The 144,179-nt window shown below is 37.4% G+C and overlaps 2 protein-coding genes across 9 annotated transcripts in view; both read right to left on the bottom strand.

The window, feature by feature from the left end:
* Positions 1-8,024, bottom strand: part of LOC121327691 (spondin-2-like) — an 8,144-nt gene extending 120 nt beyond the window's left edge. The window contains exons 1-4 of the mRNA XM_041271842.1: positions 7,722-8,024; positions 6,620-6,843; positions 1,636-1,827; positions 1-625 (exon numbers count right to left, since the gene is read on the bottom strand). The exon at positions 1-625 is cut by the window's left edge and continues 120 nt beyond it. Coding sequence (XP_041127776.1) covers positions 452-625; positions 1,636-1,827; positions 6,620-6,843; positions 7,722-8,007 — 876 coding nt within the window. The 5' untranslated portion in view covers positions 8,008-8,024 and the 3' untranslated portion in view covers positions 1-451. The remainder of the gene's footprint in view (positions 626-1,635; positions 1,828-6,619; positions 6,844-7,721) is intronic.
* Positions 8,025-36,609: 28,585 nt separating this feature from the next.
* On the bottom strand, positions 36,610-138,298 carry LOC121330963 (C-terminal-binding protein 1-like). 8 transcript variants are annotated; one of them, XM_041278047.1, is made up of 12 exons: positions 138,204-138,298; positions 115,286-115,367; positions 61,545-61,699; positions 57,444-57,588; positions 53,687-53,893; positions 46,822-47,036; positions 43,361-43,491; positions 42,350-42,477; positions 40,172-40,286; positions 38,723-38,764; positions 38,453-38,553; positions 37,535-37,622 (listed from the first exon to the last, which is right to left on the bottom strand). In XM_041278047.1, the coding sequence occupies exons 2-11, from the start codon at positions 115,356-115,358 to the stop codon at positions 38,499-38,501; spliced, it is 1,266 nt and encodes a 421-aa protein (XP_041133981.1). In that variant the 5' UTR covers positions 115,359-115,367; positions 138,204-138,298; the 3' UTR covers positions 37,535-37,622; positions 38,453-38,498. The 8 variants fall into 8 exon arrangements, with proteins under 8 accessions (XP_041133925.1, XP_041133943.1, XP_041133934.1 ...); XM_041278055.1 differs by lacking the exon at positions 38,723-38,764; XM_041277991.1 differs by lacking the exons at positions 38,453-38,553; positions 38,723-38,764 and having other exon boundaries at positions 36,610-37,622; positions 138,204-138,297.
* Positions 138,299-144,179: the final 5,881 nt, after the last annotated feature.

The raw sequence follows: 144,179 nt of genomic DNA, 5'->3' as shown, positions 1-144,179 counted from the left end.
AACATCACATTTGAATGGAAATGTACAGGTATTTTCTAATTGTCACTTTTCTCTTTCAGATTTGTATTGTCTTGTTTTCAGATTGTCAACAAAACCCTAGTTGTTCTGTGCTGTTCATAACAGGATTCCTAGCTTTGTACTTTGATATAGGATATATGTTTGTTATTATAATTGGACAGTAAAATAGGGGCAGCTTCCAGTTATCTTCCTCTTTACAATAAAATGAATAAATAAATGAATACATTTCTTATTTGTCTGATCATCCTTCAAAGTCTCCATTTTACATCACTTAAATGACTCAAACTCTGGTAGCTTTGTATGGCTCACCTAAAGACCCATTTCTTTGATTTGGCATATAATGTTGCTTTATTTGAATAATACTACAACTTTTGAGGGTGGCTATGCAGCAGGTATATTAGTGTCCATTGAGGTATTTCAACGTACTTGTGAGTTAATCTATTTCATTGCTAATAGGGAACAGATTGGAATGGGACAGGTCTTTAGGCAGGCTCATGATATGGTTTCCCTTCAGCTTTGTGATGGTGACTCTTGCGATGGGAGGCAAATGCTTCAGTCGGGGATAGTAGAAGGAGTTTGCTGGGTGACTTGGAAATGAAGAGGTTATCTATGGACAAAAAAAAAAAAAAAAACATTCATTTTGTCACAATCATGAACCCATTTATAGCGGAGTTGTGATTTCTGGTGGTGGATTTCAGTAGCACCCAGGAGGCTGTCTTGAAAGATACTGGTCAATGTGCAGCTGGTGAGGGACGAGCTGCTTGCATTGGCAGCCTCCATTATGCTGCTCGGAGATCTTTGTGCTTCCCCATGATTGTTGCTAAACATCACATGACCACTAAGGGTGCATACATTGCTGCAGACAAGAAGACTCAATATACATAACAGAAGGCTTATAGGGAAGAATAAAGTATTTAATTGAATATGATTGCCAAACACAACTGCTTTAAAGTAAATATTGATAGTTATGAAAGTTTACACATTTTTCGCTTGCCTTTGTTTTGTGCATGTTTCAAGTTTTCACAGATGTATTGTTTAGTCTCTTTATTAACTTATATATCATTATTTGTGATTTAACAAAACCATATACATACTTGTCTACATATATATGAGTGTTATACCTTACCTGAGTTTTAGTGAAATTGTGGCCATGCCATCTTGTGTTTATATTACTCCTAAATAAACACTGATAACTGCATGCGCTTTGTGCTTGCACTGCATTGAAATATGCTTTGACCCCTCTCGTTTTATCATTGCAATCTAAACCCCAAAGCTATTGTAAACAAGGTTTCCAGGTTTATTTCAGTGCAAGAGCTTCAAAAAAAAAACTTCCAAAATGTATTTTTGAGGCTGCATGATTGAGCATATCCTGTACAGCATACACATCTTGGTTTTGCATGTACAGTATTAAAAGCTTTTTTGCATGATACAGTCTGTTTGGACATGTTTGTTTGTAGCTGCACCTCATCTGTTTGTGTAACTGTTGGGCAAAAGTACTGGACACAGTGACTTGTTGAAGAGTGGGTAATATTTGGCTTGGAGCTATGAGTATTATTATGAATATAAATAATTTAGCCCTGGGATACTGTGTATAATAATAGATCATGAACAGATTACCTGAGTAACCGTGTCCTGTGGGATGGTTGCGAAGTTTGGAGATGAAAAGGTGAAGCCACTGTCTGTGCCTGCGTCATACGGGTAAAGGTCCAGGGACAACTGTTCTTTCCAGCGATCCCCCTCACACAGGTTCAGACTGTCCACACCTACAAACCAATCCGGGCTGGGCACGATCCGCACAATGAAGGAGAGCTGGGAAATGCAAGGTGAACCTCAGGGTCAGACATGGGTGTTCTGCACAGCGCACTGATTCAAAAGTATATCCTTAGCCATTATATTCAAGAGATTTGATAATGTTTATTAGATTTACTATGATATAAACTCACTAGCTTTCAAGACCCCCAAATTCTCTTCTTCAGGTGCAAGTGGCATTATATTCGGGTTACATATTATTTTCAAATTCAGTAAACTCTAGTATGAGTAATATTAGGAAGATTTAATACATCCAACACAAGTTAATTACAATGTTTAAATAACTCATACAGTTTAAGAATTGAACTTTACTTTATCTAAAGCTGGTATTAAACAGCACGTCAAACAGACCTGATATGGATATTGTTCAAATTTGTATTAGATGTAAAGGGTGGACCCTCTGCATTACAGACACTTGCACATCCGTTTCTCTGTTGTCTTTCTATCCTCTAGTTACTACAGAACATTATGTACTGTTCTATGGGTCATTTGTGCTGTAGTAATATACAGCTAGGGTCATATTCAGAAATAACACCTGAGTAGTAATGCTCACTTAAGTTTTTTCTCAATGTGAATGTAAGAACCAGTAACATTTTGGCTATTTTTTGGTTAGGTCTAGAGGACAGATTATTTCTATATATTTGAGACACTTACATGTTCATCTTCTCTTTTGTGGGAACTACCCTCACTTTTATTGAAATGCTCAGTGTCTCTTGTGAGGTTAACTCTGTCATGTGCAGCTTTGACCCTAGACCGCTAGTGTACATGATGAATAATACCCTTTTCTCAACCTGCTTTACATTTCAGCAGTATTAAAAAAACATAGGGATAAGGATACATTTATTGGTAGGTTCAATTTGATTTTCTATTAGTCTTTAGTGCCAATGTCTTTGTATTCTCTATAAATTCCACAATCAATGCAACAATCTGATGACATACAAACTCAATCCGTGGCAGCTCCGAGGTTCTTTTGGGATGTGAAACCTTGCAAATGGGCCTTGCTCCCATCTTTTAGCACTGCTGACCAGTCTTCCATTCTGTCAAATCACTGCAACTGTTCCACATATTGGAATGTCATGATAATTGTGTGTCTGAAGCTCTGTGAACAGATCCAGACATTCAAAAGTCACATGCAAAAACAGGATATTACCATCCATTGAACATTAAGAGAATTAAGCTCCAAAAAATGATACTTTAATAGGGTATTGTCTTGTATTGTCAGGGTTTAAAGCTGGTTTAAAGCCTTTTATGACCAAAATTTACTTGAATATAATACATATTGTGCATTTTAATGCCCTTCAGAAAGTGGAATAAAGTACTTTTATGGTAGATGTGTCTATTGTATGCAGTTGATTTTATTTGTATGGTCTCAGCTGTTCACATTAATAAAGGAGGTCTGGCAGCATAAAATTGTTTTTAATTTTTAAGAAAAATCTTTTTAATACAAAGAGACAGCATAACTCAAGTAACCTTGGAAATCATACAATGCAATTTTAAATGGGGATTATAAGCAGTGTCAAAGCGTTAGCATAGCTGATAGCTTTGAGCAGCTCACGAGTGAATCAGTTGAAAATTTGTGCTATTTTATGCAGTGTGTGTTTTTATCTTTATGTTGTGTGAACAGATTTGCATTTGCTGGTCCACTGTCAAGTTAATTCTCCTTACTGATACCAGCACAGCACAGACACTATTCCCCGAGGTAGTGTTATTTGCTTGTGACTTCTGTTTTGCAGGCACTGACTGCCTCTGAATCAAGTCTGTTTTGAAAACTGTTATTTGCAAACATGTTTGACTTGCGACTATCTAAACAGATGTGCTGTTGAATATGCTCTCTCGCTTTAGTGAGAAGGGTAGCATTTATTTTGGATTAAAGACTGATGTGAGAGATCCCAGCTGCTTTTCAAATTACTGTGAAGTTCCACTGGCAAAAATAAATGACCTAGCAACGCTGTTTAACTTAGGGAGTGTAGAACTTTGACTTAAAGGCTTGTGTGTTAGTGTTTTCCTTTTTCTGTCGTCAAGCTTGAAAACACTTAAATTAATGGATTTTGGCTTCACATTGCATTTTTTTGTGTTTGGAATACATTTGCTATGATGTCACATTTTAGATATGTTAGTCTCTGTTACATGCTAAGTGATAGGAAAAAGGAAAATGTGAAGCGATTTTAACATTCCCTTTCCATAGAATTAACTAAAAGAAGACTCATACTGCTTTAACCATGCAGTTCCCATTTGCTGCATCTTTTTCTCTGTCATTCTGAGATACAGTATTGTTTGCCAAAGTACATACATATCTTGAAAAATACCTCTTTAGTCATGTATTTACTAAAAGTATCATAATTATAAAACATCAAGCTGTGAATTACAGGATTTTGGTTCACTTCGAGGTCTCACGTTATCATAGTTTGTCCATTAAACCAGGCAGCGTGTCAGGGAGAGTTATGTCAGCACATTTTACTTCAGTCAGTCAGTCATAACTCACAGTTCTGATCACAAACATGAATTACAGCCTTTTCTAGTGTTACACAGGCTAACCCTAAATACCATTCATGTTCTTCAATTAAATTATCACCTTAGTAATTCGTCCCTCACACCTCCATAACAAAAGGGTGGTATAATATAGCCAGTACATACCATTGTAATAATGCCATTATTACTGGCATACAATTTCCAACACTGTAGTTAAGTATTCCACCCGTAGATCTCCCGAAGGGACCAAGTGGGTTGTTTACATCCATCCTCATGAAATAAACACAGCATTCCGTGAACATTCATGGAGGATTCTGTTTACATACTGTAGCGTTTCACAGGGCATACAGAAAACAGGAGAGGCAGACACACTTATTCTTAGTTCCAAAAGCTTTATTCAGTCCCTTTCTCCACATGCACACACAGAGTCCGCAACTCTCAGTCAGCCTCTCAGGAACCATGGCAACCACAACACAACACAACAACAGGGCATTGCAGAGCCTCTTATAACCCCAGGCCCGCCCCTTTATTCAAAGCTTACACATCCCATTGGTCTTCATCCACACACTTTGAGCCAATGGGAACACACTGAACATGTGAACACACATTGACTCACAGACCGGACCATTTGCAGGGGAGACACATAACATGCCCCCATGCGCAGGCTAGGGTCACACAGCAACAGAGTGTTAAACAATGGCAGGAAATATAGAGAGCGAAGGGAACACAATTACAAACATCGGGAACAACATAAGGCACACATACACAGAAGTACAGTACAACACAAATGCACGGATCATTACACTGCCCCCACCTGAGTCTCTTTTTGTACCCAAAAAGTCTGCAGGGTGCAAGGCAACCTCCTCCCTTACAACACAGCCCGTCTCCCCTCATGTCCGGTTTTTCCCCTCCAGATCCTTGTAGGTGGGTCAGCGGCCTGAGCTGTGTTGGAGGTGGTCTCCATCTCCTTCTGCCAGGCTGGGTCTTCAGTCAGGGGCGCCTGTTTAACTCTTCTGGTAACCCCTGGGCTTCTGTAAGGGGGTGCCCATTTAACCCCATTCCTACCTCCAAAACCCCATCGGGGCTACTTTACAAGCAATGGCAATGCTGTCAGTGTCACGGTGAACTCCAGCAGGGACAATGCTGACAGTAGCAATGCAGGCAGTGGCACAGGACATTCCAGCACTTGCAGCAGCGGTGGCACTGGGCAGTCAGGTGGTGGCTCTGTGCAGTCAAACGGTGATGGTGGTACTTGCTGGGGGACAGGGGCTTGTACTGTAGGCCATCGCCGCCCCTGTTCCCTGCTCACGCCCTTTGCAGGAGCTCTTGAAAGGGCTGGCGCTTGCAGCTGCTCCTTTCTCCCTTGCAGTCGGGCCGGCAGCACCTCCCTCTTAGGCACTGAGGACGGCGCCAGCTCCCGTGTTTGCCTTCGGGGGCAGCCGCCCCTCTTCCGCCTTTGCTTTCAAGCAAGCAGCTCTTCTCCCTCTTGACAGGGATGGCGATCCACTTTGTGCCCTAACTCCTCACAGACGAAGCACCAACACCGGTCCTCTAGGTCCTCAAAGAGGTCCTCCCATCTGCCATCCCACTGGATCCAAGGAGGGTAGGGGTTCCAGCCGCTCCACTGCTCCGTCTCATTTTCAAGCACACGGGCTGCGCTCTCTGGCGTCCAGGCGGGCAGCACCTCCCTGTCTGACATTTTAAGCAGCACCGGTTCCCTTGCTTGCCACACACTTCAGGCTAATGGGAACATACTGAACACACAGTAACTCTCAGACAGGACCAATCACAGGGGAGAAACAGACCATGCACTATACGACTGATACAACGGGACAGGGCCAATCACAGGGGAGACACAGCAACAGAGAGTTTAACAACGGCGGGAAATACAGAGGGGGAAGGGAACACAATTACAAACAATGGGAACGACATAAGACACAAATAGCACGGCAGAAGTACAGTATAACGTTGTTACAATCTTAACAAGTACAATGGACGGACGGATATTCAATGCTCGAATTCTCAACTCTTGTATAATTTTGTATTGCATGTCACAAATGCCGCATAACCACGTGTACCACTGTTCCCATGGACTGATGTTGAACTTATTAGATTTATGACCATTCATAAATAAAAAACAAAAAACATTTGAGTGTTAGTGTCCTAAGTTACTGTGTTTTTTTTTTACATTTCACATTTCTGAATATGGCACCTAGTTGTTTATTGCTACGGCACAAATTATCCATGGTGCATACGTTAGTAATTCTTTAACTATAGGTGTATCATTTTGTTTACCACAATTACCAAAAAAAAAAAAACTTACTAATGAGTGCCTTGCAAAAACCTCAAAGTCGGCTGAATTCTGGCCAGTCCCACTGGTGATCGCTGGGGCAGAGAAAATCCCATAAACACTCTGAATCTTCTCCCCAGCTGACTCCACCTCCTTCATTAACGTCCAGGCTTCTCCATTCTCAGCAAACTCTCTCACTCCGGTACTGGCATATTCATTTTTTTGCCATATGTGGTAGTCAGAACTATGAGTCACAGCTGTTGAAAGATTTCTGTTTTTCAGTTACTTTAGTACTTCATCTTACATGGTGCTGTTAGATATAGCCTCCAATGTGGTTTAAGTTCAGGGAGTATTGCAAGTAGTGTATGGTTTTATTCTCCACTGATTCCCTAATTTTAAATACAAATTTAAGGGGATGCGTCTGATGGCTTGCTTTCTCACAAACGGAGCCAACCCCCCCATCTTTTTATTTTATTCCACCTAAACAAATAAGTAATACTAACTTAAATCATATACTTGCATCTGCCTTTTAATGTAAGCTAATAATACCAGAACAGCTTGTATTTTATTATATACTCACTGCTTGCTGTTCCTTTTGAGTTTTGAGGTTTTGAGGTTTTTTTAGCTAACACTGTTACTGGGTATTTCTCTTTCCTGCACTTTATTGCACTGGAGACATCAATACTTTGTGTGACTACAGATTTCCAGTATCTAAGGTAAACTTTGAATTTATGCAGTAATTACAGACAAACTGTTGATAGGTACCTAGAAAATATAGAAAGCACACGCCCTTACATTAGTTATTAGTAATATTTATATTTATAACATTAGTTAGTGTAATGCTGCAGCCCTGCAATGTAAAAAATGTATCCCTATATGGCCTTATTATAAAATGCAACTACAGCAATAAATTATTGAGTGAATTAAAACTTTTTTTTTTTTTAACATGTTATATGTGGCACTTCAAATGTGTCATGAAACCATGCTTTATAAAGAGTAAATGTGCCCCCTGGGCATGTGACTTGTAAATACACATACAACATTTCTGTTCATGTTTTCAACTGCTTATAAGTTGCCTGTTTTACCTGCAGTTTTTTTGTAGTTTGTTAGTTTGTTTTTATGGAAATTGACTTACCTATGATTTGTGACCATTGTGCCGAGGGTCTAAAGAGAGGATATTGCTTTGGAAAGGCAGTCTGACTCCACATCCCTGTGAAGGCAAGTCTGTACTTTGCATGTCCTCCCGCTGTGCAGACAGGATCCACATCTACAGACAGGGCACTAGCACAGCCCAGCGCTGCTACGAGGAGGGCAAGCCAGGATACTTGACTTGGTTTACAAACACACATCAGCTTTAGCATGATTAACCAGACTTTGGATGGAAAGCCACAATTAACTTTAGGCTGCATGACAGCCCCCATTAAATTCACATGATGAGGGGCGGAGTAGTTTGGGTTGACTTTGACCACAACAGTCTTACTTATTACATTGTTATGAGTAATAATGAAAGAATTTAAGTCGGGCTGGCAGATAACTGAAAGCAATATTTTAACTACTCCCACTAAATCACACTGTAAATGTCTTAACATGAACATAGAATGTACAAAACAGATTAACTAGACATATAAAAAGAATGACCCATTTACTCTACAAAAAACCTTTCACAACATGTTTTACATAGGCATCTTATATGAATATCCTATATAAATGTACATGCACAATGTACTTGCAATGTTTCCATGCAAAATGAACTGACAGACTTACACACTAAAGGCAAAATGTCATATGCATAACAAAAACTTTTTTGTTTTCAAAGAGAATATATCCAAAGTTTTAAAGAATTAAATAAATCAATGCAAATATATGCAGTAATTTATAACACTGCCTTTCGGTGACACATCAAGAATTGAACAGTTGTTTCTTGCACTGCATGGATATGCATTACAGCTTTATGTTTAAGCTTTGTGCAAATGACAGGTAAAAAAATGTAATTTACAATATAATATATATATATATATATATATATATATATATATATATATATATATATATATATATATATATATATATATATATATATATATATATATATCTAAATATATATATATAATATTCTAAAGTAAGGTAGTGTATGATAAAAGCAAGTTGACAAAAAAACAAAATCGTTGTATTTACTTAATGAGTCTGAAAATGTTAGAGAGAAGCAGGCAGGAGATGGGAGCACCTGTGGCTGTGCTGGCAGAACACAAGTACTGCAGGAGAGGACACTTAGAGTCTGCTATTTATGCCTTTCCAGAGTCCCTCAAGACAAACAGTTATTCTATACATGCTGTCGTAATCATTTCTCTGTGTTCATGCTTGTGCCATAACAGCTTTTTCCACTTTAGCATTCCATTTTAACTAATGCTGCATTTAGTTTTTTTCAAGGTGCATCTTGATTAGTTTATTTTTCGTATTCTGATTCTACCCCAAAACATTCAGTAACCAGTAGTGTTTATTGATTTATGTCTTAATGGATTTATTTGTAATGATGAGAATCAGAATAATCTATGAATGAAACAATGAAATTAATGCATTTTTTTATAACCCCCCCTGAAAACCCATCTTCACCTCTACCAGAATCGAAGCCTCAAGAAAACCTTTCCTGCTGGTTAGCCCTGACATTGCGAAAGACAACAAACGCTGCTCTACGAATCAAAAACATCGACTTTCTACAAACAGAGATTAAAGTATACCCATTCATGTTCCTATAATAAGCTCTCTCTCTCTCTCTGGTTGGTTTGATATTAAGCATGCTTGTTGGTTTGGATGTCAGTAAAATTCACTACGGATAATTCAAAGAACGCTTAGCAGAATACATTGTTATTGTTACCTTAGTTTTTAGCTTTGCGCATGATATTAATTGCTCATTGTAACATTTTTGCATGTAATATTAATTGTATAATTGTGTAACTTGCTTATTGTAATATCCTGTGTGCCATGTTAGTTGTGTAATTGGCTGCATGTTTAATACATTTATTGCTTGGACAAATTCTTAGGAGTATATTCATCCATGTGTATCAACCTCAAATAATGAACTATTTGGTTATTTATGTGAGCGGCTACAGAGCTTTACATTAGTGTGTAGACTTGGTGCATTTTCAGAGGAAGTACAGTATCGGAGAAAGGTTATGCATTATTGTGAATCTGTTGTTGTTCAATAATTGGAAGCCTGATTAAGAATAATAACAAATCGATCTGTACCCCCTACATGTGTATTTAAAATAACAATTGCTACACATGCTGGCTTTACACCAGCACACTGCTTGTTGCTTTAGTTATCTGTTTGTTTTGGCCCTCATGCCATTTTGTTCAGTGTTTTGTTTCTGTTTTGTTTAAATCTTTTATTTTTTATTTGTTTAATACAATTTGTGCATCAGCACTTCGTACTCCAGTACTGTATGTCTCTGCATTTCCTGGTCTGACATCACCCACAAGCCATTTTGAAAATCAAACACCTGATAGTACATAGTGCATTAGCATAAAAAAAAAATTAAAAAAAAGATTGAAAAGCTGAAATCTGTAAAACATCCTTTTTTTAATGGTTTAAGTAACTGCCACATGATAGACCCATGATTTAGATCAAACTCATTTGAGATCATATATTTTCTTTGGAAAAGAAAGAACTTGGCTAGGTAACTTCTCGGGGAGATCGGAGTGAAACATCTGGACCGACAATAAATGGCCATGTGCTTCAGTAATGTTTGGTGATCAAGTTAAATTTTCAATTAAAAAAGAGAGAAGATGCAGTTATAAACAAAAACTTTCCTTTATAAGGTGTTTCTACAAATTAGGAGCTATATTCTTAAGTGACCCAGCCAAATGTGCTTCTGAAAACTTGCATCACTCTACTTCGGCGCCCATTTGCATAGTAAGTGGGAAATTGTTACTGCATTTTTTTGGCCGTGTGCCCATGTTAATATGCTATTGGTGCATAAGGAGAACACAACATCTGTGATTCAGCAGCACAGTTGCCAAGTTAATGTTGCTGGTATACAAGCACAAATAATTTACACTAAAGCCAATGATGTGTCCATCACAGATTACCTCAGTTAGGATACTGATACATTCTTTGATGACATTAAAGTTAAAATCATAATCGACGTAATTGATGTGTTATGTTTTGTTAAGTTCTCAACTGAGGGAAGACTCATTGATGAATCATCACACTCCCTTATCTTTTCTGGCAATTTTCTTTGTCTTTTTTAAAGCTCTTCCCTGCCATCCTGCAGTACACCTGTCAACAGTTCTAGGATTACTCAATTACAAATCATGGTCTTTTGTCCAGGAAAAATTCACTAAATTATGTTACTATAAATTACTAATATTTAAATGGAAGATACATTCACTTGAAATTTCTATATGTTACATTACATTTTTAATTTATCCTAAATATAAATACATGTACTAATCAAAAGAAGGTTACTACTGTATTTAATTGTATTGATGTTGTTTAATAACTATTTTATTTTCTATAACCCTTTGCTGACAAATTAAAAGTAGCAATATATTCAACGTTGCAAGAGTGACTTTTATTTGCAAACAATTAATATTCTCATCAGAAATGCGTTAGTCTTACAGATGTAAGCTACAGCTTATCCCTTGTCCATGTTGATTCTAACATAACAGAATACAGAATTCATTATTTTACCTGTTCCTGTTTATTTTCACTGCAGTTATTCAAGTATGCTCTTGTACTGTATGGGTCAGGCAACAAAAAAAAATTAAGTGTGCATTACACCAACTTGAATACAATGTACAGTACTGTGCAAAAGTTTTAGGCAGGTGTGAAAAAATGCTGTAAAGTAAGAATGTTTTCAAAAATAGACATGTTAATAGATTATATTTATCAATTAACAAAATGCAAAGTAAGTGAACAGAAGAAAAATCTACATCAAATCACTATTTGGTGTGACCACCCTTTGCCAAATAGGCAGTGCTGCAGTTCAAAAGGCAGGTGGTGCACCATTTATTAAAGACAAAAATAAATGAAATATTTAACATAAAGCACTGCTCACAGAGCAAAATAAATGGTCAAACAAAAACAAAGTCTCGAACACAAAAGAACACTAAGGTCAGATTGAGCAACTGCCTTCACTGATCCTTATACGTACTTACTTTTAAATTTCTCTCTCCTCTTGCTCTCATGTTCTCCACTTCTGAACACCCACACTGAGTGCAGAGAGCAGCAGGCTTCAATGGAGATGACCATCTCCCGATTAGCAACAAATTAATCACCTAATTAATTCAGGAGATGGCCGCCTTCTGCCCAGATTTTTTTAATTATTAATGTGGATAGGCTTCCCATCCACGCTGCAACACAAATACAAAAACAAAACATACGACTACGCAGTGAAAACAATAACACGGAGGGGGAGACCCCATTCTAAAAATAAATACAAAATCAAAACAATACAATAACGTGGCAGACGCACCTCGCTCGTCCTTCACATATAAAAACATTTTATTTTTTCATAATGTGCAGGGCTCTCTACCACCCTGCTACAAACACACAGTTATAATTTGTGTTTATAAAATAGCAAAACTGCACAAGTGAGCCAACATATGGCAAAAACAACACAGTGAAAATACACACGTTCCTTTGTGAAAGTATACCTTGAGGTAGTCCCATTAAAGGCGAAACAACAGCAGGGGATGGGTCCTAAACCCTGCTAGGTATTGCAGGAATCATACACTGGCCATGACTTTTAAAGACATTAAAGGTTTGCTGACATAAGGGGGTTTAAAAGTAGAGTTTTGACCAAAATACGGGAGAAAATCTGACCCGGGTGATGTCCGTGAGAAGGGTCCAAAATATAGGGGAGTTGACAGGTCTGACACTACAATAAAGTGTGTGTAAACCATGTGCATTTCTTGCATTTATTTGTGCATATATTTAGTGAATAGAGCGACCACTGCTTCATTTTTGACACGTGGTGGCTTCCCCCTGCCACGCTGTAATTCTGGTTTTTTACCACCGTTTAGTGAATGAGGCCCTTAGAGGTCTGTTTTGTTTTGTTTTGTTTTTTTCTAAGCATAATTTAAACCTCTACAGCTATACCAGTAGATAATTTAATTAAAATGTACATGCGCGTGTGTGTGTGTGTGTGTATTAAATACAAAAATATGTCAATACAAGGAGATTGTTTGCCTGAGAAACAACACATGATTCACAAGAACAGCTTCATGTCAAAACAAAATTGAGGCTGATTCAGTAATATTGGTACATGTTTTCAGAATAATTCTAAATAATGATTTCATTACATAATCTGTGCCAAATGCACATTTTAGCATCCAGTAGAGGATTTATTTTATTTGTATGTGCTCTTTTGAAGCCCAATTTAAACTCTCCCTGCTTCAATTAAGTCCAATCTTTCAACGGTCACTCACAATATGCTACTTGATTAAACATCATAGGAAGAGATTTTAATTAGCTGTGCAAAGCATATTTCTTTAAGGAAACAGCCTGTGATTCTAATTGCACATAAATGACTGATCTGCAATTTGCTAATTAAGATTCCTTAGGTTTGGTACAACACATAAAAGAAAAGTCATGTCAGTGTTCAGTGTTTTAGCTATAACATTTTCTTTTTTTTTTTTAATTGAATAGACTCCACAGTGTCAAATGACATTAGTTCCTGTATTATTTTTATATATATATATATAGTCTATATATAGATATATATATAAATAGATAATATATATAGGAAATATATAATATATATATAAATATATTGATACTAAGCATACAAAAAATTATAAATATAATCTATTTGATAAAGCATATTATGTTGTTTTTTCAATGTTTATGCGGGGCAATTTCTCGCACTCCTTACAGCTCACACAAACTGGTTTAAAATTTCTAAAAATGTAATTTAAAAAAGCATGACCGAAGGGGATATACAATTCCTTGGGGCCCCAGTGCTGGTGGATAAGATCTGAGTACCACATTTTCTTTTCAATACTCTTTAGCACCACAACAGCAGTTCATCAAATTACTACTGCTGTAAACCTTTAAGAGTAGTAAATTTGTTCATGACACCATTGCTGTATGATAATAGCTGTGAAATGATCAATTTAAATTTGCTCCTGTGTAACATGTTGACCAACAATCATGATTCAGGACATAGAATTCCATTCTGTACTGCGGCTTAACAAGAACCTCCAGCAGTGCTTGCCCTGGAGGCCCAACTGGCGTCATTCTTAAAGTGTCTTGGTATCTGTACTGAAAGAACTGCAGACAGGGCAGGCTCTGTAATGTCAGTTTCTTCTTTCAATCAACGGCTTCTGTTTAACACATAGAACAAGACTGATCCTTGAATGAACTGACTTTTCATTACACAGGATTCAGTTTCATTAATTGTTAGAAAGGATACAGCTTAAACAGATTCTATTGACACAAATATTGATGACTCTCCCGTCTTTGTGACTGGGAGTTCAGTAGCAACTGTGTTAAAAAATTCTACACATGTATGGGAAAGAATAAAGAAAAAATTATTAGCCAGCCAGCCGTGAACTGTATACTTGGCAAGTCACAAAGGGAAGACTTCACAAAGGCAAATTGTCTAATATAATTAACAATAAAACAATATGCAGTTTGAACAAAGAGAATATATGGTTTTCATGTTATAAAATGCAATGAAGGAAACCCAATAAAATACTTGAATGGTTTTACAAGATCATTTTCTGGTTGTTATTCAAATTGTGTATTGAAATAATTTCAATAATCTTTTGGACGTTATGCTCATACATACTTCTATAACAAACTATGACATATATGATTCCCTTTTTAAGTATGAAATGTAACTATTACTGAATGGCTATGTATCTCCTAAAGACCCAAAAGCTGAAGAAATTATATCAAAGCTGCCTGCAGTGCTTGTGATGCAGTCATGGCCAAAAATGACCGTGCCGACAGACAGCGCCATTTTTTCTTTCAAGAACTAACCTGACAGGAGAGCCTATTGCAATAAGTACTTGTTACTTTTCTGCTTTAGATTTACGCATTTATAGTGTTATTACACAAAATATGTGATAATTAAATTGATTGCTGCATTAGTTTCACTAATTAAATGTATTTGTGCACCACAGCCTGCTGTTTGTTACATCCCACTGCAGCCTTGTGTCACACATAAAGTCGATGGCTTGAGACGCCCCTTCCCAGATCATAAAACATTTGTGCTCTCTCTTCACAGAAACTAACGCAGGCTGGTCTGCATTGCTTGCTGCAGCACAAGTGTAGTGAGAGCAGCTGCTGGGCTCAGCAGAGCTGTGCAGGACCAAGAGGCTGCTTCAGTTGTGGTTGCTTGCAATCTCTACAACAGCATCTTGATGCTGTTTTGGTGACAGCTTTTGCATCACCATTACGAGAACTGTTAGTTCATTCTAACAAGTAGGTTTCCCTGCTCTGTTCCCAACCAGGTACCATACCAAACCATGACCGAGGCAACCGCACCGATACCATACCATACCGACCGAGTACCGTCCTGGTTCCAACAGGGCTCTTAGTTCATTTTAACCAGTAGGCTTCCCTCAGTTTCATGTGAGTACTGACTGAGTGGCTTTGCCAGTAGCTTACACAGGTTCCCTGTACAGTGCTACCTGCCGTAACTACAAACCGATGGACCCGTACTGTACCAGTACCAAGGTCACTGACCTGCTCAATTCCCACCTGGTACTATCCTGTTTCCAACATGCTACCTTCTAGAGCTTACATCTCTGGTCCAGTACCAAGCCAGTCTTGTTCGGGTATTGTTCGGTTCGGATCTTTAAGCAGACTGAGGCAGCACCTGTGCATTGTTACTGAACAATGCATTACTACTTGCATAATGTCTGGGTTTTATTCCTGCGAGACATAGAAGACCAGTCTGCCTGCTGAGGACAAGATGGCAGATGCTCTTCCTGCCTGGTTCCAGAGCACGTAAAGGAGGCACTGGTGAACCGCAGTTTCTGCATGTTTTGTACACATTTTTCCAAGTGCATGCTGGAGAAATATCTCCCCCCCAGTGCACCCAGACCTTCTTTTTGAGATCCAGTCATCTTGAGCCCCTGCTGTTTCCTGGTCTATGGACACCCTATATAGGGTACATGATGCGGAGAAGAAGGGCCTGGCCCAATTTCCGCCTGTAGAGGCTTCAATTGCTACACTGGTAGAGGTGCCTAATTTAGCACTCCTGTCCAAGGACACTATCTGTCCCAATAAACAGTGCTGGGTCTTGGAGGTGATCCTTAAGCATGCCTATTCAGCCAGTGCATTTGCAGCACAGCTGGGTAACTTTAGTAGTATTCTGTAAGCCTACTAGTCCTATTTGCTGAGGTCCCTCTCTGACAGTTACAGGCCCTTACCGCAACAGCTGGATGAGCTGCAGCTGGTGTTCAGAACCTATTGTAGCCTCTACTCACCGCAGAGGCTACAATAGGTTCAGCCGCTGGACAAGAGGCAAAAGCCTCATGCTAAGCCACAAGTGAGACGGCATCCCTAGGGTTTGCTGCTACAGGCCCATGGCCCCTTTGGAGTATTGGCGTCAGTGCACCACAGACATCTGGGTGCTTACTACTTTTCAGACCAACTACTCACTGCAGTTGAAGTACTCCCTTTCACAGACACAGACCCACAGGAGACCATGGTGGTGTCTCAGGAGGTAGCAGCTCTGCTGCAAAAACAGACTATTTGCATGTTAGACCCCCTCCAGTTGGAGTAAGGGTTCTACTCCAGGTACTTTTACAACATTACAGCACCTAAACTTTGACTATCACGGTGCATCTTTCTTTGTTTCCACTACCAGGTGTTAATTGGCATCAATAAGTGAATTCCCACCTGGCTGCATTCCACATTTTTCTCATAAATAGATTACTTAAACAACAACTATGCCTGAGCCAAAATGGCTGCCAGCCACAAAGCTCATGTTTCTCAGGGTGCAGAGCTTCTGCTGTTTTTTGAATGACTGCTCCTTTTGTTGGAGGCTTCATGGCAATGTCCAGGATTGTCCAATCTCCTCCACACAGTGCTTCTGCCATTACTGTCTACTTGTAAACCAGACATGTCCTCTAGTAATGTTTTTTGTTTCCTTGGTTTTGTTTTACCTATTATTTGTTATTTGTTAATTACCCTGTATATAAATACAGTTCTTGGCATTAGACAAATGGCTTGTTAAGAAAATTCCAAACATTCTTATTCATATGGTGGCACCTGATTTCTCCATCTGGTGTTTTCATAAAAAGTGATTTGGGAGCTTCTGGCTTTGTGTTTGTCACCGACTGCTGTTCTTGATTATATAGATTGGCTGCCGGCTGTGCTGCTCTAGTCAGCAGGCATACTTGTAGGATGTTATAGTTGTCACTGAAACTTGTTCCAAGGGCAGTAGGTGGGACACACAGCCTTTATTATCACATTGTCCACCAAACTCTCCAGGATTAAACCGATTCAGAAGTTTGCTGTCTTTGAACCAACTTTAACATATCTTAGTGTCACATTCATTTTCAACCTTTGAAAACTGGCACTGAATGGCGTACACTGATTTAGGCTATAACAAAAAATCAGGGGGACTTGATCAAATTATTTTGAATCATAGAATTAGTTAACAAACTAAACATTAACCTATACTTTAAGTGCAATACAGAAACCAGGACCAGTGGACACAGTGGTAAATTAGGGTGGAGGGTTAAAATAGGGGTTAAGAGGCACTTCTTTACAGTATTGAGGGTGTAAAATGAATCACCTAGCCATGTTCTAAACCATTGAGATACCTGACTTGACATCCACTATTAGGAACCAGACAAACAACGTGTTTGTAAACTTTTTAATGTACTCATAGATTGCCCATGTCTTCCTCCTATAAATGTCAGATTGAGTACAGGGCTATTCACCAGTCTACAAGAGGCTTTGAGTAATAATAACACAAGAAACAAAAACAGATGTTCAGGTTGTTTTCTATCAAAAAAGCAAAAACAAAGAAAAAACTTTATTTACTGACCAGTAATTGTGGCATTAATTTCCTACTCTACTTTGAAAGGCCAGTGTTTGTAAAGTATGAATTTAAAGCAACAATTTTTTTGCAACAATCTCTTATCCTGTAAATTATGCTTGTAATTAAAAAATGTACTTTTGTCTGATGTTTTTTGTTGTTGTTTCAATAATAGTCTATTTTTAAATGCAAACTTTCTAACGTTGTTTAAGAATTATAAAAAGCTTACAGGTAAGCGATATGCAAAACAGTGGCATCTCTAAGATTTTCTGCACAATCATTCTAATCATGGAAGGTTTTAAAATGGTGCTCCAAAAAAGCTACTTAGGATTTCCCAAGGTAGCAGTTTACAGGCTGTGAAATGGGGAAATGGGTATCCACTGACAGATGGAAAGGCGCACCTGAAGTGACATTGCAAAGGCACACTGGCAGCCAATCCCCAGCTGCCATTCCCTGTAAACAAACAGCAGGCAGCGCATCTCATGCGGCATGTCTGTTTTTTTCCTGCAGACTCGCTGATGCATCAGAGAAGCCAGTGACGTTATCTCTGTTACAGTGGTCTTCACAGAGTACAAGACAGATGATCTCAGTAGCTCAGCATTTGAAACCAGTCAAAGAAGGGGACATCTAGCCCTAAAAACACTTCTGTGTGACAATGAAACCTGTGCATCCTAATACAAGCGGTCACCTGCTTTCATTTATTTGGGGAAGCTTTGCACTGTGTGCTGTGACGTCATGGTGGATATATTGATACCAGGACAAGCCCATATGTGTTTAATTTCTGAAGGCAGTTACCTGAAGGCATTACGTCTTAACCATAATGTTATCAAGGTGTCTTTCACAGAACTTGCTGTGCACAGGTGCTTCACAGCTGTTCGATCTCTGTCTTTCTTAAAAGCCATCTGTCTTAAAGAGATAAATGGGTCATTAGGGAGTAAATATGAGACTGTGGATTTATGCCACTGTTGAACTATCTTGGATGTCTACTTGCTAAATAAAGACAAAAGTGTAAGATATTGTAGACAATCTTTTGTGCTCCAAGTCTATGATGTAATTTACATACATAAAGAATACATTAAGTAACTGGGCTGTGAATTGGGTTGATGAATCCTTTGTTGGCATACTGACACAACTTTCTTTGTCTCAGTTTGCACCATAATTAATGTTATCTAGTGATTGAAGTTTTGCTGCAGTTAATTTATTATGGAAAAAAAGCAACAAAAAAAAAGTTTAACTTTAACTTAACTTTAAGGGAAATATTTCCAGCACTAAATGTATAATGGCAGTAATGTTGTGTCTGTATCCTTTTACATGATCTGTTCCTATAAAAACCCTATCCTTTCTCACTTGGACAACTTATGAAGCTGCCAGACAAGTAATGGCTCTTGATGACACAGGGATGAATCCCGGTAGCTCTTGGCAGTTAACTTTAAAAAGCAGCTAATTCTAATTGGGTCATCTGTATAATATTGTGTGACATAGACCTAGTACTTAATAACAGAACAAGATTTATACATTTAGGCAAATAACACATTTTAACAGGGTTACCACATGACTAGAGATTTGTCAAATGTTCAGTTTTCTCAATGATTATCAATTGTTGCGGTTACATTTATTCCTATAGTTTCAAGTCTATATTTTATTGTTGTCTTTCTGTATAAACACAGGTGGAATCTTCTAGAAACCCTTTCCCTTTGCCCCTGGGGAAACCACACTATAATGGTTCTTTTTATTGCTGACACAAGGATCTGTCCTTGAAGTATCAGACTCTGGGTTCCAGTGAGGTCTGGATCGTTTGAGGTGGACCAGCTTGTCCTACAACTTGGTATTCAACCACATCTGTGAAACCATACCTTGAAATGTAAACACAATGGCCATGTGTTTCATCAATGTTCTGTGAAACATTTCAACATTCTGTGAAAGGAAAACAAACTGTAAATATAAAAATAAAAAGGGACATAGAGTGGATAAATTCCTTACTAAACATATATACTCTCTGGCCTCTTTATTACGACCCACAGTTTGGTTGAAGGAGCCACACTTCACTACTTTTGAGTTTCTGAAAATGCTGTCAAAGTCAGAATTGATTTTTATGTGACAATCACCCAAAAATAGTACTCAGAGTATGCAAGGATCTCATTTTCTGACGTTGTGTGACCTCAATCAGTGCACTTTCTCTCTATTTTAAGTGATAGATATTTTTCAAGTGCTGAATCCTATTGATTTATTAAAGTCTTGGAAGTCTGAAATCACACTTCCATTTTGGCAATCAAAACAATTGTTGCTTAATAACATATTGTGACAGAAATACAATAAATCTTGGTTGTAAATCTCCCTCCTGACCTGTGAGGGTGCTAAACAGCAAGGACAGAGTTCTTTGGATGGGCTGGCCTGACAGTTCTTTCCCTGGGTCGGTAAGTCAGTCAGTCTGGAAGAAGGCGAGACTTCGTTGCAAGAACGTATCGACCCTGAAGGGAAACATTGTACCAGCCGCAGATAGTAAAGGTAGCTGCACTCGTTTACCAAGGGGTCATGCATGACAGCACATAAGGGGGATGGAGAATCGTAATCTGTTCCTTTGCTTTGGTTTTAAGTGAGTAAGAACTGAACTAAAAGCATTAGTGTTGTGGTTTTGTTTGTTTCTAATTGTCTTGTCTTGTCTTATACTTTACCAGACAGTTAACAAAGTTTTGGAGCTGTCGCCAGGGGCCAGCACAAAACCAGACAACACTGCACCTTTGTCACAAATAGAGTGTGGAACAACGCAAGATCGGCTGACAAGACCTATGGACAATGCAACAGAGCAGGATCAGTTTCCTCATCAGATCAACATATGATCTCCCATCACCACAGAATCTAAACCTCTGGGTAGGTGAGGATCCCTCATGTCTTTTGATTTCATCACCTGCAACATTAAGACACATTTTGATATGATGTAAGGTGGGTCTTAGCCAAGGACGATTTACTTGGTGCCATGACCAGGTGCTGTAATGTTTGGCCTTAACATTGGAAGACAGGCGTAACATGACCAATAAGTTTCCATCAGTTCCATTAAAGCATTACACACAAAAGACAATATTCCTATATGTCAGTATTCAATATGTCAGAGACGGGAAAATGCTGGCAGATGTTCAATGGCTTATTTTTCCACCTGAGATTGCCACCACTAACCTTCGACCAGACATTTTCTTGTGGTCTGGATCAGCACGCCTTGTTCATCTGGTAGAGTTAAAGGTGCCATGGGAGGATGCTGTAGATGAGGCGTATGAGAGGAAGAAACTTCGGTATGCTCAACTAGCTGCTGAAGCGGAACAGCGAGGATAGAAAGGATACCCAGTGGAGGTGGGTTGTCGAGGATTTGTGGCACAATGTACAACCCGGTTTCTCAAAGATGTCGGGTTCAGTGGCCAAGAGTTGCGTCACACAGTGAAGAACTTATCTGAAGCAGCGGAAAGGAGCAGCAACTGGCTGTGGTTGAGACAGAAAGATTCTGGCCGGGGATTTCAAGCTCAATAGAAAGATAGCAATGCTGATGTACGGGTAAGTAAGCTGGGCTGATTTGAGTGTAGGACCTGAGGTGGGTGATGCTGGGATGCCAGAATCACTGTTGGGCGCTCTTGAGGTGTCATGGCCTAGTCAACGAAACACCGAGGATGGAAGGTGCCCACTTGAATTCCCCAGATATGTACCCTACTTAGCACAATCCAGATGGTTGTCATGCCGATGCTCTGGGGAGACCGCACTGTGGTTGATCCCCGGAGCCAGCATAGCAGCCGTTGTGTGTGCCGATGCGCTGAGGAGGAAAAATAAGCTGATCCCTGGAGTCAGGATTACACTTCAGCCACCAACACCAGGCAAAAGGATGTCTTCATCATCAGATGGAAAGAAATGCAAATGGATGGAGATGAAGATGGATCACATTAGTTTACTGTAAAGCTACGTCTTAGTTGGTGCTTATCTTGGCGAGAGCCGAGTTCAAATCAGCATGAAGTTTTAACATCTACTCTTATGTAATGGAAATCATGCACCTTTGTTACAAATATAAAACTGTATCACCCACCACAAGCACTATTGCATGCACCCAGGACTGGTGACTGTGTTCGTATTATTGTGGGACGGATATTTGTCTATTATTTGGGACTGTCTGTTCTTATTATATACCCAGTGCTTTACACATTGGTGTGTGCTGCCGGGGAACTATTGTTTGGTTGCCAGACCTGGAAATACAATAAAAACATTTCGTGTCAGATAACGGGATCGTGGACCTCAACGCACTAGCAGAGCTGCTGGAGGCGCTGGATGGGAGACAGAGGAGAGAAAGAGGAAGGAGAGCTACACTGTGCTGATTGAACAAGTAGGGCTGGCTTTTTCCACAGCACCAGCTCCTACAGGAACACCTAGAACGTCGGCACATATCTACATGTAAAAATGCAATGCTGGTTACAATGTTGATATACTTTGAAAATAGAGACTTTTTACTGGTAGTCATGGTCTAGATTTACTCATTTTGGTTTATTGTTATGTACACATTGTTCAATAACATTGCCAAGTTTAACCTCAGGAAGAATACCATCATAGCATCTGCTCTTTAATGTTAAGAAGTTAATCACGTAGTTCCCAACAGCCTTTTCAGCAAGCCAACGTAACCATTTACAAAAGCAGTTATTTTTTCAGTTGTTTCCAGGCACAGCGCCAGATTCATAGTTATTTAGGTTCCATGTAAACACTAAGAAAAGCACACAGTTGAGTTTAAACAGTAAGCTCATTTGAATTTATTCCTTACTGCTTAAGATCATAAGCTTACCTAATGGCAATTCTACTGCGACTGGAATTGTCAGAGTTGTTTATTGGTTCTGAGGGACATTCGCTGCATTTTAAAAAGCAGGGAATCTGAACATTCCATTGCCAGTGTTACAAATAACCCCTTTACAGCCACATTGCTTAAACCTCTGGCCACATCAGTGATATCTTGTATGTCATAAAATATGACACATGCAAAATTGTGACAGTAAATAATAAGTAAGATTTACGGTAATGACGTCAGCTCTGTGTACCCTAATTTAAGCTGAAGCTATAGCTGGTTCTATGATAAAAACAGGCTTTCATTTCAGTCTGACAGGATGTAAGATGTTGGGTGTAAGACGCAGTCTTCACAGTGCATTTTTAAATAAGTGCTGTTCTTCTTTGGTTATTAAAATAAAATCAACTAACTTCGATAGAAGTTTATAGAACCCACATGAATCAGATTTGCAGCATAGTAGCTTGGTAAAACTTCAGAAAATTCAGTTTTTTTTTCTGTATCTAAGATTTCTGATGCAGTAAAACTTTAAATGTTTTCCAAAATCCTCCCCTTTAGTAACAAAAAACTAAACATAATGGTTTTATTTTCTTAGACTTGGAACCTTTTGAAAAACTACAGTAGATCTGCTCTTTTTTCCCAGCTAAATTGCGGCAACAAAAACAAGCCAATGTCTAATTGCTGGTAGGCGTCTGGTTCTTGAGGTTATTAATCATAGGAAGCTCTACCAGCTTCATTAAGGGCCATTGCCGTACAAGTTATTCCAAATGCAGCTTCTAAAAATGCCTTAATTTATTCTGAAGACAACAGGTAAAAAAATTAATAATGTAGAGATTTCCAGGGCCACTCTGAAAGCTCCAACATGTAGTAAAGGTAATGGTTTCAAGGCACGCTGACCGAGTGTGATATAATCAGTCTGAACTGCATCAGTTTGTCAATTTTTACTATTTACCCTTCATTAAATGGAGATTTACGTTCTAAATTGGTGCAGACATTCAACTAGGCCCTGTCTGCATGACATAACCGATCTTGAGAACCGTACCTAAAAATGTTTGAATTAATCCAGATCAAAACATCCACACTAAAGTAACATTTCATGTTTATCATCAAGCCTGAGAAATTGTATACGCTGCAGCCACACTGATAGTCGTTCTCAGGCTCTGTTCTGAGTACTGTATTTGTAATGTCCATGCACCAAAACATATCAGAAAATATTTTGGATTATTGGAAGATACACATTCAATGTAGTTTGGTATTAGTGTCCACACTATGTGGTCTTTAGTCTGGTATTAAGTACTGCGTAGTGTAGCTGATAACCGTCTGTAACAAAGTGCCCGCCCCTGTGTATTATCTGTTATGTGTTGCGTGTGGTGTGTTTAAATGTTGGTGTATAGACATTGGTACACGGGATATAAACGGGTCTGTGTAACACGAGTGTTTAAAAATGTATATGTGTATTTAGGCACGAGGATTGCACAGCACTTCACGTGCAAGTAAAATGTAGTAATATGTGAGCACGGGGAACTGCAGCAGCAGCAGTAGTAGTAATAATAATAATAATAAGAGGAGAAAGTATCCGCTCACCGTGTTTGTCAGTGTCTGTCCGTGCACCGTTTTGTTAAGTTTAGTCTGTTTTTGTTTGTCTATTTATTTTGGCGTAGAGTGCCGTGTCCTGTGTTTTTCGTGTTTGTTAAACCTTTTATTTTGTATTAAACCGGCGCCAACAGGCGTCTTCATCATTTCATTTCATCCGTCCTGTGTGTTGTGTATTGCCTTACCTTTCCTGGTTCTGACGCCGCCCACTTCGGCCGTCTCTGTGACACCGCCTTTAGCACTTTTAAGCAGTTTAAAGACAACTAATATGGTTTAAGCATAGTGTGAACAGGGCATAAGAAAGTACTAAATTTGCTCTTGAAAATCTCTGCATGCAGTTTAATATATATATATATATATATATTATATCCGCTCTGAGCTCACTGGGCGCCTGGCCAGCAGGGTTTGGTGTAGTGCGATGAGGAAAAACAGACCCTGCTGGTTTTGCCTCCCTAACCCACAAGAGTGCCAGAGGCAATGCGACGCTGCCTTTGAAATCCCCAGCAAAGACCATGGACTCCGCACAGCCAGGACGAGAACTTGCACTGCATGACTCACCCTGCACACCACATGGATGTTCTCGTATCAGGTGAGCCACTCGGGGACCCCGGTTTTCTTTTTTTTTTTTTTTTTTTTTTTACCTAAGTAATGTTGGGTAGAATAATATTTCACTAGAGTCCAGACATTTTCTGAAGAGGCCTCGGTTTATTTACATTACACAATCCATTTTCCCTCACATTTCATTAGATAATGCCCAAAGCTTAACAGTGCAGAGCTAGAATATACTGCATATGTGTAAGCGCAAATCCCTAAATGCGGGCAATTCAAGGATTGTTCGGGTGTTTCACTTATTGCCCGCTGACTTTGGGCAAAGCTCAAAATAAAAATTTAAAATAACTTATTTCAGGCTTTGCCTGGGCAAACCACAGTCTGCCCACTGCTTCTCGGGCAGAGTCCGAATCACTCCCTCTGTTCTTTCATTCCTTTTCTGAGTGAAGCCAGACCTTCCTTCTGTTTTTGCCGATGATACTACGCAAATGCCAGTGGGGTTTCTCATGTTAATTTCTGTTCTGATGTTCCTTGTTCTGAAGCCATTTTATTAAAAATATATAACAAATTGCTTGACATTAACTTTCTTACCCCGTGGACTGGACAGATACCATACCACGCCTACTACAGCAGGAACAGAATGCACCAATGAAGCACCAGATTGACCAAGAATAAAACCTACCCCAGTGTCAATCTTTCTGTTGCACCAACTAAAAAAACTACTTGGAGGCAATTGCAAAACCCTTCTGTGGCAGGCTGACGAGTGGATAGAGGCCCAGAGACAGACTGCAGTTCAAAAAAAATATATACTTTTATTAGAAATTAACACAAAATAAAAGTGCACAAGGGCAAAATAAAGACGTTTAAACACAAATACTTAAACAAAAAGCAAAACTTACAAAAATACAGATTTCCAGGCTGGGCGATGCCTTCACTGGATTCAAAAATTCACCAGCAACCAACAACCAACAACCAACAACCAACAACCAACAACCAACAACCAACAACCAACAACCAACAACCAACAACCAACAACCTCAGCTCCCTCCTCCTAATGGGAAGCAGAGGCCTCCTTTTATGTCAGATGGCTGGGCACTGATTGATCGTTAATTAAGTTAATCATCTAATCAACTAATCAACCCCAGCCACCTGAACATAATAAACCCAGGAAGGTAGGGGATATTAACCCCATCCCTGCCAATTTAAAAAGGGCAGAGCTTTGCTTTGCCGCACCTTCCTTTTTTATTATCCACCCTTGCTCTGGCACCATAGCAGTCGGATATGCGACGGACTAGCGTATATGATGATCAATTACTAAAATTAATACATACAAAAATATGCATTTTTGGTGAAATTTGTTATGTGACCAGTTATACGTCTAGCATGTTATGCAACAATTAACCACTTCTTTAAAGTTTATACATTTAAACGTTTAAAATTCCTATCCCTAGTGTATAGTACTGTACTATATATATATATATATATATATATATATATATATATATATATATATATATATATATTATTTTTGCGTTTACTTCCCTAGATGTAGTAATGTTTCTTAGCTTTTCACATGTAAGTATTCTCAAAAAGGTACATTTAATTCCATATGAAATAAAGAAATACATTGTTATTAAATGAATTAACGTCTTACCATTTTGATAATGCTTTGTGTTAGCCAGGCAACAATAAATATGTGCAGCTTTCGCATCATTTAGAATTTTATGATTGAGACCTAATTAAAAAAACAAACTGTGAAAATAAGATAACTATGACACATGAAGAACAACATTCCTCCATCCAGGGGAGCAACCACAAAGAAAAGGTATTATAACCAAAACACACACTTTGTTCATCTGGTAGAGGAAGTCCTGTGTTAAAACTATGAGAAGAAATACAGTCAGACCAGTAAAGAGGAAGTCTTGTGCTAAAACTTTATATAAAAACTGAAATGGGCACTGAATACAGTCTTTCACTATGCTTTGATTGCACTTTGCTCTGCTTTTACAATAAGATATTTTTATAAGGGGAGAGAAACTTACATTGTAACTAGTGGTTTCTAGCTTTACTATGTGTGAAATTACAATAAGGAGACTTAAATGAAACCAAAAAACGGTGGTAAGCACAGCTGACAGGTAAATTGGGGCAATGGCTGCTTGACAAAACAAACACTTGCTATCACTAAAAGAGCATTTATAAATACTCTATTCCAATCCTTGACAGCTCCCACCCTGAATCTCTCAAGCAATGTTACCCTACCCTTCAATGGGCACAGATCCCACCACCATAGGCGCAGCATGAGTAAAAGTATCCAGCACTTTCAATGAACCAAAAAAAAAAAAAAAAAAAAAAAAAACAGATTCCCAATGCCAGCATCAATGAAAGCCAAGGATAAGTACAACACACTTTTTCAGATTTCCATGGTGAGAACCAGAACTGTAAAAAGTCAGCAGAAGAACCTCATTTCTTCTTTGAAAATGGTTTTGTCACCTGTGTTATGTATTGGAGAGGGACACTACATTGCTACATAACAATGCCTGATGTTCTATGTTAGGAATAGATTAGTTTATAATAGACTTGCAAGCCGTTCAAGTTTTAATGTGAACTTTAATATGCACATAGACACTTACTCACAGAAAGAGTTTGACGTTAGCTGAAAACACACAACCCTTAGTGGTCCATTTATTCAGCGCCTGTCAGGCGCGTCAGGTCCAATTTATTTTCACACAAGTTGTTTATTTTACACGTGCTGTTTAAAAGATTTTTTTTTTTCAGAGTAAAATGGGTTTAAAAGGCACTGCATAGCTAAAGGACACTGAGTACTGCATCTATAGCCAAGCCCCACCACTTGTTCGCTGTATTTTTCACATACCTCTTCATAGTCGTCCATACTGATAAATCCTCTCCTGATCATTCGTTTTATCACCAAATTCCTCAATAATGCGATCAAAGTCATTATTTTATTATTAAATATCTCAAAAAGCTCTGCAAATGTCTGTGATATTCTTTGAGCGCTGGATGCAGAAGCAGCTATGTCCTTTGTTTGTGACGGTGTTGTCTCTGTGATGCAGGCGCTATATGCATTGCTCAGACACGCCCCTTCTTTTTGGCTCCTATCGGCCATTCTCCGGTTTTTTCCGGTGAAAAAACGACTAGAGACCTGTGCTTAACATCTTTTTGATGATGTCGGACAGGGTCCAACATCGGACTGGAAAGGGAAAATTGCAATATCGGACCTGGTCCAACATAGGACCGCCAAGGGTTAATAGTTATTCTTTTACACTGTTAGAAAATGCTTGAATGTTCAGCTTTGAGTGAGCTCTGAGTTACTGCTCTAATTAAACCAAGAAAAATAATCTATAGAGCAATAGTTTTTGTTTTAGCAATAGTTTAGTAGCATTTCAGCAATTGAAAGAAAGAGAGCATTTTCTGGACACCACATTTCACATTGTCATATATAAGTGGGGAAAACTCTTTGCATTCACTCCATTTGGCATCTATAGGATTTTAAACATTTGTAATGATAATTTTAAAAATCTATTTTCCCTTATATAAGTTCACCACAGTATTTTTGCATTCTGCATTTGCAGTTTTTCCCATGGTTATGAATGCATGTACTGTAGTTTACACTGGTTTACTATGTTTATCAATATTATTTATCATACTTTGTCATTCTTTACCATGCTTTCACTATAGTTTCTCATCCTCTGTCCTTTTGTTCAGTATACTGAACATTTTTCATTTGAAATTGCCCACATTATTGTCCACGTTCAATATTTTGGGGTCCCAAATATTGGTGTAAAATGTTGTGTGTTTTTGTAGTCTCATGTCATGGCCAAATGTCCTTTTCCCTTAACAAACCTGGTCTCAGGATCAAGGAGGTTATTACACTTTGCTATGCTTTTATTAAGGTAGACTTCATATGATTAGCATCCCCATGTTTTTATCTCCTTTTCCCTAGACACTGACCTTACAAATACACCAGGAACTCAAGATACAGTAGCAGCCTGTTAAATCTCCTTATGGTTCCCTTGGATTTGGGGCATGCAGTCCAAGATACATATACAGTATAGAGAGGCTACAATAAATCATGTTCTGCTGTTAAGAATCTTTGTGGGGTCTGAAGGTTAACATTTAGTCCATAGCTCTCTAACTGGAAAAAAAGAACCATTTACTGATCCTGTCTGGGACTGCCAACACCCTAGTGAGTTGTACTTTAACATTATCATTGCTGTTTTCTTAGGGACCTTAAAATACTAATATTGTTTAACTAATGTAATAATCACATCAGTAGCACAACTTTCTTCCAAGTCAGCATGGTTTTAGGAAATGAAGATCTTGTCAAACTAACCTGCTTGATTTTTTTTTTTTTTTCGAGGATGCAACATCGACAATGGATAATTGCAAAGCCATGTCATGGTTTATTTAGATTTCCAGAAAGCCTTTGACGAAGTCCTGCATAAAAGATTAATTCTCAAACCGAATGCAGTAGGGATTCAAGGAAATGCATGCACATGGATTAGGGAGTGGTCAACATATAGAAAACATGAAGTACTGATTAGAGGAGAAACCTCAGAATGGAGTGTGGTAACCAGCGGTGTACCACAGGGATCATTATTAGGCCCTCTGCTATTCCTAATCTGCATTAATGACTTAGATTCTGGGATAGTAAGCACGTTTGTTAAATTTGCATACAACACAAAAATTGGAGTAATGTTAAAACTTTACAATGCATTAGTAAGACCTCATCTAGAATATTGTGTTCAGTTCTGGTCACCTCATGAAAAAATGATATTTTTAATAAATCAGTAATACCGAGTGGCATAGAATTTTTTATTTTTTTTAAATATAAAATTTTATTTCTTTGATATGAGGTAATCTTTTAAAGCAGTGATTATAAAATCTTATTTATGTTTTGCCCAGTTCACACAAGGTTCTGTGGGTTAGATGTTAAACCTTGAAGTATATCGTATGTTTTACATGGTTTTCCTCGGCACCAACACCAGATATTTGTCTTTCTCTGGCAAAGGAAATTATAAGGTTTTGCTGGCTTAATAAAGTAATTTATATTCACCCCAGCTGGTTTGACTGCAGAAAAAAAAAAGAAAAGGACTGGTCAGCAGAACTGGCAATCTGAACTGTTTAATTGTGTGTTCTGCTGACAATACATAGTCAGACCTATTAGTTATTCTTAGAACATAAGAACATAAGAACATAAGAAAGTTTACAAACAAGAGGAGGCCATTCGGCCCATCTTGCTCGTTTGGTTGTTAGTAGCTTATTGATCCCAAAATCTCATCAAGCAGCTTCTTGAAGGATCCCAGGGTGTCAGCTTCAACAACATTACTGGGGAGTTGATTCCAGACCCTCACAATTCTCTGTGTAAAAAAATGTCTCCTATTTTCTGTTCTGAATGCCCCTTTTTCTAAACTCCATTTGTGACCCCTGGTCCTTGTTTCTTTTTTCAGGCTGAAAAAGTCCCTTGGGTCGACACTGTCAATACCTTTTAGAATTTTGAATGCTTGAATTAGGTCGCCACGTAGTCTTCTTTGTTCAAGACTGAACAGATTCAATTCTTTTAGCATATCTGCATATGACATGCCTTTTAAGCCCGGAATAATTCTGGTCACTCTTCTTTGCACTCTTTCTAGAGCAGCAATATCTTTTTTATAGCGAGGTGACCAGAACTGAACACAATATTCAAGATGAGGTCTTACTAGTGCATTGTACAGTTTTAACATTACTTCCCTTGATTTAAATTCAACACTTTTCACAATGTATCCGAGCATCTTGTTAGCCTTTTTTATAGCTTCCCCACATTGTCTAGATGAAGACATTTCTGAGTCAACAAAAACTCCTAGGTCTTTTTCATAGATTCCTTCTCCAATTTCAATATCTCCCATATGATATTTATAATGTACATTTTTATTTCCTGCGTGCAGTACCTTACACTTTTCTCTATTAAATGTCATTTGCCATGTGTCTGCCCAGTTCTGAATCTTGTCTAGATCATTTTGAATGACCTTTTGCTGCTGCAACAGTGTTTGCCACTCCTCCTACTTTTGTGTCGTCTGCAAATTTAACAAGTTTGCTTACTATACCAGAATCTAAATCATTAATGTAGATTAGGAATAGCAGAGGACCTAATACTGATCCCTGTGGTACACCGCTGGTTACCACACTCCATTCTGAGGTTTTTCCTCTAATCAGTACTTTCTGTTTTCTACATGTTAACCACTCCCTAATCCATGTACATGTGTTTCCTTGAATCCCTACTGCGTTCAGTTTGAGAATTAATCTTTTGTGCGGGACTTTGTCAAAAGCTTTCTGGAAATCTAAATAAACCATGTCATATGCTTTGCAATTATCCATTATCGATGTTGCATCCTCAAAAAAATCAAGCAAGTTAGTTAGGCACGATCTCCCTTTCCTAAAACCATGTTGACTGTCTCCCAGTACCCTGTTACCATATAGGTAATTTTCCATTTTGGCTCTTATTATAGTTTCCATAAGTTTGCATATAATAGAAGTCAGGCTTACTGGTCTGTAGTTACCTGGTTCAGTTTTGTTTCCCTTTTTGTGGATCGGTATTACGTTTGCAATTTTCCAGTCTGTCGGTACCACCCCTGTGTCAAGAGACTGCTGCATGATCTTGGTTAGCGGTTTGTAAATTACTTCTTTCATTTCTTTGAGTACTACTGGGAGGATCTCATCCGGCCCAGGGGATTTGTTTATTTTAAGAGCTCCTAGTCCCTTTAACACTTCTGCCTCAGTTATGCTAAAGTTATTTAAAACTGGATAGGAACTGGATGACATGTGGGGCATGTTGTCAGTATCTTCCTTTGTAAAAACTTGTGAAAAGTAATCATTTAACATATTTGCTATTTTTTTTTCTTCCTCTACGATTTTGCCATTTGTATCTCTTAAACATTTAATCTCCTCTTTGAATGTTCTCTTGCTGTTGTAATATTGGAAAAACATTTTGGAATTGGTTTTAGCTCCCTTAGCAATGTTCATTTCTATTTCTCTCTTGGCCTTTCTAACTTCCTTTTTGACTTGCGTTTGCAGTTCTGTGTACTCTTTCTGTGTACTTTCTTTTTGGTCCTTTTTTAATGCTCTGTAAAGTGCCTTTTTTTCGCTGAATATTTTTTTTTAATTGATCTATTAAATCATTTTGGCAATTTAGTTTTACATTTAGATTTGTCTACTTTAGGGATATAATTGTTTTGCGCCTCTAGTACTACATTTTTGAAGAACAACCATCCTTCTTCTGTGGGTGTTTTCTCTATTTTACTCCAATCTACTTCTGTTAGTCTCTGTTTCATACCTTCATAGTTTGCTTTTCTAAAATTGTAAACCTTAGCTTTAGTCTTTACTTTTGGGGATTTAAAAAACACTTCAAATGAGACCATGTTGTGGTCTGAGTTTGCCAGTGGTTCTCTGACCTCTGTTTTAGTTATTCTATCTTCGTTATTTGAAAAGACTAAATCAAGGCATGCCTCCCCTCTAGTGGGTGCCTTCACAAATTGTGTTAGGAAGCAGTCATTTGTCATTTCCACCATTTCTATTTCATCCTTCGCGCTACCCACCGGGTTTTGCCATATTATTTGGGGGAAGTTGAAATCCCCCATTAGTATGGCTTCTCCTTTGCTACACACATTTCTAATGTCATTGTATAACAGATTATTGTGCTCACCGTCTGAATCTGGTGGTCTATAGCATGCTCCTATTATTATGCCTTTTGAATTTTTGTCTGTTATTCTGACCCATATTGATTTGGTTTTATTTTCTTTGTCCAGGTTTAACACCTGGGCTTCAAGACTGTTTCTTATGTATAGCACTACCCCTCCTCCTCTTCTGTCCTGCCTGTCTTTCCTATACAGTGTATACCCACAAATGTTATATTCGTCCCCATCACTCTCAGATAACCACGTTTCTGTAACACCTATCACATCATAGTTACCTGTTAGTGCAGTAGCTTCAAGTTCTAGAATTTTGTTTCTGATACTTCTAGCATTTAGATAAATACATTTAATGGTTGTCTTATGCACAGCTTAATTTATTAGCCACCACCTGCAGCATTTATCAGAGTGGCACTATTTCAGTCACACACTGCTGCATTAGCCCAGAAACCACAGAACAACCTCGCATTTTTGTTGCAAATACTGTGCATAGTGATTTAGGGAACCATGTGAACAAGTTTGCTATTGTGATACTTATTCACACTTGGTTCCTTGAAGTCATGTTATATGTGTATTCACCATTTCCAAAACCTCATTGCCCTTTTTTTTTCCTTTGATTTACACAACCTACTCAACACTTTCAATGTGTGAAAAAATGGGGTGGGGGGGGGGGGTGAAACACACAAATTAATTAAAAATAAAAACCTGAAAAGTCTTCATTAGATAAGTCTTCACCCCCTTTGCTATGACACTCCTAAATAAGCTCAGGTGCAACCAACTGCCTTCAGAATTCACACAGTAAGTTAAATTGAGTCCATCTGTGTGCAATAAAAGTGGTTGATATGATTTCAGATTAAATACACCTGTCTCTGTAAGGTCCCACAGTTGGGTAGTGCATTCAAAGCAAAGATACTACCATGAAGACCAAGGAGCTTTCAAAACAACTCCAGAATAAAGTAGAAAGGCACAGATCAGGGGATGGGTATAAAAAGATTTCAAAGTCATTAAATATCACTTGGAGCACAGTCAAGTCGATCATTAAGAAGCGGAAGGTATACGGCAGCATCCAGAATCTGCATAGAGCAGGCCATTCTCCCAAAATGAGCAGTTGGGTAAGAAGGGCATTGGTCAGAGAAGCCACCAAGAGGCCAATGACAACACTGAAAGACCTACAGCATTGCATGGCTGAGATGGGAGAAACTGTCCAAATCTGGCCTGTATGGAAGAGTGGCAAGAAGGAAGCCATTTCTGAAAAAAGCCCATCTAAAATCCCACTTGGAATTTGCAGAAAGGCAAGTGGGAGACTGAAAAGATGTGCAAAAGATTATGTGGCCTGATGAAACAAAAATTGAACTATTTGGCCTAAATGCAAAGCATTATGTCTGGCACAAACCCAACACAGCACATCACACAGGAAACACCATCCCTATTGTGAAGCATGGTGGTGGCAGCAAAAGCACACAGCCAAAGCGACACTGGAGTGGCTTAAAAACAAGAAAGTTAATGTCCTAGAGTGGCCCAGTCAAAGCCCAGACTTGAATCCGATTGAAAATCTGTGGCAAGACTTAAAGATTGCTGTCCACCAACAATCCCCATCCAACTTGACAGAGCTTGAACAATTTTGCCAAGAAGAATGGGCGAATATTGCACGATCCAGATGTACAAACCTGGTAGACAATTACCCCAAAAGACTCACAGCTGTAATTGATGCCAAAGGTGGTTCTACCAAGTATGAGTTGAATACTTATCTAACCAAGACATTTCAGTTTATTTACTTTTCATTAACTGTTGTTGCACAATAAAAATTCTCTTGCCTCTTCAAAGTGTTGAGTAGGTTGTGTAAATCAAAGAAAAAAAAAAATCCCATTTAAATGCATCAAGATTTCAGATTGTACACAACAAACTGAAAACGTCCAAGGGGGTGAATACTTATTATAGGCACTGTATATTTCTCTAAAATAATCGCTCACATTGAATGACCATACATTTTTGTAAAAGTTACATACATAATGCAGATATTATTAATTCCTGATGTAATACATCATTTAGAGATGAAAATACAGAGACTTTTATAGTTGAAAAAAAAAAGTTAAATATTATCGTTAGAAATTCAAGTCTCATGAAATAGTCTCTGTAAGGTCCCACAGTTGGGTAGTGCATTGTATATGTGGTGGTTTATTGTATATGGCTATACACTGACACCTAGTGTTCCCATTTTTTAAAACCCTTATAACACATTTAAACTGCAGCTGTAAAAATGATATTGCACCATCAATTATTTACAGATTGAACTAGTTAAACAAAACATGAAACGCTTACCGTAAGCACTGTGCTCTGGCTGAACTGTTAATTATCGTGTTAGAAATGAATGCAATAGCAAAGACATTCTATTTGCTGGGTAAGCAATGTAAAATAAAGTATTTTTGTCAATTTGTAATTTGTACATTACAGTGCGCATGAAAGGAGCTGGATGAAGAGCACTGGAAACTACAGCATCATGTACTGACAGGGCCACGCTGTACATTATGCCATATAGTTGGGAAGAGACTGCTGTACCCTTGAAATAAGAACCAATAAATGAATAAAAAGTAAACTGGGCAGGCAGAGGCTATGCAATTTCCCCCACATGGCTCCCCATGAATGTGCCCTGGGAGCGAACCTGTCGTCCAGTCTCCATGACCATCCAAGCCTTGGTCTCTCTAACTACCTGCCAAATAGCTAAAATCAAGAACACAAATGCTGCTACAGTGCAGTACACTACTTTGTGTAATTTTACATAATAGAGATCAAGACACCAGTATCAGTAAAACCCTATCTGTGTGTCTAAAATGAGCAGTCTCGCATTATACAGGTACCTGAAGACAGCAGACACACTATTTATTATTCTGTAAGCAACATTTATTTACACAATCACAAATTACAGTAGAATTGAACCAGTTGGGAAATATGTGATTTGCTCAGAATACTGAACACAATCTGTACAAGAACTTTTGTTTCATGTTGTTTAATTTTACAAGTCATACAAAAATAAGCAATTGCCATATAAATAAATAAAACAAATAAAGACTGATGTAAATGTTTCACATACTTTATCATATCATTCTGAAATTAAATTTGGATTTCTACAGCTGCTTTCAGCATGCATTTCATCAAAATAAGATGGTTCGGATTATAGGGCAATCTGGGTAACCAAGGTTCTGAGCAGCAAAGGTCTATTGTAGGGTTTACTTGTTTAGGCCTGGAGTAGAATGTCCACAGTTGTTCTAGCCAATGCTAGCAGTTCATTACTTAATACCTCATTTCCATAGTCAAGCCAACTCGAGTGCACTGAAGTACTCCCAGGTTAGACTGAATTTTCCAAAACTCGAACTGAGGCGCAACGCGTGTTGTCTAAAAAAGTAGCGTTTCCAGGGTGTCCTGAGTTTCTCGAGTTATGACGCGAGCTGGACAAGTCTCACTCATGTTATCGCGAGAGGTGGTCACATTACTGCAACACTGTTATCACCAAACACGGCAATGGATACTTTTCCCGAAAAATCACTGTAGACTGTCTTGTGATATTGGACAGTGTTCTAAAATCGCATCTAAACTGTCATAATAGCAGAATGTTTCCATTTTTTTTTTTTTTTTTTTTTAAATTCCGTAAGGTGTTTAGTTTTTTCTAATTTCTAACTGACACTGGCTTCATAGAGATTGTTGCCAAGACCCGGGATTCCATGATAAGTGACGTATTTTCTACTCGGCCCAAAATTCAGACCAGCCTGCATAGTGAAATGGTACCAAAAGAACTTGGGTACGCACCTGAATTGGAGTTCAACTAGTTTTACAAAAACATGGAAATGCAGCACTGGAGGGGCAATTAGGGCATGCACTCGAGTTGGCATGACTATGGAAATGAGGTATTATACCCCATGGGGAGTTCTGAAACTCACAGCTGTATTATTAAAACGACCAAGTGGCATATATTTGGGCAATCACATGAATCAGTAGGTTTACTATTGGAAGTTGTTTGTGCAACTATAGTGGTGGAAAATGTATGTAACAGTCTGTTTGTAATACTGGGTTGTCGTGATTTAAATAATATACTGTTCTGAAACCCAAGACTGGGTGCAGGACTGCTGTGGCAGAGTTTCCAAATCTGTTCACTATAAATCTTTATAGTTGCTATCAATATATTATGACATAACATGCCATTTTTATAACAGTTTCATAGGACATTTAAAAAGAAGTCACACAAAGACCTTTAACTAGGACTTTATTTCTTTTAAAATAATTCATACAAATGCATACAGTCACAAACATGATTATTTTTTTTAACAAAAAAAAAAATATATATATATATATATATATATATATATATATATATATATATATATATATATATATATATATATATATATATATAGCCTACAACTTCTACCAGGAGGGAGCTGATGTCTGCAATGAAATGCTGCTACCTTCCAGTAGTCTAGTGCTGTTTTTTACGCATTACCAAAGATGTACACGGAAACAGGTGAGAGAAGCGTGGCGCCAGGTTTGTACGAGACATCTTGTCCCCCAAAATCTCTTTTGTAACACCTTTGTTCTAAAGATTGAAATTGAGGTAATACATGCCAAAAAAACGCAACATTCATTTTCCCCATGTCTAAATGATTTAAAAGCAAAAACAAGAGATAAGCAGGTACAAAAACAATGCACTGTGTGGCATATAAAGAAAATTAAGTGGGAACAACTTTGTTTTTCCTGAGAGTTTGCAAAACTGCCTTTTTGAGCGTGTTTTTCAACATATAAAATCAAGATTAGTTTTTGTTGCTGTCCTTAAAATGAGTTTATTAAATAACTCTTTTTTCTGTTTGACCGCTATGCAAACAAACCCTTATAATGTTCTAAAAACTGTACACAGACATATTACATCCATTATATAATTAACTACTATAACGTCTCTTGCTTAACAAGGAACCAATAGGACACAAACAAACAGTTAAAATCAGTCCACTGGACAGGGACAAACTATAATTTGTATGCAGGAAAATATCTTGTAATTTTTAAAAAGAAATTTGTATTTATTTTCCAAATCTTCTTTTTCTCCCCTAAAACCTGTCTTCATGTTATTATAATCATCTCCCACAAGTTCATTCTTTCACCACTGCTGTTTTGCAATCCAGGTTGTTCCCACTGTCTCTCCAATGGGGGAGTTCCAGGCTTTGACTGCTGGCTTTGTGGGCTACAATTTGTCGCTGGGGTGCTGCTCTCTGTTGGCTTCTGGCTTTCCGATCTGGCCCGGGGAAGGGGCATGTGGGGGGTGGGCTACGGTGGGAAGGCCGTGTGATAAAGGCATGGCGCTGGGGACGATTCCTTCTACAGCTGGGCGGAGACTGGCGGGGGCCAGACTCACAACACCGGGAGGGTACCTGAGTGAGAGAAAGCACAGAGAGAGATGTGAAATCAAGCCCTTGGTCATCTGTCAGTCAATCACTTACAGACAGGCCCACAAAAATACTGCATCATCTAAGTGTGGGATTTATTTTGAAATGAGGATAACCTAATTGGATTACAATAGGAAAAAAAAATAAAAAATTCAACGATTTAAAAAATTCAACAATTTTTTTTAAACAAACTGGAACTTTGAAATGCCAGATCCATTCTACTCAAAACCCGTTTATATTTACATATATTGATTATTAGCCTCTTCCCCACTATTGACCAAAATCCAATGAATGGCCCCAGTGGGGGACTGGCAAGAACTGAAGTAGTTTTAAATGCATTAGATAAAGGCTTTCTATTCTCTTCTATTCTTATATCTCTTCGTAACAAGTGCTTCCTCTTATACCTGGGACTATATTTCTCTTCTAACAAATGCTTCCTGTGTTCTCCATTAAAGTTACTAAATAAGATATATTGAAGATATTTCTAAATAATGTCATTGCTTATAAAAACAAACAAAAAAAATACCTGTCTATGTGTGTATCTCTCATTTCACATTGTAGTTCTCAAGCATTGTCTGTTCATTGACTAAATTGCACAGGAGCCCATTCTATGCAGAAGTAACTGCCATCTCAGAGAAGTTTAGCTTCACAAATAGACTATAATAAACCAATTCTCTCTCACTCGCTACCTTTCTTATCCCATCACTACATTCTCCCTGACAGGTGGAACTAAAACAAAACAAAAAACTTTCTTAAATGTTTTTTTTTTTTTTTTTTGTTTTTTTTTTTTTTTTTTTTTTTTTTTTTTTTTTTACCTTTCAGTATTCGGATTCAAACACACAAAATTCTGATGAGCTTGGATTAAATCCCACCATGGTCGCTCATCCTTAAGTTTTGTACCACAGCTTGAATGTGACTAAGGAATCAAATGGAAATAACAATATTTAAAAAACTAGCCTTACCAACCTTGTCAATACTTATAACTACTAAGAAAATTGTGACTGAAGAAGTCCACAAAGGCTTGTTGCAAAAACACATTATTTTTTAAAATCTATTTTAAAATAAATTTAAAAAAAATACTACACCTGCATGGCTGGGGTGAGACGGGGTTAAGGCTCCTAGTAAAACTTTTTTTTGGGATGAGAGTTGGGATTTCGAAAAGAAAAAAACAACAAAACAAAACAAAAAGAAGCTGAAACATCTTGGGAGGTGGGGCACACATATAACCAGCATTTAGCTGCTGGTTTTGAGTTCAACCAGCTACTAAGAAATGGATGAGCACTGATGGGTCAAATGGCCTACGCTCTGGTAAATATCCTAATGTTCTAAAACATGTATACTTCTTGTTTTACAGCATAGCTTTAGCATAACTTACTGTGACGAAAACGTACACAGACAAAACAGTATGCAATCAGTCGTAGCACTCTCATCCCTTCAACACAGTGAGCCTGGTTCTACATTCACACGGATTAGAGTGTTTCTAGAACTTCTGTCTGACGAGACTACAATTCCATCAGAGGAGTGCTCTACCATCTAATGCTGGGGAACTGTGAGGTGGGGAATATGTTCTGAACAAAAACAAGAAAATACAATTACGAAACTTTCCACTGAGGACTAAATATGTACAACACAGGAATAAGACATGTATTCACAGCTTAAATGTTACTGAAGACACAAACATCAAAATGCAAATGAATGACATCTGCCTGCCTTGTCACATAGATTGAATCTGTGGCAGTCCTCATTTTGTATCTGTAAATTAATTCTCGTTACGATCTTCAAAGTGAGTACTTATCTGTGTTTCTTGAGCAAGCAATCCTGCACGTGTAAAAGTGTTACTGATGTTATCAGGCCTCTGTTAAAGAATCACATGCATTTTCTTGCCATAAATGTTTTATAGAAAAGCGTTCTTTAGGAAAGGGGGCTTAGGACTGCAGTGCTTTTGTTTTCATGTTTTCTTTTAGTAACTTATGTTTTCAGAAATATCTTCAATAATATGGCTTAATGAGGCATTATATTTAACAATTTGATACAAGACCAATATTTTATTATTTTTTTATTTCTGGGATTTCATTAGTATACAGTAAGAAGTTTAAAACAAAACACATCTGCTTACCTATTTTCATCTTTTATATACACTTAAAAAAAGATTACAGTTATGATGTAAACTATTAGTAAATCCAAAACCACTGAGCAGCACTAGGATTGTAATAAAGAAAGCAGTAAATTGCAGAACTACTCTAGTGAACTCTCCTTGTATTTTTTTTTTTTTTTTTTGGGGGGGGGGGGGGGTGGACTATGACAAGAATGAGGCAAGTCACTGAAGTGACTTACAAAAGTGGCAAGAGCTACACCATTTAATAAAATAATAAAAAAAAAACATAAGGAGAGGCATTGGAAAAGTAGATCTTGCATTTTAGCTTCAGCAGGTTTTGGATTCCCGTCACAAATGACCAGCTGTGCTCTTAAACTACACCTCCAATCTAAGGAGTGGAATGTGCAGCGATAAGCAGATGATCCAGACCAGTAATTACCTGTATGCTCCATTGAGCTCTGGGTGTACAACTGCAGGATCCATGCTGGCCCAGTGTGTGGCTTGAGTCAGAAAGTCTTTATTGACACAGTTTTTCAGGCTGTCTGGAATGCGACCTGATACCAAAACAGACAAACAAAACAAACAAAAAAGGAGGGAAAAAAGCTTCTTTCATCACCAGCTTGCTTGAATCAATATACCTCGTACAATCTGGCATGCCACTTTGGACTTTGTCAGAATGTGACAAATATCAAAAGAGGGTAATAAAAATAAAAATTTATTAAAAAAAAAAAAAGTATTTTATATATATATATATATATATATATATATATATATATATATATATATATATATATATATATATATATATATATATATACACACATACATATATATATACACAACAAAAAAGAGATCTAGTTCTGTGTGGGTAAAAACAGAAGTGTGCTTCATGTACTGTGTCGTCACATAACAAAACAGGTGCTCCCCTGGCAATTAACAGATGCTGTTCGATGCACTCAGGAATAAACAGCCGTCATCAAAACCTGCTGATTGCGAGGATCATTACGGATAGCTACCCGAGGACAGCAACAAGTCACCAGCAATGCAACGTTTCCATCTTCTTCGGGGACTGACTTGTAAGTGATGTGAAATGAGACTTGTTTATTTCCGTTTGCAGCAGACCAAGATCAACTGCGACTTGGTCACTCCCAGTAAGGATTGCGTGCTGGCAGAACTCAATCTCACATACTGGTGGTGGAATTAGTTAATTAGTGCCAAAAAAATAATAAGTAGGCAGATCGTGGGGGCTGTGAACATGTTACATTGTCACGGAAGTACTGGAAGTTGGTGAATTAACTTATAAATATCAATTATACAAAGTAGAATGCAAATGGAACCGACGGCAGCCCCAATTTGATATTGGAACAAGATGAGATTGCGTTTCACAGACTGATGCCGATGGAAATGTGGAAATAGGGCGAGGGGTCTAGTGAAAAAAGGCAGGGTAACTTCACAGACTGCCTGCCTTTCACATACCAAGAGCCATTTACTTTCCAAGTTCAGAATGCACCGTAGTTGGGTTTCAAGTTTGGTTAAAAACCATCCTGCTATATAATAACAATTATACAGTACATATTCCATGTTTTTTTCAGGTCAACTTTTTTAAATTTTTGAACCTAACTCTGTGAACCACAGCAATTACCATAATCTGTACTTTATGCCATCTGTGAGCATATAACGAGAAACATTTCAAACGGTGCCTAGGGAAAACATTTTAATAGTGGGGGGGGGGGGGGGGGGGGGGGGGGGGGGGGGGGGGGTTATAGTCAAAATGAAAAAGCACAACATGCAGAGACTAAAATGATCAGGACAAGCACTTATTTTAGTTTCCTCCAGTAATCAGTAATTATGATCTGTGCAAGGATATCCACCATCAGTCAATTACTGCATGCATTCATTGGAGCTCCCACTGAAAGGCTCTTTCTAACCCTTTTTACCCGACTCCCTGTCACTGCCACTTGGGTTATGACTGAAAATAAGGATACAGAAGGACTGCTTACACTCATAGCTGGTGACTATCTGAGTTATGGCACTGATGAATATCATACATCTACTCCAGAATAGGTCAGAGAGGCGACAGCTTGCATCTTACACAGTACCCCGTACTATGTTTTTTTTTTTTTTTTTTTTTTTTTTTTAATAAATAATACACAGACATAAGAATAATGAAACAGTGTGTCTAATTTTAATGGGACCTCATTTCAATCTGAGACAAACAGAGGTGAAATTTCAGATGGCTGTATAAACAAACATCAATATCGGGTTCTACTATTTATTTCATACACTGTATCTACCAGAATCAAAGCAATTTTGTAACAGATAAGACAAACTAACAATGCAATCTAAATATTTACCATAAAGCACTGCGAGGTCAAAGATAAATACAAACAACATATTAGTAGTGCAGATACCTGCCCACGGTGAACAAGGCTTTTTCTTTTATTTATTTTTTTAAATTACGGTCCCCAAACTGAAATGATTACTCCCAGTTGATCTGTACTGGAGAGAATAGGCTTTGAATCCCAGAAGAGGATTCAAAGTAGAGTAGAGCTTCTCTTCCAAGACATGCATTTTAAATGCAAGCTGCCCAGAAGACCCTGCTGCTGCTGTAACTAACCTGTAACAGCCCTGCGGATCTCCCTCGCTGCCTCTTCCCTCATTTCGATGGAGGCTTGTTCACTGTACCATGCTGCGTGGGGAGTGCAGATCAGATTCGGAGCGTCCTTCAGAGGACCTTGACTAAAACTGAAGAGACGAATATGAAAAAATAAATAAATAAATAAATAAATATATATATATATAAATATATATATATATATATATATATATATATATATATATATTTTTTTTTTTTTTTTTTAAATACATAAAAATATAATAAACCCTATATACTATATATACTGGATCCATTTTGCATTGAAGAATGGTCAAAATCACTAAAGAATTATGCCAAAAGCTCAATGACAAATATCCTAATCGTTTAAAAGAGGTTATTATTGTTAAAGGTGTAGCTATTCATTTCATTTTCCTTGTCAGGATATGATTACATTTGAATTATAATTTTTATAGTTTCATAAAACAATTGCTGAAAATAAATATAAAATAAAGATTTTATGAACATGTTACTGTTTACTATCATTCTCTTTTGTACAGTAGCTGCCAAAATAAAAAATATCGAGCATATCGTTGAGGAAATACCAGAAAGCAAGCTGTGTGTGCAGAATATTTGGTACAGTTATTATATAGGCACTCCCATTTAGAAATAGTTAAAATACATACAAACAATAGGGTTTTTGGGAGAAGCACACATCACTGTCACTCTTATAACCTGTGTTAAGTTGGGTTGTATTTTTTTCACAGTAAGAAATAGCTTATTTCACGGCAGAAATTTAGCAGAAATATTTCTGATTTTGATGCAGCTGGTGTCTTTTTCATTGAAGGCATTTTAAAGAAATAGTACAGCTTTATGGCGTGTGTTCAATAACTTGCTTTAATAAACCAAGCATTTCTCCCTCTCTCAAAGGTTTTTTCTTGATGAGATATCTGAGGATAGGAAAAGAACCTATTCAGTACTGCTCAGGGCAGTGCGAGGTTAGGGCTGCTGGCCACACACAAGTTAAATGATTACCTGAAGGGCTCCATTTCATGGACATCTAGCGCTGCCCCTCGTATCCTCCCTTCCTTCAGGGCCTGAGCCAGAGCCTTCTCATCGACCAGTCCTCCGCGAGCTGTGTTCACCAGGAACGCACCCTGCCGCATCTAGAGAGAGATTTCAGAACTGAGGGCCGCACGGCACCACTACTTCCATACCGGATCATTCCAACTCAAGTGGAGCAAGTGGGGTTGCTCGACCCCTTGCATCATCAGTTCATGTCAATGACTACATTTAGTTTTTTTTGGTAGAAAGCCATTGAAACAAACTTTAAAAGTGATACTAATGCTTAAGCCACCATCACTTATCCCCAGTGAATTAACTACAAAACAAAGGATGCAGTTCAAGTTAACCATTGTTTTATTTATTCCCGAAATAAAAAGTACATAGTTGACAACAAATTTTTTTTTTTTATTCCTTGTCATTGCCGTTTCTTCACAGTAAACGGGGGCCATAGACACGTTTTCATAAGGTAATAACATCAGGTTTACTTGTGCTCTTTTGTAGCTGAACAATCAAAACGAAAACTGAAATTTAACTTTAAACACTGCAGCTAAAACAAACATGGAAATTACGTTGTAAAGTGAAGGAGAAAAGAACTCTCCATTCTGGTACTCGTTCATTACGTTTCACATAACAGAAAGTCGCAACAATTTATATTATATATAGTCTACGTAAAAATCACTACGCAGCATTTTCAGGAAGCTGGGTACTGTTTAAGTAAGGCATTTCAGAATGAAGTGCTTGCCTTTTTTCTGTCCCATGAGATTCAGAAAGACGACATCCATTTAATAGTAGAAAATAACAGTTTATTGGTTGCGAAAGATATGCCTTAAAGAACAATTGCCAAATTGTCATGCCCGACATGGATATGATAAGCGACAGATACATAATACATTCACATTACAATTTGGCCCATGGCCTTATCCATTGGAGCTCGATAGCCGCCCCTATGCTGGCCAAGCTGAGATGAATGCAATACAGAGATTAAGAATGGCTCTGCCAGCGGGCAGGACAAGTGGCACTTGGGCCACCTTCCCCTTAGACAAGGCAAGCTGCAGGGTGGAGGTAGTGAGGAGGAGGAGCAGCAAACAAAGAAACGACAGGGGTTTGTGGGCAGAGAGACCTGTTAAACTGGTAATGTATGAGATTGATGGGTGGAGTCTCCTTTTGGAAAGACAACAAGTTTCCAATTCTGGCTCACTCTAAAGCAGCACAATACATTTTTGTCCCAGATGGCTTTCCATAGAGATCGCTATGTCTGCGTGAGCATAATCTGGTTTGTTTACTTTTTACAGTCTAAAACTTTTAAATAGAGGCTCAGGAGCTGCTGTGTTGATTCTGTTTTTTTTATTTTTTATATATATTAAATCTCACATATCACACAGAGCTCTTTTTCATTTGAAATTTTTTGAAACTGTCGCGCAAATTCTGGTGAGACGATAAAGTTCAAGGTATTTTTGTAATTTCTAGCAAATACGAACATGTGATTTTTGTATCCAAATACATGTAAAGCAATACAGGTTTGAATATTCAGGTATTTGCCCCAACATAATTGAAATAAGAATTAATAAAATAACTACAACGTTATTTTTACCAAAACAATCCAACCACATACTGTGCACGAACTGTTGAAGCGTAAAAATTAAGAGGCAGGACACATATTTTATATGGATAAAATTTGGGATCAAGACTGCCGAATTAAATCGTAGTTGTTGTCACGATAACCAAGGGTGACTGTATGTATCTTGAAGGCATTCATGCACAGCAAAGCTTTTTCCAAAAAGACGTGCTAACCATAAGGCACTTCATATATTAAATGTCCCCGCAGAGTTAAAAAAATAATTAACAGCAACGACACAAATACTATAAATAACAACATGTACACTTTGCTCGATTATGCTTGTGGAGACGAGGTTGGTCGCACACTCAAAAATCTTTCTTTCAGACTTGACCATTGATAAGTATATGCAGATTCCTCTTACATTTTGTTTTAAAAACGTATTATTTATTAAAACTAAACATGAAACAAACACAACGCGTTTCGACACAGTGTGTCTTCATCAGGTGTTGCAGCGACTGTCAATTAGAAAATGCCTCTCTATCATATATAAAAGGCCACAAAATATCCAGGGTTGGATGATTCAAATATTTGGCATTGTGCGTGCTAGAACAATGAATACATCTTCCACACTGAAAGTTACCAAGCACTGTTTTAGTAAGCCAGCTGTCATTAGATAGTATTGATTTATACATAGAAGCGACTAACGCATCCTTAATATTCCTACCACATGTAAAACAATCTTTTGTTACCTCTCCACCTAGATGTTGTTTGAGACAATACCACATATTGTAATCATCCGTACTCTGGCTGTAAATACATGACACAAGGTTTTATCAATTGTAATACAACCCATGTGGTATATGCTTAAATGTCCTTGTGGCTTAATTTATGTAGGACATACAAAAATACATTTAAAAATCCATATAGCAGAACATAAAGTTGCAATATGAAATAACAATATGGATTATGCGATAGCGAGACACTATAAAGCCATGAACCACAGTTCTGCCTCAGTCTCAGAGCGATGGTAATACAATTAACCCACTAATGAAGAGAGAGTCATTCTGGATTTATACTTTTAAATCCATGGAACCACATGGACTTAATGAAACATTAGATATCAATCCATATCTCTAAAAATGTAAAACATTTAAAAAATAGATAATTAATCTTTGTATGCCAACTTGAATCTTCAGGTGGCCATGGTTGAGAATCACGTTCCAATGTCTTCCGATCTTTAGTATTGAATAACTGTTTAAGATAACTATGTAATATGATCTGTAATGTGTAGCAGAATATACAGCTGTATTTTAAAGTGTTTTAATATATCAGTATTTGAGTTTCATTACTGTATCATTACACTATGTATGGACAAACAGTGGATTCTAAAACCATTGTCACTGTCTATGGCTATTATGCAATTAATGATTAATTACTGGATTGACTGGTATCCTTTTATATATGACAAAGCTGCCATGTCTAATTGACAGTCACTGCAACACCTGATGAAGACACACTGTGTCGAAACACGTTGTGTTTGTTTCATGTTTTGTTTTAATAAATAATAAAAAGTTTTTCAAAACAAAATGTAAGAGGAATCTGCATATAATTACACAGCTTACAACTATGCGTATGAAGTTACCTTTGTTTATGCAAGGCGACAGTACTTAACACAAATAAGGTGTTCCTGACAAAGACAAACTCTGCATTGTATACCACTGTCACTACATTTAACAAATTAATGTTTATAACCATAATATCCCTAATCTAGAAGGCAGAGTTTTCTAAATTATATCGCATTCAAAGTGGCTTTGATCATGTGATCAAGCAGAAATTTCAATCTGGATGTGGATTTCATTCAGGAGACTCCTACCTGTTTGATGGTGAAGTCGTTGATGAGGTGGTGGTTGTGCTCATTCAGACTGCAGTGCAGCGTCACGCAGTCGCTGTGAAACAGCAGGTCCTGCAAGGTGTTGACTCGCTGGAGGCCCAGCGCCCGCTCCATGCCATCGGAGAGGTACGGGTCGTAGAAGATCACGTTGAAGCCAAACGCTTTGGCTCTCATTGCGACCGCCTGCCCGACACGGCCTAGGACAAGAGAGGAACAATTAACATGCAACGATAGCAGAAATCGCACAGCAAAACTGTGGCTGTAAGTGGTTACAGGCCACTCATACATTCAATAATAATTAAAAACAGAGAGATTGAAGAGATATGTGGAGAGGCAAGTCACTGCACAATGTGAAATGTCGAAATGCAGCCTAAAGCCACTCAGTACTCTTAAATCAGATACATTTTAACATAGCCTTCAAGGCCTAGGTTTAAATATTCCAGTTTTGAATCACATTCATAACATTAAACACTTTGGAATTCAGCAGCAGCCCCTTTGCTTCTCTCTGTGCTTCTGTTTTTCTAAAATAGCAAATACTGTCCAATTAATGTTAGGGTCACATTGTTGTTTATGTGTGTATATATATATATATATATATATATATATATATATATATATATATATATATATAATATATATATATTATATATATATATATATTATATATTATATATATAATTAGCGGTGCACTAATAATTGGTATCCCAGTGACATGGAACTGATATAAGGAAAAAAAAAAAACAATAGCGATCAGCAGTTTTTTGTTATTTTAGCCAATAATGTACACCAATATTCACGCTTGAATTTCTTCCAGGTGGAATGAACAAAAATAAGCTTAGGACAGAGTTAATCCGTACAGCTTCAAAAATATGGCTCTGCTATAAATGTTTCTGAAGACAGAACATATATGAATGTTTTAAGTGCATGATACCTATTTAAATACTACATAGTACACATACATTTAGTCCTTTCAGATCTGTAGACTGGAGTAACCTTTTCAGTACTGGAAACATCGAAATAATAATAATACATCTCAGTTTGAATACAGTTATGTAAAATGTGCTTCATGCTGCAGGATTCTGCTGCTGCTGCTGTATTGATTCAGGGCCATGCAAGGGTTCCAATAATGGAGGTTTTATTTATTTTCTCAAATTGGAACACAGCGTAGTTTACACAAAACAAAAGTATAGGTAAAAAGTGTATCTTACTGCTCTCTCTTTCTCTCACTTTTCCTGTTTATTCCTTTTTGTCACATCCTGTTTTTTATAACTATTGTTCACCAGACTCTTTGGCAAACACATTAGTCCAAAACAAAACTTAAAAAGGGGCAGTCCTCCATATCCAAACTGATAAATAAACAAATATTTCAGTCTTACATGAACATGGCATCCACGCAAAGCATTGTGAGCAATGGTTCTCATACTGATTTTTGTAATTTGCACCTTACACATTTTAGAGTGCACATGCTTTTCCTTTGTAAATGACTTCATTTTATTATTATTTTTTTTTTTTTTATGGTTTTCGTTCTGTATTGGAAGCCGCAGTTATTCTTATTAATGGATAATTAAGAGTTATCACTGACATAACGGATGTGGTTTTCTTTGTGATTTACTTGAGAAGAATAGTTGCTGCAGTTGTTACTATTGCGGTGTACTTGCCCCTAATGCAAAGCTTGTTTTAACATTGTCTTTATTACGCCAGCCAGAGACCCGTGCTTAGAACTGTATTGTCATATTTGCTAAATTTTCTATAAATTTTCAAAATAATAAATCAATACCCAGGTAGTAAAAAGATACCCGGTTCAGTTAATTTAAAACCCGATGGGTAACTGGGTTTTCAGGTATCCATGCCACCCAATAGAAATCCTGCATGCAGAATTCTTAAAGATATACTGAGAGTGCAAAGAAATAAGGTGAATTCTGCATGCAGGGTCAAATTAGGCTGCTAAACACTGATTCTTAATATTAAAAAAAAAACAAAGAAAAAAGAACACCACACTAAAATACTGGGTTCATTTAAACCACAATTACCCAAAATCCTACCATCACAAAGCCCTGACAAGTCAAGAGCTCAGCCCGCAGAAGAGTCCCATCAGCCAGCTGGCCATGAAGCTGACTGCACTCAGCAGCACTGACATCAGTCAGCTTCAAGACAGCACAGCTAAAATAATGTCAGTCAGAGTCAAGCAAATTATATCGCCTTAAAAACTTATACCTCACTCATTGGGACAAAGAAACTAAAACACAAAACAAACTTGAATGTTATCATGCCATAAAGACAGACTTTACCCTGGCAGAATTTCTGGTCAGAAAGAAAGATAGACAGAGAGCGAGAGTTCTAAAACATCCTAATGGAAGGAGTATGGAAGCTCCCGGAGCCAAGTGAACAGCAGATCTATTGTAAAACATATGAAAGTTCATTTAATAGTCTGCAGGGCATTCCTGAAAATAATGCAGTCAGTAATCAAATAGAGAATATGCCACCGAACTGATACAGGATGTGAAAGCCTGAGTAAGTAAACAGTGTCTTACCCTGCATAAAGCCTCACTCATCCTCCCTACGGCTCCACATATCTAGCAGTAATTCCATCAGATTATCAATAACAGTTCTGTACGACACCCAGGTATCTCACGTTATTCCCCAAGTATCTGACGCGTTTGACTTGTGAAATCAGGACATTTTTTTTTTAATGAATCCTGTGATCATTACTGGTTGTACCGAAATCCTCCAGTACCACTTTTCAAAATTCACAACTTAGGTTTTAATGGTTGTTGCCTATGTGGAAGACAGTTTCTATTCAAATGTTCCATGTAGGTGTGTGTTTGAGCTTTAACTATGTGGCTGTTGCCCATAGTTTGACTGAAGATCAGGATAGTTTGGTCTGAGCGTCTGTATGCTACTCAGTCTGAAGAGAGGTCTACGCTGAGAACTGCAGAAAAGGCTACATTACAGTGTTCATATAAATCTGTCAGTCTGAGCCTGGGGGGGAGGAATGGTCTTATCTAGCACTACAATTACTGAGTAAATACCCAAGGGTCCATTCTGCTTCTAAAATGTCAATACCACTTACAGTAATTTAGTAGTTTAAAAGTACTGATTGTAAGGACTGGGTAGTTCTGGTTAAACAATGACAGCACTTTGTGGTGCATGCATTCGATAACGGGACTAAACAAACATACATTAAAAAAAAAATAATAAAAATGCATAGAATTTAAATTAAAACAGCTAAACAAGTAGCGATCAAAAGACCACAGCGACTTTTTGCTTCTGGATCCTTTGGCTCTCTTCAAAAAAGCAGCTGTGGTTCTGACTAGGGCTGCAAGGAAGGGTACACCTTCGAAGGTTCAGAACACATTACCGAAGGAAGGTTTGAACCTTCAATGGTACTCATTTACATAATTTACTGGGGACGTCACTATAGCTACTTGTTTATATTTGATTGAAAATCCTATTATTTTACATGTGATCCATATAAATGGAATAAAACAAACATTCACATGTAGTTTAAAAATATGTTATATAGAAGAGTAATCATGGTTTTATAATTGAAATAAAAATACACGTTGTTTATTTACACGTAACTGAGCCTTCCTGCGATATATACAGGAAGCACTGCAGCAGCACCAACTGCAGCGGACAAAGCTTTATTTAACAGACAGTTCCAAGGAGGTTGTCAGTCACATTTTACTACTACTACAAATATTAATAATACTAACAATGATATGAACTTAAGGTTGTCTAGTGACCCCAGAGACTGGTTATGCCTCCATGATACGAGTCGTTTGCACAGTTTGCATTCAACTATTTATTTTTTTTTGGTCTGGGCATTTAAAAAAAAAAAAAAATCCCAAACAGCAGAGTGGTTTCGAGACATTGCTTTCAATACATCTTACGCTATACAATGCTTTGCTGTCGAGATGCAATGAAAGGTTTGGCTCTGGATAACATGAGCTGGAGCGGGGAGGGACGGACAGTGCTTAGTTTTTAAATTAAAACGATTAGTGTTAGTGTATATTTTGTATGTTTAAAACACATTCTACCATATCACTTCTCTTACACCGTCTTGTACACTAGGTATTAAGTACATATTTTACTGAAGCAATACAGTCACTAGAGCAGTGTTGCGCAAACTTTTTAATTGCCACCCCCCTTTTTAGCATACATTTTGTCGCCCCCCCCCCCCCCCCCCCCCATATTAAAACGTTTGACCTTAACTTTATATTTTAACAGGTGTTTTTTTCCCCCCAATTTAGCCGACATGTTAAACCTGGATTACTAACAAATAAATCAGTGAATTTAAGTATTTAGCTTACACTTGGCAAGTCAACATTTTGGCTAACATTTCTAACAAATAAATCAGTTAAAAAATACATGCAACATAAATCTTTTTTTTTTTTTTCTTTTTGGTTTAAACATTTACCAGACAGATAAATCTGAAAAATATTATTGTTCCACAATTAAATCTTGGGTTTTCACAAAATAAATTATGCACATTGGGAGCGAAGTGAACGACACGAATACAGCACGAGTACAAAAATGATGTAGCTAGTCATGAAAAGAAAAGACTGTGGAGACGAAATAAAATAAATAAAACACAAGACAGCATGGGTACACCACACACCAAAAAAAGGAAAGTTCGGGGAATACCATCGCCTTGTTAAAGAGCTAATGTGATTATTATTATTGGTCAACATTATTAAAACAAAGCATCATTTTACAGAAATATGAAACCAGTGTGTGGCACTCCCCATCACTGACCATAATTAAGGTGAAATAAAGATAGATATACCATCAATTTCCAATTGTTCTGCTATTTCTTGACATGTGGCGTCCTTTTTATTGTCTTTATAACCACGGACACTGTCATCATAAAGAACATTTTATTTTTCGACTTGAATTATTATTTCTATGGCAATCTGTGTAAGCGAGACACAGACAGCCACTACATTTGACCTTATTTCTGATTGGTCCATTGCGACGCAAAAGCATGTAGCAAAATGCAATATTTGCTTGCTTCATTCGTACTGCTCGCTTTGCTTGCATTGTGCATTACTCCATTTAAATCAATAGTTTAATTATTTTTGATTCGCAAGCTCGTGTCCGGTGTGCACTGCTCTAACACGTAAGCCCTTGCCCATTGACTCGTTTGATTTGGCATTGTATGTTGCACAGCTGCGCTTACACGCCGACTTTTTTAGAATGTGTTTGTTAATATTTATGTATTTAGCTAAAGTTTGACTTTTTGTTGTTAAATCTAGGAATAAATGTACGATTTACATTAAACCCGGGAAAAAAAACAAAACAAAAACGCTGTTAAAACATTAGTGCTGCTTTTTACACTTGTTGCCACTGTTCACTGCAGTTTCACTGACACACTCACCACTTAAAACATAATTTCTCTGGTTTTACAAGTACTGAAGTGATCATCGACAGCTCATTTAAAGTAAGAACTTGGCCTAATTAGCTGTTATTTATGTATTTATTTAAAATATTCTATCCTTTAAAAAAGGGCTCCCCCTTTAGTCATAGTCTCGCCCCCATTCTTTGAAGAACTTTTGAAAAGTTAAAAACAATCTTCGAATCCCTGGCTAGTGAACGAACTTCGAAGACAGCCCTAGTTCTGACTAACACTTTACAGTGTTCGCCTGTCATTCAAACACAATTACATATTGCATGAGAGTCATTATTTCCACTTGAATTTCAACAAAAAATGAATCAATTATAATTTTTTTGCAGCAGCCCTTTTCCGCTTTATACACAAGGGATGCCAAGTCATGCTTCCAGCTGATGTCAAAAGTTTAAAAAAAAAAAAAAAAAAAAAGCCCACAGTAATTGCGAGCAAAGACAGGTGATGGTTATTAGCACTGCTTTCGATAGTGACATACATCTCATCTCTTCCTTTTGCTATTAAGCCACAAGGGCATACGTACTGAAGTGTTTCACTGCTTTTCCAACCTACTGTCAGCTAGAGGCCAAAACATACTCCAAATATGGGCAGTTCATTAAAATAAGAACAAATCTGAATGAGGGGTTACCCAATTACTCAATATGTCTCATTTCTTGTCAAACAGATTAAAACTTGTCATTTAGAGTTTAGAGTATAAATCAAATTACATCACTAGTTTCTGCCACACACACCATCACCACCAAATAATCCACTGGCACACTCCACCTTCCTCTTACATTCCTTAATGATGTATTTCTTTCTCACTGTAGTTCACAATCTCTTCCCACCTAACTTGGCCAGTTTTCTTGGCTCAGTTGTACATTTCCACATACAAGTAGAGAAAAACATATTTTTATAAGAATATGATTTACTAACCAAAGTGGTAACAAAAGAGAGTTTGAATTCTGCTACATTCAAGTAATGCTGCTCCTGTTTATTAAAAAAATAATGTTTTAACTTACAACAGGTTAAACTTACTGGTTTTGTTTCACTTTTCTCTCAGTACGATGGTGAACATTTGTAAAATAACTATGTGGTAAAAGAAAGGGGCTTGTTACCAGGAGGTTCCCAGTTCATTCCCAGCTCAGCCACTGACTCACTGTATGTGACCCTGAGCAAGTCACTTAACCTTCTTGTGCTCTGTCCGTCAGATTTGACGTAAAACCAAGGTCCTATTGTAAGTGACTCTGCAGCAGCAGTTGTGATGCATAGTTCACTCTCTAGTCTTTAATGCTCTGGATAAAAGTGTCTGCTAAATGACAAAATAACAATAATAATAATAATAATAATAATAATAATAATAATAATAATAATAATAAAAAACAACCCAAACTGTGCCTTCTAAATGCACTTTGCAATGTACAGCGGATACTGATAGCTGGGGTACAGTAATAAGCTGACCGAGGCCGATGATCCCGAGTGTCTCTCCTCGAATGCGCGCAGCCCCCGACGCTACCTCCCGGATCTGCTCCACACTCTGCACCCGTGTGCCCTCCCGCAGGGCCTGGTGCAGCCAGGTGGTCCGTCTGTACAGGTTCAGGATGTGACACGTTGTCGAGTCAGCCGTCTCCTCCACTGAAGCAGAGGGCATGTTGCACACCGCGATCCCTGCAACACACACAGATATGTTCACTTAATTAATGATTTGTTTTGTGTAATATATATCAATTCAAATTTATGTCATATTGACCTCAGCATCAATAATTGGTTGCTAAAACAATAACAACAACAATAAAAACAAACAATAACATTGATGTGAAATACTACGTGTTAAGGCTGAGGGTCAGGGCCCCTGGTTACTGCTGGAATTAAACTTTTACACACCACTTTGAATGGAGTGACGAATTTACTTGATCTCTATATATATATATATTATATACTATATACGAAATGAAAGAGATATATATATATATATATATATATATATATATATATATATATATATATATATATATATATATATATATATAAATTCATTCAAGAAGTTACGCAAGTCAGCCAAAATAGATTGCAGTTGTTTTAAAGATGCCAAAAAGACGGAGACAATGTGCTTTTTAAAATCTACTGAATTTTTCCTATCCAAAACAGGCCTATTCACAAAAACTTAACTCAAATTACTTAAAACCTGTTTGGATGGATTAAATAAAGTCTGAATGTACATTTCTTTAGCAATCAACACATGTATCAAAGTCATCATAAGGAGACTAAAATAAATAACTTACAAAGCCATATTGCACAGTGTACTTACTGTATGTGGGAGCAGTTCAGTAAAGAATTAACAATTAACAATTTATTTAAATCAGGGCTTTATTGCTAAAATATATACTTAAATATATACTTAATTGACTGGGTGCCGGTCTACTGCGAGTTTCTAACTCTGATTAACAGCTAGAAAATGGCAAGTAAGGTGTCCCTACTATATGTAACCACACAAAAAAACAGTTTTTTTTTTACAATTATCAGTTTCCTTTACTCATAAAACAGATATTTTTTATTGATGTTTAAATAATAATAATAATAATAATAATAATAATAATAATAATAATAATAATAATAATATTTTAATGATAATATATTGCCTAAATAAAATAAAACATTCACTGAGTAATGGTTATATCCTCTATAATTATAAATATCATTTAAAATAAATGTGTTTATTGAAATAAAGCTACAATGTTACCAGGGCTGCTGTCGGTAGCTATCCAGCAGCACTGGTTATAGTATCGTACTGAGCTTGATTCATGGGTTTGCAGAGATCTTGAATTTCTAAGAGTACTATGTCAAAACTGACGCGTTTCATTTGTTGGTGTGTTGATGTTGTCTGTAGCCGAAGAACTACTAGAGTGTATTTTGAGCAGTGAAAGCATGTTTAGCAGGCAGGTGGTAGAGCAGACTAGATGCACTTCTGTGATACTGGAACTCACTTTGACAATCAAGTCCTGACTGCTTTGCTACATCATGTGGGTCCTTGACTAATTTCAAATTTAAACAATGGCTACACTCATTCAGTCCTAGCATGTACTCTATGTATTAAAATGGTGCTGCAGATCATTAATTACAATATGCTAAAAGGGTCAAGACAGGAGTGTGATTAATGTGTGTTAAAAAATGTAAAAATACAGATAACACATATTTTAAAAACACCCACTCTACTGGAAGGATTCTGATTGGTTACAGGCACTCTAAAGGCAATTTGTAGTTGAATTTCACATGAGGTGACACATAACCTGCTAATTTGTGTTCTGTTAAATATGGAAAGGGGACGTAAATAAAAGTACAATATGCCCCATCTGTCTGTCTTTAAGCATTTTGGTTTAGTTCCTTTCTGTGCCATCAGCTGTGTCCCAATCAGAAATATTTATAAAAGAACTGAAGCAGCACTGGAAATGCCTGAAGGAGAAGGAAACTCATAATACAGTACATCCACACTAGGAATGCTCTAAGCTTACAAGTCTTGGGGGATTTTAAGATTCATGAGCGAGGAGGTTCCCAAATGAGACACGGTGGCCGAAAGCGTGACTAATTGCAAATAAATTAATTCTGAGGATGATGAAATCCACAGAAATTGCCCGCCTGGTTGCAGAAAGTAATATTTAATAATTTCTGAAAGGCAACCACTATCATGAGACCAAGAGATGTATGTTTTCTGTATTGCTCCAATTGATTTTTCTGAAATAAGGCAAACTGAACCTTCTAAACATGGGCCAGGGCAGCTGTCTCTTTGATCTAAAATAAACATATACATATAACATTTATGTAACGTCATAAACTGTGACACTGTAGGGTCAAGTAGTTTATAAACTGTCAAAGAAACCCAAGATGGAATTATTTTCCTTTAACTCACTAAAGCCCATCTATTATTTTTTATAATACATGGATATTATCAAATTGCAAGTGAATTTAATGAATAATAATAATGTAAATTAAGTCATAAAGAATCTTAAATATCTTAAAGGAATGGTGAATTAAACTAGGTATTGAACTGCAGAAAATAACGTATTTAAGGAAAAGGTACTTCAATGGGGTATGCTTTTTTTTTTTTTTTTAGTCACTCATAAAATTAAGTAAATATAAAAAATCTTAAATATAATTCTTTTTGATAATTCAGGAACGGTGAATGAAACTGGGTAGACAATGAACTGCAGAAATTAACATATTTTTAAGGAAAATGTGTTTTGATAGGGTATGCTTTTTAATAAATGTTTTAGTCGCTGTCAGAGTCAAAGAGTATTTGTTTTGTTCGCTTGGTTGGTGCTGCTGTTGGTGGAGGACGATTGTAAATCTTCAGAGCCAGATTTGTTAAAAGTGTCTAAAAACCATGAATTGTGGGCGATGTTGAGGGATTGAAAACAAGACATTTTGTTTGCAAGAGTCAAATATGGGCCAAGGTCAAGTATAATCTTCTAGACGAATATGCCATATAGATTATTTTTTCAATGAAAACAGTAGCTATGGTGCACACTCATGTTTATGGTGGTGTCACAGCTTAATCTCATTCTGCATTGCATACACTTGAGAGTTTATTTACTTACTGTGGTTGGTACAGACAGAATAGCAAAAAAAAAAAAAAAATCAGTAAAAGTGTATATAAATGTAACCTGAGTAAAGTGCTGATCATCTTGATTTTTGGTCAACATGTAAGTCCATCACAAACGTTATCAGCCTTTGATACAATTTTCATAACTGCAGCACAATTCATACACAGGCAGTATTAAACACACACACATTATATATATATATATATATACATATATACATATATATATATATATATATAAAAACAGGCAAAATAATTGTTGTTACAAACATTCCAAATATGATGCAGTTTAAATGTCTACCGGTAACTTGCGCTTTGTTCATGTGTGTATCAATATATTGCTTGTATATCATTCAATGCATTATTATTATTATTATTGTTATTATGAATAAGAAGAAGAAGAAGAAGAAGAAGAAGAAGAATAACAAGAATAAGAATAAGAAGCTGGGTGGTGACCTATTTTGACCAGCAGAGCAGTGCTGGGCTCACTCCACACAACACAGGGTTAAGCTACGGTGGTGTGTCACTGTGAAGAAGCCTGTGGTGCAAACTGTGTTGAAATAATAAATGTAAGATGTTTCTACTATTTTTTTTTTTTTTATCAAAGTGTGTTGAGCTTACCTAAGTCTCCAGCAGACTTGATGTCGATGTTATCAAACCCACTGCCGATTCGGACTATTATTCTAAGTGCTTTGAATTTTTCCAAGTCTTCCCGTGTTAATGTGATGGTGTGATACATTAAAGCCCCCACTGCTTCATTCAGTACCTGACAAGAAAAGAATATATATTTTTTATATATATATAGTTGTTCACATAACCTGTTAAAGTAACGCATTATTCCTATTAAAACTGCTTGTGTGTGATTTATCAGAGGATGCATTTATCAGTTTAACCCACTACTTGAGGGATTCATGCAGTTGCACATTGTCACACAGCTAAAATGTCACATTACCCTGCAAACAAAATTAACTAGGCAAGCGAACTAATTATTGTATTTGTTAGAACCAAAATCACAAGAATGCTTTTCTGTACTACAGGAGATGTTCTGGTAGAGTTGAAATTATAGGTAGTTAACCGCATTCACAATATGTGCACAGAGAATATTTTCTTTATGTTAAATATAATTCATTTGTTTTCTAAAGTGCATCACCTTAGAGCAGGGATAGGCAACTCTGGCCCTTCCTGATAAGATCTTTGTCCAAACCATGATCTTAATTGTTTAACTGAACATATTTAATTCAGCCAGGTCCTAAAGCAGTTATCTGCTTCATTATGCCTGTTAGACCTGGTGTATAGGTCCTCTCCAGGACCAGAGTTGCCCAAGCCTCCTTTACAGTAAGGTCAGGAAACATGCTGCTCGCTACTGTCGGAACCATTCTCAAAAACAAACATCTCTCACTGTATATAAAAAGTACAAAATGAAGAGCATTACGATCTATGTCTGTATTTCAATCTTACAAGTCTGATTCAACATTTAAATCACAGCACATGGCTGAGAACACACGCACGTTTTTAGAATACAAATATCCTCTTTTGCACAGTAATAAGTTATTTTTTTGGATGCCTGATAAGGCAGTTGTATCTTTCCTAAACAGGTGCCATCTGTGTTACATAAACTGGAACAGACCATTTCTCACCTAACTGTAGCACACATTCAGAAATTGACAGAAAGTTTAATTTTAAAAAGAGATCTTCTGAAGTGTGTGTATTTAATTTTGTCTTTGCATTTAACTCAAGTCTCAGGTGATAGTCCTTACCATCTGCTTCCAAGGTACATAAACTTAATGTAATTTCAGCATATTTTGAGCAGGCGGTAAATACTCTAGTTTTATATTTTCACCTGTTCTCAACATATAAAACATTACAATATGGCTCCACTGTAAACATGTTCTAAGTATGTATTATTATAATGCTAAACATATTTCCCAAAATAATGCAGCATTTGTAAAACAATAATCCACAATTACAATGAACAGAACTGTTGTCCACATGCCAGCGATTGCTTCAGTGGACCCACCCAAGGCATTTTTCTAACGGCCATATTTACAGCAGCTGATAAATACTCCATTATTAAAACAAGTACTGGTTTTTGTATATTGATGTGGCAATACTGTGTGTGTGTGTGTATATATATATATATATTTTTTTTTTTAAAATAGAAAACGTCAAAGACCACGGGCAATTAATCACTATATAATACTAAAATATCTGCAAATACTGTAGTGACAACAGGTTTCCAGTTATAGCAGAGCAGGTAATTTAGCCAGATTACAATTTGGAAATTGAACATTTTATAATTTTAATCATCAACCAGTGCATTAAAAAGCAAAATAGTATCACTTTCTGCTAGAACTTTCTTGCAGGCACTTGGATTAGCAAAACCTGATCGACAGCAATATGCACATACGAGATGACCTCATATTTCAATAAAGCACACTGGAGAAGCAGAGATCTGTACAACAGTGAAAATGTAGTTAACAAGCTACTCAGGGGTGCACTAGACTCACTGTCCTAATAGAGCACTAATAGCCACTTAGCACATGATGTAGATTGTTCACATTCCACTTCATTCAAGTGGACTGCAGTGCAATTTTTAAATAGATAAAAAAAATATCTTCAGCAGAGTGCGGGGTACAACAGTATGTAGATCAGTAGATCACAAGGACATTGAGTTTCTTGATAATTACAAGTATTTGGGTATCCGGATTTAAGGCTCATTGAACATCTTCCAAAAAAACTGAAATTTATGTTGGGTTTTTTTGTACAGACTGAAATCTTGTTGCTCTATGGAAACAAAAAAGAAGCTTATTGCTTGTATGTTTTTGCTGCAGATTGACTATGGTGATGCAGTATATAGGTTTGCATCACCAGTAACTTTAGGTAAACTGGACTCTCTCTATGTCATGCAGCATTGAGGTATATTACAAATACAAGATTTAATACTCATCACTGTATATTATACCATTTGGTAGGCTGGACTTCTTTGGCTCTATGCAGGTTGAAGCACTGGTATATTCTGGTATATAAGGCTATTCAATGTAAATTACCCTCTTATTTAAATGAATACCTTATAGCTTCCCATAATAATCATATTAAAAGTATCTCGTTATCAATGTACTACTAGGAAACATTACATCCAAAATTCTGGGCTGAAGAGTCCAAACTGCTATTACGTAAAGGTTATAAAAAAATATATATAAAATAATATACATATAATTTGTAAAGGCTGTCCCCTTTTTTTTTTTTCTCTACTGCACTGCAATTCACAAATCACTGCCTAGTTATGGGACTGTTAACCACAGCTTTAAAATATTGGAAAACTAGTTTATTATAGCTTTTAATTACACAGTAGTTTTACCAATTTATAATTGATTGCTATAAATTTACGGATACATTAGGTGGGAGTGCTACAAAATAACACTACATAATGTAGATTTATTGATATATTAGTCAAAAATGATATAGATATTTACATTAAACATATTTGAAGAATATACTGTAAAGGTTGCCAGTATACTGTAATTTTCCTATTCATTTAGATTAATGAATTTGAGAATGTAAACAAAGAAAATGATATCAGAAATGTAAACACAGTAAATGATATCAGATGCAGTAGAGTGAATTCAGTAATTGCATTTGCATTGCAACATATGTTTCTGTGTTGAGGAAACATTACACGCTTCATTAAACAAAAAAGTAATTTCCTACCTACGATGCAGAATATCTTACTTATAATGCATTTGTGAAAACTGCACTAATCATTCCTGAAGCGACTATGCATCACATTTATCAAGGGCTTTAGGCCAAATGTGCAACTTTTAAAACAAACAAATTAAGGTCATTCTGATTAAAAGAGGTTCTGAGATGCTCATTCAGTTTTGCAACATTAACAGTTTAACAATTCCTCTTCCAAAGCTAAAAGGTGATGAGAAATTTGGTCATGTATGCCTACACAGAGATGTCAAAACATTAAGAATCAAGCTACGCCTAAAAAAAAAAAAAAATTCAAAGAAACACATCAGAGAACCATTAAGAAGAATTTGAACTTAGTCATTTGGTTGTGCTTTGTAAAATGTGTAATTGGATTTAAATCAGACTGGAGTAAACATTTTAAAAGCACACCTCTTTGTTTATAACCTTGTGTGGGAGGCCCCTGCCTTCATTACAATAATTTCAATCCCTCCAGAACTGCAGAAATAGAGATGAGAGCAGATGGGGTTTATGCTGGCACTAGTTATTCCCATACGGCATTACACCGAGATATGACACACAAGGGGCAGCAAAATAAACAATACTAAAACAAAGTGAATCCCTCTCTAAATTTCCAAATGGAAACAATTTATTTCTCATTGCAAGCAGAATGACTTCACTGCCTTCATCTATCACCCTATAACAGATGCCAACCCTGACTGTAAGCCCCCTTCCCAAATCAGTGATGTGGCGTTTGACTAGTTCCCAAAATAAACTCCGGCCTTTCGTTTTGTTCTTTTTGATGGTCCCTTTTGAGTCATCATAACAAGAGAAAAAGATATCGTGTTGGAAGACCTTAGATAAGCTAAGCTAAGGATCCAGCTATTAAGTCAATATGTTTCCCTTTTCTTTTTTTGTTTTTACATCAACAAAACACAAGGTTTCATTCAACGTGAATTCAAGTTCCACGAGTAGAGGGGGCTAATATTTCTGTAACATCGCTATACGTGTTTTTAAATAAAAGGTTAATACCTTTTCATGGATTTCCTGCGTGGATTGTGCATCACAGAATGCCACGGTGGCCACGTCTTTGAGAACGGGCATCTCCACCGTGCAGTCCCGGCCATCCAGCAGCGCCACCAGGGGGCGGGGGTGCATGGGCCCGTTCATGATTGGAGCTCGAATGCCTGTGCGGGAGAGAAGAGGAGTTACTGTTAAAAGAAGAAAACATAAACCAAGTGTGTATCTACCAGGCCCTTTTTCATATTGGTCTTTTTTTTTTTTTTTACATATTTACCACATTAGGTAATGCAACCTTCCTTCAGATTAATTTATTGCCCCTTTACTGCTGACATGAGGAGATAAACTGCAACGCAGAAAAGGGAAGTTGAAAGTGAAATTAAACCGGATCTATGGCTCTCCTTACCAAGGCAAGTTGAAGACTAACCTGACCCATTCTATTCCAGTTCCAGACTAAAAGCAGCAAGTCATTCAAGCATCATTAGTCTGTATGTTAAACAGCTGTGCTTCCAGTGACATTTAAATGTCTTTTACCCTACAGTACATTATATTGCAAAAAAAGTTGTTTTCAGGTAACATTCTATTTTTTAAAAATGTATTTGTATATTGCACTAGCTAGCCCAGTAAGTTTCTCCTGTGGTAAGGTGTATGGGAGTCACAAGCCAATGTTTTAGGTACTATTACAGTACAAAATAAAATAGTGCGTTGCCTGAAAATAGATTTGATCAGAATAGGGCTACACATTTTTAGTCTATGTAGCTTGTTCTGGTCTTGATTATCACCCTGTCTTAACGTGTAATGCTTTGTGTTAATATGGATGACAGAACGAGTTTAACTAAAGTGTGATTAGCTAAGGATACTGGAGGATCCCATCTGATTTTAATTACTGATCTACTGATTATTTTGTTTAAAGTCAGTATAGTTTGCTACTGTATAAAGAGAGAAAAGGTCGAAAGAATTCCTCATAATAACTCAATGCCACTTAAATAATGTGCTACAGCACCTAACATTCACACTGGCGTTGCTTTAAAATAAGCTGCTTTCAGGAGACCTAACAGCTGTTCATCACGTGAGACAGAGCTCTCTCCATTGCTTTTGCCATTGTCTGACGTAAAGTGTTTGCATGCAGCAGAAGAAAAAAGTGCTTTTCTTTTAAACCAGCGCTCCATTTCTTTTTTTTAACTCTTTACACACAGCCCTATTTCTGCCTGTTTTTCACTGTTTTCATTTATGTGTGTTTAACTACTGAATAGTTTGTGCTGTATGCATGTAACTTATATCAAATGAAAGGCCACAAAATGTCCTTTCATATTATGTAAGTTGCAACAGGATCAGACATACTATACGTGGTAGAAAAACAAACAAACAAAAAAATGCTTTTCCAAAAAAATGTTTGGTCATTGCTATATATATTGTAATCAGATGGCTATTAAAATAAATAAATAAATAAAACACTGCAAAAAGCAAAAACCCTGAATTGAAGCTAAACTTTTATCAATCTGACATGAATCATTTCAAAGTGCATCAAATCTTAATCCAATTTTAATCATCTTAATCTGAAACTGAGTTTTTATTCCAAATCAACCAAACATGAAAAGTTTGATATGAAATGTTAATCAGATCCTCAAGTTTGTTTGTTTTTTTCCTTTAAACAATTTTGCTTTGTCGCATGGTTGCGGAACAAGCCAAAATGCTTTTTGACAACTTATATTCACGACAGAGATATGCCTGTGTTACGCCTTTTTTTCCCCCAAACGATCAATAATTTCCAGGTTGTTGCAACAGAAAATGATTTTCGTTTCAGAGGCAGCTACACATTATGCGCTTCTTAAGAAGAAAGAGTTGACTTCACTGTGAGGCGGCATCCCATGCGTACAGACTGGGATGTTGACAGCGCGTGTACATTGTAACAAAAACCTTAATGCTATAAAATGAGGCTTCAGTTGATTCAGGGCCAAACTCGATCTTTATACACTAATAAATGTTCAAAGACAATCTGCCAAATGTTAACTAACAATTATCAGGTTACTGTGGGCCAAGACCTGCGTCACTAAAACTAATTAATGTTTAAAAGGAATCTCAGGGTGGAACTATTCTGTCTGTTTATTTGCTTCTCTCTCTGCTTCACAACAACAAACACTCCCCCTGTCACTGGTCTTTAGTCCCAGTTAGTCCTGCCTCATCCCACCACAGCCAATCACCAGCAGATCCTGCGGTCCGTGCCTGTCGCCCATAGGCTGTTTGAAAATGTGAAACACAGCCCCTCCTACTCCAAGCGTTCATGCGCTTCACAGACCTCACATACGTTACAATATTATATTTTTTTGTTTTTATTTTATTTTGGGTCCAGGGACAAGGTTCGTTATATGAAGGCCATTATAGCAATGGTATGGTATACTATAAAAATTTCAGAATATACTGTGCACTCTTTTACAGATATTGTACAAATCTGTCTGTGTTAGAAATAGAGTTGTGCTTTATATGTGCTCAGTATACTGTACTTGGGTAATAGTATTCTAGTAGTATCCAAGTGTGGCTACTAGATTGACCTCTGAAGAGCCTGTACTAGCAGTCACTGTGCCGGAACATGCCAGCCACTATCAAACTGTAATTTGTTTCAAAGCTGATTAACATTTTCTTGGAATTCAAGAGGTGTAAAATCAAAGTATTCCCTTTAGTAAATCCAGACAAAATGAAAGTCCCGCTGGATCAAACAGATAGTCTAAAGGTTGATACTTGAAGCCACAGAGCAGATAATTAATCTGTCATTTATAATGAAGAGTATAGTTTTCGACAACTGCATCGTATCACAAATTGAGCTTCCACTTCCAACAGGAACACAATGTTATTTGTGTACCTAGCCATACAGTATACCACTTAGTTCTAAAATAACCCCATGTAGTCTTTGTAGATCTACTGTGCAACACAGATATTAGGACTAAACAACAGCTAGTAACACAAATTATTATTTAGTTTTTTTTATGAGGCGTACAGCAAGTAGTATATTAGGCACCGTGTAAAGAGATTCTACTAAATAAATATTTTCTGTTTTATCGAAAGCCTCACAAGACATCCGAAATACTCAAAACACAGCATTCTATATAGCCGATATAATCAGTACAATGTGTGGATTTAAAGAAATTCCTAAGTATATATTTACAAAATATAGCGATACAAGATACAACTGTACTGTTGGTAAATTCATTTTTGAAAGCCATTTGTTTGCATATCTTTTGACAAACTGATTTAATTATTAACAATAATTTGTACCAACTGTCTTTTGTTGCGTGTGACTTCAGTAGCACGGCTCTGCAGTGGAAACACAACCCAGGATCTCCGTGAGGGCACAATATACCCCCGGCACTAATCGGGTGTACAGCGAAAAGAAGAATAAGGGTGCAAGTTTCATTTTAAAGAGCAGTAAAGGGGAAGAGGTGCATTACTCTACTTTCACTGCTGGCTGTATCTCCACATTAACAGATCAAAATGATTTATGTCCTTGAAAAGTGCCTTCCCTCAGCTTCTTGCCTCACAGGCAATAAACCCCATGATCTGTGCCATTAATTAATCGATTATTTACCTAATTAAGTAATTAATCAATACATGCCCTCACATGTACAAAGTAGTCTTCTCTATATTACAGTGGTTTGTATGGGGTCATTGTTTGCATTTACTGTATATTACTACTAGTTATCAAGTGTCCTTTGTATTAGGGGTGAAATGATAACAACTGTATCTTTGCATTTTTTCCTCAAATTGAGGGTGGGAAATTTGGGCTGCATCTTTAATTTGAAGGAATATGTTAATTTGTTTTTTTATTAATTGAATAATGTTTAAAAGTTATGAAACTGCTCCTGGCTGTTGGTGTTGGAGGTTCTTTAGAAAAAAACAAACAAACAAAAACACAGCAGTTAATGTTTTCAATGTGGTGCCCTCCAGCGCTCCTGAAAAGCATGCTTTCATGCAGGTGTAGTATACTGCAGCTACAGTAAACAAGGTGTCCAGTATACAGTTTTACTCAAGAAACTTCTTATATTATTAATAGTGCTGGAGAACATGGGCTTTCCATGTTCTAATATTCTTTCACTTTGAAATAGCTGGAAAAAAAGTAGAATTCCTACCACATTCAGTTAAACAAAACAAAAACAAAAAAAAAAAAAAAAAAACATAAAACTGTTATACGAACATGGACATTTTTACCGCCAAATACATTTCAAGCAGTTGTTCAAATATTTTAATAACATATCGTATCGTAATAGAGGTATGTCTTGTTTGTATCGTGAGACAAGACCAAAAGCCCAACACAGCTCATTGTAGTTCACCAAGTGGTTTTTCAATGAAGAATAAGTGTACTTAATAATTGGCATGCATAAGACTTGTAGCCGAGTCCTCAAGCCTCGAGTCCATGTCTGAGTCCTGAGTGTCGAGTTGAGTCCAAGTCACTATCATTCGAGTCACGAGTTATTCCTTTATTTCGAATCAAATCCGATACAGTGAAACAAACTCAAATCGTTTTTCATTAAACTAGTGGTAGTAGTGGGGGAACAGTTTACCTAATGGACACTGTTTGACTTTTTTTTTTTTTTTTTAACAATTATATTCCAGAGATTCAGGAAGCACAGCAAAATGAAATTACGTCTTTTTCAAGAATGCAGTTTTCTACAGTGCTTACAACACTTTGAACAAGTGGGTCCCCGAGTGGCTCATCCAGTGAAAGCACTGCTGCTGGGAGCGCAGGATGAGTCGCACAGCTAGGACAGTGCCAGTTCGCGTCCAGGCTGTGCAAAGAGGCCGAACTTTGCTGGGGACCCCGAGGGGGGCGTCACATTGGCTCTGACGCTCCCGGGGTGGGAAACCGACCGCTATTGCTTCTCCTAATCGCGCAACAGCAAACCCTACCGACCAGACACTGAGCACATTCAGAGTGGATAAGAGGCTGGACTGATCTCTGTTCTCCAGGATTAGTGGCCTGCCCCTCTGCTCTGGATTATTCAACGTAAAAGCAATTCTGGATTTAGGCTTGTGAGATCGGAGGACGCTCACATGCCCTCAGAACCCCTGTGCTGTGTGGGGACTCACTGTGGTGAGAAGAAACATAATGGGACATTCCAAATTGGGGGAAAATAAATACAAATAACAATTGGTCACTCAAAAAAAAAAGAAACTTAGCACACAGTTTAAAGCAAAACGCTTGTTAAAAGCCAAATAATTACTTCATTACTTGTTTATCATGTTGACATTATTTATTCCTGATAAAACATAATGCCTGGAATGGATGCAGTTCAATTTGTGTGGAGGATGTGTTTACGCTACAACCTAACTCGCTTCCAATTTCTTATTCTTACTATGATTGGCTGCAAAGACAACAGGGCTAACCAGTGACTGGATAATGTTTTGTTGGGTGGGTTTTTATTGTGCAGTTTCCTAGTAACTGTAATATTACTTGTGTAATAAAAAAGGACTCGCCATTACTTTCTCCGAGTCACGGAGCCCGAATCCCACACGGTCCGAGTTCGAGTCACACAGGGTCCCAGACTAGAATCCTACAAGAAGGGTATGCATACAGTACACTATGCATCATACAAGTATCCCATGGGGACTATCAGATTTATTGTGATGCCTATCGTAACGCAACATTGTGATACGTAAAGTATCGTGATAGCAGTGTATCCTTATACACCCTGCTGTGTACTGTCCATGATGGAATCTTTTGTGCTCCCTCCCTTTTGTGTTGATATCAGTAAGGTTGTCAGCTATGCCCTTCATTCATTGCTGTCCCTTAAACTGGACCCGTGAAATAAAGAAGGATGCAAACTGTATTAGGTTTAGGGAGACGACTTACTGTAAAGCTCTTCCAAATCTGAATATATGTCTTGGGTGTTGAGAGATTAAAGGAAGGGTTTAAGAATGTCTTATCTAGCTTGCCAGGAAAATACATTTGAGCTTCATAAGAGCTTTCAAAAATCTTCTTAAAAGTAATTCAAAACATCACAAAGGGTTCAGAAGGATGATAAAAAAAAAAAAAAAAAAAAAAAACAGCTTTTGCAGGTTATTTCTCAAATACTGACAATACTCTTCAAGTTATGGCCTGTTTATAAGTAATGTTCATTTTGGCCGTTACTTCCATTCCTGACATACATTGCTATATTTCCATTTGCTGTATTATGCTGGAACTGAAGCACAATCTATAATAAGCTTATGGTTTGGGATTCACTTAAATGTGATTGTGTTGCGTTTTGAAATAATTTGATACAGTACTTGCACAAAACATGTTGAATGACAACTGACAGATCAGCCATTTGATTTGGATTTCAATTGTGCCAGCAAAACTTAAGTACTCACAATGGACACTGCAGAAACACTAACCACCACCACAATGACTCATACAGTGTATTTATTTTAACACACTTATAAATCGATGATGTTCTGACACAAAATACTAAATATTGCTTAGGTAACATGTATTCATAGACATCACAAACTCTAGAACAATCCTGTAAAGTGTTGTGTACACTTTGTCTTTTAGGCCAACATTTACAGTACTGCCTGTATAGTTACAGTAACGTATTGTCTAAAAATCCTCAACCTCCCATTTCAGCAAGTTTAATGTAAATTAACTCCAAATGAGTCGGAAGTCTAGAGTTCAATGTACTTTTAAGGGAATGCTTTGAGGTAGCAGTTTTTCTTTGCAGTTCAGCCTTAGATGAATATGTAATTATGGGCATTCCTGCAAAAAGGAGATGGAGAGTGCAAATGAGGGCTCTGAAATGTTATAATGAGATGTACTAAAGCTGATGGCAATTGCAACACTTAGAATTGCATCAATTTGTTAACTTTTGAAAGCACGTTTTAAATGGTCCACTTTTTCTTGTGCGTTGACAGCAGCGTCGTAACCAGAGCTGACATTCCACAGAGGTCAAACTGAGGTTTCAAGCTATAGCTGCAGTATTTGACTGCTTGGTATCTGCTATTCAACCTCCAAATCTATATTACACGACAAACCAACAGAGAAAATTAAGGAGTCTTCTGTACTTTACTCAAATTTTTACATGACCCAAAAAACAACTGAGGACATGACCTCGGTGTCCTCATAGCTAGTTATGGCCATAGTTGCCAGGTGTGCTCAGTGCATTTTTCAGGTGAACACCCAAATACCTATTATTTCCCTAAAAGCAGGGTGTGCTTACAAGCCTTAAACAAATTTCAATGACATTTCTGGTTTCCCCAACTTGAGAGCAGTAGACTGCACACATGTACCGCTAACCCCGCCAGCTCATTCTGAACATCTGTATAGGAATAGGAAACACACCTAGTCTAATGTGCAGGTGGTTTGTAATTGTGCACAATTTAGCACTGCACCCGTGAATAACTTAAATAACAACTGACAGTAAACATTTGGCTTATAGGCTACTCATGATAATACGTGGTATAATGCAAAATTTTTGCTGGTCCCTTAATTCGTATTAACGATAATTGACTGTCCTCCAGCAAGTATCATAACTTGTCAATGCGGCATCACAATCTATTTTGGGTAACAGGAAATCGGCCATTTTGGAGAAAGCACAGAGCTGCGCGTCTACTCAACAACTTTACTGCAGTCAGCTCCGGAGCAGGCAGCGATTGTATACATTGTGGCTCAGGGCGGATCACAGGGAGGAGCTGGGTAGTACAAAGGGGACACAGCTGTGTGAATACAGCCCCTTACCCTAATGGGACTAACGTGCTGGAGCGCTGTTTGTTTTGCTTTGTTTGTGTGTTTTTGCAGAAGAGTAGGAGCCAGGAAGCTAGCACAAAACCCAGACCACCACAAGCACTGCATTGCACAGCACAGCACCACGCCAGGAGCACTTTTCCGTGGATTGTATAAATTTGTTGTATTATTAGCGCAACTGAAATCCAGCCGTATACAACGCCCAGATACAATTTTTCAAATATATTTCTGATGTTACATATGGGTTTACCGGCTAATTTTTGCTTAGTCCAAAGCCCTAAAATAATAACTAATGTGTAATTTTGCCTCAAACTACTAACTGCATTTAGATAAATTGAGAATAAATGAATTATTACTTAAATTGATACCCTGTGTACTGGATTCATTTACAGTTTGTAAGTAAAGTCATAGTAATTGATAAGTCAGCACAGAACCACGTTTAAATATTTTCCTTTGATAGACAAGAATCACAAACAGATAAAATTCAAACAGTGAGTCGCTGGTTTCTCACACATACCATTTCCTTTCTTGTCAAAAGAATGGAATATTCATCTGCCAAACATAAAATGTGGTTTAACACAAGTATAGTACAGCAACTGGGGAGGCAAGCAAGGACAAGAAATACAACACTTTCATGAACTCAGTGCAACTGTACGAGCGGGCTGGGTGTAGAATGTGTGTTCAGTCAGTCTCAAATACCCCTTCGCCACTGGCACATCCGACCCGTGAGGGCTTGGTACGGTACAGGTACGGGTGGTTCTCAACTGGCTATTTGTCGAGCCGAGCAAGAACCAAACCAAGAAACTCCGGCCTCACAAGACATCTGAATCTGGCTCGGAGCCAAGTCAGGCCAGGCGTGGGCATAAGGATTTTCATCATTACGTTGCATCAGTCAGTACACTCTAGAAAGACAGGCAAAAACATGGCGGGCAGCAAGTGTGACAAGAGAAAAGCACAGCCTTGGGATGCTGAGGAAGTGCAGGCTCTAGTTTCTCTGTGGGCAGATAGAAGCGTTCAGGAAGATCTGGAGTGAAGATCAGGAAGATCTGGGAAAGTTTAGCCCGAATTTCTGATGATTTGAAGCAAATGGACATAAAATCGGTACACACTTAACTCACACACTCAAAAACACAAAATTCTACCAAATTTGTTATCCTTGGGAAAATAAAACAATTCTAAATGTATTTACAAAAATTGTCAAACAAAACACTGTACAGCTGTACCACACACACACACACACACAACTACAGCTCTCGTTACGCTCACACAGCCTCTTGTTATTTTTAAGCACCCAAACAAAAACAACAATTAGAAAAAACAACAACTATCCTTCAATGGGATATATTTGGCAAATCATATTTTTAAAACCTTTTTTTCCCCTTCAACAGAACTAATTGAACTTTAGTAAGTCGATATAAAATCGGTAAAATGTGTGGATTATAAAGACATTCCTAAATATTTACAAAACATAGCAATACAAGATAGATGTGCTGTTGGTCTATTAATTTTTTAACACCATTTGTTTGCGCATCTTTTGTCAAACAGAGTTAATTAATAACAATAATTAGTAACAACTGTCTTTTGTTGCACATGATGTCAGTAGCACCGCTCGGCTCTGAAGTGGGAAAAAAAAACCCAGGCTCCACTTAACCGCAAAGCGAGGGCTCAGTATGTCCCTGGTGCAGCTCGGTTGCACAGTACACTGGAAAGAGGCAAAACAGCCAGGCCTATGCAGAACTGAACTCTTTGCCCATTCCTGTGACATCATCAGTTTCCACAGCGTGGCCTTACTGACAGGTTCCAAACAGGTTATTTTTACAATGGAGGAGGCAATTTTACTGCTGCGAAAGCAGGTCAAAACGAGAATAAATTAATCGTGGCAGCATTATCTGATTAGTAGTTTCAGAAGAATACTTTTGATACGTTTTCTTTTGATGCTCAAATATAAGTGATAAGTCTATTTTGATGCTCAGTACAGTAGTGACAATATATGTAGGTTTTAAATTAAACATACACAGAAGAGATATTCTGCACACTCTGTTAAACAGTATGTACATCGACTGCATACCCTACAACTGCATGTCAAGAGATCAAACTGAAAAACCAAAAACATTTTAATTGCTTAGAAGTTTTAAACAAAATGCTTTACTGTATACAATAGAGCAATACTAGTTGCATCTGCATTTTAAATAAAGCTTTCAACTCGGGTCCCTCCGGGTCTCACACAACAAATCATGCAGTATTATTCAAACGGTCGCCACAGAAACGCTGATCCTCTCTGAGAGAAACACACAAAGTCCAAGAAAAAAAGAGGACTTATTTTTCCCTTAATCAATTGTGCCCCTTAATTTTAGTTACATATCCCACTTACCAGGGCATGCAATATGAAAATATAGTTTATGAGTAAAGGGAAAATATGAAACTTTTTTTTTCAGCCTTCCGTACTGAGTAACAAACGCAGTTTAAGTGTTAAAAATAAAACAGATTTTGTAAATGTGTAACCACAAGAACTCTGTTACAGTATAAAGAAATCCTCCCCATCCACTACTATTACTGTTCCAAATGTAACTGTTTGTACACGTTCTACTACCTGTATCAATAAATAAAACATATCAATTAAATATGTAAGTGGGAGACTGTTGAAAACCGTGACTCGGTGTGTGATATTAAAAATGGTGTAATGTTGTCCGGCATGGAACGCAGTATTATTGGAAGTGTTGTAAAGTTTATGTCAGGTCCCCAAAGTAAAAAAAAAAAACAATCCTGTCAATGTGTGCACCTCTGCCACATGGCTTATTTATAATGTTACCAACAGTACTCAAGTATTCACTTTTCTCTCTCTTTCAAATATAGAGGAGTGCCTTAAAAGTAATTATTGCATTAGATTCAATCAGCAACTCAATGGCACAGCTTAAGCCACTCTTTTTGTGTTTCTTTGATGCAACTATACAACAAACATGTCAGTGTCATTGCATATATCATCAAGTTGTCACAACAAGTGCTATAACGTTATTAATTAAAAGTTAAACACCCAGTTAATAATTCAGACAAATCTAAGATAATTAATTTGAGCTGCAGAATATTGTTGACGTACATTGACTAAATCCCCTAAAATGTTCGCTGTAGCATCATCAAAAAACACACGATGTCAGCTCTGTAATTCTGCATTGCGGAACATCTGAACCATTAAAACATTATTTTGACATCAGAATGGCAAGTGCTGCATACAATTTATATATTTATTTATTTTTCCGTATGTACGAAGACTGTTCTCTTATAAACCCATGTTCAAATGATCAGTTTAATGGGATTGTGTTCACTATTTATTTATTTCAGTGCTCTTACAATACATGTTTGAGACCAAGAGTATGTATCTGAGAAGTTAAACGTTCACAACTGAAGCAAGAGAAATAGTCATGAATGTTCTGCATGCTTTAATTTTTAAATGCTTAGTCTACAGTAATGCACTGTTGTTTTTGCTACCTAAACACGTACGGTATTTGTTTATCCTCTCTTTAGGCAGGTTTTAAACAGTCCGATCTGTTTATAATCTGCCAGATGAAGCATTATACTTGCTGCTGTCTGATGTTCAACAAAGAAAGCTCCCGTTTCAGCTATCCAAGCAGTGCGCTTACAGTGCTAATAAATATCACACTGCCTTTATTTGGTTAGACTTGAACTTTAAATCCATGTTCAGGCATTGATAACAGTGACAAATAAATAGTTCAAGCTGGACTGCTAGATAAATGCTAGCAATGGAAATGGAAATGGAAATAATCCTAAATGGTGTGGTATTTTACTTTTTTTTGCATTGGTTTTCCAATTTCTTCAGGAACTTGAATCATTTAAAAAAGTTCAGTATCTTGAAGCACTACAAACTATGGTAAACCTCAGTAACTAAAAATGATAGACTAATGGTAAATTACCATTTCATGATTACACAATAGTTTTAAACATTTAATCTATGAATAAAAGTAGATTTACAGCTTTAGTAAATGTCTTATTTTCAAATAAACAAAACCTTAAAAACAAATCTGACATTTATTATTTTTGCAGTGATTTTGCATGATGTACTATAAAGCCACAGCTTCTGTATTCCAGTAGTTTTATATTGTTTTTATTTCATGAAGTGAAAAAGTGAAAAAACTTTCCTAGATTCGAGTACCACAGAATGGAAAGTAAATCCTCTGCACAAGGGACTCATTTATACAAAATGAAAGAGAAAAAAGCACTCATGAATATTTCCATAGAACTCCCTTTCAGATAGGGGGAGGGGGTACATATGTGTGTGAATAGGGAAGTGCATTAGCCCTAAATGAGTCAATTGGACTTTCATAATCTTTGAACAGCGCTCAATCAAAACAAAAGATGATAATTAAAGGGTGGCAGGCTCTGTGCATTAAAACAGTATTAACACTATCATATTAGGTTCATTAAGAGTGTACAATTAACAAAGCAACACAAAAGAAACCATAAAAAACACATTATTGTCATTAGTAGAATGCAGCAGATGGAGTTGCTGTTAGTGTAGTAGAAGTACTGTAGTAGGTAAAAAGGTGATGCTTGTTTTCTTACAGTATACAGGACATCTGCACAGCCCTATTATGAATAACATTGAAAAGAGAGCCACAGAAAGAAGAAAGCCTTAGCAGAAAGAGCATGTGTGCATATGAGTGTGTGTACGAAAGAAGAGAGAGAGCTGGGGGGGATCGGGGGCTGGGACAAGAACATAATGTACAAAAAACTGTGCATACAGAACACCAAGATCCAACAGCCCCACGCACAATTAAAAGTGAAAATATTTACCTAAAGGCAAGTCTTGGTTCAGCAAATTAGAGCTCCTCATCTAGCTGCTCGGCTATATTGCACTTCAGCATGACATTAAAAAAAAATAATAAAAAAGATCCTTGGCATATGGCAGCCACTTCAATTTTTTTATTTTTTTTTTTAAACCACAAAGTAACATATATGCACTCACAGCGAGCTACACACTCAGTAGCCACACCCCCCCCACTCAGAAACCAAGTGCTGCTGTCAGAGAGAGAGAGAGAGAGAGATTCTGTTTAATATACAGCAAGCGAGGGAGGGGGGGTACTGTTTAATATATGGGGTGATAGGCAGTTTTAGGTAGAGAGGTGGAGCTTAGCCAGCTCAAAATTGATCTTTTGTTTTCTGGCAGAAGGCTCTGAAAAAAAGATGATCATTAAGGGAAGAATGTGCACAATAGCCTGATTGGAAGAAGAAAAAAAAATATGCAGGCAGACGGCAGTGAGCCATAATTTATAAATAAATTAATGAAAATATGACAATTGCATAATGTGGCTAAAAGAAAAAGTCACTGTGAATGTCTAATTGTGTAACTTTATAAAACTACTGAATATGGCACAAAGTATTATGAACCATTAGGAATGAATATATGTATGATGTTCCTGTGCCTACTTTCCACTAAGGCTGGTGCAATCCTATTCAAAGCCTGTTATCACTGGAGATATCTCATTAAACTGTAAAAATCTCATTAAACCAGGTCAGGAGCCAGGGAAAGGAAGCAGTACAATAATCATTTTAAGTATAATTTATCTATGCACACAAAGAAGTACTAACACTCAGTCTTGTCAGATTCCCTTTCAGTTCACCACCATGCCCTACTGACACCTACAATAATAGTAGTGGCCTGCTGACAATTTGGGAAATTCTGAGCTACTGTAATCAGGCAGAGATTCATGGGAATATAAAACTGAGGGTTGGAGCACATCCAGGTCAGACAGGTCACAATGCCAACAGAGAAGAGCAGGTCTAAAGCAGGGGTTCTCAACCTTTTTTCTTCTGAAACTTGTTGCTGGTGCTGAGCAACAATTCTGTCAAGATGTGGGGGTATCTTCGCCAAGCCCCCATGCATGTCATAGTCAATGTTCACCCTGGCTCAGTACTTTGTTTTCATTGACGTCATGGCTGGAAATCTGTTTTTTGCATAAGTAGGTTGTACTGAATGGGACCAACACTCTCAGTGCTGCAGAAGAAGCAGCAGTGCTGTGTTCATCGGAGCACTCACACCAAAATGTCTCCAGTATCATTTCACTGAACTTGTCAATGTCAATGAGCTCTTCTAACAGCTTTGATAGGACAGAGGGTGGCAGTTTAACTTCAATATTCTAACGAATGGGGTTTGTAGCCCACAGTTGCAGGGTTAATAATGGCTTTATGCTTTTTACTCATAACACCACTTCCTCGCTGCTCTTCAGCCCTTATGGTTGAACTCGTTAAAGGAAGTTCTGTATCAACATTCTGTGGGTTTTGTTATTTTGATGCTGATGGTCAAATAAGAAATGTATCCATATCTGGTATTTATTGTGGCGTTTCCAATGATTTTTCCATTGTCGTGCTCCCGCTGAAATATCCCTATTACACCATAGAGAACACGTTCATTTCTGTGCATGCTTATGACATGCTGAAGCAAATACGTTTCAGAGTGTCATAATCATGCTGGGAAAATAACACATTCTCTGGTTTATTTTTGAAAGACCCCTTGAAACCTTAAGGCCATCTAGGGGGCCGCGGAGCGCCAGTTGAGAACCCCTGGTCTAAAGCATCTCTGAATCAGCTACATAGCAATTGACTGCCTCAATGAAGGACATGCACAGCCGAGTCCAACGTGCCTCAGACGTGACGCTCTCTTTCTTTGATTCTGTTTATTAAAAACAAGGATGCAGAATAAGAGTAACTAGCCTGCCGCCACATATACAGTACACATTAAAAAGAAATAACAACCAGTTAAGCATGCATGAATTCACTGTATATACTGCGCTGTATGCATGTTGGAAAGCCCCATCAAACAACTCACAATCTTATCCTTTAGGTATCTGAAACAGAGCATGCAACAAAACAGGTAGCATTTTCTATTTGAAATGTTATTTACACAGTATATTGTTCTATTGTACCCTAGTTTGCAACCCTTTTACAGTTATGTGCAACCAAACGAGTTTAAGAATTAGTCATTAATATGGTTGTTTTGCACTTTTAAAAATCACACTTAATATGAACACACACATTTAAATACTGTGCAGGGGACGGAAGAGACAGATCGATGAACTCTGCTTTAAAAAAAAAAAGTGGGGCTTTTGTATCTCAATCATGCAACTGCCACAAATACAATATATTGCATTTCAGAGGAAGACTTGTAAATAATCCTATGGATTAAAGGAATGAACTATGAAGAAAACTATGAATGTATTTATTCTACAACAAAGAAGAATTTGGGAGGACTTTATTGAACCTCAAAAGGAGCTGACAAAGCTAACCCTTTATATATATAATGGGGGCTGAGTTGCATGTATCTGGATAAGGGACAGCCAAGTGCTGACTCTAGTTCATAATACAACACCATTACAGCATTTGGCCACCAGGTGGCTCAAAGTGCAAAGTACACAGGACTCTCCAATAAAGATTGAAAAAACAATTCCTCAAAAGAGAGAAAATTGATATTTGCGAAAAAAAGCATATTTTCTTTTTATACACTGCATATACAGAACAAAAAATAACTATAACACAAACAGGTGTGCACAACAAAAGCCATTCTAAACCAGCTAACATCTTTGTTCCACCCCCTATATTACTTAATTAACCTATAAATCCGAGTTTTACACCCTGGCAAACTGAGTCATTAAACAAAAAAAAACAAAAACCACACACATAAGCAAATAAAATTCAATTTTGTTTGAATTGCAACCTCTTCATCATTTATTATCATTTTAAAATTGAGCTACAGTCCTCCTTTCCGCTAACTTAAAATAAATCGAGGGGGTGTGTACAGCACTTGAAGCTAAGTTAAAGAAAAAGGGCTTGTTATATAACATTTCCTGTTGATTGCTTCCAACAGGATCCATTCGCTTTAAACCACAAAGCCCCTTTTCAGCCACTGCTAAAAAACAAAGCTCCACCTCAGTGGTAGCTGCTGTTTTGTAATAATGAGATACAGTAAAACAACATGGGCTACTTGCTAAAGCAGACACAAAAATACTGTGCATGCCATTATGGCCTCTGCAAAGCAATACAGAAAGTCATGATTGGCAGATAGACACAGAATATGATACAACGCACACAAGACAATAGAACTTCATTGAAACTTAGAGCAAACAGCAACATCCAACAGCATTAAGCTATTCAGCACAGCTTTGATGCGCTTCTATATATTATATATATTGTAATCGAGCCGGCACTCAGTTGTTCATTGCCCCTTTAAAGATGAGTCAGCACACAGAATTGAATTTTAAAAAGCACTGACGTGCTATTTTTAATAAACAAACAAAAAACAAACACCTATCTCTAAAATAACAAACATAGGAACCTAAATTAGCTTGCAGGACAACCAAGCCATTCACCTGACAAATAACAAAACAAACCACACAGGCTTAACACAGAACAAAAAGGTTTTAAAAAGAAACAATATGTGACCACTGTGAGTGGTTCACCCGACGATTGTGTGTGGTCTCGATCTTGTCTGACCACGAAAGAAATTTATGGGAAGTGGACCGAGATAAATGTTACCATCGGTCCACGGTACCAGGTGCAGGTATTATATTATATATATATATATATATATAGATATATATATATATATATAATATATATATATATATATATATATATAAATTTTTGTCTCATCTATGTCGTATTCATTAAAAAAAATCTAAAACACATAAGCACTGTTCCAAATAATGGCATGCTGCTAAGCGGATTCAGAACTTGACTTAAGAAAAGTAATTATCTGAATTCAGCTGTTTAATGTTGGACTAAAAAGGTGTTGATAAGCCTTATATTATCGCCTGTGTTTTTTTTACCACTATTTACTTAAACAAAACTATTCCAATTACCATCTGGGGCCATCTGTGTGTATATTTACATGTGGAATGTTTAAATTTGCTACAGATTCGAACTTGTTTGCATGCCTTTATTCTTTTTAGCTCAGCTGTTTATTCACAGTAAACAATTTGGGCCAGATGTAATGCATCAAGGCAGCAAAAAGAACTCAAAAGGGGGAACCTCAGTTTGGTGTCAAGACCTTGGGAAAACAAATCTGAACTGTACACCGCACAGGTATTCAATGGAGGCTAAACAAGCACCCAGCCTCGTGGTTATATGAGCAGAACAGCGTACTTTAATAGTCCAGCTTTGTTTAAGTTTTGTGTTTTATTATGCATGGTTAGCCACCTTGTGAAAGGCGGGGTATTCAGAAGATAATTAACACCCATCATTGCTGTTGCTTTTGTTTTTATACAATGACAAGATTCTGTGGGTTCTGAAACAAGCACACAGGATATGAACTTCTAAGCCCCTTTGCGCTACAGTACCTGCATTACAAGAAGCAAGAGCACATTATTTCAGTGCTTACACCTTTTAAAAAAGCCTCCCTTTAATGCCAATAAAAGCAATATAATCTGCTGTAACTAGTTATCCAAGGCACTTTCACAAAACATCAATAACTGAGACAGACACATAAGAGTTGTTCACAGTTTTTTTTTGTACACTGATAATGAGAAACAAATGGATTTTCACATGCCTTCCCCCGCACTCTATTTTTTTTTTTTTTTTTTAGATTTATAAAAAGGTCACATTCAAATTGCAACAATATTTTCAGTTCCACCAAGGGAAGAAAATAAATCTAACATGGGCTCCAAGCTCAGGATTGGTAATTAAAATCTATACTATAAAGCTGTGTGGATGAAAAAAAAATAAATAAATTACACTCAACATGGTTGCTTATTAAAAGGAAATATGTATTGTATAAATTTGCTGTATTATTCCGTTTTTCTGCCAACTATTTGAATTGTTACTTGAACTTAATTGTGACCCTGCAATTATTATTATTTTTTTTTTTTTTTTTACTAAGGCACATTATATGACGCAGGCAATTTACTGTCTCATTCTTTGCATTAAACCCCTTTCATTTTGACTTGTAGGCTACATATTTATAATGGGGCTTTCCTGTAGTGCAACTAGCAAAGTCAAATGCAGTAACTTATACTCCACACTGCATTCTGAGAGCATAATCGCCTGTTTCTTTAGGACACCACTGATGATGTAGCACTGTGTGGTTCTCATCTGTATGAAAACTAAAGACCGGCTATGAAACTAATGGAGTTTGAAACAAAAAAACAACAAAAATAGGTAAAATAGGTTAAACTACTGTAGATAAACTACTGTAAATAAAATGAATTAATGTACAATATTTTCCTATTGCATGGATTTTTTAAACTATGTACAGTAATCTGTTGTGTATCCTCCCGTCACATATCCGCCATGATCAATCTCTTCAGCAACATTAGTTTATTATTTAACAAAGATTAGTTCAGAGATTGTAGACTGTTGTACGTGGTCCATGCGCTGCCATTGCTGGTAGTGTGACGACAGCTGTTCAGTGTGTTGATATATGAATAAATCCCGTTTGCCTGCGGGGCATATCAACTTCAACCTCCATCTCCATCTCCTGCCTGTCACTCAGCAGCGAATGCACACACCCACACAGCAGACAGCTACTCTGTCAAAAGCATCAATACCCTTTATCTTTCTAAACAAGGGATTTAGGGGAGCTCCCCAATACAAACTGAATCTCAAAACAATAATAATTGTGAATATAGTAATTGATACAGCTGTGCATAACCGTATTTAAAACAGGATTCATTTATCTGCCTTTTTACATATCCACCCTTACTCTGGTCCCATCGCAGTCAACCAGGGCTCTCTGGACAAACACAGTTTAAGGTTCAAGTCAGTTTTGTACAGAGTGTGGTGCATGACCAAGGATCGAGATAAAATGCAATGTAAAAGGAAACCACTCACTGTTAACATGCCACCTTATGTGACTCCCCCCCCCAGCTAATTGGAAACCATTACACTCAAGTAACAGTGCTGTTGTAAGCACCGACACAAAGAAGAGCTGACTAGCCCAAAAAAAATTCTAATGCCTTCTCTTGTCAACCATCTGGCTGGGTTGGGAGGGTGCCTTGCTCTCTGATAAAGCAGCATTTTTTATCACTTTAATCAGTAACACAGAGCGAAACAGAGCATTTTTCCAATGCAAGTTTTTAAGCGCTGATGCAAGATGTGAGAAAATGATTTAAATCAAATTAGTTAACATTTTTTTCTTAGCATCTCACACATGTTATCTTTTTAACCGATTAACCCGGTTTGGACATAGCTGTCAGAACCAAGCTACATTAATAAAATATCTACAAAACAGACTGATGCAGTAACCAAATTGTACAGATAACCCCCATGCATCAGTTAGTGTTAGAAGGTAAAAATGTGCGGTTTTGGGAATCAGATGTGCTCCGGTCATCTCCAACCCTCCAGAAGGTTCTAAGTTAATTCAGCATGCCTACACTGGCTATTGGTAGAGTCGTAACATGACAGTATAACTATCCACCAAGCACACTGTTTCTTTTAAAATTAAGCCACCGAGACTAAACAGACCTCACCATGAAGCAAGAGTATGTATTGTAACAAAACTATAAAAAAATAAATACCATTTTCTGTACTGCTTTAAAAAAAAAAAAAAGTGACCTCTGTGAAGATACATTGTTGTTCACCAAGACGAAAAATTACCCCATTAAATTGCAACACCCAGCAAACGCACCTCAGGGAAGCCACATCAGTAGGTAGAAAAATGTTTTCCAATCCAGTCGTGACTGTCCTTAATTCACTGGTAATACTTTCATAACTCACTGTGCTATGTGGGTATTGAAAAGGTTAATATCTGCTAGAGAGGGGCATATAGTTAATCAACCACTACACACAGAAGCATATTGGATGACAACGTCACAAACACTGAAATCGTATGGACTGAATGAGGAACTCAACCTACGTCCTTTGATTTAATGTAATTAACCTTGTGGGTGAAAAGACTGATACATCATATATTAAAAATCGCAAATTAATCTTAGTTCTGTTAACTATATGGCTGTGCGTTTAAACAATATGATGTAATTGTCGACCTCTAAATAATACTTCATGTTGAATGAATCAAATAAATTATTTATTATAACTGAATTATTGGGAACCAATTACTAAATATGAAACATGTTAAGTAAGCTTTTTTTGTTGGATTCAATTTATACTCTTCAAAAAACAGAAACGCATAGGTGTTTAGAATGTACTTTTTATAGCATTAGTATGGCAGTTTGCACAGTAAAATAGACAGTTCCAAAGAACCTTAACCTGTACAGAAATCATTAAGCTATTCAATAAAGTCACTTTCAAAGGTCAAACAAAATTCAAGGTCAACAGAAATCGGTATGCCCACCATTGGCATCGATGACGGCATGACATCTCCTGTCCACAGATCAAATAACATGGATAACATGCTGAGGAATGGCAACCTACTCTTGCTCAAGTGCCTTGGTTCATATGTGGCTCAGGGCGACGTCGATCAAGCTCGTCCCATAAATGCTCAATGAAGTTCTGATCTGGTGATCGAGCCTGCCAGGGAAGCACTTGAACATTGTTCTGAGTGAGGAAAGCTGTGGTGGCTAGGGCTGTGTGCGGTCGTGCATTGTCATGCTGAAAAATGACGGTACAATGGTTCATGACTGGGATCACATGAGGCCGTATGATCTCATGACAATAGCACTGAGCTGTCGGGTTGTCTTGAACATGAACAAGCTTTCTTCTGCCACTGTCTGAGATTGCCACGCACTACATGACACTCCCACCACCAAATCTGTCAACCTGTCGCACCCAGTTCATTACGTCGCCTGAATACCCAGGCTCTTCTATCTGCACGTTGTAGCAGAAATTTGGATTCATCACTGAGCACTACATTTCTTTATCTTTGTATGGGCCATACCACTGAAGTAGTAGTTGACAATTTGTGGTGCAAGAATCACTCCTCTAACTGACCTTGTTTCTCGGATACCTGCCTCCCAGTCTGGTCAGAAACTGTATGCATTTCTGGTACTGCAGATGTTGTAGAGGTTGCAGTGGTGAACGTAAATGAAGTAGATGTATAAATCTGTCCTGGGCTTCCGTCGTCACACGTGGACTGCCGGATTTTGGGTGGTCAAGTGTTGTTTAACGCTGTTGTATCGGTGCCAAAGTCGTCCAATAGTGCTCTGGGAAACATTCAGACACCGTGCTCCAAATGTCCAATAGCATTATTCCGTTGAGTCTCCGAAAGTCTAGGCATAACTTCAAATGTGTCTGCAACGAACACCAATAAGACATGCAAGTTGAGAACCCTCGCCTTTTACAGCCACATCTCGGCATGTTGCATGTGTAGTGAATGCACGTGAATACTGCAAGTCTTAAGCAAATGGTGCTAATTTTGGAAATAATTCACATGCTTTGTTGTTCTTGCATACGTGCAATTCTTAAGAGAGTGAAGAAAAAATATCTGATATGTTTCTTTTTTTGCAGGGTGTATTATAACAGCATTTTGCATTGCATCTTTGTTGTAGTCTGTTACTAAAAAAACATGTTGAATAAACTATACGAGTATAGGGAACTAGTGAATTTCTGTTGTTTCTAATTGCATGATTGTACAGCTAATCTGACAATTGATTATTAAAGTGCAATCAAACAGAAGTGAGGGAGTGTGTGTGTTTGAATATAGGGTGAGGCAAACACATTTGTTTGATATGCTCTAAGGAAGACAGATTTGTCGAAACTCGTAAGCACCGATGTAAAAGTGCTCAATGTTTTTATATGAGTGTGTGACGGAAAGACAATGAGTTCTGGAGGTAAATCTCCCTCCCGACCTGTGAGGGCGCTAAAGAACGGGAGGAGAAATGTCTGGAAGGGCTGGCCCGAGTTTGTTGCCGGGGCCGGGAAGTCGGTCAGCCTGGAAAGAAGCGAGACTCTGTTGTAAGACCGTACTGACCTTAAAGGTAAACGAGGGGCAGCTGCAAGCAATAAGGCAGCTGTAACCGTTTACCAAGATGTCATACGGGATTGCATATAGGGGCCAGGGTAACGCTGATCTTTTCCTTCGTTTGGGTAAAGCTCGGTGGAGAGAAGGACAGAGAGGAGCGCTCAGAAAAAGGGACGTGTTACATGTTTTGTGTTGTGTTTGCCTGTGTATTAAATTGTCCGTGTTTTGCACCAGCAGACAGTTAAAGCCCACGGCAATACAGGAAAATACTGCAAGAGAATCTGCTTCAGTCCTCTAAAAAACTGAAGCTTGGGAGGAAAGTCACCTTTCACCAGGACAATGATCCCAAGCACAAGGCCAAAGCAACATTGGAGTGGCTCAAGAACAAAAAGGTGAATGTCCTACAGTGGGCCAGTCAAAGTCCTGATCTCAATCCCATTGAGAATCTGTGGCACTATTTGAAAATTGTGGTCCACAAACATCGGCCAACCAACCTGAACAACCTGGAACAGAATGAAATTTCAATGTACCATTTGTAATTCAGTAATATGAGAGAATTGGTCAGGGGTCTGAATACTTTTGAATACTCTCTCTATAAATTAATTATGTAAACACAATATATTACAACATATAACATATTCTACATTTATGCCTTTTAATGTCCTCATTTGTTTGGACAAAAAAATTACACTTTTCACTGAAATAACATATTGTGTTGCTAGTTTGTTATTTCACTTATTATAAAGAAGACGTAATCGTCCCCTTCGGCAATCTGTGTGGGGTCTTTGGCAGACTGCTACGGTGTAGTTTTAAACCCCCTGTACAGAAAACTAAATGATGAAACCAAATTAATCTACCAAGCTGTGCTATTATTTTTAAAACACCCCCTCCAGTGCCACTGAGTGCCATTATAATTAGACTGGCATGCTGAAGCGGTAAATATGCAATGGGGGCTCTACAGAACGCATTTCAGATTTGTATTATTTATGCTACTGTATGTAAAGTAAGCCGATTCATTCTGTGCTCTGTTTACAATACATTACCCATGTGTCTACACATTATTCAATACACTTATTGTTTTACATGTTGTAATTACTGCATTGATCTTCAGTATATTTATCCTTTTTCTTAGAGGATGAGCAATACTCCACTGCTGCCTTCTAGGAACTCCAAGCCAACGAGATGTGACGGTTTGTTCTTATTCGTTTAACTAGCAAATATGCAGATGGGGGAATTAATTTTTTTCTTCAATTCCAAAACTTCAACAAACACTCTTCTGAACGCCATTTCTCATGAACGGTTTGTGCAAGGTTTGTGCTTAACCCCTGATTACTCCTGAACCATCAGTTTCACATTAGACTCTCAATTCTCAGCACAGGTTTCTAATTAAATACAAATTTGCTCTCAACTGCCAGAAGAAGCGATTATTGTTCATTAGAGGCTCAGAAGCACCAAACCTAACAAGACACACCTGAGCACATAGCTTAGCAGGCAGCATTGGGAAGTGGAAACACAGCTTATGTACTTTGAAAGAACGCTTCCATGCTGGTATCTAATGATAACAAAGGGTGTATAAGTAAATTATGACACTTTCTTTACATTAAATATCGTATCGTAATAGAGGTATGTATTGTTTTTATCATGATGCAAAGCAAAAAGCATAAAACATACAGCAATTCATTGTAGGGATGGGAATTTTTAATTGTTTAAAACGTATAAACTCTAAAGAAGTTGAATAATATGCGATATGTATAACAGGTCACCTATTCCATTTAGTCTTGTCTTTTAATAAAATAGTCCATTATTAAATGACCAATTGATCTTATTTGTGCATGACACAAGTAGTCCATGAGAACCATCACATATATTGAGATAGCACTGCACATGCACTAAGTGACTGAATGACTGAGGCAATAGTACTAAAAGTACAGATCAAAGTATATGAAGTACATACAATTAACAGACTTCCTGACTTGGATATCTAAATGTTTCACAAATATGTTTCCTGATCTGCAGCTACAACACAATACCATCATCTTGCTGTGTATAGAGCTGTGGATCATGTTACAGTACTGACTTTGCTACTGTACCAAGTCAATTCGTTTACAGTAATGAATGACAAGCCAAATTAATCTCTACCCACTCTGCACATTGCATTTCAAAAGTGTTCAGCCAGTCAGGCAGCATAGTGGGAGTTTCCAGACACAGCAAATCGTTATTAGTGCGCCTGTAGTAGATAAACGGCACATACAGTATTGGAGAATCACTCCAGAGCACATAATTACTGAACTGTAGCAGGTTGTAGTCAGGCAGATAAAACTAATTGACACAATGCACCTAGAATACTTCCGGTATTTAACTGAATACAGAAACCATTTTAAAACAGGCACTATGCATATATGCATTTAGTTAATTGCTGTCCATTTTTACCCCATGTTACTGTAGTCAATTCTTATTTTTTGTTAAACACATTTAAATGCAAGCATCACACCTGTAATATAACATGGATTTTTTTTTTTTCGATTTGGCAGCAAGCAGTAAAACAAAAAGATTAGTTCATGCAGTGTTCGGCAACCACCACACTGTACATGGTAAAATATTGCCCAGTACAAGAGCTTCTTGAAAAGCACACACAGCCATCAGGTTAAGCAGACTAAAATGTTTGATTATCTGAAGAAAAATACATAAAGTAAATGTAAATGATTTACCAAGAGAAGTGCAAACAAGATGTCAGGTTTTACTTATATTTTACACAGTTTAGTGAACTACAGTACTGTAGGTAAGACCGGGCGAATAGCCCGGCACTTCCTGGCTCTCGGTCAATAGCTTTAAATTTTAGCGAACACAGCATTTCCAGTTATTGTATTTTTGCATGTTTTCCTGCAGGGGTAGAATATAAAAAAAAAAAAAAAAAAAAAATCAACATCTGTTAAATAAAGCAATCCCTTCCTGACCAAGACATGTGCACTGAAACAGTGTGCAATTTATGAATTTTTTGGATGAGTTAAGCCAAATGCAGAGTAGGAAATACATGCATCAGCTTTCTTTAGGTCCTTAGGGTTCTAACTCAAAACAGTGACACACAAATGTGCGCAGCATAGTGAACTTGGAGGCAATTAATACTTAATAGTAAAACCACAGCAATGATATAGTATGTAGGGTAGCGCTTGCATTTTAAAAAGCTGTAGTTTCATTCATTTCATTTGAATGTCCATATTAGAGGAATCCGCGAGAAATCCCATTCTTTTATCAGGGGATTTATCCTACTGTAGTTTGGGGTGATTTCAAGCACAATATATTCCAAAATTCACTGCAGGTAGTGTGATGCTAAATCTGAATTCCTATTTAAAAAGTGTTTGAATTTAACAGTAATAATAATCCAGATTCAGTGGGGTTCCAAATAGGTTTGAATGTAAAAATTTCCCACTACGGAAACCACGACATAAAAAGGTTAATACAGAACAGAAATTAACAAACCCTGCAAGTAATGTATAGTAGAAAAACTGCATGCATGCTTCAGTAGAGCGCAGGACAAGCATACAATGCTGTACTTCTGCTAACCCCTACTTATAGTACAACATGTTACGAGAAAACAATTAGGCTAATAGCCAGTTTGGTGAAAGGCCAAGTTTTCCCATAGGCAGCAGCCCCAACATTGCCGTCGTGACAAAAATACAAAAAAAACAAACAAAAAAAAAACCAGAAAGCAGCTGAAAGTTCAGCAATAATTAACAACACATCCCAAGGCAAGAGGAGGTTAAGCTGATGCCACACACTGCCACTGGAGAGTAAAAGTGACACCAGTGGCAGTTTAATTTATCAGGGAGCTTAGGCTTGTTTACAGGAAAATAGTTCTGTGCAGTGTCACTTCCTGAGGGAAATAACAGACTGGAATAACTCTTAATCCCCACCAGGTTGTCATACTTTGGAATTTACTGGGCTAATAAGGCTGCGGGAGGCCATAAAACAGGTTGGCCACATTCCAAAATGTATTTTCTCCCCCTTGTTGGAATGTAAATGTATGATCTATTGGAAATGACAGTATTATGAGGATTAAGTAAGCACAAATGTTAATTTACCCAAATATCTTGAACATTCTTGTAATATGGTAATTCATATAAAACGTCTTCATACATAAAATATCTATCTATCTATCTATCTATACACACACACTATATAGTGGCCCCTTTTTTAAAACAATATTTTTACACAGTATTTTCTGAACTTTTCCCAATGGTTATACTGTGCTATGCATTTACCACAGTTCACTCGGGTTTGCCATGTTTTTTTTGTTTTTTTTAAATATTCTTTACCATACCTCACTGATCTTTACAATGCTTACCTATACTTTACCATTCTTTCACTCTGTTTTCTTACACTTTGCTATGCTTTCACTATGGGACACTTCTAGAAGTGGCACTACGCCCTGCATGGTTATCTAATCTATCGCAGGATCTGGGCGTCCAGGCACGCTGTGGAAGCTCCAGCAATAGTCTCCTGCAGAGACAGAAACTTGTTCCCCTTCCCTCCCTATCAACTGAGGTCTCTATCAGCAGGCAGCAGCCAATAATGGGAAACTCTGACAGCCCAGCATGCACCATTTAAATTCACTTTGCTGTCATGCTACTTTCTATATCTTAATTGGTGGCAGAAAAATCAAGAGAGAAAGCATACTGTATGTTGTTCAGTAATAATATTTCAAGTTGTTATTTATTTTTTAAAAACATACAAACATCCATTATATTGATTAAAAAAAAAAAAAAAACATGTATAGTATCTGGCAATTTGTTTTCTGATGAGTTGTATATGATGATAAATATGCAGAACAAACCTCTCCAAATTCAAAATAAAATGGGTGCTACAGACTATTCCGGAATTTACAGCAAAGTCCTGATTTCTCTGGATCATAGCAAATGTTTTATAATATTTTGAGAACCAAAAGACAGTACTTTTCTAATACAATGCTTGAAACTGAATTTGTGAAGCTATTGTGAAGTTGTGATATAAGTATTTATCCCAACTAACTAACTAACATATAGTCACACATATGAGACCCCAAGGCAAAATATGACCCCTTGTGCTTGGGATTCATTGTGGTTAATTAAAATATGAGCTCACTCGCTTGGTGATAAGGTGAAGACAAGGATTAGGGATAGGGTTCTGTCATTTTAATTCTCCATGATGAAACCCAAGGCGATGCGGTCATATTTATGCATAAATAAAGGTGTTGGGTTGCCTTACACATGTTTTAATTTCAAACAAAAACACATAACCACCCAAAATAAAAAAATCAGATTTAAAAATAAATACATTTATAAAAAAATATAGAAAAACATATTTAAATTGTAAAAAAAAAATAAAATCTTAGCTGGACCTGACAGCTATTTAAGGTTGTATTGCAATTAATGTTTTGTGCAATTAGTAATTCAATTAGTTATTTGTATTTTTTATATAAATCACCTAATAACAAAATTACAGCATGCCAACATCAGCACCACTTTCATGGCAAATTTCATCCAGTGGTGGCAAATTCAGTTCAGGCATGGAAGAAAAACAAAGAGAGACTAATCGTACCTAATCGCATTTAAAATCAGCACATTTAATTACCTACAATTCATAAAAACTATATATATATATATATATATATATATATATATATATATATATATATATATATATATATATATATATATATATATATATATGTTTTAATTATACACATAGTAGGAATATGTTGTAAATATAAAACAAGTTACAAGAAAATACAGTACTTTAATTTTAAGAGGATTACATACAGTAAAAAAGGTGGCGATTCGTTGGGTGATTTCCATGGACAAAGTCCTCACCTAATTTGCCCACACATTTGTCCCTAGACAACTAGGGAATGATGATGTCATGGCAAAGTGCTGTGCATGGCCTCCTTCGGGGCACTGCAAAAACGTCCTTTCATTTTTAATAGTCCAGCGATGCAGTGCACTGTAACTTACATCATATAGGGCATTAATAATATTAAAATTGTGACTTGCCTGCTGCCATGTACAGAGCACCCCTTTGAAAGGCATTATTTTCCATCTCAGTGCGATTTTCTGTTTGAAATATCTATAATAAACAATGGACAACACATTCAGAGACAAAGTACAACAAACATATTGACTTGGTACAGAACATACTTGGAGCAGTTTTAGTCCTAAAACTGTCCATCATTTCATTCATTAGGGGGTGACAGTGAGTATTATAATCTCGTAAAAAGCACTACAAAAACAACATTATGAAATATATAAATACATATTTCCCAGTGGCAAATAATTAGAGCTTGAAGTTTTCTGTGAATATTTTTGACTGCCAAAAAATATTGTATTAAATGATAAACTTTTTTTGTTTTTTATTTGTTTGTTTTGGGTGGACTCGGGTACTTCACTGAAACATCATCATAAAACCTGATACGGTGATTGTGCAACAAGATCAATGTTTTACTTAATATTCAACTTAATCCCGCATTTTCAGATTCAAGTATTTTGTCTTCATATTCTACTATCAAATGTATTTGTCTTGGAAAATTAAACATATGGTGGATTGACTCAATAACCCACCAACATTTTAGTTTTTAAAAAAAGTTGTATTTGGTTGTTAAAATGAAGTACAGGTTACCTATGGAAAATTAAAACGTGGTTTATCAAGTTTTTTCAGGACACCCCTCTATTCATAATACTGTACTTTACTTAGTGTATTGATGCTGAGAGTATGCAAGTTGGATATTTGTATATTTTGGATCACACACCAAAAAGCTCAAGCCCTGCAGATATCTCTTGATTTGAGTTCAAATTTCTGATTTAATTAATTTTTTTTTGAATAATTGAATAACGTTTAAAAGTTATGAAACTGCTCCTAGCTGTTGGTGTTGGAGGTTCTCTAGCAAAAAACAACCAAAAAAACAAAACAAACACAGCAGTTATTGTCTTCACTGTGATCTTATTACAGTATGCATAATAGAATTAGCCCATTAGGACCACCACATGTACAGTATTGAGAGACATATCTTATTGTGACCTGCCTACTGTGATACTTCTTGTATTGTGACATGTGTATTGTTACACCCCTACTGTACAGTGAATATTTTGAAATATTTAAAGTTCTACCTCCATGACTCAATTGTAAAAGAGATGTAGTGTATTTACAAATGTCTCGTTTCCAAAACAAAAATAACTTGCGTGAAAAATAACACTGGTTTGGTTTCTCCAGTATAAACTAAACAGATTTTTTTTTTTTTTGGAACACTTATTTACTTTTTATTTTATTATTTTTTTTTCACATAACATGACATCAAAAAACCTGTAACGTCTCTTACAAAACTGTGTGAATGTGCCCTATAAAAAACAGTTAAGGCTGGTTCACACTGGGCATAAGATTCATACGAACTCATTCATCATCTTGCGTTCAAATCGTAAACGCAACGGACCAGTTGTCAGATCACAACTTCTCTGCGCTGTTTGTGACGTCACTCGTGTTCAACCAATTGCGTTCGAGTTCAAGTTCAAATGGGCATAATGACTAATTTATTATTATTATTAATAATAATAATAATAATAATAATAATAAATGAATAACGAAATGCTTAACGAGCAAGTACGTGGCTGTCCATGTATGTATGATATGGGAAGGCCAGATTATAAAAACAACATTTAAAAAAAGAAAATTCCTGGTAGGCTATCGCGAAAGCCTTGAAGTCAGATGGTGAGCACGATATATACGCATTTCTTTTTCATCTTCAACTGAATCAAGCATCAGCAGGCTGTAAATGAAAGAATGAAGGAAATTAAATATTTGTAAATTGTAGGAAGGAAGTTATATACAAAGCTATATACAAATGAGGCCGTATACATTTTACATTCTCACTGATCACAGTGTGGCCTCTATATCCACATATTCGCTGTTCTAACTATAAACGTCTACAAAAGACGTATACTTCATGAAGAATGACCGACTCATACAGAGCATCGACAAAATAAACGCTGCGCACCGTAGCTTACTGTATTTTAATTTAATGGTATTTTATTTAAGAAAAAAAAAAAAAACTAACAGCAAATGTGTGAAAAACACTAGTACAGAAGCCTGTGCTAAAGTCAAATCCATCCATATTTTAGTCACAGAATGCACGGCGAGATGGAAAAGTTTGAGGGACAAGTTTGCCTGGGAGAAAAGGTCTATTCAGGGAAAAAAAAAAAGTGGCTCCATGATGAGCAGGAAGGATAAACAAGCTATGTTTAACACAGTACTGCAATTTATTGCAATGTTTCATTTTAATTAGAACCTCTCAAACAATCCAAGCGATACTCCGTTTGAGGTGCGGACGGAAACTGCTCTTTAAAACAAGTTTATTAATGTTAAATGCAACACGCTAAGCACACGGTGGTACAGCTTATAGCAACTTTTAGAATTGTACTGTATTATTTGCACCTGAAAAAATATACAGAACCGGAGATCTCTATTTTAATACATAAAAGAAGAAAGTTTGTCTGTGTCTGTCTGTTCCTTTATGCATTCGGAGCCTCCTGCTATTTCTTCTTCTCATTAAAAAAAAAAAAAAAACAAAAAAAAAAAAAAAAAAAAACTTATAATTTGCGTTAAAATAACAGAATTGGAAAAGGTAGGCATTTTTTATTTTATTTTGTTGCGTTTTTATTTTTTCAGTTTCAGAAGTTCAAAACAGATAGAGCTCTCAGGTCCCGCCACACGATTGTCTCATCAGAATGACTCAACGCAGGGAGAGGATCGGTCTGGGTGATCGACAGCCTGCGTCCATTCGTTGCGTTCGTATGAATCGTATGCCCGTGTGCAAACCAGTCTTAATCCCGAGGTGGGCTTTTGAAATAAAGAAACGAATAATTCAGAGCATGTGCTGGTAGAGGGCATTGCCGATAACAGAGCTACTTGCAGTAGAGCAGAACTCCCTTGTTAGTCATGGCAGCCATTAACCCGATTTGAGCACCACTGGCATTCTCGTGATAAGAGCTTGGTTTCAAACTACTATGTAGCTATTTCAAACCATCAACAAAAAACTGCTATTGTACTCGTTAAGTCTTTTCAAGTACTGTCCATAAGTTTAAATTTGAATAAATATTGTGTGCTACCAGCTGCTGTGTTTATTTAAAGTATATCCAATGTATTCACAGCAGATCCTTTTTGACAAGTTTGAGCTTAAAACTGCCTTTAACTCCCTGTTTGTTTGGAAGACGCATGTCAGAGTCAATAGTAGTGTGTTTTTTTTTTTTTTTTTTTTTTTTTTTTTTTTCTGGCAACACAATGGCAATGAAAATGCACTACGATAAATTACAGTTTCAAACATGTTTCTTTTTATTATTATTATGTAGACTGCAAGCTGTAATTGCAAACTAGTCTACAGAAAACATATGTCAAGTCTCTTCAAAACCCACCAGCCATGCATACAGTACTTTACAGAAAAGAAAAATTTGAATTTTACAGTCACATTGTTCAGAATATCTAAACAAATTAAAGTGGTCTACATTGTTTATGGCAATATCTTAAATAACATTTAATTGTTTGGATTCCATTTACTGTACTATATTCCTCTGGTTTAGTGCACTTTGTTACAATACAAGCATTACCAACTTCCTGCCCGAATTGAAAGCAGTCAATATGTTTGGCTTTGTAAGCCAAAAAGCTCTTAACAAAAATCAACACAGTGTTCTACAAAAACAACAAATGTCCAAAAACAAGATGAACACAGAAATCCTTCAGTTTTAAAATTGAAATGATCAATGTTAAAACAAATTCAAGACAATTTGTAGTTGATTAAATATTCATTTTCTAAAACTGAAGCTCCAAAATGCATTTAAATAAGTCCTTAGCTGTTAAGAATATTTAAAAAACACATACTCAAAACAGATTGTGATTTGAAGTGCTAAGAAATCGGGAAGTCAAATGTGTTTTGAATTAAAATAATCTGCATAAATTAATATGAAGAGAGGCGAATGTTACATGAATGAATCATAAATCTTTATTAGATCTAATGCAAGGCTGATTAGAAATAGAAGTCATGTTTTTTGTGTCTGAGCTAAAGTAATAACTTAGTAAATATAACATGTGTACATCATGCGTTAGATATAGCAATATATATATATATATATATATATATATATATATATATATATATATATATATATATATATATATATAATACACACACACACACACACACACACACACACACATGTATATATACAGACGTGCTCAAATTTGTTGGTACCCTTACAGCTCCTTGAAATAATGCTTTATTCCTCCTGAAAAGTGATGAAATTAAAAATTATTTTATCATGTATACTTGCATGCCTTTAGTATGTCACAGAATTAAGCAAATAAGCTGTGAAAAGAGATTAATTATTGCTTATTCTACAAAGATATTCTAAAATGGCCTGGACACATTTGTTGGTACCACTTAGAAAATATAATAAATAATTGGATTATAGTGACATTTCCAACTAATTAGTTTCTTTAATTAGTATCACACATGTCTCCAATCTTGTAATCAGTCATTCAGCCTATTTAAATGGAGAAAAGTAGTCGCTGTGCTGTTTGGTATCATTGTGTGCACCACACTGAACATGGACCAGAGAAAGCAAAGGAGAGAGCTGTCTGAGGAGATCAGAAAGAAAATAATAGACAAGCATAGTAAAGGTAAAGGCTACAAGACCATCTCCAAGCAGCTTGATGTTCCTGTGACAATAGTTGCAAATATTATTAAGAAGTTTAAGGTCCACGGAACTGTAGGCAACCTCCCTGGGCGCAGCCGCAAAAGAAAAATCGACCCCAGATCGAACAGAAGGATAGTGCGAATGGTAGAAAAATTACCAAGGTTAACTGCCAAAGAGATACAAGCTGAACTCCAAGGTGAAGGCACGTCAGTTTCTGATCGCACCATCCGGCGCTTTTTAAACGAAAGTGTGCTCCATGGAAGAAGACCCAGGAGGACTCTATTTTTGAAAAAAAAACATAAAAAAGGCAGACTGGAATTTGCTAAAATGCATTTTGACAAGCAACAATCCTTCTGGGAGAATGTCCTTTGGACAGATGAGTCAAAACTGGAGCTTTTTGGCAAGTCACATCAGCTCTATGTTCACAGATGAAAAAATTAAGCTTTCATAGAAAAGAACACCATACCTACAGTGAAACATGGAGGAGGCTCGGTTATGTTTTGGGGCTGCTTTACTGCGTCTGGCACAGGGTGCCTTGAATCTGTGCTGGGCACAATGAAATCTCAATAGTATTAAGGCATTCTGGAGCGAAACATACTGCCCAGTGTCAGAAAGCTCCACCTCAGTCGCAGGTCATCGGTTAGGGTTAGGGTTAGGGTTAACCCAACAGGATAATGACCCAAAACACACTGCTAAAAGCACCCAAGAATGGATAACAACAAAACATTGGACTATTCTGAATTGGCATTCTATGAGTCCTGATCTGAATCCTATCGAACATCTATGGAAAGAGCTGAAACGTGCAGTCTGGAGAAGGCACCCATCAAACCTGACAGCTGGAGCAGTTTGCTCAGGAAGAATGGGGCAAACTACTGTTAACAGGTGCAGAAGTCTCAGAGCTACAGAAAACGTTTGATTGAAGTGATTGCCTCTAAAGGTTGTGCAACAAAATATTAGGTTAGCGGTCCCGTCATTTTTGTTCATGCCATTTTCATTTGTTTTATTATTTACAATATTATGTTGAATAAAAAATCAAAAGCAAAGTCTGATTTCTATTAAATATGGAATAAACAAAGGTGGATGCCAATTACTTTTGTCAGTTTCAAGTTATTTCAGAAAAAATTGTGCACTCTTCGTTTTTTGTGGAGGGGTACTAACAAATTTGAGCAAGTCCGTATACAGTGGCTTGCGAAAGTACTGACCCCGCCTTGGCATTTTTCCTATTTTGTTGCCTTACAACCTGGAATTAAAATGGATTTTTATTTAGATTTCATGTAATGGACATACACAAAATAGTCCAAATTGGTGAAGTGAAATGAAAAAAATAACTTGTTTAAAAAAATTCTAAAAAATAAATAACGGAAAAGTGGTGCGTGCATATGTATTCACCCCCTTTGCTATTAAGCCTCTAAATAAGATCTGGTGCAACCAATTACCTTCAGAAGTCACATAATTAGTTAAATAAAGTCCACCTGTGTGCAATCTAAGTGTCACATGATCTGTCACATGATCTCAGTATATATATATACCTGTTCTGAAAGGCCCCAGAGTCTGCAACACCACTAAGCAAGGGGCACCACCAAGCAAGCAACACCATGAAGACCAAGGAGCTCTCCAAACAGATCAGGGACAAAGTTGTGGAGAAGTACAGATCAGGGTTTGGTTATAAAAAAATATCCGAAACTTTGAACATCCCACAGAGCACCATTAAAGCCATTATTAAAAAATGGAAAGAATATGGCACCACAACAAACCTGGCTAGAGAGGGCCACCCACCAAAACTCATGGACCAGGCAAGGAGGGCATTAATCAGAGAGGCAACAAAGAGACTAAAGATAACCCTGAAGGAGCTGCAAAGCTCCACAGCGGAGATTGGAGTATCTGTCCATAGGACCACTTTAAGCCGTACACTCGACAGAGCTGGGCTTTACAGAAGAGTGGCCAGAGAAAAGCCATTGCTTAAAGAAAAAAATAAGCAAACACGTTTGGTGTTCATCAAAAGGCATGTGGGAGACTCCCCAAACATATGGAAGAAGGTACTCTGGTCAGATGAGACTAAAATTTATCTTTTTGGCCATCAAGGAAAACGCTATGCCTGGCACAAACCCAACACCTCTCATCACCCCGAGAACACCATCCCCACAGTGAAGTATGGTGGTGGCAGCATCATGCTGTGGGGATGTTTTTCATCGGCAGGGACTGGGAAACTGGTCAGAATTGAAGGAGTGATGGATGGAGCTAAATAGAGAAATTCTTGAGGGAAACCTGTTTTAGTCTTCCGGAGATTTAAGACTGGGACGGAGGTTCACCTTCCAGCAGGACAATGACCCTAAGCATTCTGCTAAAGCAACACTCTAGTGGTTTAAGGGGAAACATTTAAATGTCTTGGAATGGCCTAGTCAAAGCCCAGACCTCAATCCAATTGAGAATCTGTGGTATGACTTAAAGATTGCTGTACACCAGCGGAACCCATCCAACTTGAAGGAGCTGGAGCAGTTTTGCCTTGAAGAATGGGCAAAAATCCCAGTGGCTAGATGTGCCAAGCTTATAGATGCATACCCCAAGAGACTTGCAGCTGTAATTGCTGCAAAAGGTGGCTCTACAAAGTATTGACTTTGGGGGGGTGAATACTTATGCACGCTCAAGTTTTCTGTTTTTGTCTTATTTCTTGTTTGTTTCACAATAAAAAATATTTTGCATCTTCAAAGTGGTAGGCATGTTGTGTAAATCAAATGATACAAACCCCCAAAAAATCCATTTTAATTCCAGGTTGTAAGGCAACAAAATAGGAAAAATGCCAAGGGGGGGGTCAATACTTTCGCAAGCCACTGTATATGTGTGTGTATATATATATATATATATATATATATATATATATATATATATATATATATATATATATATATATATATATATATTTTGGAGCGCTGCCATTCTCCACTGGTACAGTGTCACTCTCCCTTTTGTTATCATCAGCTAAACATCGCTGCTTGGCAATGTCGCCTGGCAGTCTATTATTATTACAAAGAACACACCATTCTCAGAGTAAATAGGTTTATAATGACCCCACCAATGTTGGCAGGATCTCTTCGTATGGAAACAACTTTGCGCAGCCTAGTTGGCTGCCATGGCTAACGACGGCCCAGGCTGCACTACTCTCTCTGTATTAAGCACAAGAGCAACTCTTCTTTGGTAGGTTTAAACATCAATGCTTCCTCTCACCACCTACAGTAATTTAGACTCAAAACCTAGGAATCATTTCCTCGGGTCATTTAACAGTAATGCAGGTGCAAGCTATTAATGCATTATTCAGGTTTTACTTCCATTGTACAGTTTCTATCTCATATTGAAAACGGGAGGCACAATATTTTAGGAAGATTCCTATTCATGCTATCAGTAGCATGAAAAAGTACATCCTCTGTAAGTAGTGCGTGTTAAAATGTAAGTGGGACATAGAGAGAGAAGGATAGTCTCCCCCTTAATAACTTACACTAAACAAGTGAGCAGTTCTGTATACAGAACACAATATGCAAAAATTTAAAGGGTGACAAATTCTACATATGTACGTGAGCCTCCACTATATTCTCGTTGGGAGGTGGGGGAGAAAAATTACTTAAAATCACACTTTGCCCTGTGTTTGATAAACATAATTATTGCACAGTTACAAGCGTTGAGTACAACAGCCAATCAGTCAAAGAGCTTTAGTACTGCAGCTGATTCTCCGTTATGTTTCAATCTGAATGTCTCGCCTCATATCAATAACGCATGCTGCTGTAAATGAATAGCCAATCATCATGGCCTTGACACTATGGAAGCAGGAAACTGGTTAATTTAAATCAGCAAGTTGGGGGCACCTGTTAGGATTAAAATACCCATTTTGTCACTCTACAACAGCTGTACCGAATACAAAGTGCTGACTCAAGATATGTTTCACGTTTAGTTTGACCTTGCACCAAGATGTGTTGATGTGAAGACAAAACATTCAGAGCAAGCTCTTGGCTCATCTACCAAACAAATGTGTAAACTGTAGTACAAAACTACTAAAGGCATTAAAGAGCAACCTGGTATCAGTTAACTTCACAAAATTGCATTTTCTTGTTTAAAATCAAATTACATAACACTTTCGGTTTAACATCATCACATCCAGGTGCCTTTTTAAAACTCAGAAGTTAAAAGCTCCACTGTGGCCATAACATGCCCCTTGTGGAGGTAAGAAACTACCACAGTGCACTAGGTGGTATTTATTTGTTAAATTAGCAGTTTGTTTTATCGATTGGTTTTGCAGTGTGATGAGAATTCACGACAGTCTGTTACTGTTATATTGAGTTCACCTGGCCATCCCTACAGCGTCATAGTCACTGGTTAGCTTTTCTGTTTTAAGGGCCCCCATTAACTTACTATAATCTCCAAACTTACAGTATGCTAGTAAGTACAGTATGTACTTTCACCAGTCAAAGTGCATTTCATGATGAGAATATAGTAGCATTCTTTGTTGTTTTCAATAATAATTAAATCAGTCTGACGTATATTATGTCCGTGGTTTGTTTAATATAAGTTAATAATACTGTTACATTGTGTAGGATGTCTCTTCTTGTATAAGATACATCATCTCAGGCAGTTTGGGTGCAGGTTTTTCCTGGTAAAATATTGTACTTAAATGAATTTAAAATGTTGTTCCGCACGCTGCTGCGGGCTCATGTTTATTCATTTTTGTAATGCCCGAAGTAAGCTTGTGGATTAACACTGCTAAAAAAATTCCTAATGTTGTATACCTCCAGGATTCATTATTATTTAGGTGTAAGGCATCAATCCTGAATGTCCCAACAGGGATTAATGTGTATTACCATATATCTGGTGGTGATAAAAGGAGGTGGCCAAGAACAAAAGAAAAATAAAAAACCATGTAGAAATCACTTTATCTATCCGATTGCAGCGAATTACAACAATAGTAGTTACTCTAGAATGGTTTGCGTAATATCTACAAAAGATACCTTCTTTGAAGACGTTTTCCTTGCTTCATATAGAAAATAAATGAATACACTATGTTAACATGCACACAAACATACAGTACACACACCCCAAAGACTCTTGAAAATAAATTACTCAAAAAAAAATTCTAAACCATTCACCAGAAAAAGAAAGGCACAGATAACAGCCAGGACAGATGGTGTTGCCTCATGCATAACTGAAAAAGTCTCAGAGATAAAATTGGTACGGAATGTAAGTATCTGGTTAAAATAGCTCTTCTGAAGGCTTATGCTCTAAAAAAGATCTGCAATATCTGAAATGCAATCCAATCACTGTAAGCTCTGAAAGTTGCTCCAGCAGACAGGCACAGGTGTATCAGAATGTCATCACTTTGCAATCAGTGTTGGAACATTTTAAATTAAAAAAGGCACTTGGTGAGAAAGAAAAAAAGAAAAAAGAAAGTTATTTACTACGATCAGCTAAAAGTGAGCTTCATACTAATCCTGACTCTACTAACATTATAAGCGTGTATATCATCATTCCTACAGTGTGGATAACTGCTTTACCAAAATAGGTACAGATTAAGAGATTTTGTAAACAGATTAATAACAAAGCCAGGAAAAAGACATTGTAATGCATAGCTATACAGATCAGCCATACTTAAGTATTTCCAAAAAGTACTGCTCCTCATGATTTGGTAGGAAGCTATTATTTTCGCGGGGAGACACAGGATTTTGGTAGGAAAAAAACAAAAAAACACAGCACATCCATAAAACGAATAAATTCAGCTAACTTTCAAGTTCAAAATGTTTCCATTTCCGAAACAGGTCACTATACCCAAGCCGTCACAAGGGTAAGATGACCGGAATGCTGCAAGGCTAAGGTGAAACTGCCTTGGGGATTACCATTCGGAACCCCAGTAACAAGTAGCTAGGGCTAAAAAATTGAGGGAGAACTCACCTATGTTGTAAGGGTCTACTGAGAAGCCACCCTTAACACTAGAGTTCAAAAATCAGGGTTTTGAGGATCCACGACATTAAGTCTGTAGAACCTAGTAAAGGTCTGGGAAGTAGCCCACACTACAGCATTGCAAATGTCCTTGACAGATGCACCCTGGAATAAAGCCCATGAAGTTGCCATGCACCTGGTGGAATGTGCAGTGAGCTTTTCTGGAGGGGGCAAGTTGGTTCACTCACAAGCAGTCCTGACCCTGGCTGCTATCCATTTGGACAGCCCCTGCTTAGATAGGGCTTGAACCCAGGCATGATGCAGTGCAGTGTACAGTAACAACGTACAGGTCTGCCTAAAGACAGCAATGGGGCTGTTCAAGACCCAAACAAGACCGGCTTGGTAGCTGGTCGAAACTGGGACAGAACGATACGGTACCGGTTCGGGTTCAGTGACTGTAGCACAGGGTCGGTATTGTACGGTACTAGGACGTAACCGGTGACTTTAGGACGGTGCGGTACCGGGTCGGTTTAGTACCAGTTCGATGACTGTACCACCAGGTCGGTATGGTACTGGAACGGTACCAGTGCAGTACTGGTGCGGTAACCTCGGTCCACCGGTTCGCAGTTCTCACAGGTAGCACTGTACAAGGATGTGCAAGCTACTGGCAAACATACAAACCTACCTACATACCAAAACAATCATTTAGCTGCCTGTTAAATACATTTTAAATGTGCATATCCAAGGATTTTCGATGAGCTGTTGATCTTTTTGGGGGAAATCTTTTTGCCATCAATAGATCCATTTCAATATAGTCAAAGGTCTATTAACTAAAAACATATACAGATGTTACAGCTCACTGGGAGGACAGCACTTCACTGCTGCCAAATTGAAAGCTCTTACAAAGAGCCAGCCAGGCAGTGGAGTTTGCCACAGCTGCTTAATTTGCACATGTATTTCATTATTTTCCTGACTGTTTGTTCAACAGCATTTAGGAACAATTAGAGCTGCATACAGTACTTGTCTTAACAGGACCACAGAAGCATTCACCCTCAGAAAACAAAAATACTCTATTCTGAAGAGCAGCTCCACAATCCACAATGCATTGGTGGGGAGGGAATTCAGCTACACTGTCAGTCCTTGGCACTCTCCAAAGCTGCAAGCAAGCATCCAATGATTTCAGGAAGACACATGTGCGTCTGAGCTGAGGGACCTGGAATGAAACACTTTCAGTATGCTGTGCAAGCCTAGTTCAGCACTGCATGGCCCTGAAACCCTCACTTCAAGCAAGGTTCCCTTTTCTAATTCACAATCTGACTGATCGAGGGTAGTGACTTAGAAAAAAAGGAGTCCCTTTGAATTGTACTGTACTGCATGCATGCATGCTACAGACGATTGTGCTGTCAATATGGCCTAACTGTAAAAGTAGAGCCAAAACAGGTATTTACTGAATTATACTGGATTTATGCACTCTAAGACAGAAAATACCCCCACAATGTTTAACAAACATTTAGTAAGCCCTGCCATTGCCACTAGTTCACACCACTTGTGTGCCAGTAACTGGCCCTGCCTTTACAAAGTGTTTATTGAGCACTGCTGCACCTGAACTGTCAAAACCTCCTCTTTCCTGCCTTGACAAAAAGGATGATGAAACTGAGAAGACAAACTCTCATGTTCATCAGGAGTGAACGTGCTGAAGCACATAAAAAAAAAGAAAAGGTTAATCTACTGCAGCAATAACAGAGGGATTTGGAACCATGGCATGGGGCGGCACAAATCCTACTACTTCTTATTTTCTTCTAATAATGCATACGTCTAACTAACATAATTTTAAGATTCAATACATAAGAACCACTTGCTACACAACCCCAAAATTTTCCACTCAATTTGAAGAAAAAATAAATCATATAAAAAATATGGACTCACAAAGATACAACCTGAACTACGCATATGGAGACAGTCTGCGATCGACTGCTGTCACGCAGAGCATTAGTTATGCGCTGCTTCTCAATTCCAGTCGTGATTACTCACCCCTATTATTCTCCCAATTTGTGAACTCTGGTATTGCTTGGCATGTCAACAAATACAGGAGTCTGATCAGCATTTCCGATGCGTCCAAGCTGGTACTGTTTGTTAAAAATGCTGAAATTGTAAAAGCGTCTCTCTACATTCCTCAGGAAGCTAATCATGCTTCTTTGAAAATGTCTGCCTGTATGTCACAGATGATTCAAGATCGGACAGTAACATTCTGGTTTGTCTTTTCTCGACAGCAAGTCACGTCGCTGTTTGTGTATTCAGGTAGTCATGTCTTTTGTTGCCGATTTTAATAACACATCACTATACTGTACTCTAATTTAAGACAAAGGCTGTTTTTGGGAAGAAAAAATGGTTTAAAAAAGTGTGTCTTAAATTCTAAAGAATACAGTATTCAAAGGTAAAATGTGCCTAATCACAACTCACTTCTTGCATGACCGCTGTTTAACTCCAACAAACAATGTTTCAATAATTTAAGTCATTGAAAGTTAAGATTTGATCTCTTAATCGAATTATGTTCGATGTCTTCAAAGACCCTGGGAAAGCTTTAAACCACCATCACTGTCAACAGAGGGAGCTCTTAGCCACCCCTCATGATGACAATATATATCCTACTTAAGTTCTTAATGTTTTGACTGGAGATCTACTTATAATATACATCTGTTTGAACGTGTTACCTATTTGAATGTGTTATGATGTTAATCTTAAACTGACAGACTCCCTTCTGCCATCTGCCACATCATCCCTCAGGGCAAACTTACAAACTATAAAAAAAAAAAAAAAATATATATATATATATATATATATATATATATATATAAAACCAGAGCCTAAAGATTTATTTTCAAAATGGTTTAAAATATATTCACTATCTATAAAACAAAACAACACAAAGCAAAAGATGGTCTTTGATAACGCAGGAGGTAGATATTGGGTTAAGGTTACAAAACAGTAAGGGTTCAGTCACAGTATCTTTACAGCAGCATGACTTTCCCCAATCCATCTTAAATATCTACTGCCACAAATGGTCCCACTTTATTTTTAAATACTACAGTGGCATCAAAATTATTCAAAAGGTTATATATTAAATGTTTTGCACACAACAATTCTCCTAATAATTTTAAATGCTTACCTTTAATTATTCAAACAAAACAAAACAGATATGGGCTATCCCCCTGTGACAAACTGAAGGGTGCAGCAAATTTGCATACAGAACTTGAAACTGTTACACCTAGATCTGTATTTTACTCTACCACAAGATAAGTACCGTGTAAACGGTACTTTAAGACAGAAAACGTTGGGTTACTTATTACAGAGATGACTACAAAAGATTTAGAAGTGAGTAGTTTTTTGAGATTTACAATTATACTGTATTTACAGTATAATTGTAAATCTCGAAAAACTACTCACTTCTAAATCTTTTGTAGTCATCTTTGTATTACCTTAGTATAAATACATGTTAATTTGGATTCATATGTTGTTTTTTTCTGACTATGTGAACGAAAAGACACACATTTGCTCGTTTTCCCATTGGAAATAGTGATATTTTGAAATATCACTGTCCTGGTCACAAAAGCAAAGTTTGTGGGGAATAATGTTCTATACTTTTGAGGCATAAGCAATTAGGAAATAACACTTACTACCCAGGAACAAAAATTGTGTTACATAGTGTTATCATTACTCTGGTTCCCTGAAATAGAAATGTAACCATTACCATATGGGTATTTACCTCAAAGGTAAATTAAGTTATTTTCCCAGTCTTTTATCACGCAAGACAAAACATACTTATGATTATTTATACATACCTTGTTACTTATTACACAGTAGTTTTCACTGTAATGGTTACATTTCGTACTTGATAGGGAACTGTTGATTTGCACAGGTATATTTGGTTACAGTTACAGAAGAAAGAATACATATCCTTGCATGTTTCAAGTGCAATATTTAGTAATTATAATCAACTTTTTATATTAGGCTACATACCATTTAACAACTAAAGACTGAAGTTCTCAAAGCCCTTTTCTCCAAATTCTACAGTCAGATTTTTTTTTTTTTTTTTTTTTTTTTTTTTAACCAAAAGGAAAAATACCCAACTCTAAAACTAATTTAAATAAATAAATATTGTACTTCCATCTCTTAAACTAAGTTCCTGGGCTGTTTATTTATTGCTTGGTTCTTTATTTTTTTGTACAAACACGAGTAATACTACAGAGTAAACTACTAAGTAATAAGTAATAAGGTATGTATAAAATGATCATTAAGTATGTTTTGCCTATCTGATAAAAGACTGTGGGAAAATATGCAACAAGGAATGCATTATTTGGCTCCTGAGCCAGTACCGATTTATGTAGAAGTCCTCAGCTCTTACACTAGCACATTTTATATAATAAAAAAAAAAAAAAAAAAACAGCTTTTATTTTTTTTATTTATAATCTTTGTGGTTTAAAGCCTTTGTTTTATTATGCTCTGTATTAAGCGCCAAGACACTAAGAATATAAATTGTTTATGAAAAGCTATTTAAAAATGCATGAAGTATTAACATTTAAAATAATTATTGGGTATACCATCTCCATTCAAACTGGAACGCAAATAAGCCATACCTTACATTTTGTAACTTCCTGCTTTGTTTGCTGTGCTGTTCCACATTGCACAGGGTTCTGTGCTTGAATGGACTCAGCACTACAGGATTTGTTCTGCAGCTGCCATCATTTTGAAAGAAATTGCTTATACTACTCCTAAATTGACAAATAAACTTTTTACAATAAAACTGCATGTATAACTGAAAAAACAAAATAATAAAAAATTTACACTCGCTCATCTATTTATTGAATTAATTTGTTAATATGTGGCGAGTGAATTTTGTGGACAACTTTTTGAGAATAGTTCCCTTGTAGTTAGTGCATAGCATTGGAAGAGATACTGGTTTTCACAAACATATCTGCGGAATCTATACAGAAACCACTGTCAATCATCAAGCTTTAGGTATACTTTTTTTTTTCAAATGGTACAGTCTTACATGATAAACAGAATGACACAAAAGTGCTGCCACTGCCACTTCTGTGTTGGTGCTGTCTGGGTTCTATTGTGCATGTCTCACATCATTCCAGTTGCCTCTGGCCACTGGGCCAAGAGAACTGTTTTGTGTTACAAAGAGCCCACCACAGTGCACTTACTGTGATGGATAGCCTGCTGATTTCCTCTTTTGTATGTTTTTATTAAGGCTCCTAGCACAGGTAGAATGTCGCTTTCCTGGTTGTGCGCTGCACAAAGTCTCTTTGACAGCAAACAACGGATGAGCAGAGCTGAATCATAGCCAAGAGCTTTCCATTAGCTCTGTGAGCACAGCTGCATGTCCACACCCTTGGTTTAGGATGCTATTCTTCACAAAAAAAAAGATAATATCCTGGGGGCACAGACTAACTCCAATGGGTTTTTGCTCAAGGATGCAAGAAAATGCCTTTCCACTAGAACAACCAAGTGTCTAACACTGAACTAGAAGATCACACAGATTTGTTGTTTTTAGTTAAAACACTTTACAGCAGGGGTTCCTAACATTAGTTATGTACCGTGGACATTTTCTGCACGATATGCACAATCTAGTTTCTAATTATCTGGCAGAATTGTGGCTTTGAAACTGGCTACGAAGAAGCATGCAAAATCGAGATGGATTTACAGCGGGAGGTGGTACATCATAAAAAGCAGGCAAAGTTGTATAATTTCTTATTTTAATGTTGTGCTCTTTAGAATTGATTGTAAGTACAACACATTTTTTATGTTTGCTTTACTCATAAGAACAACTGTAGTACATCATAGTGTAGTACTATTTGTATAAGCCTACTCCCTTTTTTTTGTTTTACACACGCGTGAAGTAAACAGTTCTATGTTTGTGTATTTCATGTTAATCATGTTAATTTTAACACCATTCTGAAGCAGATTTTGATGTGTGCTTTGGATCATTGTTGTGTTGGAATGTCCAGTTGTGCTTTAAACCAAGTTTTGTAGCAGATGGTTTCAGATGATTGGCCAATATCTTGTGGTATGCTATGGAATCAATTTTATCATGTATTGGAACTAAATTTCCTGTGCCATTAGAGGAAAATCAGCCCCACAGAAGGATATTAACACCACCATGCTTGACAGTAGGTATGGTGTTCTTTTCTTTGTATGGCTCACCAGACTTTCTCCAAATGTTATAACGTGACCAAATAGCTCGATTTTTGTTTCATCACTCCACAAAACCTTTGACTATCATATCCATCATTCAAATGCCATTTTTCAAACTTTAAGCGATTGTCCTTGTAATGTTTTCGTAAGTGTGGATTTTTCCTTGGCCTGCAACCATTGAGACCCTCACCATGTACTCTCTCTCTCTCTCTCTCTGTATAGAGCAAAACCCGGTGGTCTAGCGAGTCTACTTTTACCTGGGCCAATCTAGTTTCTAATTATTTGGGCGAGTCTAATTTTGCATTTGTACACTCCACCCTGCCGGCTTCCAAGTACGTGTCGGGGTACCTGCCTCGCCTCCACTTCTGACAACAATGTAGTGACTGTGTACTGGGTTTCCAGTGTCGGTGCTGAAAAGGCACGACACCAGGGCTGATTTTAACAGCGGTTAAAAGCACTCTTAATTAGCTCTCTCTTCCAAAAAGAGAAGTCAAAAAGTGTCGCTCCTCTATACGCGCAGGCGAAACTAGATTGGCCCAAGCAAAGCAAGACACACCAGACTACCGGGTTTAGCCCTTATTTTTGTTATTTATATATATTATATTTATATATACACACACACAGACACACATACACTGAACAAAAATATAAACGCAACATGTAAAGTCTGTGTCCCATGTTTCATTAGCTGAAAGAAGATCCCACAAATTTTCCATATGCACAAAAAGCTTATTTCTCTCAAATTTTGTGCACAAATTTGTTTACATCCCTGAAAGTGAGCATTTCTCCTTTGCCAAGATAATCCATCCACCTGACAGGTGTGGCATATCAAGAAGCTGATTAAACAGCATGATCATTACATAGGTGCACCGTGTGCTGGGGACAATAAAAGGCCACTCTAAAACGTGCAGTTTTGTCACATAACACAATGCCACAGATGTCTCAAGTTTTGAGGGAGTGTGCAATTGGCATGCTGACTGCAGGAATGTCCACCAGAGCTGTTGCCAGAGAATTGAATATTCATTTCTCTACTATAAGCAGCCTCCAATGTCGTTTTAGAGAATTTGGCAGTACGCCCAACAAGCCTCACAACTGCAGACCACGTGTAACCATGCCAGCCCAGGATCTCCATATCCGGCTTCTTCACTTGCAGGATCGTCTGAGACCAGCCACTCGGACAGCTGATGAAACTGTGGGTTTGCACAACCGAAGAATTTCTGCACAAACTGTCAGAAACCGTCTCAGGGAAGCTCATCTGCGTGCTTGTCGTCCTCACCAGGGTCTTGACGTGACTGCAGTTCGGCGTCGTAACCGACTTCAGTGGGCAAATGCTCACCTTCGATGGCCACTGGCACGCTGGAGAAGTGTGTTTTTCATGGATGAATCCCGGTTTCAACTGTACCGGGCAGATGGCAGACAGCGTGTATGGCGTCTTGTGGGTGAGCGGTTTGCTGATGTCAACGTTGTGAACAGAGTACCCAATGGTGGTGGTGGGGTTATGTTATGGGCAGGCATAAGCTACGGACAATGAACACAATTGCATTTTATTGATGGCAACTTGAATGCACAGAGATACCGTAACGAGATCCTGAGGCCCATTGTTGTGCCATTCATCCACCGCCATCACCTCATGTTTCAGCATGATAATGCACGGCCCCATGTTGCAAGGATCTGTACACAATTCCTGGAAGCTGAAAATGTCCCAGTTCTTCCATGGCCTGCATACTCAGACATGTCACCCATTGAGCATGTTTGGGATGCTCTGGATCGACGTGTACGACAGCGTGTTCCAGTTCCTGCCAATATCCAGCAACTTCGCACAGCCATTGAAGAGTGGGACAACATTCCACAGGCCACAATCAACAGCCTGATCAACTCTATGTGAAGATGTGTCGCGCTGCATGAGGCAAATGGTCGTCACACCAGATACTGACTGGTTTTCTGATCCACGCCCCTACCTTGACCAACAGATGCATACCTGTATTCCCAGTCATGTGAAATCCATAGATTAGGGCCTAATGAATTTATTTCAATTGACTGATTTCCTTATATGAACTGCAACTCAGTAAAATCGTTGAAATTGTTGCATGTTGCATTTATATTTTTGTTCAGTGTATACTGTCCCCGCTGAAATTCGTGGTAAAATGTCCTAAAATCTGCAACGAGAAAAGTTTTCTGCAAAATTCTGTGGCAATGACTTTTTTTTTTTAATGAAAAAGTGTTCATGAGTATAAATAAATAAGAAAAAGTCAGTTAATTAAAATTAGTTTTTAAAAAAATATATATAAATCGTATTACTAAAATCTGAAAAAAAAAAACACAGAACAAAACATGTTTGCCATATTTTATGGAAATCAAAGAAAAATAACAGATGCAATAAAGCAAAAATAATTCACTCTTTTTAACTCTTACAGCACTGACAATTGGATGCCATTTTTTTTAAAATATACATTAAACATAACAATTCTTAAAATAAATTAAATACAGTTATGGCCAAAACATATGGCTATATTTAATCCCATTAGTAATAATAACATTTGCCTAGCAGAATAAGATTGTAGTGGTGCACTGGGATCCAAATTAGCATTGGTACATTTTACAAATGTGTACTAGACTTGGAGCATTTTTATACAAATGTAACATGATATTTTTAGAAACATTCGTTGTAATTTTAAAACATATCCACATCAAGACCGCACATAGAAATAGTTTGGAAACTGTGACAAGTGCTTGGAAACAGTGACAGGCAACACCGATCGGCTGATAAACTACATTTTTAATTTCTTTGACTATTTCCACAATGTGAAAGTGCTACCATCACATGCCAGAAAACGGGAAAGTAACGACTTAAAAAAAAAAAAAACACGAGAATTTTCACAAAAATTTTATCATCCCAATAATTGGATAATATCTAATATAGTTTACCTCCTCCTTCCTTTTTGAGTATTCATGTTAATACACCATGTACAAAAAACGTGTATATTTACATATAAAGGAGTGACATCTTTCAGGACCTGCAACATATAGAGTACAAGCAAGGTCCTCATTGTTTTTCTCTGACCTTTCACGTAGGAGTAACAGAACTCCACTTTGAACTTGCGACTAAACTATGAAATCCTTTTGTAAAATAATAATAATAATCTTACCTTATTTTGTTCTTCAGTAGCCACTGTTTGTCTATCCATGGTAGTAGTCACAGTCTTCTGCCGTTTTAACAGAAGCGATGATGGTGAGTTATTGGAAATACTGCACTTGCATTTTGCATTTGTGCCCTATCTTTTGCCATTGTATTCGGTGCTAATTTAGATTTGTTTCCGGAGCTCACCGATGGCCTTAGGAATCTCTCCATGGCTGAACTAAAGGTTGCACTGAAACCCCTCCTCACTTCTCACTATACAAATACCGTGTGTGTGCTCTAGTGACATGTACAGTGATAGCAGGGAGCAAATGTTTGAGTTTTTGGGGGGTTTTTTGCAAAAAAGTTAAAATTCCACAAGAGCGCACAAATTCCGTGATTTTTTTTTTCCCCCTGTGAGACAATTATCTATTCAAGGATACCAAGATATTTAGTGAGCAAGTAGTCTAGGGAGTTATACAGCAACAAACTCCCTATCACCAGTTGTACTTCTTTCCTAGTAAAAAGAGAACATTTCAGAGTACCACCTATGTGGGAGATGTCTAGCTCATAAAACATATTTAACATATTTTTAAAGAGTAAGATGATCTATTCAGATATACCAGGGTATTTTTTAAGTAAGGGGTCTGTGATAAAAAATGGGCAATACAATCCCTACCCCTAGTTTTGCAGCAAATGATTTGTTGTTTCCAAATTTTTGAACACTATTGTATAGATAGACAGATAGATAGAGAGAAAAAATAACTATTACTATTAGTTTGCTGTTGACATTTTAATATAAACTAGATTGTTATAGTTTAAAAGCAGCTTTACTGCCAGTGTCTGCATTTTCCAGAGGCAGCGAGTTACAAAGTCTTGTTATGACACTTGGGTACAGCTATTAGTCACCACCATGTCTAAATGTGAAAAGCAAAAACAAAGATCAATTCAGTTAGGTGACAAACAATAGTAGCTACAGCAGTCCATATCATTTTTAATATATATAAGTGTCTCTGCATTAGCGGGATTTGTTCAGCAGTACACAAACTTACTAGAGGAGCTACAAAGAACAAGTTTGGCCACACACCCAAAAGGGTTGTTCTTTGTCCTTTTAGATCTTTGAATGTGAGCACTTCATTAATAAAAACGGTAAAACACTCTATTCAGAAACAAGAGTAGTTGTATTATTAAAAAAATCATCAGCGTAACAACGCGCTTCAACACAGAATACCTCTTCATCAAATTCAACTGTGTTAACACCGTTTGTATTAATGAAGTATTCACATTCAAAGACCAAAAAGGACAAAGAAGAACCCTTTGGGTGTGCGGTCAAACCTGTTCTTTGCACCTGCTATAGTAACTTTATTGATAATTATACTACTGCTGAACAAATCCCGCTAATGCAGAGACACTTGTTTCAACATTAAGCACGTTTTGGCTAGCACCTCACTTCAAATAGAAACATTTTGTGCACAAATGATATTTGTATCATTTTATAAAAGCTGACAAGATGGCTTTGTTGAACACAGGACAGAGTTAAGCAAAAGCAAACACGGTATGGAATTTGCCCATATTCTTCAGAATAACACACATTTGTGCTAACCAGTCCTTAACTTTTACACTACACTTCAAAACGGTTTACTTTGAATCAATCATATTCAAGGGAGCTGGCTGGCAGGTGCAGGTCTATAACCCCAGGGCAGACACACCTAAACTCACTTTGAAGGGAAGTCAAACAGTACAGTACACCATCACCTACCCATACCCACTATTAACAGCTGCAATGTATGTTAACAGTCAGGGCAGTCTCAGATTTCTTTGTGACAGCTTAACTAGCAGCTGTCAAAGATTATATATTTACCATTGTCTCAACGCCACAAACGTGGCAAACACTGCCTCAAAACACAGAGCTGTCTTGAAGTTGTAGGGGTTCAATTCCACTCTACTACTTTGACCTTTATCTTCCAACGATTGCACAATGACACTAATTCCCCAACAAATTAGAAAATTCACTTCTTACAGTACATGGGATTACCAACTTTTGGCTGGCTCATTCTAACTATATTTCTTTTCTAAAGCAGGCAGGTGTTACCATCTTTTGCTGTAATTATTAAATGAGGGGATGCTGTACCAGCATCATAGTGCCTCAAATGAAAGGTACTCTACTTATGATGCAGTACTGGTTCTGTATTGTATATGCAACACTGTGGAAGCCATTTTCTATTGTACAGACACAGGATGTACTTAAGATACCTTTTATCACTTGTTTATATTTTAAGCTCAACTGTAAAGTCTCTTGTTTTATTAAATGTGCATTTTGTTTTAGCAATACTATACAGTATTTATATATGGTAACTCATTTACTACTGGTGCCAAACAAAAATCAGGTAAATATTGTAGGTTAAAGAATTTTAATGAAAAGAATAAAATAAAAAAAACAAAAAAACTTCCCCACCATCACTTGCCTTCTGAAGTACTTAAGTCACCCATGTAAAAACAGAGTGTGATTGCAAAGCATCCGATTCGCAAAATGGAACTTTTTTTTTTTTTTTTTTTTTTTTTTACATACAATGCTCAAATGAAAAAATTAAGCTGAGTCATATTGCAACATATGCAGTTAATAAATTGCCCTCATACTGAAGATATCTTCAGATGCTATCTTAATTTAATCAAGACTGCAGAATCTGTAGTTATGAAGATTTGTTACTTTGCTTCTACTGGTCACCCAGCTCATGTATATCCTTAACAACATGAAGGCATAGCAGCTACTGTACAGCACAAACACTGCTGCACATCATAAGCAAATTAGCAGTATTTAGAAAATTGAAATAACGTTTGCCTCTATATAAAAAAAAAAAAATTGGGACAGCTTTATTGATCTGTTTACAGCAAAATCCAATATGTTCCATTTAAATGTGAAATAAATTAAATAAAAATTGACCCCCCCCCCCCCCCCCCCCCCCCACACCCACACACACAAGGGACAAATAAATCTGTCCCATTACGTGCTACAAGAAAAATGATTTGACTGACCCAACTGGAAGCATGTTTCTAGAATGTTGTAATTGATAAGAGCAATAACATGCAGTTCAAAGATGCAGCTCTTGTAAATGTGTTGTGGGTTGCTGTACAACCCTTCAGGATACTGGAAATGATTCAGTTAAACCACTTTCAAACACTAGCTTTCAAGTTCCTCAGAGATACGAAAAAAGTATACATTTATAAACAAATGTACTTTGTGATCATATACTGTAGAGAATAAATTGAATCGACCTTCTAGTTCTGAAGTTTTGCCAGCTGTGTTTCAGTCTCTCAAACTAACAATCTTAATTTTGAATGTGTGTAGAACAGTCTTTTTGATATTATAATAAACTGTGTGTCTTTAGCACAAAGGTTCTGCTCACTAATGCATATCAAGTGCAAGAGCTGAATTTTTTGAGGACCTGTATTACACCCCTGACTGTCACGATGTTTATATAAGCATTATAGAATAGATACAGACAAGAAACTTAACATGGTACAATTCAACACAATCTAAGTGTATTTGTCATCGAACCAAAAAGGCTGACATGTAGCTCAAAGCTTGTTACGCGACCATGTATAGATTACGTTTATGATTAACTTTCGATTTAGAAACTGACATCTGTTTTGCCTCAAACATTTTAAAATATCTATTATCCAGTATTTTGGTGCACTTGGGTTGAGAAAGGGATCTGCAATGAGTAGTAAACCCCACTGCCCTACTGTCTTACAATTGTTCAAGCCTTGGTGCACCAGATTTCCACTATAAGCCTAAACTCCAGTCATAATTTGTATACTATAAAGTACACTATAAAGTATCATATACTCCTCACCATGTATAGAACACAACCTATACATGACAGACAGTACACTTCAACTCAGAACTGTACACCCATGCATTAAGAGGTGCCTGTGCTGATGTATTAAAGTAATTACATGATGTTCAATTATTGTACAGCACATGTACACTGCTGTCACCTTCTGCAGTGCAACCCAGGGCACCAATGAGAATGAAAATGTTTCAACTGAATAATAATACATCTCCATCGCTCTGTTCACCAGACACTGTTTGCTGACATTTCAAACCACCTTTAGATTCTTGCTATTCGTGTGAGTAGAGAACATGTGGTAGTTTCAAAACTTAGAACAGCTCACTGCTTTTTCTGTTTATTATTCATTTTCTTGTATGAACAGTAAAAGATTCTATAGGTCACTGATCTAAAAACATTCAGAACATACAGAACATGTACTGTGTTGTTGGTTTGTCAACACCCCCCCCCCCCCCCACCACCACCACCACCACCACAAACTGCCCTATTTTAATAATGTACAGCTAATGTATTCAGATCCAACTCTACTGCAGATCTATTGACCTATTTGTTAACCGAGGGTGGCATTATTCCTGGTGAGCATGTAAACTATTCTGCATCTACTTTCCGCTAATCAAAGCATGTTGAATTTAAATTAAATAAACAATCAATAACACTCTGTTGGGAAATAAAATACTTAACTATGTAAAGATCATTTCATGGGCAAGATGATGTATTTAAATTGTAGAGATGACAAAGTATCAAATATTACTACACAGACACTGCCTCCCAGATGACAGTGCATTAAAACCCTCATTGAATATTCATAGAATTTCTGACAAGGCCGAGTGACATATGATCCAGACAGCAGTAAGCAAGGATGTTTGTTTTGTTCTATAGTGCTGAAGACTAATAAGATTATCCTCTTTAACTCCAAGCAGCCTTGCTCTAAAACGATATTAAATGCTGTAGCATGAAGTTTCATTATTCTTATTAAGAATACGACTCTGACAAAGCCCTTACAAGACAAAAGTGAATAGGCTTCTTTGTATGAAAAGCTGTCTGTCATCATAATTGGAGAATGTCTAACCAAATGGTTATCATTTATATCTATAACATACTAACGGTGAAGAGGAAAAAAATCGCAGTGGGCTCCGTGAAGTGACTTTCCCTGAAAGATGATAAATAGGCACAGTACGATGAGAAATGTGTCCACGTGGAATACATTAGGGTACCGTTAAGAGACAGAGAGCAGATAAAATACCAAGGAAACATAGACAACTTGTCAATAACACAACAAGGAGGCTATTTAAAGGAATAAAGAAAAGGGGGAAAAAAAGATAGCTGTTCCACAAACCAATCCTCAGCAATACCTGGCAATGTTTTTCCTCCATGGGCAATTTACAGACTAATTGCCCCTTCCATAGTAGTGTAAATGTATTACATGGACAATTTGCCCACAGTGGAAAATCAGACACCCTGTCATATATACTGTACACAATTAAAAGAGGTTAAATAATTTAAACCAATATTCAGTAAAAAAAAAAAAAAAAAAAAAAAGGCAGATCTGAGACACTATACTGAAGATGCATTTATTTATTGCATTACAGTACAATGCTCTATATTCTAAATCAACCATCTCTCTACTGTCCAGCTGCTGTATTGAGTACTGTGGGCACAGAATAAAGCATGTAGTTTCTCACACCAATCTATTTGTGACACATGACTACCATGCTCCTTTGAACTGATAAAGATAAACTTGCTTTTCTGTAACCATTTCTTGGACACTAAAAGAAGCAATTCAATTTTTAAAAAAAGAGACATTCATAATTCAGTCAAGCAGCAGACAAATAAACGTGTTAAAAGTCCTTACTGATTGATTGAATTTGCCTTATTTGACTTAGAAGATGCTTACTGAAAAGTGTGGCAATATTTTAACATGTTGTAGCTTAACATATCTTAACAAGGAAAATTAACCGACTACAAAGCAATTAGACACGTTTCTCACTGAATTATCTTGACAAAAATAAAATTCAGAGTGAAAGTGCCTCCAACAGCATGTTTAAGAATTCAGTGTTTCCATTTTCTGAACTACCCAGCCTGATCCAAAGTTGACATACTTGCCTAGCAACATAAGGACAGGATGTGTCAAAGCTGTCTTCAGTAAGAAGATTTCTTTTCTTTTCCTTTCTAAACCGTTTTGCTCGTTGACCCTATTGACCTCCTAAATCGGTTGCTGTGAAAAAACCCCCGCTATTTACACCATTTCTTGGGTAAGTGTGAGGGGATTTAGCAAAACAAACGTGTCTCCAGCGGTAAGTACAATGTTGTGAAGCAGGCGGTGGTGGTCTTGGCTATAGTGTATACAACAGAATTAGCACAGCAAATAAGAATGAAAAACCACAAGACTTACTTTCTTGCCTCTTCAGGGATGAACAATGTGGTGACTCAAAGTACACAGAAGCCCTCTGTGTCTTACTGTACATCTGCTCTATCTATGGATAAATAAAGCAAATGACTTTTTGACAAATATGCCATCTTTCAATAAACATATTCTTACGTTACTGTAAAAAAAGTTCCAGTTCACATGCATAAAGTTTAGAAGAAACTGTTAAAATTACAAAGTACAGAGGACATATTACTAATACCTTTGTAATTACAGGGAAATACAGTTTGAATAGATTTTTTTTTTTAAATGTGATCATATGGAAAATAATTTATGTTGCCGGAAAACAGCTAATTCAAGAGGAAGGTCTACTCTATTATATACAGCACAAATACAATAAAGCAAAGATTATTAGCAAAAAAAAAAAAAAAAAAAAAAAAGTTAAACATTAAAAAAAAAAACTCAATAATGTAAGAAAGTTACGATTGCAGTTTACCGGGAATAAAAACCCTCTTGCCTGCAAGCCACATGCTTCTGTAATTTGCCTTGTTCTCATTCACAATAGTTCTCTGCCATAACTTAAATAAAGCTGATATGAATGCATGACAAATGCTTGTAATGCAATGCAAATTATGCTCAAGTTAAAAACTGAGGTTTACACTATAATAGCATTTCAGGAACTTCACACTTCCACTGCCCTGTTAAATTAAGGTAAAACGTGACTAAAGTCAAACAACCATCCTGAAGCACTATCTGAAAAAAGTTAAAAAAAAAAAAAAAAAAAAAAAATCTAAACGCTTTAAAAGAAAATTTAAAATAAGTGCCAGATTGACAGGAAACACAGTACATTTGCATCATGTTAGTTACCTGTTCTGTTTCTTTTCCTTTTTTAACCATTTAACCAGTGTTTCTTGTTTACAATTTATTCCATCAAAAAATTAGGCTACTGCTCTGTAAATAAACAGAGAAACGCACCCAGAAATTTCAATTGCCGTCTGTCTGCATGTAACTCACCACGATATCCAGCTTTTCCAGTGTTCTGTGGGGCAAGATGCGAGCAGAGGTCACAAATTCTCCAGGACAGTTTTGTTTAGAGTTGTGTTTTTTGCAAAGGTCGGTAAACAGAAAGTAAGCACTCGCTGGCAGCTGGTGGGTGATGGGAAAATATTTTAGAAATCTGATCACCTAAACAGATGCCAACTACTGTAATCCTCTTTCAGGGGATCCCTTCTTTTTATTTTCTTACCTACAAACTTAAATCAACTACTGTGATTTAACAAGGTGAAGGAATTAGGAACCTCACTAATTTGTTAGCATTACTGCACTGCATATTAAGTAGGAAACACAACACATTTGTACCTATTCAAAGCCAAATCTCTTTATAAACCTGGCAGATTGGAATATCTGCTTCTAGATTACAATGTGCACCAAATGTCTTTGGCTTGCAGGACACCATTAAAACTGAGACTATAACAGATTTCATTTTTTTATTATTATTTTCTGACTGATCAAAGAAAAAAAAATGGACACAGCATGTGCTCCTATTGAGAAAACACCCACCCTGTCTCTTTCCATTAACGGTGCAAATTAAACGTTTGGAACCTGAGCCCTTTTCTTCCCTTTTTGCAGGCTTAGATTACACTGTCATATCAGATTGAACAGTATCTAGACTTCTTCATTTGCTGACATCTGCAAAGCTATTCAGATCTGTCATCAGACTGGCTGACCTAGAGAAAATTTGATTCTATCAATTAAACAATATAGCCTCGATGTGACACTCTCCACTACTGAATACGTTATTGATTTTGCTTGCGAGAAAGGCAGGGGACAGAGACAAAGAGATACAAAAAACCCATCTGCTCCACTAATGCAATTCTAACTGGAAGAATTCTTATGAAAATCAAACCCGCCAAGGCAGAATTGCAGCTAAAACTGTTTCCAAACAAAATTGAATTTTGGGAATAATAAGCTGTTTTAAAATGTATGCATCACTTACATCAATCATCTGGCTAAGGTACTAGGGCGTAGTGGCATTCATTGTTTAGATTTGTGACAAAGTGGTTAATAATGTGCAGGTGCAGGTGATCAAAGAACAGGCAGACGATTGTAATCCAGGTGAAAAAGGTTTGTTTATTTTTATTCTTTAAATCCAGTGCCTGACAGAGAAACCAACAGTAAAAAATAATGCTGGCAAGTAATACATGCGGCGTGTATTATTTACATTTATAATCCCTGGGCTGGTCCCAAAATAATAGTCCTGTTATTGTATCCCCACATTAAACACAAAACACATACACAAGTCAGTTTAGTGCGTGAATTAGTGATTGTGGTACAATACAGTTTACAGTGGAACAAGTGAAGCGCTGTCCCAGGTTTGTGCTGGCCTCTGGTGACAGCTCCGGAACGTGTTTGCAGTCTAGTGATTACAAACAACAGACAGAACAAAACAAACACTCACGATTATTCACCACAAAAATACAAGTCCATCCAGGTCACATATTAATAACCACAAACAAAGGAACAGATATATTGTCTCGGCCCCCTTTTTATACCATCATTCATGACCTCTTGGTAAATGACTGTAGCTGCTTTTTACGATCTGCAGCTGCCACATCATTTCCCCTCCGGTCAATGACTTGGTGTACCGAAGCTCTGTCTCTTTTCTACATGACCGACTTCCTCTTAACCCTCGGAAAGAAGTGTCAGATCACGTAGTCAGAGTATTCTGTTCCTGTTACTCAGCACCCTCGCAAGTCGAGAGGTAGGTTTACCACCAAGAAACATTGTCTTTCTGTCACATATCCCACTGCTCAGAGTGGAGCCGAAAGAACACTCGGCTGAACCTACCTTTCCCGTTACTCCCCCCTCCCGAGAAAAATAATCTGCATTTTAGTGGTCTTTCACTGCACAATGTACAATGTTGTACATGAAGGGCTGTAATGCCAGATACCACCAAGTTATACGGGCATTGCTATATTTCATTGTGCTTAACCACTTGAGTAGGGAGTGATCTGTGACCAGACCAAACAAGTGCCCCAGCAGGTAGTCTCGTAAAGAAAGAGTAGCCCAGTTAATGGCCAAACACTCCTTTTCGACTACGTAGTAGTTACACTCACGAGGGAGCATCTTTTTACTAATATACAATATTGGGTGTTCTACTCCGTCAACCTTCTGGAACAGGACTGCACCCAAACCCACGTCCGATGCATCAGTGTGGAGGATGAATCTCTTGGTGAAATCTGGTGTGATGAGAGTGGGGGCCTGGCAGTCTTCGCGTAATAGTATCAAATGCCCCCTGACACTCAGCTGACCATTTAATCAAATTTGGAGCACTCTTTTTGGTGAGTTTGACTAAAGGGTTAACCATTGTGGCATACTCTGGGATAAAGCGGTGTTAATAACCGGCTAATCCCAGTAGTGATCTAACCTGAGTCTTTGTTTTGGGGATCGCCGCGTCGACCAAAGCCTGGATTTTGGTGACCACGGGCCTCACACTTCCATTTCCCATTAATCTTTTGCGGTCCAATATTGGATCAGGTCCGACAATATGATTTTCCCTTTCCAGTCCAATGTCAGACCCTGTCCGACATCATCGAAAAGACGTAAAAGCACAGGTCTCTAGTCGTTTTTTCTCCGGAAAAAGCAGAGAAAACCATTCAATGGCCGAGTGAGACCAATAGGAGCCGAATGAAACAGAAGAAATAGCCCTAGCAGTTGCACCATACAGAGATAAGCATGGGTAGCTGGCATCCAGGCTTTTTACATTGGGGGGGGGGGGGGGGGGGATTTTAAACAGCTCGTGTAAAATAAACAGCGCGTGTAAAAATAAACTGGACCTGACGTGCCTGACAGACGCTGAATAAATGGACCGCTAAGGGTTTAAAAACCCAAATATTGAGTCTCTGTCTTGGCAAACGCACATTTTCTCAAGTTGGCTGTTAGCTGGGCTGCCCTCAAAGACTGAAGGACGGCTGTAATCCTAGCAAAATGCTCTCGCCAGGTGGAGCTGTAAATCACCATGTCATTAATATGTTCATGATGTGGGCGTAAAACCTGGTCCATCAGTCTCTGAAAGGCAGCGGGCGCACCATGTAGCCCAAACGGCATGGTTTTGAAATGAAACAGATCTTCTGGTGTTGAAAATGCAGTTTTCTCTCTAGAACTGCAAGTTAAAGGGATCTGCCAGTATCTTGTCAGGTTCAGAGTTGAGATAAACTTAATCTTTCCCAGTCAGTCTAAAAGTTTGTCGACCCGAGGCACAGCGTACGCATCAAACTTGGCAATAGCGTTTACCTTCTGGAAGTCTACACAGAAGCCACTGGTGCTGTCTTTCTTGGCCACTTTGACAAATGGACTGCACCACCCACTCCTGGAAGGTTCAATCACCACAAGTTCGAGCATGTCCCATACCTCTTTGCGAACGCCACTTCATCGACTTTCTGGGATCCAGTAAGGTCTCTCTCATACTGTGACCCTGATGGAGAGTTAATGTTATATTCAACTAAGTTAGTTCTGCCGGGCAAGTCTGAAAAAACATCACTGAACTCCAAGCTTAAGCAGCTCCCTTTGCTTATCTGGAACCAAGTGTTCCCCCATCGAAATGTTTTTAGTGCTAGGGGTCTTGGGACAGGGGCCCAAAGGTTTGAATAAGTGCATTTTTATTGAATGCTGCCGTTGTCAATGCTGAGACGATTTGAGGTTGTCCTTTGCCAAAAGACTGACCAAATCCTACTATTTCTTAGTACGAGCACATGCTTCACTGCATTTTTGGATGAGCCTTTGTGCTTCTCACACCCCTCTCTCAACAGATCGAGGATGCTGCGAGGCTGTCGGCCCTACAAGAGCCCGAAGGGGGAGAACTCTGTCGAACTCAGCAGCACCTCTCTCACGGCAAAAAGGAGGTAGGGAAGAAGCAATGCCCAATGTTTCTGCTCTTACGTTACAACCCGACTTCAGGGTCTGATTAAAGTGTTCCACCAAACCGTCCATCTGTGGATGATAAACAGGCACCCTGATGGGACGTATTTTTTATATTTTATACACCTGCTGTGGCATGTTAGACAGAAAGTTGGTTCCATGATCAGTCAAGATCTACTTGGGGATCCCTACTCTAGCCATAACCTACACTAATTCTGTTGCTATTGTAGTGGCACTAATGGACCTCAATGGTATTGTCTCCGGATATCACGTTGCATAATCTACCACTACTAATATATGCGTATACCCGGAGTCAGAAAATAGCAAAGGGCCCAGTACGTCCATTGCAAGGAGTTCATAAGGAGTGGAGATAATCGGCAGTGGAACCAAAGGGGTGGGGAGCTACTCGTTGGCAGTCTGGACATGTGGCTGCATATCTCGACACATCAGTATGAAGACCTACCCAACAGAATAGAGCCAATATCCGCTCCCCTGCCTTGTCAGCTCCGAGGTGCCCCGCAAAAGGGATATCATGCGCCAGCCTCATGACCTTGGTCTGACACAATGGTGGAACCAATAATTGTGTTACAGACTGTCCTGTGCCCGGGGCTAGGTTTACCCTATACAGTAATTGCCCCTTGATACTGAAGTGTGGATATATTAGCGCCCCAGCACCATCAACATCCTTACCTTGAATAGACCGGGCCTGCCCCCAAGCGTGCACTAGTGATGGGTCATTATGTTGGCCCCACAATATGTCCACGCTTGAGTATCACATGTCTGGTATATTGAGGAGGGGTCCGAGTAACCTCGCCCTCTCGGTCACACTGCGTTCCAACTCCCTTTGACTGGCGTTTGTTACCACCCGAGCATTCTCCCACCAACCCCAGCCTTGTTTTAATGATGCTCCCTCCCATTTTGCAGTCCGTCTCTGTTTATTCATTTTTCTAGGATGGAAAATGAGGTAAAACATTTCAGCTTGAAAAGGAAACACTTCACCAATTCATTCCTTTTCTTTTTTTCTGCCATGTTTACGTGAGCGATTGAGAATGCCATTAATTTAACCAATTCTTTATAATTTGGCCAGTCTCGACCCAGAATTATTGGGTGTGGTAGCCTTTCCGCCACTGCAACTACTAGATGGTGTTTTATCAGTCCTACTGACAAATATACTTTTAGGGTGGGGTGTGTCGCCGTATCTCTATGGATGCGGGAGATCGGCACCTGGTTTACACTGCCCAAGAGACCTGCTTTAATCATGGTCTGCTCACACCCAGTGTCCACTAATGCGCGAGTTGTGACCTTACCTAAAACTGTATTCACAAGGCCCCTCCCGATCATTTTCCCCACGCTTACCCACTCCAGATGCCCAATTGCACGCTGCCATGTCACACACTATTGCCAATGGGCATGACCTGGCCTGGTGGCCTGGTGGTGTGCAGCTGCTCCAGTGGACAGGAGTTGTGGCCAGGTTGTTGTGGGCTGAGACCAGGGAATCTTCAATCTTTTGCCAATTTTATTGCTGCTTCCAGGGTGGCAGGGTTGTAGCTCTGTATCCATACCTGGGTTTTGGCGCCGACCACATGGCAGAATTTCTCCAATGCTATGGCTTCGCCCATTTGCAGACCCGTTTTCTGGGCAGGGCTTAGCCAGTGCACCATGTGGTCACACAACTGTTGCTCAACCACCCTGGGGCGTGTATCTGGGGATCTTCGATACTCCCAGAATCGTACCCTGTGCATTTCCCCCGTGATGTTGAGCCGGCATAGGATGGTTGGCTTAACAGGTCGTAGTCGGCGGCTTCGGTGTCCATCATGGCCTGATACGCTGCCTGAGCCTCCCCGATCAGGAAGGATCCCAGTTGGCTTGCCCAGTATGTTCTGGGCCATAACACAGTGGTAGCCAGCCACTCGAAAGCGACCTCCGCCGTCATTTTCATTGCCCGTGCCTTGGTGACCCAATCTTAATTGTTGGTAATTTACTTTAGACATTTTAAATAATGATCAGTAAGAAAATGGGAAAAAAAAAAAGAAGTATCTGTTAATTATATTTAAAGCCTTTCCTTAACCATGCCTTAAACATTTAAAGGGTACATCAGCACTACATGAAAAATACAAACTATCCCAACTTGCTGTTCCGAATGCATTTGGTCATTGTACAATAATCCGTATGCGCCCAAAAATCTGCATAATGCCACACTGCTATGTCTGAAATCACTGTTCCCAAGCATTTCTTCCGAGCCACAAAACATGACTTTCGCATGTACCCTCACACGTACTCTGAAACATACTGGCGCATGCTCGATGAAGCGTTGTATGAGCTTGTAACAGGACAAGCAGCCCTGTTCAGTTTGTTTATTTTTAGAACACGGTCTCCCCCTCCGCCGGAGCTATTTTGTATTTCTTTATTATTTGTTTCTTGTATTGAGTTTATTTTGTATATAAATGACGGCGTAGCCGCACTAGTTTTGTTATTGTTTTGCAGCGTGGATGGGAAGCCCCATCCACGTTAAAAACCTGTGCAGAAGGCGTCCATCTCCCGAATTAAGCAATTAATTTGTTGCTAATTGGGAGGTGGTCACCTGTATAAAAACCCTGCAGTTTTCCCTGTTCATGCTGGGGTGTACAGAGGACAGAGTATGGGAGAATGACAGGAGAGATTTAAAACGAAATTAAAACTCAGAAGTGCCGTGAAAGCTACTGCCCAGCCGGACCAGAGTGTTCTGTTTGTAGTTTGTGTTTGCGATTTGTTTTGTTTAAACATTTGATTTTTCTGTGAGCAGTTTTGTTTTGTTAAAATATTTTATTTATTTTTTGTTTAATAAACAAACAGTGCACAACATTTCTTTTCCACTGCAGTACTTGCATTTGTGCACTTCCTCATTCTGGCCTGACGTCACCACTCAGCCATTTCCTGTCAGAGCTATATTACCTCCATGTGGAAACACACTAGTCTGTGTGACAAACATGGTCCGTCTAAATTTCCATAAGGAATTTGTTTTGTGTAGTAGACATTTTTCACACTGTACGTTTCCTTCGCATGTTGTATTTTGATGTACTATTATGATTAATGTTGCATTCAATTAAAAAAAAAAGGTCTTTGAGGATGATCCGACCTAAAAAAAATATTACATTCTTTCATCCTTCATATTTGGTTTTCATTTGCATTTCCTGACACAACAGAATCATCTACACACCGTTGAGTGAGAAAAATCAAGGTGTCTGATAACAAACACCCAAACAAACACAGCTACAATGGCAAGCAAAAATCTACAAACAGAAAGAGAAAAATACTGTTCCACAGCCAAGCTGTGTCATTAAAAGTTTAAATTAAAATTTTCCCCAGCAACACAGTGTGACTGTACACAGGGAACTTCCAAAATAATGCCAGACAATATTTCAACATCAGATTGTTCAGAAACTGATTAGAGAGAATTCGTAGCACAAAATCGACTTTCCCACTCAACGGTGTGTAGATGATTGTGCATGTGTTGTGTCAGGAAATGCAAATGAAAACCAAATACGAAGGATGAAAAAATGCTATATGCTATATATATATGCTATATTTTTCTGGTCGGATCATCCTCAAAGACCTGTGGCAAAGTGGTGAGTACGTGCAGGTGAGTGCACTGCAGAGCGGATTAATCACACAGACAATGATTCACAGGTGCAAGGGTGTTTATTAATGATTATAAAATGTGCAGAGCCTTATGGCAAAACCTGTAAATAATAATAATGATGGAACTGGTACAGCGGTGTATATCACTTCTGTTTTTTGTAAATCCCACAGGTTTGACCCACAACCAAAAAGTTCTGTTCTTTTTCACCCACACAAAACAAACAGACACAGTTCCTACAGTGCGTGAATCACATGGTGAAAAGACCTCGGTGAAAAAGTGAGTGATGATATCCGGGTTTGATGCTGGCCTGCGGCTGCAGCTCTGGATCGCGTCAATAATGTTGAAACAGACAATACAAGACAAACTAACAAACATTCACGGTTACTTTCACAATTCACGGTACTCCTTCTAGGTTGTTTTGCTAACCATATACAAAAGAAAAGATCACTTTCACTACGGCCTCTATTTATACCCTCGCTCATGACCCCTAGATTAACGAGTGCATCCGCTCCTCCAATCCTCGGATGCCATGCCGTCTCCCGTCCGAGTCATTGAACTTGGGTGCCGTAGCTCAGCCCCTTTCCTAAATGACCGAATTCCACCTACAGTAAGGAATAAATTGTCGTGCCATTTAGTTAAGGGCACTCATATTTTTTTTACATAAGCCCTCAAAGGTCGGGAAGGATATCGAACACCAAGAATCATTCGATCTCTGTCACAAGACCTCATTGCGAAAAGAAATACATCATTTTCGAATCTCATTAGCCAATTATTTGACACGTGTCCACTCTGCAAACATTCCAAATCAGCTGGGGCTATATTTAAGACTTTGGGGTGGTATATTGAAATAACAATTGTGGGTAAGTCCCTTCATCAGTTGGAAATGAGAGCAACTCCGTCTTGAGTTTCTTTTCCCTGCAACCACTTACACAGCACAGAGGTTTTTTTTTTTTTTTTTTTTTTGTTTTTTTTAATGAATGCAACATTAAATCATAACTAGAGTTGCCAGCAACTTCATGGCTTTCGTGACCAGTAACAGTACCAGTGCCAAATGTTTTAGCAAATAGTGCAGAATTTTTTATATAGTAATCATGACTCTATGTGCACTCCATATTGAGCCGGGATCCTAGTTTTCCTCAATAAAAAAGAATGAAACACTCAGAATTAAATAAATAAATAAATCAGCATTATTCCATAAATACGGAAAATGAGTTTTCCCTGCCACATTATAAGACACACAAACGGTACTACTGGGTAACAGTTAACACAGAAAGTATTTATTGTTCTTGTTACACTTCTTGTGTCTCTATGTTGTATTTTAGTTTATAACTTGAATTACTCTTGAACTGTAACCTTGTATTACAGTGTAACATGTGTATTCCCCTAAATAAATAAATACATACAATAAAAATGGTTACACTTTAAATTTCTAAGCAAATTACAAACTTACCAGCACCATTAAATCAATAAAACAATTATTTATTTATTTTATTTTTTTACATTAAACATTACAAATAGTTCCCTGTTATATAACTGAGTTAGTCTTCGTCATCCAGACAGCTATTGTTAAAACAGAGCTGCAGCATAAAAGCTACAATTAGTCTGACTTTGGAATGGCACCACCTCCCTAATGTGCTTGCTGAAAAAATCTCTTAACTACCAGTTGATCCTGTTTGTACAGAGCAATGCCGGCTTTTATACACATTTTGACAAAATCTGAAACAGTTCCCCGCTGTTCTTTGGCAGGTGTAAGATGCTGAAATGATCCAAAAACAGCGGTCTGTTTGAGTGTTTCGATGGTCCTGCTGTTTCAGCCTCATCTCGTTTATGTTTCCTTGCATTAAATTTGTTTAGCGCTTCCCTACAATGGTCTACCTACGAGTGGAAAAGCACGTTACCATCAACGTGAAATTCGTCCTTGCCAAACTCATTGACCCCATCTTTAGGATTAAAGTTTATTGTTTTCAGCATCTTTGAACAGCTCTGAATACTGAAGTAAACTGAACTTGAATGCGGAAGCAGTTTTATTAGTTAGTTATGTTTATAGGTATGTAAATTTAAAGCAAAGTTGCCTGTGTTAATGTTTATATATTATACATGTATGGATTTGGTTATCATCAAACAAACAAAGCCTTGCTTGTTTTTTCACCCTCCCAAAGCGTAAAACTAAAAAATCTCCAAAAACATAGAAAATCCGTGTTTTTCTGTTTTATTATAGAAAATCTGTGTTTTTCTATGTTATTCCGCAACAAATTGATTCCTAGGATCCCCGATTAGGAGTTATAAGGCAGTTTTACATTTGACCTTTAGGTTTTTGTAGCCAGTTTATGTTGATGATGTCATCCAACGTGGCCACCATGTTTTTTATTGTAGCAACTTCCCTTTAACACCCTTTAAAAGACAGCCACACTATGATCACATGTGCCACTGGGTTTATTTCAATTGGACTAGCGTTTTGGGAGAAGAAGATCTTTGTAGTTTTTGATTATGACATCTGTACCGTGCGGTTTGACCCCATGCAGCATGGTCGCCATACCACACAACTTCTTACTCAGCTTCTTACAAACACCAGTTAAGCTTAGACTATCCCTCAACAACTATATCAACTTTCAACACTATGCAATAAGTGGTTTTCGAAAGACGAATTTTTACATTTAGGCAAAATGTTTTTTTTTCACTCAAATATAGCAGCAAACCATGTGTCTTACGACATAAGTTCTTTAGCATTTTCCATCTTCCCATAAGCATCTACCTACCTACCTACCGAATCTGGTGAGTTTGTGCAACTCTGGCAGAAAGAAAAAAATAATATATATATATATATTATTTTTTTTTTTTAATTGTTATTTTTGTATTTTTAATTGTATTTTATTGTTGTTTTATTAGTCTCCCTCCCTGTTGATTTATTTATTGTATTTTATTGTTATTATCGTTGTTTCATATGTTTTGTTTTATTTAGTTTTTGGGAATACCGATGAAAATTAGCTTTGTCTAAATCGGGTGTACAATGCATCGCTTGTTTAATCATGAATGTTTTTAATTGTACATGATTCCAACCAAATAAATAAAGCAAAAATAATTAAATAAATAAAAAAAGAAGAATCCCAACAATAACAATAGGCTTCCCAGTCCATTGAACGGAAGCCTAATAATACAACATGCGAAGGAAACAGTGTGAAAGATGTCTACTACACAAAACTAAAGCAGGTACAAGTTCCTTCCTTATGGAAAATTAGATGGACCATGTTTGTCATGCTCAAGAACAGTGATTTTGGACATTAGCAGTGTGGCATTATGCAGAGGTTTGGTCACATACAGATTATTATACAATGACCAAATACATTCGAAACAGCAAGGTGGGATAGTTTGTTTTATTTTTCATGTAGTGCCGATGTACCCTTTTAAAAGTTCCCATTCCTGTCATTTGCTACTTATTTTGAGCAATTGACTTTAGAAATATACAAAAGGGAGCCGATAATTGTCAGATGAACATTCTTCCCACATGCCGTGCACCTACACTGTATCTCCTTTCAATTCTCCATTTATAAAATACAGTGCTTTACTAATGCACACAGTGAGACTCCACAACCTTAACCATGCAATGTTTATTTATTTATTTTTTATGTGAAATGTTCTGTTCCTGTTTTCATTTCCATTTTAATCTGCATGAAGCCACACCATCTGTATTTATTCTCTGCTCCTTATCTCCAGTGACCGTATCTGAGCCTCAGGATTACATTAGTAATTCAGAAAATTCAAACTGGATGTCTGTTTTTTTTTCTTCTCTTTTTTTACAATATATTATCATTACTACAAAAACCAAATAATGAACTTTACTTCCTTTTTTTGTCCACTAATTTTAAGCCAACAATTAATTTATTCATCTTTTTACCCAGCCTGAAAACCAATTGGAGAATGCAACACCTGGAATTCATGTTTTCTCAAAGGGTTGGGTAAACAAACAGAAAAAAAGATCATTTTGTCATATCATAATATCTTAGAAGCTAGGTACTGTAGATGTATTATGAACATCTTAGGGCAAAATATCCATTCATTGAAGACTCCATGAATGCCCAGACAAAACCTGAATGCCCAGCATCCTACAATCCAATGCGTCACTATACATCAACAAATAATTTCTTGGAAAAAATAAGGTTGTTTAACATAGGTACACCTCACGCCCTACCCCAGAAAGAAGACATGCAGCAACTAATCAGTGATTGAGGTAAAATGCATGAAGTGCGTAGGCTTATTTAGAACCTCAATATTTGAATTGGATTTTGTTATGTCAGCCTAGAGTAGGTACAGTGTATTCATTCTCTTGTCTAAAGCTGCCACAGGCAGTCTCCAGATGAAGCACCAAGAAACAGCCTTGAGGGCATAGCAGCAAAAAAAAAAAAAAAATAGGGCAAAAGAGAGCTTTATAGGACTTGCGGTACACCCCTGCATATTGCCACAGTATCACAACTGTGTGTGTCGCCGTAAAGAAATCAACCTGAAAAATAAAACACATAATAAAACACATATCATAATAATAAATGTTTTTCCCACACCAAGCTCCCACCAAACTGTGCTTTATTCAAAAGCTGTGCAGTCTACAGATTTGTTTTTATATTACAACAAATACTAAACATTCACACCGCCAATACTGTATCAAATGCTGTGCTCTTTTATCAATTAATAACATGAACCAATATTTAGAGGAGGAGGAGAAAAAAAGCCTCCCCCAAACACTCAATGTCAGAGTCTCTTCCTAGAGAAACACAAAGTGATCCTCCAGAAGGGTAGAGCAAGCAAGTCACTGAAATGGAGAAGAGCTCCCTTGGGCCACCCTCCGGGGCTTCTCTGTGTACTGCCTATTACAGAAACACTTGTATATCAGCTGAACTCCCCAGTCATGTCTAGCATTACAGGGACAGCAACCATCAGAGGGGAAATTTCACAGGCATTCTGTCATCACTCCACTACCTCCTGGAACACTGAAATCTCCTTGCTGGCTGTGACCCCTTTTTGTATGACAGAGGGCCTCGCTATTGGAGGTCAACCAACAGCACCAGGTCAGAACCTTACGCAACAAACGATTTAAATACATTTTAAAAAAAACGTATTTTCTTTTCTTAAATAAACTTAAAAAATGGTGCTTGTTGGTATATAGTCAAGAAGAAAATACTTGGTCCTGTTTATAAAGGGCTGACTCTTTCAAATGTCATCAGTTAGCAATAAACAAACTATCTTTAAAACATGCATGCAAGATTTTCCCAGCAAGGGTACAGTAGCAGTACTCTTACTGGCCACAGGAAGCGCTAATGCTATCACAAAGCAGAATATAAATGCATACAGTGTGTGGTATGGATTGCATCACAGTTTGCAGCACTGTGTACAGACCAGGAATATACTGTTTACAGTTTTTTGCATTGGGCAGATAAAAAATAAACAAAGTTTTATGTTAAATTTAACAAAAATTAAGGACAGTAATGCAATACAGCTCAGCAAGTTATAAAAATCGAGTGTTAAAATATTGGGTCAAAAGGGGGAAGTACACAGCCACAGTAATCTGTTTTCCAAAACAACCGCCACGTCAATTTAGTTAGTTCATTGTAACTTTGAAATGCCTTGGATATTGTATAGTACCTTCATTGGGTGTGGCTTTCACTCCCCAGCTGCAAGCCAAAAATCATAAAAGCCTTTCACTGTTCTGTTAACTTAAAGAAGCTGTAAACAGCTCAATAAAAAATGTACTGTAGCTCAGTGCTCAAGGAGGTACATAATATCCAGAAAAAAACAAACAATCTAAAACAGATGGTAGGATTAACATGCCTTAGACTCATAGAATGCAATTGTGTATAAAGCAGTGTCAAAATACTTATTACTCCATAAATTGGTGGACAGCTAACTTCACAATGAGCACAACTGTTGATGGTTTATTTTGTCTGCACTCAGTCACACTGTTTCCAGCAGAGCGTGGTGGGCTACTATCGCATGTGTAGGCTGCAAAGCAGACCTGTTTACTGGAAGCGTTCCAGCTCAAGCACTGTGTAAGAGAATCAACTTTGGAGATTGGGAAATTAAAACAATATTTCTCTGGTCTTTTTTCTTTAAAACTATTACACTGGATCCAATCAGACACTTTCGCTCTGAGCTCTTCAACCAAGACAAATTGATTGATTGATAAAGCCGTCTGCCGTGTGGAACACGCACGTTCGCTGCTGAGTGACAGGCACGAGATCGAGACAAAGGCTCAAGCTGATACGCCCCGCAGGCAAACAGGATATATTTATATATCAACACACTGAACAGATCACTTTGGTAGAACCGAAAAATGTAATTAATAAAAAAAGATGCCCTAATTATACAGTATGTTCTGTCTGCATTTGGGAGCGATCAGCTTGTATAATGCCACACCTGCACAACACCTTCTTTTGGGTGGTGCAGCCTGTGCCCTTTATTGTTTAAATGATTGAAGTGGAACAGTTTTGTGTTTAGAAAAATAACAATGAAGTAATGAGAACATAGAGAATAATGCAATCAGTGTTTTTGAATATGTGAGGCTGCCTAATGGATGCCTTTTCAAATTGACTTTGTGACTTAACGATATGGAAGAAATCAAACAACTTTTTTTTTTTTATATATAAAATCACTAATTATTTTACAAACTCTCAATAATTTAATTATAACAGAAGACACAGTAATACTATGTACTGCCTTGACTTAAGAAAATGGAAAAACAACTGCTATGGCAACCCATTACCACCTACTCCAAAAAGGTGGTAACTACTCACACACTGGGAAATCTTTTATGAAATAAATAAATAAATAAAAACAAAAATATTTCTGTAGGCAATCAGTACAATAGCTGAGCTAAGCTCTCACTGACAATGGTTAGATGGATATCGTATGTAACGGTACAGATACTTGACAGGAAAGGATTACTGGTTTTGGTACAGTTCATTCAGTACACAAAAGTCCTGACTAAAAAATTAGGACACTACTGTAAACCTTTAAAACCATGTTTTTTAAAACTGGGGTTCATGCAGGACTTGACATTCAGTGTTTCCATGAAATCTGGCTCTTCTGGAATTTTTTTTTTTTTTTTTTAAAATTCTGTAATCAATACTTTACTACACAACAAAAACCCCAAAGCCTGTCTGTTTTTCCATCATATAGATAAAACGTGGCTTAAAAGTGAATTATCACAAGACAAAGCAAATCAAGACACAAAATATCATGCCCTGCAGCTGTTAGCATTTTCTTTCATGTGGGTAGAACCAACATCCATTTGTAAAGGTCAGGGTGCTCACTTTCCAATACACCAGTGGATATCAAGTACACATTTGGGAATCTGAAGTGAATTGTAAAGGAAAATGAAAGAGAAAGAAAAAAAAAAACCTACAGCAGTCCGTCGCACACCCGGTTGCAGTGGGACCAGAATAAGTGCGGATATGTAAAAAGTTAGATCATTAATCCTGTTTTAAATACTATTATACACAGCTGTAACAATTACTATATTTCACACAATTATTGTTTTGAGATTCAGCTTTTGTTAAGGACATCGCCTAAATTCCTTGTTTAGAAAGATACAGGTATTAATGGTTGCAAGAGGATAGCTGTCTGCTGTGTGGGTGTGTGCATTCGCTACTGAGTGACAGGCAGGAGATTGAGATGGAGGTTGAAGTTGATAAGCCATGCAGGCGAACAGGATTTATTTACATGTCAACACACTGAACAGTTCACGTGACAATACCAGCAATGGCAGCACACAGGAACACAGTGTACGTAACCTTTGGCAGGATCTACAATGTCTGAAGTATCTTCTCTGTTCAATAATAAACCAACTCCAGCTACTCGCCCGGCTGTCAGCGGTTTCAACTTGCTTACTCACTCTTTGGTATCCAACCTTGTTTGTTTTTCTCACTCACAATTTTCAGCTTCTTTAGCCCAGTTTTGCAACAGCCCCAAGGTGAATAAAACGGGACATTTTTCTACTTGACGCCCTGCAATCACACACAGTAGACAGGCTCTCCCAGGAGTGTCAGGTACTTCATTAACTTGGTTACAATAAATACACATGATTTACAATATATACAAAACAAAACCCTCTTCATACGCAGGGCTCCTGCCCTGCCACAGTGTATGCACTTACATTAGTATCGGGTAATTCACACAGTAGCAAAATGTATAGGTTTACAAAAAATAATTGTAAACTTGCTTCCGCTTCCTGTAGCCATTTTGCATCAGTGTGTAGACGTGGGTGACACTGCTGAAGAGTTTGATCATGGTGGATAAATGGTTAGGGCGGATATGTGATGGGTGGATACATGACAGATTACTGTATTTCAGACAGACATTATATATATATATATATATATATATATATATATATATATATATATATATATATATATATATATATATATATATATATATATATATATATATATATATAATTATTATTCGTTATCGTACATTACTTATCAATGAAAATCGATGCATTGACACTGCATTCAAAATAAAGAAAAAAACATTAGTTTTAGACAGCAAAAAGAGCACAAACCAGATTATGTGATCCCTATGAAAAGCCATCTGGGACAAAAATGTGTTGTGCTGCTTTGGGACAGAAAAAAGGCAAGCACGTCACTCTGAAATGCCTCGATTAAACAGCACTCAACATCCTCAAAATGTTGTGGGGTGATTTTTGTTGCAACTTTCTGTTATGTGGAAAGTAACAAACAAGAACCAAAACAGTGAATTTTTCCTCATCACTTTACAACGCCTTTCCCACGTTTGTTTTATTTGAAGTGTTTTAAGTTAAATTTCAGTTTTTGTTTGTTCAGTTACAAAAAGGCACACAAACCTCATGTTATTACTTTATGAAGACGTGTCTACGACCACTGTTTACTGTGAAGAAATGGCAATGGCAAGGAATGAAAATAAATAAATAAAATGTGGTGTCAACTTTATGTACTATATTTTGGGAATAAACAAAACAACGTTTAACTTAAGCTGCTATCTGGCATCCTTTGTTTTGTAGTTAATTCACTGGGGTAAGTAAGTCCTACACAAATTGCCAACAAAAAATCAAGCCAACAAAGAACCTCTCTTGGTCAGCACCCCAGGATTTCTATGCCAATTAACCTGCAACACAAATTTAGCTGTGCAATGTTAAACTTAAGGAGCCTAAAAATAGTTAATTTTTCAATCTATGGCTGTTTCACTGAAAGAAAGTTACATTTTTAAATGATTTGCAATTATTGTAGGCTTGTTTTCTTACGACAGTCATCGCTGCAATATGATGAAAACTGTATAATAAACTGGACCTCAGTAGAACAGAGACAATCTGTTCAGTTTTTGTAGATATTAGCCTTACAGAAACTGTGAGGATGAACAGAAAATTACACAGAAACGGAGTAAACAGTGTTATCATCGTCAATCTGTATTCATTACATCTGACAGGAAATCCAACATTAACCAACTGTCGATTTTGTGTTGAAGGCTTCTGCAATATCTTGAAGTTTGATAAAACACAGGTACAGTAATAAAGTACTAAACTAGCATGCATTCTCATACAGACACAAGCACATGAACACACACTACGAGCAAGTCCAAGTAAAGTTTTAAGAGTTCTTTGGGAGAATTTTTTTTTTTTTTTTTTTTTTTTTTAGAATAATTGTAACACTTTATTGCTGTAGCTTCCTCATTGAGCAAAACAGTCTTATCAGCCTACTGTATACTTACAGTACCACTGACATTACTTTATCCTCTATCTGCCCCCCAAAAAAACATATTCAGAGTTGAACTCGTGTACCTCTGCCTGTCTTTCATAACTAAATTGATAATTTCAAAACACTGTAGTGCTCACTGGTTTTCACAGTACAGTACATCCCAGTTTTATTTTCCACAATAAAGCAGGACACAGGTTAGCACTTGCAGAAGTACTGAAACTGAATCATATTATAAAATTGAGAGTCAATTTATTAAGCCATTATGTTAAGTGGACTGGACTTTGCTTTTAAACAGGTGGGGCCCTACTGTGCACATCATATTTACAGTAGCTACCTTGGAAGATATCATGGAATTCAGAAATTAAGACTGAATGTCACTCGTGGTTAACAAGGTATATCACTTTTTAACTTCAAAGCAATGTTGTAAGCTAAGAGAATCTGATCTGAACACAAGAGAAAGAAAGAAAGACAGACAACAGGCAATCAAAAGGTTCCCCCACCTCCTAAAATCGACAGATGGACAAATAAGAATGCAATGCCTTGATTTCAAATCATCTTTAGGCCCTGTCCACACTACATAACCTATCTCAAGAGCGGTTCTCAAAGTCTGGCTACAGTTGTTAGCAGTGCAATGGACTGTGGGACTTAATATGACATTATTCGACGATGCACTGTATTTTATGTTTACAACCCAGCAAATATGCCACAGACGACATACAGTAGCACTTCTTCACACGAATGTTATGGCTTTGTTTCTTAAAAACACAAGGTATATTTTATCATAATGTGTGCATTTCGTTTTGAACTCTGAAGTTCTCCTTGACTGATTTCATCGCTCCAGATATCAATGTGGCTTGATTTCCTCAGAAAGCCTCAGAAATTGTATATGGACCAGCAGTATTGATAGTTGTTCTCAACTCCTTCAGAGACTAACCCCTGAGGTGATCTCGAGTCCAGTTCTCGAGTACGGTATTAAAGGCTGCATAGTGTAGACATATTTAACATTTTTATGGTTTAAAGGCATAGTGTGGACAGGGCCTTTGCTGTTTGTGTAGTATATATTAAAACTACTTGGATTTTTATCTTAAATGTATAAACATTAGCAGATTATATATTAATGGGCTGCACTGCCCTTCCGTCCATGCATGCTTCACAATCACGTGACATGCAATTAGTTGACTACCAGTTTCTGAGGTTGACTTACTTTTCTATTCGAACAGTTGACTAGCTGAATGTTCCCTGCTACCCCTAATCTGTAACCCTCATTGCACTTATGCACACACAACACTTGAAACTGTTAAGTCATTTTGAAGTAGCCAGCACTTCAGTTTAAGTGTAACTTTTATAGTATTCTGTCCTTAGAAAAGTTACTCAGAATATTTCGAGGCAACAAACCCCGATTGCCCATGAACTAAAAAGTACAGTATTTCTTTAGCTGGAAATACATGTTGGGTACATATTAGAATAAAAGAAATAAAACAAAATACAATGTGGCTTGATAGAGAAGGGGTATAGATTCTGCATGATAAAGTCACCAATTTACCAACAAACAAACAACTGGAGAATACAACTCCGAATGTGTCTTTGTTTACAGGGGGAAAGTTATGTAAGAAGTTGCTGGTAACAAGGGAATGTGTGGTACTGAGTTCCTAACAAACAGCTCAGTACAGCTCCAAAGACAATTTTGTCAGTAAACAGTACTTTATAGGCTACTTTAACTATTCATAGCCGCCATCTATGAAAGCTGCTTGTCACTGCTGGTCTGGAGAACAGATAGACCAGAATAACTGTTTCCGACAGCCCTTTCATGCTATACAGATATGTGTTTTTTGGTCTGTCCCTGTCAGAGGAACCCAGGTGCCTGTGCTCTTAATCATGTTTGTACATGAGTTAATGCGGGACTTCCTGAGAAAACACAGAGGTCTCCATCAGGCCAAGCACCATTCCAGTGAAAGTGAAACCTATTCTAGTCTGGAAATAAAGCTTAACATATTTAGTGTGAATGTTTCACAGATACAGTATGTATTTAAAAAAAAAAAAAAATTGGAGTGGCCAAACACATGTGCATGCTTGTTTCTCCATCAAATGAGCAGAATGGTTTTGAAGCCAAGTTACTGGTTCATGGAACAGATCTAAAAATGTGCATTTTTATATTTAGTATTATTGTTATTATACAATGATTTTCACTGTCGACAAGGTAAAAATAGAAATGGTCTTCTTTTTATGCTTAAGTACAAATTTTGTGTGCACATTCACCTACTCGTGTGTGGTTGTCGTTTTTAAAAATTAGATTTAAATCAACATACTATAGAAAACACAAACTACTGTATTAACACATACTATTGGAAAAAAAGTCTATACTCATTCCTGGCCACACACTCAAACAGTAAAAAGCTAAATGTTTGCTGGTCTGTACTATAGACTTTTTCAGCACTTTTTATGCTCTGTTAAAGGGTATTGCAGGAATAAGTACTCAAGGGCCAGCAGGCAGGAACTCTCTTTTTTTATTGAGCAGTCTTTGGTTGTTTACTACTGTATAGCTTTTTAATTCCTCCCTTAGTTTACCATGAAAAAAGACACGATATAAATAATTTGGTTTAGGATAGGAAGCTACTGAAGTGCTAAAATACAGGCTGGTCCTTAAAGGGTTACATGTTGCAATTGTATTATTATTATTATTATTATTATTATTATTATTTAGGACAAAGACCAAAATCTTGAATTATTTTACTTACTGGATATTGCATTGTTATGGGGCAATCCCCTGATTGAATAAAATGTATTCTAATAGAGCTACATATTAAACAGCAAAGTGTTTTTTGTTTTAACCATCCTGAAACACTACATTACAAAAGACGAGATCTCCTGCAGGAGAGAGAGCACTCGTTAGAACGGTATCATGTGTTATAGATCTTGCACGCTAATACAATAAACTCAATTATTACTGCAGATAAAAAATTAAAAAAAAAAAAACTTCCATTGAAATCAAAAGGAGGAAGGGAGGCAATGCGTATTTGCAGATGCATGGTAGAACAATACTGAAACAGAAGACATGCTTTTAATGACCTTTTTTAAAATACTAATATTTAAATTGTACAGCTTTGATGCAACACCCCTTCCACTGCCCATGTGGAGCTTCAAATTACAACAATTTCAAAACTCAAAACGACAGGACACCACTTTTAAAATCAGAGTTTTAACTGTTTAAAGAGGATACCACCCCCCTCGGTAATTAATATCAGCTAAATATGTAACACTGGGGAGGAAAGAAGACTACAGTACAGCAGCAACCTTTCCATCTCTGCTTGACAGGGGTTCATGCTCGCTGTTTTTTTTTTTTTTTTTTTTTTTTTTTTTTTTTTACTTGACAGTCGTTCAGTCACTCATTCCAACTTACTGCCACAAGACTGCAGTGTCAAATGAGTGGGGAATTCATCATTTAAAAAAAATAAATAAATAAATAAAAAAATTCACCCCAATTGGCAGCTAACTTGACAAGACTGCGTGATTGCGAAAGTGTGATTGCACTCTGTCTGAACTCTATTCTCAGCTCCCGCGCCTTAAAGATTTACTAGAATAATAAAGATAAGGCCAACATTACCACCAGGTAAATAAACACAGGTGCCATTTACACAGCACATTTAGGTTAACTTCTTCCCAGCACACACTTGCTTGTGCTACTGTACCCAATTCGACTGTACATGTCATGTTTTGGTAAATTAAGAGTAATAATGCTTAGTATTTTTTTTTTTTTTTTTTTGGAAGTACAAATCTATTTCTCCCTAAATTAGTGAAAATATTTAATGGAAAAAAAAAAACACAAAACATTTTACATTTTTCTAATAAAGAATGGTGTTTGTTTAAATAGCAGTGCTCTGTCAAAGAACTGCAGTGATTCACATAGTTGCAAAGTGAATCCCCTTCTCAAATTTCACAGTCCCCGGTAAATACAATTTTTTATATAATAAAATAAAGCAACCAATTTTTTTCGAAACGACTGCAGGTCCTAGATATGTTTTTTTTTTTTTTTTCCCCTGTCTATAATAAATCTTCACAGTTACTCTGGAAAACAAATAAGGTTGAAAAACAAGAGACATCACAGTACACGAAGGATAAAGCAACTTGTAGAGGATTATTGTAACCTTAGGCAAAGTAAATGTATGGTACGAGAATTTTTTGTTTTTGTTTCTCACTCAGTACAGAAAGCAGGTAGCACAAGTACTGTCTCACGCAAAAGTCGATTCATTAAATTACATTCCTATTTAAAAGTAATATGAAATGAAGAGCCACGACCACACTAATATTCTTAGTCAAATTCATCTCCCCCTGCATCCTCCGAGTCTCTGTTTTTGAACTTCAACTATGAGCAAGACCAAAAGTAGGCTAGTACAGTAGAAAGAAAAAAAAAAAAGAGGAAGCTACTGCCTCAGCCTGTGAGGTTTTTAAAAATACAAGCCAGCCCCTTTCATCCTCTTTACAACCCACACAGCAAAAGCTTGCCCAGCATGAGATCCGGGGCTACCCCACCCAGTCCTTCCAACAATAAAATCGAATCCACACTCATTACAGGGACCTCAGTCAGCAGACACCTTTCACAACCTGCTGCTTAACATTTAAAAAAATAAATAAACATCATATAGAAACACAGACAGAGAAATAAAAGGATCACATACACAAAAAGATCACAAACCTTGCATCCCCACCTTCGGTTTTTCAAACCAAGAATATGCTAGTGCTCCAGGAAAATATGCAGCAGTAGGGCCTGAAACCAATGAGCGCTGTGAGCCGGCCAATCAAGGGAGGCTGCCTTTGGATGGTAGCCAATCATATCATAGCTCATTACTCAGTCAGACAAAAAAAAAAAAAGGCTGGGGGGGTGGGGACACAAAAAGAAACAAAAACCAGAGAGAGAGAGAGAGAGAGAGAGAGAGAGAGAGATGGTGATGGTACAAAGTAAAGGGTTAGGGTGATGAAAGCTTAGTGCTCCTTGTGGACAAAGACGTCAGAAAGAAGAAATATGAATTAAATGACAATTTGATGTTTGTTCTTTCCGTAGCTTAAGCCCTTGTTCTCTGCTCTCCCCACTCCTAACTCTTGAGTTGGCTGGTCTATCTTTAATTATTTTTCTTTATTTCTATCTGGTCATAAGAAAGGCAATTCTCTCTTTTTTTTCTAAATAAATAAATAACGGCCTTGTCTTATATGGCTTAAAAGCCTTAAATCAGAAGTGCATTTCCTTCACTATTTTGTTTTTTGTTTTTTGTTGTTTAACCCATACAGGATTTTTGATGTTAATTTTTTACTATGGATTGTTACACTGGAAGCCCACAAGACCTTCGTCTTGCTTTTGTGTAAAAATGAATAGGGAAATGAAAAAGGGGTAGGGGTGGGGGTGGGGGTAGTAGTTCAGCCAATTTTGAGCTTTGACACTTTTACTAATATATAAGGACATACATTTTATTATAAATATTTCTTATTTTGATTAAAAAAAAAAGGAAGAAAGAAAGAAAAAACAACAACAACTACAACAATGGCAGTGCATTTTTTTGACTTTGTATTGTAGGACATGGCCATGTTGCAAAGCAGTCTCTTGGCTACAGAACATGTAGAGTATATACACTTGGACAGCAACCAGTTAAGCAAGCAGCATCAACAGCTCAGAACATTAGTTAAATTTCAGTGCCTCTTACTTGGATCACCGGGGGTAATTAAAAAAATACAGCTCTGTCTTGCATATCGGCTTTTGTATGTGAAGAGAATAATCCCTATTATTCTCCCTATTTTTTTTTTCTTTTTTCTGAAGTATACATATACATTTCAATGGAGGAAAGGTGCCACAAGAGCCATAAAATGGTTTATTATATGGCAGTGGTTTCATTCTTCATAAGTGTGCCAGAACTGCATTCTTTTGAATGCAACTTTTGTAACTTGTAGCAGCTTTTAAAACCGACTACCTTTGCCAGATGTATCAGTTATTCAAACAGAAATGCAGCCTTTTTTAAAGTTAGGTAATGAAATTCCCTGCCTAATTCTAAAATGTGCTGCTGAGTTTAATTTTTTCTTCACACAACAAAATTCTTTACTTTCTACTTGATAACCTTGACAATACTTCCGATCCACATAAAAAAAAACAGCATCAGCAGCTGCTGCAGTATTATATTTAGCACAGCAGTGTTAATATAAAATGGTCACAATATATTTGTTTTTGAAAGCTCCTTTACACTAAATGTAACTCTGCAAAAACAATGTCTATTCTTCCACCCACTAATGTCAGATGAGATGAAATGTTATTTGATCAGAAATCCAAAATAGTTCTCAAGTAGTAGTAGTAGTAGCTCAAGTAGTGTACCTTTTCTTATTCTTCATATTCTTAGCTCTCCTATTTTGGTCAGTGTTCTTCTCAGTCACAACCTCTGCAAAGTTCGCTACACAACGTTAGCTTCAATCTCTTTATTGCAGAGCTTTTTAGTCTTACTAACCATATTCAAGTCATTTTATTTATTAACTGTATTGTACTTGACTGTATTTTATAAGCTACTAAAAAACTTTGTACAGCAGCATTAAATCACTTTTTTTTAAACAGATTTTTATTTATCACTTATAACGAGATTTTTGCATAGCACACATTGCCATCTAGTGACTAAATATTTTATCGTTATGTGATAGTTTTTAACTCTTTTAGAAGAGTAACTTTCTAAATATACAGTATAACCCATATATGTCCATATCAGTGACTTTACATAAAAGTGGGCAGATATATTTAGGGGCATAGAGAAGATTAATTTACAGGTCATGTTTGAAGGTGAGTTGATTTTCCTGTATACTGCCCATGGGCTCCTCACGAATTTAGCATTTGGACTGCTACTAACTGGCCCCAGGGGACCATAATAATTCGTTTTTTACATTTATTTATTTATTATTTTATTCATTCATTCATACATATATACATAATATTTAGTGCCACGCTGATGTGTGATGACGAATAACACATGCGGTGGTCTAAAGGTCTGATCTTAGCTTTGGATTGATTGCAAGTGACAGGTACTGTACAGTACTATAGGAATGAGCAGATTCCTTAAAATCATCTTGAAGTTGCAGTGCTTCTGCATTAGGCGTTCAATTTTACACTAAAATATATTTTATTTCGTGCTGATTAATTGTGCTAAACCAAAACATGGGGTTTTTTTCAAGTCATCTTAGGTGAAGGATATAAATACCTCCATTGTTTAAACGGTCAAAAGAAGGGGGCTTTGAGAACACTGTGTGAGAGTCTATTATGGGTATTTTTGCCTTGTAAAGTACTGTAAAGTAAAATGTCAGATTTGGTGGCAGTACTTGGATCCGCCACTTTTTATATTAATTAAATAAGCCTCAAAGACAGCTTTGTCAGAATGTATTGAATTATTTTTTTTTTTTTTTTAAACCAGTAGGTGGTACCTTTAAATACTGTGCCAGAGTTCTGGCAATATATTGAAATACACTCCAGAAAAATGCCTTGGCTGCAATGAGCAACCTCCTTTGGGGTGGGACAGTTTCATTGTTCTGGAGTACACCTCATTTTCACACTGTTAAAAACAGGATACTAATCTGAACAGATCTGAATAATAATAATAACAATAGTAATAATAACAAACAGGGTCATGTAACAGTAGTAATCTCTTTAAAAGCTGATGCTATTGCACTGTAGAACACATTAAGTTATGTATGGACAATTGGGGAAACATGAAACAGCCTTGCAGTGTCATGAACACTGCCTGTTGAGGAGAGAGGTTTATGAGGCTTTCAATGCCGTTGATGCAGCTACACAGTGAGGGGGAAAATGAGGTAGTTACTAATATTTCCCGTGAGGTCCTGAACCAATTTTTTCTAGTGTCAGCAATCAGAAATGTGCAGCACAGCGCACACTACTGCAGGCTCTGCACTGTGCCCACTCACTCACCAAAGTGTTTTTTTGCAATGATGTAGTTTTGGTAGGTTCTGCAAAACCTAATTCAGGAGACAACTGAAATCCAGTAGAGCACCTCTCCATGTCTCCCCGCAATCAGAATACTGAAGAGCTTTCATGGGGCTGTGTGAAAAGTAGCCAGTGCCACAAGATCATTATCAGCCTAGTAAAGTACATATCATTTTAGTAAGGATTTTTCATAAACATGCATCTCTCAAGAAAATGCTTTCCAAATAAAAAGGATATTTTAAAAAGTCTAGCTGGTTATACAACTGGTACGCAACAGCTATCATTTAAGATGCACTGCCTACCACCCCACCACAAGGCAAAACTAAAGTGAATTCAGTAAATCTAGTAAGCGTTGACAGGTAACAAATAATAAAGACAAATTAGGCAGCCCTGGCACAAAAGGCAAATCAATAAAGCAGTTCACTAAATTAATAAAATACAGATCACAAAGCATACGTTTTTATTAAAGAATAATCTGATGATAAACAGGCAATATGGATGCGTCCATGCATAAGATTAGATTATTTGCAAGCAAATCCAGCACTCTGTGATAAATGGGGTGAGCAAAGCACTTCTAGCAGCAACTACTGTAACTTCAAACTTAATAAACGGCTGAACAGTAAAAAGAAATTAAGAAGCCACTCCGTCCTGCTGCGACAGCCACTAGTCTATAAAACAACACAAGAGAAAAATCCCTTTCGGTCCTTCTGTAAAGGCACACATAAAACATGCAATATGTATAAACATTCTGCACTTGTACCTGCCCTTACTTACTCCAATTGCATGCTATGTATACAGCTACTTAATATACATGTTTGCATATGTCTTTTTTGTACTGATAATTATGCCTTTCTGTAACACAGTATTACAGTTTGCATGTTTCTTCATTACCTAATAATTTAAATATGTTACCATTTTTTGTATAACATAGTAAAAGGTTTTTTTGATAAATGTGCAATAACACACTCAAAAAAATACAGAGACTGCTGTAAATATTTTACGGGATTATGATACTGAAGCTCGGTTTCTACAGCTGCTGTCAATCTGCAGCCTATACACTAGATGAGAGCTGCAAGGTTATTGAAAATGCAAATAAACTGTTGGTTACACCAGTTATTATTCCAATATGACAACATCTGGTGGTACACCTGCTGCTGCATGAATTCCTTTAAACACAAGGACTATGATGTAGATCTAAGCACTGCAGTTCGAACCATTAAAAGAAGGGCCCATTCTGAAGACTAACAATGGTACCCACTCAGGTGGATCAGTGTACCATTATGTCATATATATCGGAAAGCCATTGAAACAGATTTAAAATGATAACATTTCTTGTGTCACAGTTCCTTGGAAATGGGCATTTTAACCACCTTCACCTCATGTGAGGCATGTGGTAAAATAAATAAAGAACTCCAAAAGAATAAGCATAAGATTTGTTATGCAAATTCAGTTAATTTGCTGCTGTGCTCTGACTTTTTAGTCAGTTCTAAATGGCATACATTTCACCCTTTGCTGCACCGATAGTGGGTTATCTAAGCTCTAACCACATTCACCCCCCCCCCCCCTGTTGGCAACTCATTACTCACTCTGCTCTCAGGAGGGGGTTGAAGTTTCCTTTTTATAATGACGGCGTGACTATCTTATTAAGACCATCGTTATAGCCGGAGGTCATGACTGACATGTTAAAGCTGATTTACTGATTTACTCATTATGACTGTGGAAAATGTATATACACCACTACCTCCCACATACATACATACAACAGATGAAAATGTGTTTTAATAATGTGCAACATTTATAACTTTTTATTACTGACTCAAAATGTACTGGTAATGGTAAACCATTGTAGGTCGGTAAGGTGTGCAAGTGAGATGTGCTTGCGCTTTCATTTTGATTTGGAGGAGTACTTTAAAGGAAAACATTTAGAAAGATATCTAGATGAGACGTTTATTATAGAGTGCTCTGTTTTTAAAAAAATATAAACTCAGCATTTTAATACGATATGTATATATAGTATATGTGTCTATATATACTGAGCATCAAAAGAAACTTATCACTTATATTTGGATAAAATTCACTAGATGTGATCAAAAAATGACAAACTGTTTTAGAGCAGGTGCAGTGACTTTTTATTGTGCTGATTAACAACTGACATCACGAAGAAAAGATCTGCAAAATGATCTGTCGATCTCGGGCAGGTGGTGACCCTTGGTAACCCAGTTTGTGGCCTGTCATTGACAATGTGTCCGGTTAAACCGTCTTGCCAGGTTTGAAATTGCTGGCTATAAGCACCCAAGACAGCGAGCCACAGTACGCTGCCCTAGTCTAGCCTGCTCTGCTGTCTTGACAGACGTGGCATATTGTTTTTTTCTGTGATTTTCTTTATTGTAAAGCGCTTTGTGATGGTGTTCCACTATGAAAGGCACTATATAAAATAAAGATTGATTGATTGATTAGTGCTTTTATTCAAGCTTGCAATTCAATAGCTGAAATCACTCCATATCCAGTGTCCAATAAACGGTCTCACGAATTAAGTGATTAAGTGCATATGCTTCAGTCACAGTCACTCAAGCGTGTCATGGTCAAGGAAGAATGATATATATTCAGCATTGTTAGCAAATGAATCATATGTAGGGTCTCAGAGTTCCATCCTACTTATGAGATGTCTTGATAATTAAAATATTTATCTTATTTTTTTAAAGAGGAAACTAT

The sequence above is a fragment of the Polyodon spathula genome, chromosome 2 (genome assembly GCF_017654505.1).
Source record: "Polyodon spathula isolate WHYD16114869_AA chromosome 2, ASM1765450v1, whole genome shotgun sequence".
Taxonomy (NCBI): Eukaryota; Metazoa; Chordata; class Actinopteri; order Acipenseriformes; family Polyodontidae; genus Polyodon; species Polyodon spathula.
This window is presented reverse-complemented; position numbering and strand designations above follow the sequence as displayed.

Excerpts from the sequence above, each read along its gene's own strand:
- LOC121330963 (XM_041277991.1), bottom strand. The coding sequence starts at position 115,358 with ATGTACAGTAAGACACAGAGGGCTTCTGTGTACTTTGAGTCACCACAT. Across the intron at positions 47,037-53,686 it reads ACTCGGGATCATCGGCCTCG|GCCGTGTCGGGCAGGCGGTC; the intron begins GTCAGCTTATTA and ends CTCTTGTCCTAG. Across the intron at positions 40,287-42,349 it reads GATCCGCAGGGCTGTTACAG|GTCGCATTCCAGACAGCCTG; the intron begins GTTAGTTACAGC and ends TTTTGGTATCAG.